We start from the raw sequence: 144,179 nt of genomic DNA, 5'->3' as shown, positions 1-144,179 counted from the left end.
TCTTGGGTCGACCTTCCACCACTCCGACCTCTGGCCGGAGTGGTGCAATAAAGAGTGTCCGCAAGGGTCTATTTATTGAGGCGGCTGCCGGGGCGCCCCCTTCTAAGGTGCATCAGACAGGGGTCTTTGCTGGCACTTCTGCGGGGCCTGCTGATCAGGCAGCCCCTCGTGTCGCTCCTTTTGCTAGTGAGGCATGGGGGCGTCAGGTGGAGTTGCGTGATCTCTCCCTCGGGGTGAGCCTTGGGGACATGAGTGGCTTTTCCTTCATGTCCCCAGGGATCACCTTGGGGGTGCAGATTGCCCTGGAGGAGATGGGTGAGGGACTGGCCCGCCAGTCTACTCCCCTTTCTCCTCCAGGATCCAGCAGGCTTCAGTTGGGGGGGGGAACAGGAGCAGATGGTAGAGGTGGTGCAAAAGGGAGAGGTGGAGGTGGCACCCCCTGCCCCGCCATCTCGACCCCTTCCCCCTCTCTCACCTCCTTCTGTCCCCACCTCAGGACACGGCGTGTCTGGCCCAAACTCCTCACAGGAGGCAGCTCAGAGGACTTCGCAGGCTGCGAGCCAGCCTGCGTAATCCAAAGGCTCCAAAGTCTAGAATTACTTCCAGACAGTGGAAGGAACCCACCTAGCAGAGTGCCAGCTCTATAGGCAGAAGGTTAGTCGTGGAAGCGTCACTACAAGACTAGCGGCCTCATGAACCACCTGAAGAGGCACCACCAGGCTGTCCTGCTTCAGGGGGAGAGACAGGCTGGAAGTGGGGTGCCTGCGCAGGCACAACCTACCAGCATGGGGCTGGAGAGTCTACCTAGGACCTCCACCTCCAGAGCTCTCCCTAAGAGTTCTGCTCAGGGGGCGGGTGCAGTTAGAGGGAGGCAAGCGACCATGGTGGATATGCTTGCCTGGGCTGGCAGTGGGGGTTTGAGGCAGTGTGTAGGGCCACGAACCATGACCTAGCTGCGCTCATGACCATGGGTGGGTACCCCTTTTGCCTGGCCGACGACATGTACTTCCACCGACTATGCTGTCGCATATCCACCTGATACACGCCTCCTAGTCGTACCATGATTAGGAGGACAGTGTTGCCCTCTCTTTATAGGGCAGCCAGGTGCCGCGTGGAAGTAGAGATGTACCGAGCTTCAAGGACCGTACACTTCAAGTCAGACATATGGACGTCATGTCATGCGCAGGATGCATACATCTCGCTGACTGCACATTGGTGGGACGTACGGGAGGTGCTGGGTGGGGTTGAGCCTGTTAGCCAGGGTGAGGGCTGCCAGGCAGGCTATCACCATGCCTTGCTGCACATCGAGCCGTTCGATGTGCGGCACACGGCAGGCAACATCGAGGGGGCACCATTCGTAGAATGGTAGATGTGTGGGTAGGCAGTGGGACGGGGGTCACCAAGGGCTTCTTGGTGACAGATGGTGCCCTCAACATGACCAAGGCGGTCAAGGGCATGGGTCTGAAGCACATCTCCTGTGCGGCCCACCTTCTCCACCTCGTGGTTAAGGATGCCCTTGGGATCGGCTCCAAGGGAACTGGTTCATCCGCCGAAGCCATTGACTTCCGGCATCTCATCGAGAAGTGCCGGAAGATCGTGGCACATTTTTCTCACAGCTTGTACGACGTCTCGAGGCTGGAGAGAAAGTAGGTCCTGATGGGCGTGCCGCACCACTGCCTTATCAGAGACATCAGCACGCGCTGGAACTCCACCCAGGCCATGCTTGAGCGCTTGGTGGAGCAGATAAGAGCCTTAGATGCCCCTATCCAGAAGACGAGGATGTTTATACTTGGGGAGTGGCTCACCCACCGAGAGTGGGAGATCATTTCTCAGACTGTGGAAGTGAATGATTTCAGCAGGTAACTTGGCAATTTCCTTGTTCGGAAATCATTTTTTTCTCATGCTTTTGGGAGCCCATAGGATGGGACCCCTTGGTCCAATCTTCTTGAAACTTTCAGGGGACTCAGGGAGGACCCTCCCTGAGCTCCCCAAGATGTTTCAAGGGGACAACCTACACCCCCTTCCCCCCCAAATCGGTCCAAATAAGCCGATTCAGATCTGAAACGGTCTGAATCGGGGCCTCTGCACACAACCCTAGTAATAACGTACAGCTCTAACCCAAATATAGCCGCAACCCCAAGATTGCACGATCCGGTAGGACGGTTGATTCTCCCAGATGGACAAAGCTGGAACTTGATAAACCTGTATGAACCGAATAATGGGAAGGAAAAAAATGTCATAACCATTTTTCAACAGCTTGATAACCTGACAGACAAGGACACTTTGGTTATTGGGGACTTCAATGCAGAACAAGATGCACGACAAGATAAGTCAAGAAATACAAAAGGCACGCAAATGACAAAGAAAACCTTACACCTATTAAGTCAGCATAACTTAGTTGAAACCCAATAGGAAAAAGTTATAGATTCTACGCAAATAGGCACAAGAGTTGGCATGGAATTGGGATCAAGGATCGACCAATGCTGGATCACTCAGAATTCGGCAAATCAAGTAACTGATAAAGAAATCTTGCCAAACACATATGCTGATCATGCACCCCTGCGAGTAACCATGTATATTGGAAGGATGGGAAGACACAGATAGCACTTTATATTCTAGAAGATCATATAAGATTAGAAAAATGTCAAGCTGAACTAAAAGAGTTTTTTCAGCTTAATCAGACAGAAGGAATGAAATATGGCATCATTTGGGAAGCAAGCAAAGCCTTTATAAGAGGGAAACTAACTGGATATGACTCCCACATAAGAAAAAAGAGAAGAACTATCAACCATTTTCAACCAACTGCAGATATTGAAAAACACAAAGGAACCCAGCTAAAAATCTCATGAAATCAATTAGAAAGCTCAAAATGCAAAGGGATCTTCTAGAAACAGAAGAAATGAGGAAAAAACTTAATTTTCTGAGACAGAAAAAATTTGAATTTGCAGACAAGCCAGGAAGACTTTTGGCATATAGACTGAGGAAGGAATCAGCTAAAATGACCATCACATTGGTGAGAATTGGGAACCAAGAGTATCACACAGGGGAAAAAATACAGCAATCTTTTCTTAACTATTTTAAAGGATTATACAAGACCCCCAAATCAACAGATGTGGGAATAAAAGAGTATCTTCAGGAAGCTTCAATAGAAAAATTCACACAAGAGCATCAGGAACAGTTAAATCAGAGAATCACAATTCAAGAAATAGAAGAAGCCATATCATCATTGAAATTGGGCAAAGCGCCAGGACCAGATGGATTAACAGTGGAATTTTACAAGCAACTGAAACATGAGGTGACACTCCCTTTACAAGGTATAATGAATGAAATCATTGAAGGGAAAGCCGGAATGTATACAGAATCCTGGCAACAAACATATATTCCATTAATCCCCAAAGAAGGAGCAGATATAAAATTGCCACAATCTTATAGGCCAATCTCTTTATTGAACGTAGATTATAAAATATTTACAAAAATATTAGCTAAACAACTCATGAAGTGTGCAGTCGATGTCATTCATGAAAACCAAACAGGATTCATACAAGGAAGACAAAGGAAAGACAACATTTGTTTTGCCTTGAATGCCCTAGAACTGGAGAGATCAAATAAAAAAGAGGCAGCTCTTCTATTCTCAAGTCTTTATTATTACGGTACTAGACCAGTAGTCAAATTACAAGGTACATAAAAACATCTGGCATTAACGAGATAAAAGAATCATTGATAACTTAAATATTATAAAAGATAAAAACAATCCAGCTATAAGAATCATTCTGGTTTTAAAACTCACAAGCATTATCTCAAGCAATTGAGACTATCTCTACCTAAGTTGCTCCAAATCCAACCAGCTCTTCCTTGTTTTGATTGCTCTCCAAGCAAATCTGGCCACAACAGAAGTTATTTCTGTGCTTTTGTCTGACAACATGTCTGTGATTGCCTCTGAGTTGGGCTTATTCTGTAGGGAAGATATAAGTTCTCCCCTGAATTGATCGTATAGCCTACATTTGAGTAATACATGTTCAGATGTCTCAATGCTCCCATCCTGGCAGACGCATAAACGATCACAGATGGGTATTTTTTTGAATAAGCCTTCCCTAAAAGCGGATGGGAGCATGTTATATTGTAAGAGAGTAAATGATCTCCTATGTTCTGGGAAAACAAGATTAGATAAATAAGGTAATGGTCTCAAATTATTAAGTGGAGGCATTGGAAAAAGTGGATTTTTTACTTGATTGAAATCCTGTTGGCGATGGATATCTAGGATTCTTTGTTTTATCGTTTCCTTTGCTTGGTTGAAACCCAGAGACAGTATTAACTGTTTGGATAGACCATGTGAGCAAAGTTTTTTCTCAAGAGTGGATATCCAAGGCACAACCAATGATTCAGACATCATTAGGTAAAGCAAACCCTTTGTGGAAAAAAGCAGTTTTAACCAGTACATGGACGTACATATCCATATTCTGATCTGGACAGAATACATTCCTGTTTCCACCCGGATTGAAGCGTTGGAAATGCTGGTTGGTACATGGAGCAAGGATCTTAAAAATTTAGCCTGGGTATTTTCTAGGCTGGAAATATTGGCATTTATACACAATGGGGCCCAATACATCATCTGTGCTAGAGGTTTTGTCTTGAACAGCTTAAGGGCTGCGGGAACATTATGCCCACCTTTGTGCCAGAAGAAATTCTGAATGGCACCTGAGCTTCTCTGGGCATTTGAGGAAATATATGATATATGGGAGTTTCTACAGCCATTTTATTGGAATAGTATTCCCAGATATTTGTAAAATCTGACCTGTTCTATGGGTGATGAATTGGGATGCCATGTATATGTTTTAGGTTTGTTACCAAAAACCATAATCTTTGTTTTTGAATGACTGACCTCTAGCTGGTTCAATTGGCAGTAAGTACCCAGTAGAACCAAGGCCCTTCTCATTCCATTTGGTGTTCTTGATAACAGGACAGCGTTATCTGCATAGAGCAGTAGCGAGATATGTAGCGAAAACACTGCAGGAGCTCTAAGAAGCCTATTTGGATGAACAGAGAACTTCAAGAGGAACTAAGAAAGAAAAGGGAAATGTTCAGGAAATGGAGGGAAGGACAGAGCTCTAAAGAAGAGTACCTACAGGTTACTAAGCACTGTAGATCAATCATCAGAAAGGCCAAAGCTGAGAGTGAGCTAAGATTGGCCAGGGAAGCCCATTGTAACAAGAAAAGATTTTCCAGTTATGTGAGGAGCAAACGTAAAATAAAGGAGGCAATAGGCCCACTGTTGGGTGCGGATGGACAAACTCTAAAGGAAGATGCAGAGAAAGCAGAAAGGCTTAGTGCCTATTTTATATCTGTTTTTTCCCACAGGTAAAGGGTTTAGGCACATCTAGAGATGGCAGTAGCCAAAGGATAGTGTCTGGGTGGCAGGTTAACATGGATAGAGAGGTTGTCAAGAGGCATTTAGCTGCACTGGATGAGTTCAAATCCCCTAGACCGGATGAAATGCACCCGAGAGTGCTCAAGGAACTTTCCAGAGAACTTGCACAGCCCTTGTCCATCATCTTCGGGACTTCTTAAAGGACTGGAGATGTCCCGGAGGACTGGAAGAGAGCAAACATTATTCCGATCTACAAAAAAAGGTGGAAGGATGACCCGGGAAACTATAGACCAGTGAGTCTGACCTCTGTTGTGGGGAAGATAGTGGAGCAGATATTAAAGGGAGCGATCTGCAAACATCTGGAGGACAGTTTGGTGATCCAAGCAAGTTAGCATGGATTCGTCTTCAACAGGTCCTGTCAGACCAACCTGGTTTCCTTTTTTGACCAAGTAAGAGGTTTGCTGGATCGTGGAAATTCGGTTGATGTCATTTACTTGGATTTTACTAAAGCTTCTGACAAGGTTCCCCATGATGTTCTGATGGATAAGTTGAAGGACTGCAATCTGGATTTTCAGATAGTTAAGTGGATAGGGAATTGGTTAGAGAACCGCACTCAAAGAGTTGTTGTCAATGGTGTTTCATCAGATTGGTGAGTAGCGGGGTACCTCAGGGCTCGGTGCTCAGCCCGGTACTTTTTAACTTATCTTTAAACCATCCCGCGGCGCTGGGCACTGCGGACTAAATAAAGCAGTAAGGGCTGATGGGGAGAAGTTACCTCCCCATTGCCTCCTTGGCCGCCATTGCCACCACCTCTATGAGGGGAAAGGAGCAGGGCCACCGCGTCGAAGACACGGCAGCCCTGCTCCTTTCTACCCGCACACCCGCCCCACTCTGCATTCTCCTAGCCACTGGATTAAATAAAGCAGTAAGGGCTGGTGGGGAAGGGTTAGGGTGGGCTCTGTCTGGGATAAAAATTCGGAGGAGCGTATCAGGAGCCGCGAAGCGGGTCCTGATTCACTCCTCCAAATGTCAATCCTGGACTGAGGAGGCAATGGGGAGGCACGCAAAGTGCGCCTCCCCATTGCCTCCTTCACCGCCATTGCCTCCGCCTCGATGTGGGGAAAGGAGCAGGGCTGCCGTGTTGAAGACGGGGGCCGCCGCGTCGAAGATGCGGGGAAAGGAGCAGGGCCGCCGCGTCCTTTCCACCCACACACCCACCCAACTCTGCCTTCTCCTGGCCGGGAGAAGGCTTCCAATCACTCGCCGTCGCCGCCAGGGCCCGCCGGCACACCCGACCAACTCTGCCTTCTCCCGGCGAGGCCGCTCTGGCGGCTGGCCAAGAGCTGCCGCTCACTCGTCACCACCGGGGTCCAACGCCTTCTCCTTGCCGCCGCCCCCGGGACCTGCTGCCTTCTCCCCGCCAAAATGGGGAGACCGCCCCCGAGCGCCCAAAGGACTGCTGCGCCCTTCGCCGCCGACATAGGGAGCCAGAGCCAGAGAGCCCACCAGCGAGCTGCAGAGTGCCCCCGGACATCACCAGTAACACGGGGAGGCCGCCGGCGAGCCGCCAACGGGCTGCTCCGCCATCCAAAATGGCCGCCAACCAGACCTGTCCGCCAACGAGCCCCCGCCCGCCCTCGAACCTCACCCGCCACATTAGGAGGCCGTTGACGAGCCGCCGCAGGACACCGCCGCCGGCCATCTCACCTCCTTTGGCTGCCAACCCCAACTACAACGACTCAGCCGCCCGCAGCACACAATGGACGCTGTCGCCAGTAAGCTGCCTTTACTCTGCCTACCCTCGCCTCTTCCTCCCTCTCCCTCTGAGATCCCTCCCATACAACCCGCTGCTGCCAATGCGGCCAATCTATCAACCCTCTCTCTTTCTAATCACTGCTAGTGCCCATTGTATTTTTACTACAAGGGGCTTTATTCCTAGTATATTAATTATCTAGATGAGGGGGTGGAGGGACTACTCATCAAGTTTGCAGATGACACCAAATTGGGAGGACTGGGAAATACTCCAGAAGTTAGAGACAGAGTTCAACGAGATCTGAACACAATGGAAAAATGGGCAAATGAGAACAAGATGCAATTTAATAAAGAACGAGACCTTGGGGTACTTGTGGATTGTAAATTAAACATGAGCAGGCAGTGTGATGCAGCGGTAAAAAAGGCAAATGCCATTTTGGGCTGTACCAACACATCAAAATCACAAGATGTCATAGTCCCATTGTATACGGCACTGGCCAGACCACACTTGGAGTACTGTGTGCAGTTCTGGAGGCCTCACTTCAAGAAGGACGTAGATAAAATTGAAAGGGTACAAAGGAGAGCGACGAGGATGATCTGGGGCCAAGGGACCAAGCCCTATGAAGATAGGTTGAGGGACTTGGGAATGTTCAGCCTGGAGAAAAGGAGGTTGAGAGGGGACATAAGTATTTGAAAGGTTTAAGTATTTGAAAGGTTGTGACTTGGAGGAGGGCAGGATGCTGTTTCTGTTGGCTGCAGAGGAGAGGACACGCAGTAATGGTTGTAAACTTCAAGTACAACGATATAGGCTAGATATCAGGAAAAAAAATTTCACAGTCAGAGTAGTTCAGCAGTGGAATAGGCTGCCTAAGGAGGTGGTGAACTCCCCCTCACTGGCAGTTTTCAAGCAACGGTTGGATACACACTTTTCTTGGATGCTTTAGGATGCTTAGGGCTGATCCTGCGTAGAGCAGGGGGTTGGACTAGATGGCCTGTTTAGCCCCTTCCAACTCTATGATTCTATGATTCTATGTTTGTTAGCTAATCTGGGGGGATGTAATTCACTATTATTAAAATGTTCAACCATATCATTTATAAAGATGTTAAACAGTAGGGGTGATAAAACACAACCCTGCTTAACTCCCCTAAGTGCTTTAACAGAATTAGTCAGATGACCATGGGCATTACACTTAATTCTGATGGTAGTATTTTCACACATAGCACGTATCAAAAATAGAAGACGCTTATCTATGTTGGTCTTAACTAATTTCTCCCATAGTAATTCCCTTGACTCAGAGTCAAAAGACAGATTACTTCCCAACTGCTTCTGGTTCATATTCAGACTTTTTAGGGCCATCTGTACTTTTCCTACCAGTTGTTCAAAGACCATTATGCCAGTATCTATCTGTTCACAGTTTAAGAATATCTGTGACATATCTCTAAAAGCATGAGAGTCTAACAAATCTGCCATGGTTTTATCTACGTTAGCATTCCATCTAACTGGGCATATCTTGATTTCACAATCTGTGGGTCCACTAGTTCTTCTGTTTAACCACAGGTTGGCTATGGGGGGATTAAATACCATTTTCAAAGGCAAATGATTGCTATCATAAAAGGACGCTACCTTGAATGATCTTATGCACTGGACAAAATTTTTTGATACAATGATATAATCTATTACACTCCTTCTATCCCCCTTCCAATATGTAAATTCAGCTGGGTGATCCCCTTTTACTGAGCCGTTTAACATACATAGATCCATTCGGTTTAGCATTTGGGTCAGAAGGAATCCTGCATAATTACATGTAAGGTCTTTAGAGCATCTTATATAAGGCAGCACCCTATGTTCGTCATCAGGTTCATTGGCTTTATAGTTAACATAAAGCTTATTATCATCTGGTCCAGTTCTAGCATTAAAGTCACCTCCTACAATTACTTATGTTGTTGGATAGATGTTTATCAATTCTCATATATATGTTTCCAGGCCCTCCCAATCTTTATCCAGTTGGGCATTGGTCTTACCAGGAGGCATATAGACAACGAGGAATGAAGTCTGCTGGCAGCAAATGCTAATTGCCATGGCCATTTGTGAATAAGAGGGAAGTTGGCTAACTACTGCGTTCAATGATGTAGCAATCAAAATTCCCAACCCGCCTTTGGCTCTGCCATGAGTAGAGGCTAGAGCCGCTAATGTGTATGTGGCATAACCATTCATGGTAATTGGGTTTAAAAGCCATGATTCCTGCACCATGATTATATCAAAACTGGAAAGAAATTTATAAGTGGATTGGTCCCTTAACTTGCTTGCCCAGCCCATAACGTTCCAGGAAAGGAGTGAAAATCCTTGGTCGCAGGTATCTCTCAATTTTTGAGTTCCCTTTGAGAGTCAATCTGATGTTATCTGGTTCAACCGTTGCTCAGTGTCATGGTAGATACATCCGTTCGTGCTTACATGCTCCTGCATAGAAGGTTGAGGTTCTCCTGTTATTGTCTGCTGTTCATTTGCTATCTTCTCCATTGTATTATTCGGTTTAACTTCTCCTCCTTTATGGTTACTATTTCCAGCTGTAAGAGGGGTTGTATCTTTTGGTACACTGGGTATTATGGAGGCAACTGTAGTAATCAATGCTGGGGCAGGCTCCATTGGCTCTGAAAAGTCCATCAGGTTGTAAGTCTCCTTTGTATTTAGTAGCTTATTCCTAAGGGTTCCCAGTCTGTCTGTGATGGCCATTTGTTCCTCCATAGGTAATAGGGCAAAGGACTGGATCAGGTCTTCCTCAATTGAGTTATCCAGATTGTTGACTTTCAATGTAGCTGCAGGCTGTCCAGTCCATTTTAGTTAATCATCATTGTCCTTAATAGTTATTTCCTTTTTATCCAATGATTCCCTATTTTCCATCACTAAGTTCTCTGTGGGAAAATATACACACAGAGGCTTTATCAAAGTGTTATAAAAAACCCTTGCAGGATATATCCCCTTTTGGGCTAGTCTTTGCTTTTGATTTGCAAGCAGGAAAGGAATCCTGTTGGTCTTGAAGGTAAGCATCCTTCTTTGTATCTGGTTGGGAGCGTTAAGTTGTTCTATATCTGCAAGGTCAATGTAAGAAACACTTCTCCCAAGTAAGTTCCTAAGATGTTTTATAGCTTCCTGCTTATAGTTCCAAAGTGGTGTCTGACCTCTAAATGGGCAGATAGTCAGACTGATCTTATTCCTCTGAAGAATTAAATTTTGGTTATAGAATCATAGAATCATAGAGATGGCCATGATGTCAGGATTGTAGAATCTCTGTCATAAATTAGCCTGAGTTCCTCCATGTCAGTTATATTGCTTTATATTGCCTGGCGCCTGCTTGCCCCAGGTCTTGTAGTTTTTCTAGCTATAAAAGTGAATAGTGTTGTTATGCTAACCTTATCTTGTTGTGGGCTCTCGGGGTTGTTGTCACCTCCTCAAGGTTGTGAGAATGAAATCCTGTTTATGTAACACATATGTCTTTTCTCTAGTGCCCCCTCCCTTGGGAACTGTCAAGTTTTGGGCGGGAGAAATGTATTGATAAGCTGAGGCAAATCTGGACTTTGCCAGATTTGACTTTTCAGTCCTTTACGTATAGTACTTTTCCAATAAAGCTTTCTTTAATTAAGAAGCCTGTTGTGAGTTTCCTGTACGTTTGACATTAAGTCAAATCTCACAACTCCTTTCACCTGCCAACATGCAGGGCGAAGGAAACACTTTCACAGAACAAGGAGAGGGCCTGGATTGGGACCTCTCCCAGGGCGACGGAGCCGGTGTGGGTCCGTACAGCTCGGGCATGATCAGGGCCGTGGAGGGAGCCACTCCTGGACCTGCCGATTTTTTGGAAAGGCACATCACCGAGCGCAGGCGTTTGTCGAAGTATGACCGCCCGACAGGGGATGAGCAGTGGCCGGATCACCTAGGCGCGCCTAGCTACGGGCTGGAACCCGCCGGTGAGACGCAGGACCTGCAATACAAGTTGGACAGAGTGACCAATTGGCTGCAGGACCTCTCGGGGTGGCTAGATCCGGAGGAGCAACGCCAGACACAACGCCTGTTGCGAGAGGTGCACGGCGCTGCGCGTAAACCCAGTGGTCGGAGATCAGGAGGTCTGCCCACCCTGAGAGAACGCGAGGCGGCAGCGATGCAAGCGGCAGCGGAGGCCGAGGCGGCAGCTCTGGCGAGAGCACAGAGGGAGGCCGAAGATGAGGGTCGCGAGGGCGCAGGCGGCGCGGGTGCGGCGGATGGAGCCGGGGCGGCCGACGGCGCTGGAGCGGCGGACGGAGCAGCGGCGGCAGCAGCGGACGTCGCGGGAGCAGAGGCAGCGGCGGCCGCGGCAGCGCGAGCTGCAGAGGCGGCACGAGCAGCAGCGGAGGCGAGAGCGGCGGCAGGGTTGGGTCGAGGCATCGGCCGTGGTGCAAGACTCCCGGTCCCGGCGGATTGGGGCCAGGGACGACTGCCTCCTCACCTCCGGGGAGTGGAGATGCGGAGCACCTACAAATTCAAGGCTAAGTTTTCGGGGGACCCCGCAACTTTTCCTTCGTTCTTGGTGCACCTCCAAGCCTACATGATGGACATGGGGTTCACTTTTCACGATGATGCCGAGCGAGTGCGCTTCGTAGGAGAAGCTCTGGAGGGAAAGGCAGCAAAGTGGTTCATGGACTTGTACCGTTACAACCCACGAGCCATCTGCAATTACAACCATTTTTTGCGATCTATGCGCCAGATGTACGTGGAACCGTTTGAAAGAGAAACGGCCGAGAAGAAGCTCAAGGCCCTGAAGCAAGGAAAACTGTCGGTGGCCGAGTACGCCAGGGAATTCAAAGAGCTTTCCTCCTCGGTGCCGGACTGGACCGAGCCCCAACGTGTGCTAGCGTTCGTGGGGGGTCTCTCAGGAGATTTGTCCAGCAAATGCCTCCTTTTGGACGACCCCCTCACGGTGGCCGGATGGGTCCAGCTGGCTGGAGAGATGGAGAATCATCTGGAAAGGGCCGCGGTGTTCCAAGGTCTTGCAGGAAAGGCAGGAGCGAAAACCTCTACACCCGTGAAAACCAAGCCGAAAACGAAGTTGGAGCCGACCGAGCGCACCCGGCGCATGGAGAAGGGGCTGTGCTTGGGTTGTGGCCAGGCCGGTCACTTCCTCGCGCAATGCCCCTCAAAGACGGGGACCGGGGTAAAAGCAACGGGCAGCACTCCATCGAAAGCCCTACCCGCCAAGAAAACCGTCCCAAAGAGAAGTGCCAAGTCTCTGCTGGTGCCGGCTGGTGCAGCGGCTACTGTGGAAGACTCGGAGGAGGGCAGCGGCCAAGATGGCGAAGATCAAGCGGAGGAGCAGTCGGGAAACGAAGACGGTCTGCTGTAAAGGCGCCCCGCCAGCAGGCCGCCGACAGGGGCAAACGCGTGGTGAGTGATCCCCCCTTGATACTGTTACCTGCAACCCTCTCCAATCCCAAGTCCGGGAAGACGGTGGGGGTCCGGTGCATTGTGGACTCAGGGTGCAGCCAGACTTTAGTAAGCCCAGCACTGGCCGAGACTTTGGGGGTGGGCAGGGTGCCTTTGGGGGAACCCCTACCGATCACCCAACTTGATGGGAAATGCGCTCCCGGGGGGGAGGCCACCGCAAAGACGCGCCCGATGGACTTGGACGTTAAGAAACATTGGGAGCAGATCCAACCCCTGGTGGCACCCCACTCAGCATTCCCATGTGTTCTGGGGCTGGATTGGTTGAGGGAGCATGATCCCACGGTAAAATGGAAAGAGGGAACCGTGAAGTTTACCTCTCCTGGTTGCAAGCAACACGCTCGGCCCCAACCCCTCCCAAGCGATCGGGTCGTGGCCGCGGTAGGAGCAATAGGGGAAGGGACTCTCCCACCGGAGTACCGGGACTTTGCAGACGTGTTTGCGGAATCTGAGTGCAACCAGCTCCCCCCTCACCGCAAAACTGACTGTGCCATCGAGTTAAAGAAAGGGGAGCCCCTCCCAAAAGCCAAACTTTACTCAATGAGCCCGAGGGAGATGGCTGAACTTAGGGAGTTCTTGGACAAAAACCTGGCCAGAGGGTTCATCAGACCCGCCACATCACCCCTAGTGGCCCCGGTTCTTTTCGTGAAAAAGAAAGACGGGTCGTTACGTCTCTGCACGGACTACCGTGGCTTGAATGCCGTCTCCATGTGTAATGCCTACCCGTTGCCTTTGATAAAAGACTTGCTTGGTCACTTGGGGAAGGCGCGGATTTTTACAAAACTTGACTTGAGGGAAGCCTACTACCGGGTCCGGATCAAAAAAGGGCATGAATATTTAACTGCTTTTAACACCCCCTTGGGCCAGTTTGAATACACCGTAATGCCGTTCGGCCTCGCCGGCGCTCCGGGCGTGTTCATGAATATGATAAATGAAATTATGCATGATTTATTGTACCAAGGGGTGTTGGTGTACATTGATGATATTTTGGTGCATTCTGAGGATGTGGGGAAGCATGCTGAATTGGTCCGCGAGGTGCTCCGCCGCCTGCGGAAGCATCAGTTGTTTGCCAAACTTTCAAAATGTGAATTTCACCAAGATGCGGTGGAATTTCTGGGCTTCCGGGTCTCCCAAGCAGGGATTGACATGGACCCAGGCAAAGTGCGGGATTTATTGGCTTGGGAACCTCCCCGCACGAGGAGGCAGTTGCAAAGTTTCTTAGGATTTGCAAACTTTTACAGAACGTTCATCCCCAGTTTCGCCAAGGTGGCGCTGCCTCTCACTGACTTGTTAAAGACAAAACAGGGGGGAAAGTCGGCAAGCCGTCCTGGTGCCGCGCTCCAGTGGACCCCCCAGTGTCAGGACGCTTTCGAGAGGCTGAAACTGTTGTTTACCTCTGAACCGGTGCTGGCCCATGCCGACCCTAACAAGCAATTCACCGTGCAAGTAGATTCTTCGGATGTAGCAATGGGGGCCGTGATCCTACAAGAGGGGAAGGATGGAAAGTTGCACCCGCTGGCTTATTTGTCTAAAAAATTTTCCGGGGCTGAAAGAAACTGGGCGATTTGGGAAAAGGAGGCGGCCGCAGTAAAATTGGCCTTATCCACCTGGAGGCATTGGTTGGAAGGGTCCGCAGTCCTTTCGTGGTGTGGACGGACCATAAGAATCTCCAGGCGCTCAAGCAGCCCCGCTCGCTCTCAGCGAAACAGATGAGGTGGGCGGAGTTTTTCTCGCGGTTCAACTTCTCCCTGAAGCATCTGCCGGGCAAAATGAACTTTTTGGCGGACGCTCTTTCGCGCTTGCCCCAGTACAATAGCAAGCGCGACCCATTGGTGGATACAGTTTTTACCCCCGTCCAACTGGGAATGGCCGCAGTGACGCGCAGCCAAACGAAGCAAGGAACGTCAATCCCTGGGGGATGGGTTCAGAAGGAGGTGGCTCAGGACTCTGAATTCCGTTCCCTCCGCCCAGACCTCACTGAAAAGGGGGGGTTGTTTTTCAAAGGTGACCGCCTCTATGTCCCGGGGGTGGCGCGCGGAGACGTTTTGAGACTCTGCCATGATGCAAAAACCGCTGGACATTTTGGGTTCGTGAAAACTCTGCACCTGGTCAGGAGACATTATTGGTGGCCAACTTTGCGTAGTGATGTAGAGAAGTACGTGCAAGGGTGCCCCACTTGCATCGTCTCCAAACCTGCTGGTGGGAAGAAAAAGGGATTGTTGCAGCCCCAGCCCACTCCTTCCTGCCCGTGGACTGATGTTACCATGGACTTTATCACGGACTTACCTCCCAGCCAGGGGAAAACTGTCATTTGGGTAGTAGTTGATGCATTCTCCAAACAAGCCCATTTTATCCCTTGTGCTGGCCTGCCTTCAACGGCCAAATTGGCCTCATTGTTTGTGACCCACATAATACGCCTACATGGGATCCCGGGGCGCCTGCTCATGGATCGGGGCCCCCAGTTCGTTGCCAAGTTCTGGCGGGAGCTCTTGAGACTGTTAGGGGTGGAGCAAGCCCTAACTTCGGGCTATCACCCGGAGTCGAATGGCCAGACCGAAAGGGTAAATCAAATCCTTGAACAATACTTGCGCTGCTTCATTAATCACCAGCAGGATGACTGGGTTGCTCTGTTGCCACTGGCTGAGTTTGCCTATAATAATGGGGCCCATGCCTCCACGGGTGTATCCCCTTTTAAGGTGGTGTATGGTACTGATTTGGTGGCTGCCCCCACCTGGGAGCTGAATTCATCTGAAGCCCCCGAGGTCAACAAATGGGCAGAGACTATCAGTGCGGGGTGGCCAGTAATCGTTGCAAGCCTCAAAGACGCGAAACAGGCTTACAAAACCCAGGCAGACAAGAAACGGGCACCTGCGCCTGCGTGGAAAGTGGGAGACTTGGCTTATTTGTCCACAAAGAACTTACGTTGCCAACAAAAGTCTAAGAAACTTGGGCCCAAATATGTGGGGCCCTTCCCGGTTGTCAAACTTATAAATGCTGTGACTGTGGAACTATCTTTGCCAAAAACTTACAGGAATGTGCATCCGGTTTTTCATTCCAGCCTGCTGCGGAGAGCTCCTGCCCCGGATGTGTGGCACCCCCCTCCAGCTACACCGGTGCCCATTTACATCGATAAAGACACCCACTACGAAGTCAACCAGATCGTGGACTCTCGTGTGCACAAGGGTCATCTTCAATATTTGGTTGATTGGAAAGATTTCCCCTCAGGAGACAAGGAGTGGGTTGAGGCAGGAAACGTGAAAGCGCCTCGCCTTCTCCGGGCTTTCCATCGAGCTTTTCCCGACTGTCCTCGCCCTGTCAATGCGGGCTAGAAGGGGGGAGGGGAGTTAATTTTAGTGCGGAGGGATGTCAGGATTGTAGAATCTCTGTCATAAATTAGCCTGAATTCCTCCATGTCAGTTATATTGCTTTATATTGCCTGGCGCCTGCTTGCCCCAGGTCTTGTAGTTTTTCTAGCTATAAAAGTGAATAGTGTTGTTATGCTAACCTTATCTTGTTGTGGGCTCTCGGGGTTGTTGTCACCTCCTCAAGGTTGTGAGAATGAAATCCTGTTTATGTAACACATATGTCTTTTCTCTAGTGCCCCCTCCCTTGGGAACTGTCAAGTTTTGGGTGGGAGAAATGTATTGATAAGCTGAGGCAAATCTGGACTTTGCCAGATTTGACTTTTTAGTCCTTTACGTATAGTACTTTTCCAATAAAGCTTTCTTTAATTAAGAAGCCTGTTGTGAGTTTCCTGTACGTTTGACACATGCAGGCCATCTAGTCCAACCCCCTGCGCAACACAGGTTTAGCCCTAAGCATCCTAAAGCATCCAAGAAAAGTGTGTATCCAACCTTTGCTTGAAGACTGCCAGTGAGGGGGAGCTCACCACTTCCTTAGGCAGCCTATTCCACTGCTGAACTACTCTGACTGTGAAAATTTTTTTCCTGATATCTAGCCTATATCGTTGTACTTGAAGTTTAAACCCATTACTGCATGTCCTCTCCTCTGCAGCCAACAGAAACAGCATCCTGCCCTCCTCCAAGTCACAACCTTTCAAATACTTAAAGAGGGATATCATGTCCCCTCTCAACCTCCTTTTCTCCAGGCTGCACATTCCCAAGTCCCTCAACCTATCTTCATAGGGCTTGGTCCCTTGGCTCCAGATCATCCTCGTCACTCTTCTCTGTACCCTTTCAATTTTATCTACGTCCTTCTTGAAGTGAGGCCTCCAGAACTGCACACAGTACTCCAAGTGTGGTCTGACCAGTGCCGTATACAATGGGACTATGACGTGAATTTGATGTGATGCCTCTGTTGATACAGCCCAAAATGGCATTTTTACCGCTGCATCACACTGCCTGCTCATGTTTAGTTTACAATCCACAAGTACCTCAAGGTCTCGTTCTATATTAAATTGCATCTTGTTCTCATTTGTCCATTTTTCCATTAAGTTTACAATCCACAAGTACCCCAAGGTCTCGTTCACACATAGTGCATATCCCCCATCCATTAGGCATGCTTTTCATTTTTCTGACCCAGATGCAGAACTTTACACTTATCTTTATTAAATTGCATCTTGTTCTCATTTGCCCATTTTTCCATTGTGTTCAGATCTCGTTGAACTCTATCTCTATCTTCCGGAGTATTTGCCTTTCTTCCCAATTTGGTTTTCTTTCTTAGTTCCTCTTGAAGTTCTCTGTTCATCCAAATAGGCTTCTTAGAGCTCCTGTAGTGTTGGGAAGGTTCTTATCAGCTTCTATGGGTGTTTCCTTTTGAGAGACATGCTTAGTCACTGAGGTAGAACAGGTGGCTGTGTGGGAGTTGTGATTGGCAGTTCCCAGCTGTTTCCCATCTCCCAAATGTAGCAGCATTTGAGTTATCCGGCCCATCTCCTCCTTTAGCTCTTTTAATGTAGAGAAGATTAAGGAGACTGTTCTAGCAGTCAATTCTGCGTATTCTCCTACAATGTCTATAGTATTATTAGCCTCACCCCTTCCCTGTTCAGAAGTTTTAGTCAGCCTCTCCAGGGACTCTTCACAACCATCCTCCTTTTCAGCCACTTTTTCCACAATGTGATTTTCAGACAAGGAGGCCAGCGCAGTGTAATGATTGGAGTTCGAAACAACATACTGTCCTTGACTATGTAAGTCGAAATAATCAACAATTCTCAATTGCTTACTAGCTGGCAAAGATACTGTATCTCCCTTCACCTCCCTCTGTCGTTTTTTCTGGCCCATTTAGCTATCAAACTGCCTCCAGTCCAAGCTGTGCAGCCCCCTCAGTCTAATGTATCATCAACTAGAAGCCGAGAGCAGCTTGATTAGCTTAGAAGGAGCTAAAAAGGGGGTTAAAAGAAATAAAAAGAGATAAATTTGTGAAGCGTTGCCATGTTGCTTCCTCCCTCCTTGCGCAGCTGCAGTCTAATCTCAGCTCTTCTATTCTTAGATGCCGAAAAGGCCTTTGATAATATTAGATGGAATTTCCTGTTATCTGCACTTGAACAAATGGAATGTGGAACCAATTTTATGAAATGGATGCAAAAATATACTTTAAACAAGAAGCAAGAATCTTGATCAACAGAATTGTAATGGAAGAAAAAATCATGATTGGAAAAGGAACAAGTCAAGGCTGCCCGCTATCCCCACTTTTATTTAATATGGTATTGGAAATACTGGCTCACAAAATAAGGGCAGATGAAAAAATATTAGGAATCCAAGTTGATTAACAGGCATATAAGATCAGAAGCTATACAGATGATGTATTATTAACATTGAATAACCCTGGAGACTCCGTACGAAGAGTGATGAATCAGCTGGAAGAGTTTGGTCAAGTTTCCGGCTATAAATTAATAGAGCCAAAACAAAGATCTTCCTACTTACAAAAAATGGCTGAAATGCATGAAATCACGGGCTGTGATGTTAACCCAGAAAAAATCAGATACCTGGGCATCCATCTTGAGAAAGATCTTAAGAAACTATTTCAAAATATCTACACCAAGGCATGGGGACATATAAAAGAGGAGCTGGTGAGATGATCGAATCTGGAAGAAATTTCCCATGGGGGAAAAAGAGTGGGCGGGGGCAGATGATGTGAGAGCCCCCAAGATGATTCGGGACATTCACAGGGAGTTTCCTCAGAAGCCTGCACCTGCTTCAGGGGGGTGATGGGGAGATTTTTCTGGAGGGGCAGAATGTCAGAATCCTGTAGGTTCTGCCATGATTGCTTGCTTGCTTTTGCTAGTTAGCTTTCCTGTAGCCATTTTGCCTTTCATCTGTATTTTTTCCAGATTTATGCTAGTGTCTGTTCTACAAGGTCAGTTTCCCAGGCTGGCTGTCTCTATCTGTGTTTGGCTGGGTTTCTGTACCATTCTGCACCTGTGGTTGTGTCTTCTAATGCAGTGGTCCTCAACCCCTGGTCCGAAGACCAGTACCGGGCCGTGGCTCCTCCTCGTCCTCCTCCCCTGTTACCCAAAATGCTGGGGAATTATCAATATAGCAAGAGGCTGAGTAACGCAGGATCTTTTACTACCAATTTTTACGGGGTCCTTTCCCTGGAAGAAACCCTTCTTAAATGAAGAAGACAATTAAGCTTACACTCAGGGGATTTATTTGGGAAAAATATCAGGGTACATTCAAAACACACACTGAAGCAAACACATACATACACTAAGTTCTACAGGGGGACAAGTTCAAGATACTGCACCTTTCTTGGATCCAAGCAGCCTAGACACAGGGTTGACATCAGGGGGTGGACAGGATGCCGGGTGTGGACAACACAACACACACACACATACACCTGGGGTGAGCGCATGGCTTGATATAGTGATTGAAATTCCCGGGCCAACCCCAGGACTGCCCACTGGGAGGTTCATGATTGTTGATTGGTCTCTGATATTATGAGTACCCGATAGGTGGGTTTGAACTGTGAGGTCACTAGAGTGGGAGGTGTGGAGTAATCTTATCAAGTAGAACAATACCTTGGCTAGATGTAATGTGTCGCTATTGGCCCTGTCTTTGTTTTATCAGGAAGGACTAGGGGAAGACTTTTGGGGATAAGAGATGCTGCTAGACAGAGATTACACTGGGCAAGAGAGACAAAAGAAGTTGCAGTTAGTACCTTGAAGGGTTATTCCTTTCCTGTAGATAGTCTAATGGTTTTTGGCTGGGAGGGGGGTTATTTAGATAACGTGCACATTTAGCTCAGTCAGTTGGGCAAGGAGGAAATGTAAGAAATCTAGTGAAGCCCAAACAAGATGGAGACCTGGCCTGGCTTCCTAGGGTTGTTGAGAGGCCCTACTGACTCCATAGTCTGTGCATGAAGGTGTCTCTGTGTGAGGCACCCTTTCATTATGGGTTACCTCCATAATGGGGATTGCCCTCCCACTCTGCTGCCAGCTCACCTTTGGTGCTCTCCAGCAGCCGCCATGGCTGGGGCTCCCCCTTATGGTGGCACTGCGCAGTGGCTGCTGTCAGTGCTCCCCAGCAGGTGGCAGGAAGTCAGGGGTGCCAGCGGGAAAGCAAGTGGAGTAGGGGCTCAGGTGGCAGCGACGTCCCTCGGCAAAAGACTACCCCCCCCCCAGGCCTCAGTAAAATTGTCAAGCGTTGACCGATCCCCAGTGATAAAAAGGTTGGGGACCACTGTTCTAATGTTTTGACCATGATATCACTGTTACCAACTGTACCAATGGGGGAGGGGGCTTTTCGGCCTCATTTGCTTAGGCCTGCTCAGAACTGACTTTGAGTTTCAGTGTGAATTCAGCTGCAATAAAGAGTCTTACTTTTAAACAAAAGAATTCTTGCCAGTCTGTGATCCTGACAGGCTGGTGCCTTGGAGCTCCAGAGTGTTCTGAGTTGCTGATAGGAATGAGCTCGTTTGTGCCCTTTCACTGATTTGATGGCTGCTCTGCTGCCACGGTAGAGGGGAGGCCATCATCTTGTGGCGTGGCTCGACCCTTCTTGCAGGCGCCACTCTTCTTTTCCATCCTCTTGGACTTCTGGATCACCTTAGAATGAGGGCTGGATCCCCTCTCAGGCGCAGGAGCTGCAATCTCAGTGGAGAATTGAGGGACTGGAGCTCCAGGTCTTTGTTCCCACAGCTTAGCAGCTCCAGGAGCTGGCTGCTCCTTCGCTGCTGGGTTCTTGGCTGCGCCTGACTCTATCGGATTGTGAAAGTTTCTTGCCAGTAAGGAAAACAGGTAGAAAACAAGGCAACTGTGTTGCTGTGGGGAAAAAATTCTCTTTTAAATCTCCTTCTAGTTGAAAATCCTTCAGCGTAGCCGAAGAGCAGGGCTCTGAGCATCCTACCTGTGCAGTAGGGCAAACTAGACTGGAGAGGTTACTCAATGGTCACTAAAGAAGGCTCAGCAATTTAATTTGCATTTCAATTTGCCCCACCTGGGTGAGCAGAGGCGTGACCTAACCATCTGGATGACTTCAGCCCCACTGAAGAAGTAGTAACATAAGCAGCACTGAACCACCTCAGTCCAGCTGCCTTCCAAGGTCATCCATGAGGGTGACCAGCTCCGTTTCCACCCCATAGCCATGCTGGAATGAGTCCAAGACAAAGCTTCATCTAGGAACACTTGTAATTGATTCACAACTGCATGGTCTACCACCTTACCCAGAAATGCTAGATGTGAGACTGGGCAGTAGTTGGCAGGTTACAGCTGAACAAGTTATGTTTTTTTTTCAGTAAAGGTGAACCATCGCCTCTTTTAGTCTACCCAAGAAAGTCCTTGAACACAGGGAGAAGTTTAGAATCTCCCAGAGAGGTTTTCTCAATCCTCTTGTCACCTGCTTTCATGAGCTATGAGGGACAGAGATCTAGAGAATATGTAGTTGGCTGAACTGACGCTAGCACCATATCCACATCAGTCTGGGACACCCGAAACTATCTAATACTATCTCCAGAGATGGACAATGGGCCTCCAGTTCATTTACTGTCTCAACATTTGGGAGAAGGTGGCAGTGGAGTGCCAAGATTTAATCTGTGAAAAGCTCTCAAGAACCAATTCTGTGAAATTTGATTGCCAGGGCTGTAAGCGAATTAATTATTCTAACTGGGTTGGGCATGAACTAGCATAGATACAATGGAAGCTACAAAGCAGTCCTTCATGGCTTTCACTGCCATCTCATAGCCCTTCATAAGCATCTTATAAGATGTCCTTGATGCCTTGTCGTGAGTCCTCCTCCAAACCTGCTCTAGTCATCTCATGTCCCATGCTGTGATTCCCCTAGCCCCAATTTATGTGCCAACTGGGGCCTTCCCACCTCCTCTTTCCCTCCCTTTCCAACAAGTATACATTCTAGGCAGCTGATGTCAAACTGTATTTTGGATTGTGACTGTTTTTGTTTGTATATTATTTTTTATATATGTATTTTATCATGTTCTAATCGGCCCCGAGTCTTAGGGCAGAAAGTAAATACAATCTGTAAACTGCATTCCGCAGTATAAATAAAAGGCTAAGGGGGGTGGGGGTGGGCTCAGTCCGGGTTGGGGGGGGCAACAATTGGCCCTGGACTGACAAGCGGAGAGGCCAATCAGAAGGTGCTTTGTGCCTTCCGATTGGCCCCTCCGCTTGTCAGTCCAGGGCCAAGAGGCCAATCCGGAGGTGCATGCAGCCAGGGGCCAATCCAATTGGGCCCTCACCAAGACAGACCAGAGTTCCATCCAGTCAGGAGGTGCAAAGCACCTCTCGACCTGCCCACCCAGGGGCAATCTGGAGACATTGCTGTCAGTCTGCTCCTGACCACCACAGGGAGAGGAGGTCAGTAGGGCTGCCAAGGGGGATGAGAACAGAGGCTTGGACAGGCTGTGACAGCCCTTTTCGCCCCAAGGCTGTCCTAACTGTCATGTCCAACTGTAAATTGCCTCAGAACCCTGACAGAGCTGGCCGGAGGCTGCAGAGTGCTCCCCCTCCCTCCCTTCAGGCCTGCTGCGAAGGAGCCTCTGACAGGCCCTGACTGAGGGGATAAAAGTATTTCCAAGAGCAACGCAGGGGAGTCTGAGGGCATGGGTGTGGGCATTTTTGTTGAGGAGGGGGAACATTCCCCTTCTGCCAAACAGTTGGCTGACAGGGAGTCCACAGAAAAGCCCCTTCTCACTTAAAATACTGCTGTGGCTGACCATGCTGCTGGAGGGAAGAAAAAGCCAAGCAACTCTATGCAGATTTGAGACCTACCACACAATGTTGTTGTACAGGTGAAACTGGAAGCTGTTGCAGAGGTATTTTTGCCTCCTGTTTCATCTGCACAACAACCCTGTGCAATAGGCCTCAAGTGATTCAACTCCACAACAACCTGCGTGGGAAACCTTAAATGTTTCTTCTCAACCGTGTCCAAACTCTTGAAACTGTAAACAGTGAACAAGTAAATGGCTGGAGAGACATGGGAATTAAAGTGACTTTTTAAAAGCTTGGCCTGATAAATAAAAACTCCTATGAACTCAAAGACATAAGTGGCCCAACAACAGCGGCTTCTAATCTGGAGAGCCAGGTTTTATTTCCCACTCCTCTACAAGCAGCCAGCTAGATGACCTTGGGCCAGTCAGTCCTGTTTGTTCTGTTTTTACGGAGCAGTTCTGTTAGAACTCTCTCAGCTCCACCTACTTCACAGGATGACTGTTGAGGGGAGAGGAGGGGAAGGAGATTGTAAGCCATTTTGAGACTCCTTCGGCTAGTGAAAAACAAGGTATAAAAACCAACTCTTTTCCTTCTGGGTCTATTTAAATGCCTTCCCCTCGTGTGCCCCCCCCCCGCACAGAGTCCAACAAACTACTGATCCTCAACAGTTTGTTAGGCTCTGTGCTGAGAGGAAAGGCATTTAAATGCCCCAAACAGCTGATCCACAGAGTCTTATCTCTGCTGTTCAGCTGTTTTGTTGGATGGGCAAATCAATTTGGCTGTACTTGAATCACTTGAATCTGAATACTGATAATAGGATTCAGGTTATTTGGGTAAACCCAAATTGATTTGATCTGAATGGAAACAGTATCAATTTTTTTCTTGGTGCCCAACCCTATTAGAAATTGAGATTTTCTTTTAACTTCAGATGACTCGCACTGACTGAAGTGGACAGGATGCCAACAGTAGGGAGGCCAACCACATGCCCACTTCTCATCTGGCATGCCGGGTTCGATTCTACACTCCCCCACATACAGCTAGCTGGGTGACCTTGGGCTCACCACGACACTGATAAAACTGTTCTGACCGAGCAGTGATATCAGGGCTCTCTCAGCCTCACCCACCTCACAGGGTGTCTGTTGTGGGGAGAGGAAAGGGAAGGTGACGGTAAGCCACTTTGAGCCTCCTTCAGGTAGAGGAAAGCGGCATATAATAACCAACTCTTCTTCTTCTGGAAGAAGCTTCTGTCCTAGACCCATCTCAGTCAGGTTTCCGGCCTGGCCATGGGGTAGAGACAGCGCTAGTCGCCCTGATGGACAGCCTCCGTCACCTGTTGGACCAAGGCGGGTCAGCACTCCTGATATTACTAGACTTCTCAGAAGCGTTCGACACAGTCGGTCATGAGCTTTTAGTTCACCACCTCGCTGACGCCAGAATACGAGGGACAGCCTTTCAATTGGGATCTCACAATTAGTTGCTGGGCCTACCCATCAGGCTGGTGACACCCTAGAATTGATCTTCAGGACCAGGATAGAGGTGGGTCTGGACACAGCCTTGGCTGTTCCATGGTCAGACCACTATGCTCTGTGGGCCCGGCTCAGGATACCACCTCCTGGGCAGCAGATGGATTTTTGTCTGCCCGCAGAGACTCATGTATCCACTTGGTTTCCAGAATGCTCTTTGGGACCCGGTGCCTCCTGGGGGCTCGCTGGTGGCATTAGTGAGGGACTGGCAGTCCTGTATGACAGCCGCTATCGACGAGATTGCCCCCAGACTCGCAACTTACCATTGTGTCTCAGGCTAGAACCTTGGTAGTGACCATTGATGCCTCACTTACCACGGAGGCACAGGTCAAGAAGGTAACCCCCCACCCCAGGCTTTTCCCCCTCTTCACCAGGCCTGGCTACTAGCTCCTACCTGTCCCAACCACTTGGACACAGTCATCTCCACCACCAGGCTAGATTTCCGTAACTCGCTCTATGCAGGCCTGCCCTTGTCCTTGACCCGGAAATTGCAGCTGGTGCAAAATGCAGCTCCTAGCATCCTCACAGGAACTTCTTGGAAAGCCCATATCCAGCCTGTGCTGAGGCAGCTGCACTGGTTGCCAGTTGCTGCACAGATCAGGTTCAAGGTTTTGGTTCTAACCTTTAAGGCCCTTTCAGGTCTGGGCCCCACATATCAACAGGCCCCACCTGTTGCCCTATGCCCCCCGCAGGGCCTTGCACTCTGTGGGTAATGACTTGATGGTGATTCCTGCCCCTAGAGAACCATGCCTAGCCTCGGCCAGGACCAGGGCCTTTTTGGTCCTGGCCCTGACCTGGTGGAATGAGCTCCCGGGTGAGCTTTGGGCCCTGTGGGAGCTTCCTGCATTCCACAGTACCTGCAAGACAGAGTTATTCCACCGGGTCTATGGCTGAGGCCAGGGCAGTGAGGAAGATCATTGCTCCCTCCCACCTTGAGTGCCCTTTGTGTGCTCCGTCAACTGCTTGTGTTACCGTTCCTAGCACAGGTTTATTGAACATTAATGGCCCCCTCCTAGCTCACATGACTAGATATTGGTAGGAGGGTCAGGTTAGATTTCGCCATCTGCGGTTTTATTGTTTACTGATGGATGTCCTGTTTTTTAATGGGGTTTTATCTGGGTTTTATGATGGACTGTTGTAACCCGCCACAATCCAGCTTCAGGAGTGGCGGGGAATAAATCACATCATCATCATGATCAAAATGGCTGATCTCCTTCCTCTGGGATCGCAGACAGAGGGTTGCAGTAGGAGAGAAAACATCAAACCGCCGACAGCTTACTTGCAGAGTTCCACAAGGAGCGGTCCTCTTATTCTATTCAACATCTTCATGCACCCTCTCGCACAACTGGTATGCAGATGACACCCAGCTCTTCCTCCTGATGGATGGTTGCCCTGACTCTCCTCCAGAAACATTAGCCAACTGCCTGGAAGCAGTGACAAGATGGCTCAAGCAGGGTCGTTTGAAGCTCAACCCTTCAAAGACAGAGGTCCTGTGGCTAGGTAAGAAGAGTCCGTGTGAGGAAGCATGTTTGCCTACCCTGGTGCGCAGCTCTCAACGGTTCACTCCGCCAGGAACCTGGGTGTGATCCTGGATGTTTCTCTCACAATGTAAGCCCGGGTCACAAAACTTGTGCGGCTGGCATTCTACCACCTTTGCCAAGCCCAACTACTAGTGCCCTACCTGGCCCTAAAACACTTAGCCAGAGTGATCCATGAGACAGTCACCTCTAGACTGGACTTCTGTGACTCGCTCTACACAAGCCTGCCCTCAGCCTTGATCCAGAAACTACAGCTCGTCCAAAACAAAGTGCCCAGGGTCCTCACAGCAACACCATGGAGGGCCCACATTTGGCCGATTCTCCATCAACTACAGTGGTTGCCAGTTGAATTCCAGATCAGGCTAAAGGTTCTGGTATTCACCTTTAAGGCCATACATGGTCAGGGCCCAGAGTACCTAAGGAACCGCCTCCCTGCCTATGGCCCTCAAAGAGCTTTAAGTTCCACCATCACCAACTGGCTAATGATCCTTGGCCCTAAAGAAGCCCACCTAGCCTCAACCAGGGACAGAGCATTCTCTGTTCTTGCCCCCACCTGGTGGAATGAGCTTCCAGAGGAGATTAGGGCCCTGACGGAGCTAAAACAGTTACGCATGGCCTGCAAAAGGGAACTTTTCCACCAGGCATTTGGTTGAGACCGAGCAACCAGCAACATCTACAGGTCCCCTGCTCCCTCCCCAAAATTCACTCATGTGTTCTGTTCTGGATCTGTTCGAATTGATATAATCTGTTACCATTGTTATAGTTTTAATGTTAAAAATTATTGTTGCTGTTATGAAAAATTAAGTTCCATGTACCGTTTTCTATGTTTTATGTAAACCACACTGAGCCTCAGGGAAAGGGTAGTATATAAATACAAAATAAATAAATACATTTCCTGAAGTCCTGAAACCTTGAGGGGGGAGACCCGATCACATAACCCCAGAAACCTGCATCCAGCCTCAATCAAACACATGGCAGAAAAGCTCTGTCTTGCAGGCCCTGTGGAACCCAGAGAGGATCTTATTCTACCAGGTACTGGTCAGGACTGAAAAATCCCTGGCCCTGGTTGAAGCCCAGGTACGCTTTCCAGGACCCTGGAACCATCAGCAGATTCATACCCACAGACTGAAGTGTCCTGCAGGGGGCATAAGAAGGTAAGGAGTCGAGCAGATAAGAAGGACCCAAGCCACATATAGCTTTAAAGGTCAAAGCCAAACCCTTTAACTTGATCCAGAAGCACACTAGCAACCAGTGCAGCTATCTCAGCAACAGCTGGACAGGGGTCCTCCAAGATGACCCAGTTAGGATCCGCATAGCCACATTCTGTACCAGCTGCAATTTCCAGGTCAAGGACAAGAGTAGGCCTGTGTAGAGCAAGTTACAGAAGACCAATCTGGAAATGACTGTTGTATGGATCACTGTGGCCAAGTGTTCTGAGGACAGGTACGGCACTAGTAGCCAAGCTTGGTGCAGATGGAAAAACACTATCTGGGCTACCTTTGTGATCTGAGCCTCCATAGAAAGTGAGGCATCAAAGATCATGCCCGGGGTGTGGCTTAAGATGGCGTCCTGAGGGGATTGCAGAGCAATCTCTCTGAAGCCTGACAGGTTAATTGCAGAAGCAATTAGCAGAAAAGAGGAGGGGTATGCAAACCCCACCTCACCTTTCTACCCAGGAAGCTCTAGGGAATTCTTGGGGCCGTCTCCAATCCTTTAGGGAGTATATCTCCCTGGATTATAGCCTGTCAGCGTTTTGGGCCAAGAGGACGCCGGCCATATTCTGGACTTTTCTTTCTTTCCTTTCTTCTTTCAAGAATCTACTTTGATCCTCTACTACGATTTACTGCAAACGAATGCTGTGAACTGAGGGGAGGACATCTGCTAAATTCCAAGATACCAAGACATCAATCAACGCACAGAGATGCAAGTATTTCTCCGTTTCTCCTTTCCCCCCCGTTTCTGGCTCTGCTTGAAGCCACCTCGATATGAGGCAGGCTAATTCTCTTTTCTAAGTAGAAGAAGGACTTAAATCAACTCAAATTAATTAGTAATAGCTCTTACTGCATTTGTTTGGTTTTCGGAGATAAGAGATAAGAGCCGTGGGTGGGAAGATCTCACGAGAATTCTGTTCCAGTACGAGACTTTGCCTTATTGACTTCAATACGTCACTTGGCAATGTCGGAGATCAAAACAGACTGTTGCTTTCGTTAGGACTCTGTAGGACCTCTACTGGTTATTTGCAAAATTGCCTAAGATTAACAAAATTCCAAGCCAAAAACATGTCTATGCTAAAAAAAATTGCTCATCTAATAGAGAAACAAACTCAAGATCTGAAAGCATTTACAGATGGCTTGCTTAAAAATATGCTCAAGGAGTTCAAAGGCGGCAAGGAAGAAGTCTCTAACAGGAATGATGAATCAATAACAGTGGCTGATGATAGCTCTAAACAAGGTGGAAAATTACCAGCAGAAGAGAAATTTGAAACTATGGAGATGGAAAAGGGGATGTCGGAGCTTTGCAGCCTAGATAAGGACACCCTTCCTAAAAAGACATACAGCCACTCCAAAGCAATAGTACACAAGAACCAATCAAAAGATATATGGATCTGCTGTGAAAGTAATCGATTGAAAGGAGCTTCTTGGAAAAAAAACTGTACTGATATTGGAGCCCAGGAGGTACAACTGCTTCAAGATTCAACGATGTATACTCCGAGGGAAAGACTACAACTGCACTTTCTAAGCCAAAGGCCAACTGGACAGAACATAAGTCAATGGGAACAACAAGATGCAACAACCCTCGATATGAGACCCCCTTAAGAAGTTTGGGGAACGGAAATGAGACACAGTGGTTGAAATTCTTTTCCTCCTTTTCCTTTTTTCTGTAGCCATATAGGCAATATAACTAGTCAAGAAGTTAATCTGGGGTCTAAGATCTTCTAAGTAAGTTGAATTAAAAGGAGACACCTAATGGAATGGGTTTAAGAATAACAGATGAAGACTATACTTTACTGTCCATTGTATACTACCATGTAAGGGTGGGGTCTTAGATTTCCTATGTTAGCTGAATTTGAATTATTTAACATATCTCTGTAGTGACTCTCAGCTTAAACTTAAAGCATAACTAAAAGGAGGCACCTAATTGAGGAGGTGTAAATGTAACTAACGAAGACTTTATTTTACTATTATTTTACTATTTTTGTATTAACAGCTTATATTTATATAACTTATACTTATCTAACAACTCATATATTTTTCCTCTGTACAACTAAGTAACTAATGAAGATTTTATTTTACCATTTTTTGTATTAATAACTTACACTTATATAACTTAACAACCTTAACAACCTATATATATATATATTTTTCTTTCCATACAACTAAGTAGGCTTTTTTTCCCTCTTTTTTTCTTTTCCCGAGTGGAAATGTGGATGGCTCTAAGACCGCGTTAAGTATAAATTGTTTATGATAGTTAAAATTGTTAAAAACTATGCAAACAAATGTTGAAACGATGGTAACAAAGTAGACTTCTCTTTTTAAATGTGGTGGAAACGCAAAAAAGTTTATAAGCTTTGGATAAAAGTCCATAATATTGTAGCCATGTGGAGTCTTATATTCTTAAATGAAGAGAAGAGGCTTTTCAAGAACAATGGGGCCCTTATCTGATTTACCTAAGAAAATAAGTTAAAAGGGGATTGAAACGGGGTATCAAGTGTATCAAACGAAGAGCATAATCTTTTTCTTTCTGTATCAATAATGTAGACTACTTGCATTGTACTATCTTTAATCTTGGAAAATAAAATAAAAAACTTTGAACAGAAAAAAAAAGAAAAAAAGATCATGCCCAAATTCATGGCCAATGGTGCAGATGTCAATTGCACCCCATCCAGGCAGGGAAGCTGTGCTTCCTGATCCTGCCCCTTCTTTCCCAGCCACAGGACCTCCGTTTTGGAGGGGTTGAATTTCAGGCAACTCTTCTTGATCCATTCAGCCACTGCTTCCGAACAACTGGCAAATGTTTCTGCGGGGAGATCTGGCCAGCTGTCCATCAGGAGAAAGAGCTGGGTATCATACTTATTTTGAGTATGCTGCTTTTAGCTCAGCCCTGAGCCCTTTGGAAAGCAACAGCATATTGAAGTAGAACAACTAGCAAAAGAGGTGACAGACCTCTCAGCATATGAGATTCCTTAGTTCATTTACTTCACAACTTGGCTCCAGATGCTGGTCTAAACAAGGTCCAGATTTTTTTTTATTGAACTCACAAAACACATCCCTAGACTTGGCAGTACTGGTGTCACTGTCACCGACTGGAATTAAAAAAACAAAAACAAAACAGGTGTGACAACCTCTCTTGCTGGCCCCTGAAAAACAGTTCTTCCCATTTCCTGTGATTATATATATTCTACTTTTTTCATATCAAAATCTGTCACAAGTCAAAGTCATAAAGACAACCTCCACAAAAGTTCAAGGGTTTCAAAACTGGAGTCTGAAGAGAAGGTGATTTGTCCTGCTGAGTCTTGATTACTTTGATGTAACACTTGAAAGCTCCTATTATTTGAAACGCATTTAAACACACTGAATTGTTGAAAGAAAAAAATCACAGACAGCTAATTACACTCACTTTCATCTCTTATTCAGCAAATGAATCACTTTTCATTACCACTTAGCTGAAATACATGAATTTCTGCCTAATTAGAAATGTTGTAGATGGAGCATTAGCAGGGCTGGTGTGGGTCAAGATATCTTGGCTGCTTCATTTTTAATTCCTAACTGTAGAGTCAGATAGGAAAAGCGGGAGATAAAAAGTTATTAAACAATTTTAAATTATTTATTAAAAAATTACTTTGCCCAAATTATAATTATTTCCCCCTACCCACCAACTGCTCTAATAAACGTCAAATGGAATGAAAGGAGAGGCAGCTCCAACATTGTTTTAATGAACACTTTAATGTTATGTATAACAGAACATTATGAATACAATGGAAATAAAATTTTTATCAATGTAATAATAATAATGAAAATCCAAGTAAGAAAGGGGAGCCAATAAGGTTTCATACCTATAGTATGTATTCTCAATAGCAGCCCAGGTTTGTGAATAGAAACAAACTCTGCATTCCAGACTAAAGTCATGATTTGTATGTGAACCTAAATGCAGAATTATAGCAGGAAAAGAAAAAAAGCTTTAAATTCATTCATTCATTTCCTTTGTTTTCATTAATCCATAAAATATGACTGCTACAGGTTTCCTTTAATAATATATATATTTATATATATTTATGTATTTAATTTATCTCTATTGGATTTCACAATTACTAAGGCCATATTTACATAAGGGAAATGTATTCACTAAGTGTATAAATCTAAAATCCAATGCTGTAGTATCAACTAGATGTTTAGAGGTATTCACTGTTAACTTAAAAATGCAGTTATTATTGTGATGTTCCATGGAAAAAGGGTCGTATTTTTGCCTTTTGACTGTTAGAGGTATAACAATGGCCCAAAGAATGATCTGAAGTATGCCAGTTATCAATGAAGTATGACTGCAGAAAAGGAACACCCCAAAACACCCCAACCATATATGTGTGTGTACACACACACACATGCATTTATTTCTCTTGAATTCTCTGAACAGAAACCATATAGCAGCTCTGGATGAAGCTTCTACCAGTTCTGGACTGGATATGACAGGAGAAAGAAGCAGGAAACTTTCCACAAACTTTAAAGGTAAAGGTATCCCCTGTGCAAGCACCGGGTCATGTCTGAAACTTGGGGTGACGCCCTCTAGCGTTTTCATGGCAGACTCAATACGGGGTGGTTTGCCAGTGCCTTCCCCAGTCATTACCATTTACCCCCCAGCAAGCTGGGTACTCATTTTACCGACCTCGGAAGGATGGAAGGCTGAGTCAACCTTGAGCCGGCTGCTGGGATCAAACTCCCAGCCTCATGGGCAGAGGTTCAGACTGCATGTCTGCTGCCTTACCACTCTGCGCCACAAGAGGCTCTTCCACAAAATTTACCCATATGCAAATTGCTTAAAGAAATCTATAATAAAAATGTGGATAGTATAGCAGTGGTGCTGAAAGAGTAGCAAAAGTATATATACATTCCAGGTCCCTTTGAATTAGCCATACTCACTTATCTAAGCCATTTTTGGACAAAAATATATATATATTTTATAAAAAATTGATCAGTATACTTTGACTTCAAATTTGACTGAGTGGTAGGAAAAAGAATGGATCCAATTATGATAAACCAATTCCAAGAAAAAAAGAAATCAAATGTAAAATTAGGTTCACACAGATTCACCCTAAATTCCAGACTTTCCACAAGTTAAAACTGGTTCTGCCTCTAGAAAAGCTTTTAATTGTCATGTTACAATAGCAAGGTTTGGTCATTATAATATCAGCTATTTGACTCCTTTCATTGGAAGAACCATGAATCACACAAATCTTGAACAAATAGTAGTTTCAGAATTTACAAAACAGCCTGTCGGTTCTTTATGTAAGCTTCTTGAAAGAAAGTGATAAAAGCAAAAGGAAAAAAAATTGATTAGCAGTTTCCACCCTTTCCCCAGTTTTATTTGTGCAGCTAAAATCCTTCATTTTCTCTGACCGATTGGTTTACAAGCTATTTGCTAAAACTGGCAAAATTTGCAAAGGCATCTTGCTTAGGCTGCACAGTTCCAGGAGTCATGGCAGATGTCATAGTTATATTAGGAACAGCCACACCCATTGCACCAGGCAAACCCATTCCAGAAGTAGGCATTGTCATGTTCACATTGATTCCCATCATTCCCTGGTTCATCATAGGTGTGCCTCCTATGGAAGCCATGCCGATGGTGCCTGTCATTGCAGTAGGCATTCCCATTCCCATAGGAACAGGCCCTCCCATCAATGGATTTGCTGGAGCTCGAACAGGCATCATGCCAGGTGATGAGTTGAGGCTCAAGGCTGCAAAACTTTGATTCATCACATTCATAGGCTGTTGCATATCTATACAAAAACAAAGCATAAATGTAAAAGCTAAATTCTTCAGTTATTTTGGATACAGAATTAAAAACAATCTTATTAAATAAATAAAACTTTATTCTTATAACCTGCCCTTCCTGAGATGCTCAGGGCAAATAACATCAACTAACAAAGGTGTTTTCAAATGAGTAGCCGTGTTGGTCTGAAGTAGCACAATAAAATCAGAGTCCAGTAGCACCTTTAAGACCAACTAAGATATATTCAAGGCACGAACTTTTGAGTGCAAGCACTCTTCATCAGACTAAGAATTGATCATCATAACCAGTGGTCCCCAACCTTTTTATCACCGGGGACCGTTCAATGCTTGGGAATTTTACTGAGGCCCGCCGGGGGGGGGGGCAGTCTTTTGCCAAGGGATGTCACTGCCGCCACCTGAACCCTGCTCCGCTTGCTTTCCCACCGGCACCACTGACTTCCTGCCGCCCGCTGGGGGGGCGCTGCCAGCAGCAGCTGCGCAGTGCCATGCTGAGGGGGACGCCCCAGCCATGGTGGCCGCTGGAGAGCACCAAAGATGAGCCAGTGGCAGAGCAGCCCCTAAGGCAGCAGTCAGGGAGGAGGACCAGGAGGAGCCACGGCCCGGTACCAACTGATCTACGGATCGGTACCAGTCTCTGGACTGGGGGGTTGGGGACCACTGATCACAATAGTAGGAATATAAAAGCAAAATTCTGTTACATTAGTAAACTGTGTCACACCATCCACACACAGCCACATGATATCATGTGTCTGACGAAGAGTGCTTGCACTCGAATCATAGAATCATAGAGTTGGAAGGGGACATACAGGCCATCTAGTCCAACCCCCTGATCAACGCAGGATTAGCCCTAAGCATCCTAAAGCATCCAAGAAAAGTGTGTATCCAACCTTTGCTTGAAGACTGCCAGTGAGGGGGAGCTCACCACCTCCTTAGGCAGCCTATTCCACTGCTGAACTACTCTGTGAAAATTTTTTTCCTGATATCTAGCCTATATCGTTGTACTTGAAGTTTAAACCCATTACTGTGTGTCCTCTCCTCTGCAGCCAACTGAAACAGCATCCTGCCCTCCTCCAAGTGACAACCTTTCAAATACTTAAAGAGGGATATCATGTCCCCTCTCAACCTCCTTTTCTCCAGGCTGAACATTCCCAAGTCCCTAAACCTATCTTCATAGGGCTCGGTCCCTTGGCCCCAGATGATCTTCATCGCTCTCCTCTGTACCCTTTCAATTTTATCTATGTCCTTCTTGAAGTGAGGCCTCCAGAACTGCACACAGTACTCCAAGTGTGGTCTGACCAGTGCCGTATACAATGGGACTGACATCTTGTGATTTTGATGTGATGCCTCTGTTGATACAGCCCAAAATGGCATTTGCCTTTTTTACCGCTGCATCACACTGCCTACTAATGTTTAGTTTACAATCCACAAGTACCCCAAGGTCTCGTTCACACACAGTGTTACCTAGAAGCGTATCCCCCATCCAGTAGGCATGCTTTTCATTTTTCTGACCCATATGCAGAACTTTACACTTATCTTTATTAAATTGCATCTTGTTCTCATTTGCCCATTTTTCCATTGTGTTCAGATCTCGTTGAACTCTGTCTCTATCTTCCGGAGTATTTGCCAGTCCTCCCAATTTAGTGTCATCTGCAAACTTGATGAGTAGTCCCTCCACCCCCTCATCTAGATCATTAATAAATATGTTAAAAAGTACCGGGCCAAGCACCGAGCCCTGAGGTACCCCGCTACTCACCTCTCTCCAGTCTGATGAAACAACATTGACAACAACTCTTTGAGTGCGGTTCTCTAACCAATTCCCTATCCACCTGACTATCTGAAAATCCAGATAGTCCTTCAATTTATCCATCAGAACATCATGGGGAACCTTGTCAAAATCCAAGTAAATGACATCAACCGAATATCCCCGATCCAGCAAACCTGTTACTTGGTCAAAAAAGGAAACCAGGTTGGTCTGGCAGGACCTGTTGGAGACAAATCCATGCTGACTTCCTTGGATCACCAAATTGTCCTCCAGATATTTGCAGATCGCTCCCTTTAATATCTGCTCCATTATCTTCCCCACAACAGAGGTCAGACTCACTGGTCTGTAGTTTCCCGGGTCATCCTTCCTCCCTTTTTTGAAGATCGGAATAACATTTGCTCTCTTCCAGTCCTCCGGGACATCTCCAGTCCTTAAAGAGGTTCCAGAGATGATGGACAAGGGCTGTGCAAGTTCTCTGGAAAGTTCTTTGAGTACTCTCGGGTGCATTTCATCCGGACCAAGGGATTTGAACTCATCCAGTGCAGCTAAATGCCTCTCGACAACCTCTCTATCCATGTTAACCTGCCACCCAGACACTGTCCTTTGGCTATGGCCATCTCTAGATGTGCCTAAACACTTTGACCTGTGGGAAAAAACAGATGTAAAATAGGCACTAAGCCTTTCTGCTTTTTCTGCATCTTCCGTGAGAGTTCGTCCATCTGCACCCAACAGTGGGCCTATTGCCTCCTTTACTTTACGTTTGCTCCTCACATAACTGAAAAATCTTTCCTTGTTACAATGGGCTTCCCTGACCAATCTTAGCTCACTCTCAGCTTTGGCCTTTCTGATGATTGATCTACAGTGCCTAGTAACCTGTAGGTACTCTTCTTTAGAGCTCTGTTCTTCCCTCCATTTCCTGAACATTTTCCTTCTCTTTCTTAGTTCCTCTTGAAGTTCTCTGTTCATCCAAATAGGCTTCTTAGAGCTCCTGCAGTGTTTTCGTCTTTCTGGGATAGTCATTGATTGAGCATGCAATAGCTCCTGTTTGAGTAGCGCCCACCCTTCACATGCTCCCTTCCCTTCCAGCATTCTCGTCCATGGTATGACACTCATCATGTCTCTGAGTTTATTAAAGTTTGCCCTACGAAAATCCAACATCCGCGTTTGGCTACAAGCTTCCTTGGCTCCCCATCTCAAAAGGAATTCTATGGAAGCTCACGCCTTGAATAAATCTTTGTTGTTCTTAAAGGTGCTACTGGACTTTGATTTTATTGTAATAAAGATGTTGTTGATGGCATGATTCCTGGCCTCAAAACTAGGTCTGGCAGAACAGCTCTGCTTTGCAGGCCCTACAGAACTGATTAAGGTCCCACATGCCCTGATCTCAGTTGGCAGAGCATACCACCAGGCCGGGGTCAGGGCTGAAAAGGCCTTGGCCCTAGTTGAGGCCAGTCTCACATAGTTGGGGCCAGGGACCCTGAGCAAGTTTTGGTCTGCTGACCAAAGGGGGGGAGAATGGAAGAGGTGGTTCTGCAGATACACTGGTCCTAGACTATTTAAAAGTCAGAACCAAAACCTTGAATTTAATCTGGTGTCCAACCTGGAGCCAATGAAGTTGGGTGTGCACCCTCCATTGGGTCTCTGTAAGGAACTGTGTTGTAGCATTTTGGACTAGTTGGGAGTTTCCAGATCATTCTCAAGGGAAGCCCTCTGTAGAGTGAGTTGCAGAAGTCTACCCTCTGTCCACGGCCCCGGAGGAAGGAATTCAGCCATTTGAGGGCCGTTCCCCATATTCCGGTGTCGGCGAGGCGGCGAGCTAGGAGCTCATGGTCTACTGTGTCAAATGCTGTCGATAGGTCTAATAGTATGAGCAGCGCTTACCCACCCTGGTCTAGCTGGCGTCGGAGGTCGTCCATCAGGGCGACTAGTGCTGTCTCCACCCCATGTCCAGGCCGAAAGCCCAACTGAAATGGGTCAAGGGTTGAAGTTTCCTCCAGGAATGCTCATATTTGGTCCACAGCAGCCCTTTCAACTAACTTCCTCAGAAACGCTAAGTGTGAAACAGGGCGATAGTTGTCAGGGTCTTGCGCAGCCAGGGATGATTTCTTGAGTAACGGGCGTACCACTGCCTCTTTTAAACCGGGAATTCTCCTGTAGAGAGGGAGAGGTTAATTATTTTCCGGAGGGGGGCTCCTATTCTTCTGTCTGTTGTTTTTAGGAGCCATGATGAGCATGGGTCTAGTGGGCAAGTGGTTAGCCTCGTTGCTGCTAGCATCCTGTCCACTTCAGTTTCTGAGAGTCGTCTGAAGTGATTAATTGTTCTCTCCAAAGAGGCCAAGGGGCCTCTAGTTCACTTTCTGTGTCTAAAGTTGAAGGAAGGTCATGACGAAGCCTTGAGATTTTGTCTGCGAAGTGACTCGCAAATGCCTCACAGCTAATGTCCAATTGGCTATTATTTTGGCACCATCGAGGGCGGTGAGAGATCGGACTATCCTAAATAATTGTGTCAGGCGTGAGTGCGCAGACACGATGCTAGTCGAGTAAAAGTTTTGTTTCACTGACTTCACCGCCATTTCATAGGCTCTTAACTGCATTCTATAAGATGCTCTAGATTCTTCATCACGAGTCTTCCTCCAAACTCGCTCTAGCCGTCTCAGTTCCTGTTTCTTCTGGCGGAGCTCCTCCGTATACCATGGAGCCCACTTGAGACGGGGTTGGAGAGGGCGTTTGGGAGTTATCTCATCAATGGCTGCCAGCATTCTGCCAGCATTCTGTCATGCCAGTCGCTGACCAGTCTATCTAGAGAAGTGCCGGGAAGCATTGGGTCCCGCAGAGCATTCAGGAATCCAATTGGATCCATAAGTCTCCGCGGGCGAGCTGAAATGTGCTTGGTGCCCAATTGAGAGGGAGATGGCAACCTAAGCCGAGTCTTCAGGGTATAGTAGTCCGACCATGGCACGGCAGTAGTCGTGACCAGATCCATACTCAACCATGCCTCAAAAATCAAGTCCAGGGTGTGACCTGCTTGGTGGGTAGGGCCAACAACAAATGGCATTGCCGACACCTGCCGACGCAATGTTCCCGCACGAAGGCCTTGTTTTCTGCCCTCGTATAGGAACGTGAGTACATCCTTAACGGATGGAGTAGCCGGGTCCACCCCATGGTTGGTGGCCCACTTGGAGTAGGTTCTCCAGGTGTGATTGTATATGAGTCTTCTGGCTTGTACCATGACATCGATAATCTCAGTTGGGAGGCCTAATCATTGTAAAGATCACCTTTCAATTTCCAGGCCATCAGTTGTAGCCATTCGGGGTTTTGGTGTTGAACTGGGCCCTACAGAAGAAGATCCCTGTGAAGTGGAAGCGGCCAAGGTTTTGTTGCTGATATTCAGACTAGATCCAAGAACCATGGTCGTCGTGGCCAGTGGAGTGCCACCAGAATCACGAGAGCTTCCTCTGCGCGTATCCTGTGCAGAAGTCTACCTACGACAGGGATTGGTGGAAAAGTGTACAGGAGACCCCGTGGCCAAGGACAGGTTAACGCGTCCTCCCCCTCTGCCTCCCTGTGGTAGAAGCAGGTTAGAAACCATTTTGTCCGGGCATTGAGGGGTGTTGCCATGAGGTCCATGATCGGATGCCCGAACCGTGTCGTTATATGTTGAAACACCTCCTGGTTTAGACTCCATTCCCCAGGGTCCAAGTCTTGGCAGCTTAGCCAATCTGCCTGGTGATTGGCAAAGCCCTGTAGATGCTCGGCTCTGAGGCTGGCAAGGTGTTGCTCCATCCATCTCAGAAGCCAACGTGCCTCGAGATACAGGGAGTGTGACCAAGTACCCCCTGTCTGTTGATGTGGGCCTTTGTGGTCATGTTTTTCGTGCACACCAGAACATGTGCGCCCTGTAGTAATGGTTGAAAATGTTGGAGAGCTAGGCAGACCGGCCAGTTGATGCTGTGAGAGCTCTCCGTCTGACTGATCCCGACGGGCTGACTGATGCCGAAAATGAGCCCCCCAGACTCTTTGGCTGGCATCCATTGTAACTATGATTTGCTGTGGACGTGAGAACAATGTCTCCTGTTGGAGATGTTTTGGTGATAGCCACAAGTGAAGCTCTCTTTTTATGTAGTCGGGAACGATCTTGTGATTGTTCTGATGCCTTGCTATATGGCACTGAAAAGGCAACAGCAGCCACTGTAGCGGTCGGGAGTGAAAATGTGAACGGTGGCCAGATACATGAGGTCGGTGGACCTGTTGTGCACAATGTTGGCCACAAGACTCTGGAGTTTGGCCTGCTTGTCCTTTGGGAGAAAGACTGTTGCCCTTTGAGTACAGATCCTCGCTCCCAGGTGCACCAGGTCTGTAGCGGGGTTCAAGTGACTCTTGTCCTCGTTGCTTGGGAAGCCATGTTGTTGTAGTACTTGATGTGTCCTGACGGTGCTGGCTTGTTCCGACTCCCGATCCTTGTCCCTCAGAAGCAGGTCGTCTAAATATGGATAAATGTGGACTCCTTCCTGTTTCAGTCTTGCCACCAGGGTGACCATGACCTTTGTGAATACCCTGGGTGCCAATGAGAGACCAAAAGGGAACACCATGTACTGGTAATGCTTGCCTCGTTGGCAGAAGCAAAGATACTTCCTGTAATCTGGATTAGGCTTGTGCAATTCGGCTGCTTTGGCGGCCATTCCCTCCGCGCCTGCGTGGTTGTGCCCGCCATCGCGCCGCTACCTGCGTCACCCTCCCCCACCGCTGTGCCCAGAGGGAACGGCCGCCAAAGCAGCTGAATTGCACAAGCCTAATCTGGATGTATTGGTATGTGCAGGTATGCTTCTCGGAGATCCAAGGATGTAAGTAGGTCTCCCTGTTGTAGCACCTGAAGAATGTGGCACAGAGATTCCATCCGGAAAAGGCACTTCTTTACCCACTTGTTGAGGGCCCTGAGGTTTAGAATAGTGCGCCAGTTGCCAGACTTCTTTGGTACTACAAAGAGAATAGAATACACTTCCAAGAAGCGTTGAGAGTGCGGGACCTCCTCGATGGTGGCAATGTCGGCGAGATGTTGAATGGATTGTGCCAAAAGTTTCTTCCGTTCTTTTCGTTTTGGGACAGGTGATTGGACAAAATGATCTGGAGACCTGGCTATGAGTTCTATTCGATATCCCCCCGAGATAATGTCCAGCACCCACTGATTGGTGGTGGAGCGGCTTCTTCTTTGTGGAAGGAATGGAGCTTGCCCCCACCAGGGAGTCAGGCAGTGTTTTTTCTTGGCTACTGATCCCGGTCTTGGCGGAAGGTCTGAGGGTTTCACTGGTTGGAGTTCGGCCTGATCTTGGAGCTGCGTTCCTGAACTCACCGGAGTCTCTGGAACTCCCAGAGGAATGGTAGGGATGAAAGGACTGCCGTTTGTATTGAAAATCTCTTCCCCGACTAGTAGCATGAGATGCTGGCATTGCCTTCTTCTTTTTATTGGTTTCCACCAGGACCTTGTTCAGATTGGATTCTCCGAAAAGTAGGCGTCTGGAGAATTTTGATGAGGACACGGAATTTTGGGACGTATGGTCCACCCTGCAGTGCTTGAGCCAGATGTTGCGGCGAACAGCAACATTGGCTGCCTGAGCCCTGGCGCAGAATTGAATGGCATCTTGCGATGGATCAGCCGCAAACTCCGCAGCCCTCTTGATCTTGGTGATTGTCTCTTGATCGTCTGGTGGAAGTGGCAAACTCAGGAGACTTGAGCATGTCATCGGTCCAGATGACTATAGCCCTGTTAAAATTCGATAAGGCAGCGGAGGCCCTGATTGCCATGGAAGCAGCCTCATAGTTTTTCTTGAGGGCATGCTCATTCTTCTTGTCCACTGAGTCTCTTATGGAATTTTTCCCCATCTTTTGGCAGTATGGCACCAGAATGTAGAGCCACCATGGGCACATCCACGAGAGGAACTTTGAGGTCCTCCATCACCTCCTCTGTGAGGGTGTAAAGTCGTTTGGCAACCAATGCTAGTGAGTTACCCAGTCCCAGAATGAACCATTCTGCCTTCAGGATGTCTTCAAAGTTGTCTGGAAAAGGATGCACTGTTTGAACAGGCTTGGGTATTTTAAATCCTCTAGCATCAAGGTTGGCACAGGATTTAGAGCTGGGTTTTTGTTGACATTCCATCTCATATTTTAATGTAGAGATCACCTTGGGTAGAATGCGCTGCAAGTTTTCTGCTTGAAAAAGCTTGGTAGAGGTGTCAGCTGTATCAATGATTTCCTCTCTTGATAGTTCTCCATCCTCCTTGTCAGACATGACTTCAGATAAAGATGCACAGGAGGGAGCTTCACTTGTTATTGATGGACTAGGGGCATGCTGGCGCTGAACATTGTGGGGACGTCACGTAGTGGAAGGTCCCCCCCTGATATTTCTGGACTGGGTCTCATCCTCCTCTGATGACTGTGAATCATCCTGCTTATAGAAGGAAACAGCATGCTGATTCTGTCCCTGCGCAGTCTTACTGATTTGCAGGCATGGGTGACTGTGAGGGAGCAGACCTGAACCTAGCCTTCCTGGCTTGGAAATGCTTCCACTGCAGGAATTCCAAAAAATCCCACTCTTCCTCATCAGCACCCTCCTCCCAGTCCTTTTCCTGCATGTCTAGGCAGGGAGCCTGCCCCCGCCAGTGTCCTGGTTGCATGCAGGCTCTTCAATGAGCACATTTTCAGGTTCCTCCCAGTCCCCCTCCCCAATGCTCGAGTCTGGGCTGAGGGAACTGGAAGAATGGGGAGTGCTGGCAGAAGCCTGGGGGGGCGCCCTCTTGGAGGCCTGTTGGAGCTCGGCGCGGTGGGAGCGGGTACGAGTGGAAAGCTCTTCCACCCATGGTTCGGGGCTGCCTGCTTCCAATTCAGCACTCTGAGAGGGAGCACCACGGTGGGTACTCTGCCCAGATCGCTCACCCTGGGGGCTCGCCGGCCCATTGTCTCCCGCAGTGTTCCTGTGTGCTGGACACCCGATTTGTGTGGGCGTCCGCATCTGTAGCTGGTGCGCGCTCCGGATCCCCAGAGCATCCCACGCCGCAATTGGCCTCTCCAGCCACGTGGCCTTTCTGTGTAGTGAACGTTCCAGAGCCCCGGAACATTCTGCGCCTGACTCAGGGCAGGTATTGGAGTCTCGCGGCAAGGTCTGCTTCCTCTTTGTCTCCGGCTGTGTGTAGGTCTTTTCGCTGGGCTTTGTTCCCTCGGGAGCCTCCTTTGTCCGGTTGTGCCGCTTCTCCTTGGCACCTGGCTTCCAGCTTGTGTGTGGCTCCTGCGTGGCACCATCCTGCTGCCCCGCGTGTCTTTCAGAGGAGCCCCGGGCTGCTCCTCCAGGGTCTTGTCCATTTTCTGGCAAGTAGCCCCCTCTGTGGGAGCCTGTTGATCTGGGAAATACACTGCAGAATTTCTAAGACTACTGAATCCTTGGATTATGATGGTGACGGTAAACAAATTATTAGAAACAGACCCACACAATTTACTATCAGCCAGTCTAAATGCAGCTTACCAGCCATCTGAGCTCTGAGGAACCTCTTGCTTTTGCATCCTAACTAGCACTGCACAACAAGGACTGTCAAACGCAGAGCAGGCCACCATATTTGGCTGGTGGTGAGTCACATGTTTTGCACTTGTTTCATAACCTTCTGGTATTTCAAGCATCTTGTAAAGACACAAGAAGCCCATGTGAGCATTGACCATCACTTCCCATTCTAACTGCCAGGCACATATCTAGTAGCCATTTTGTACCCAGCTCTGGTGAGTCAACTCAGCTTCACATTTCCTATGAAGGATTTTATTTTCCTCACTGCAGTTTCTCCAAAGTTTCTTATGTATTGGCTACATGTGAAAAATGGTAAAATTTTCACAATCAGAACAAACTACAACCTAAAATTGAACAGTTGCGCAGTTTTCTCAAATATTCTAATCATAGGAGAAAGAGATTGTACTGGGACTGATAAGGTCATATTCTTTCACTCTGTTTTTAGTAGACCACAACCATGACTACAAATATAGATTACTAAGAATTACATCAGGCAAGCAGATTTTTTAAAGTGTTAGCCAAACATGTATGTCAACAATAATGTTCAACCAAGAAGATTACTTACTTTGTTGTTGAATCATTGTATTCAGTGATGGTTGTTGGGGCTTAGAAGGCTGCATACCAGGAACTAAATTGTCCAAACTGATGTTTACACTAGGGTCTGACCAGGTGGATGGCAGAGTCTTGCTTGCATTTTTTTGGACCATCTCTGTGCCCAGATTATAAAGTGGGTTAGGCTTCTGTATCATCGGGTTAACGTTTTGCAAAGGCTAGAAGCATAATTAAAAAATATATATATATATATATATTATATATGTGCCATTTGTTGCTTAACATATTTTAGAGTTGTTATTTCTCTGAGAGTTCATTCAGCCTCCATAAAGAGAAACAGATGGACATTTATGCTTCCCTAAGAGAACTAAAGAGGCAAGGAAGTTGAAGTTCATACTCATAAAATTCTCAAGATCATTTGTGAGTACTTTGTTCCATCATAGGTTGGATCTATGCCAGTGGTAATAACCCACAAAAGTCAAGTATCCCATCTTCACTGCCTCCCCACATCCCAAAATGGACTGCTGCCAGTCTAAATTATTATGGAATATTAACTAGCAACATTTACCAATTAAAAAGATTGTTTAATAGTCCATTAATTTTCAATTGGGCAAAATCTCCTGTGACACAGAATGTCAGAATATACTGACTCCTATACTACAAGCTTGCAGTTCACAATATATTATATGGTTCTTGGATTACTTAATTTTTCTTTTAATGTAACAAAAATCCATATAAAGAGTAATAATAGAAGCAAAAAGACAAGCTGGCACTTGAGAGCTATGAATGACAAGGCGCTTTAGCTATAAGTTTGTCAAAACCATTGAGGTAACTTTTCATAATGGTTTGTTAAGGGACTGAAGAATAACATCATACCTGTGACCTTGACATGGGTAGATTCAGACTGACAGTATTAGAACCCATCATAGAGAAATTCATGCTTTGGGAGGAGGTCATGGTGGCTTGGGAGGAACTCATCAAATCAAAGAGGTCAGCAGAATTTGAAGCTGCTGGAGGCTGGCCAATACTTGGTTGAGCAGGGCCACCAAAGAGCTCAACAGCTGGCTTAGCAGGGCCACTGAAAAGCTCCCCAGAGGGAGAGGCTTGGTTGAAGGCACTCCAGTCACCAAACTCTCCATTCCCACTTGCAACTGTACCTGGGGAAGGAAAAGGTAAGAGGCTTTGTGAAGGGCACAGAACAAGTGCCACACTCTGTGAAGTGAAACAAATGAGAGCTGATTTGTGCCCATCTAGATTAACTTCTGCAGGTAGAATCTCCATCTGGACATTACTCTGTCTCATGAATATTCCAACCATTTTAACAGGGTTACAAAGGAAATAAGGAACACCAATCCGAGCTCTAGAAGTATGGCAGGATGATACATCGTCTATGGACTCAGCACAAAGGGAGAGAGCCACATAGACACAGAACTTCCAAGAGCAAATCTGAAGGATCTAACGCAACCTCCGACAAAAATGGCTGCTGTGGATACAGAAGGCATCAAAGGCATGGCAGAACTTCAGCACTTAAATGGCTAGGATCCAAAACCTGGAGCTGCAAACATCAACTCAGTGATGCTGTGAATCAATCACTGTGAACAAGGCTGGTCTCACAGCCATAAGAAGTCATAAAAACAGCTATTTGTTCAAACCCGTATGATAACATATAAATTACATGCTGTACAATGAGTTATTAAACTAGTATTGCTAAGTGGGATACCAATAAAATCATGGTTTTTCAAATTCAGCTGCCTCAGGGTGTTTATCTCGCCTCTGTTGTGCTTGTTAACAGCATTGTGTAGTATTTATTTAGCAGTCTACGGGTGCTTTGATAAATATATGCATTCAAAGTTCACACATGCTCTCAGGGTCTGTACTTCCCCCATTTTAAAATGTTTTACTAGGAGAATAAAATTTACAAGTGGAATTGCAAGTTGTAGAGGAGATAATGAAAAGGAGGAATATTCTGTTCTGGACACATTCTTTATTTCAGTTGTGAAATCCTCATACTATAAAAAGAAAAAAAAACACTGGTAAATGTTTAAAATGATTTTACTACCTAGGCTTGACACAGACAAAATGCATGTATTTTGCTTAATGCTCACATGCAAAACAGAATGTTCCAACTGTATAAAAGTAGTTTCCTGAAGTTAAGTGCTCCAGATGCCACTCACGTTCTTCAGTTCAGCAAGAAATCACAAGTGTGCGGACAAAAGAAATAGTTCAAGATTTTTAATTAATGATTATATGAGCAGTTGATGAGTTTTCCTACCTAAGTACAAAATGATAGACTTGGGAAATGTAAGGTCAGAGATGAGACCCTACTGACTTCAAAATAATCTGGCCTATACAGCTGGCTCAAAATTAGCAATTTACAAAGTTGCCTATTAACTGGAATCTTACTTACCTAATCTTAATGGATGGGTTACTAAGGAGGATGAGGGCAACCACTTGCCCCCTTGATCCCTGTCCATCTTGACTCATTAAGGGGAGTAGTGGACGGATAGGTGATCAGCTCAGGGACATTGTCAACTGCTCTCTCCAATTGGGGGAGTTCCCTGAGGCATTGAGGGAAGTGGTGGTATGCCCTCTCCTCAAGAAACCATCTCTGGACCCGCATGACCCTGCAAGCTACCGCCCAGTAGCACACTTAGTGTTCCTGGGAAAGGTGGTGGAAAGGGCTGCGGCGGACCAGCTCCTAGTGTTCCTGGAAGATACTTTGGCCCTCAATCCATACCAGTCTGGCTTCCACGGGGTTGAGACTATGTTGGTCTCCTTTATTGGATGACCTCCGTCACCAGCTTGACGGCTCTGCTGTGCTAGTTCTTTTAGATCTTTTGGCCGCGTTTGACGTGGTCGATCATGAGCTGTTAGCAAGCTGTCTCGCCGGTAAGAGGATAAGGGGTATAGCCTTGCGCTGGATACGCTCCTTCCTCCAAAACTGGACACAGAGGTTAGCAATAGGAGATAAACTATTGGGCCCTTACCGGCTCCCTTGTGGGGTCCCACAGGGCTCGGTGCTCTCCCCCACATTATTTAACATCTTTATGCTCAACTGGTGCGGAGTTATGGGTTCGGTTGCCATAAGTATGCTGATGACACCCTCCTCATGGATGGCCACCCGGACTCTCCCCCGGAACCATTCACCAGATGTTTGGAAGCCGTGACTGGATGGCTCGAGCAGAGTCACCTGAAACTCAACCCCTCCAAGACGGAGGTCCTGTGGTTGGGCCGTAGGGGAGCAGACCAGGAAGCGCACTTACCCTCTCTGGCCGGGACGCAACTTAAAATCACGACTCAGGCCAGAAATTTGGGGGTGACTATCGATGCCTTATCGCCCTATACTTATGCTCTGAGGGGGCTAACCTATTGGTCATTCCTGGCCCCAAGGACGCTCGCCTGGCCTCGATCAGGGCCTTTTTGGTCCTGGCCCCGACCTGGTGGAATGAGCTCCCGGAAGAGCTGCGTGCCCTGTGGGAACTTTCAACGTTCTGCAGGGCCTGCAAGATGGAACTCTTCCGCCAGGCTTTTGGTTGAGGCCAGGCAGCAAGGAAGATCCGCCCCCCCCCCTCACAAATGTGGCAGTTGCGTGTGCCATCAAGCCCCCCCCTCTTTTTCCCCCTTTTAGTGGGGTTATGGGTATTGGGTTAGTTGCATGAACCTGGCCGTCATTCTTGTCTTGGCTTGTTGTGATTAATGTACTATGTTTCATTGTTCTTATTACTGTTTTTAGGGGATTGGTTTTATGTGACCCGCCTCGAGCCTCCAGGGGAGGCAGGAAATAAATAATAATAAGGATAATGATAATAATAAAAATGCTGCAATAATTTGCATCGCATGTCAATATTTCTTATGCTACCTGTGCACCTGGGTATAAAAATCTTAATTTTATCTTCATAGGTAGACTGACAGTTCAGTAAAGAAGGGAAGGGAAACAATAGGATATTAACAAATATGTATGCTCTACAGTCTGCTTTATTGCAAGTAGGAGGCTGAAATTCATTAGCTTGGGGCCATAACAAAACATTTTTGCTTTCATTTGCCTTACAAAAGGGACTTTTATTGGGAGTATTTCAATTAGTACTGCCTATTAAAAAATTTAAGCACACTTTAAGTATTCCTGATGGATAAGTAAATGCTGAATGTGCCAATTCTCCAGTTACTGAATGCTTACATCCAAAGACATGTATACAGAAAAAGGGGAGAATGGAGAGAAATTTGTTAACATTCTTTTGGGAACTTTACCAAAGATGATTAATCAACTAAGTTCTAGAGGGGCTTTATTGTTCAAGAATGATTAATCACTGCTGGCTCTTTGCATAATGGTGATCAGTATAGATTAATCATATTAATACTGATAAAGGGATATCTCATATAGGTTGTATTATTTGCATAATAGGCTTCCAAACCCCCAAACCTCCATTTTCAGTAAACAATAAAATCAAGATAGAACAGCACCACTTCAAGCATTTAAGGACTTAGATTCGCAATTCAGATGGTTGCTGTCCCCAAGACAATGCATATCTGAAAAGAAAAGCCATTCCTTCTAAACTAAAAGCCTTGTAATAGAGGAATTTCTCAGTTGTTTTCCCAGGAATTAAGCAAACAACTAACTCTAAGAAGAAAAAATACTAATGCATTAGAGCATTAATGCATTAGAGCATTAAGGGAGAAGTGAGTGTAGAAACTACAGGCTTGGACCTTACCCTGAACAAAGTAGAATTATGCTAGAGCAGCCTTTTTCAACTTTTTGACCATGGAGGAGCCCCTGGAATAACTTTTCAGGCTTTGAGGAGCTATGGAAGTGACATCACCACCCATGTTAAAAGGCAGGGTTGAGGAGGACAGGGTGCAGGGGGGAGGGAGAAACAGGAGGTGATTTAAAGTTGGAGCAGATATGCAGGCTCAGCCTCCTCCCAGGTATAGAAACAATGAGAGAGCTCACTCATACTTAAGAGGGGGAGGGGAACAATGGAAATGGCCAGCTGCCTAGCTTACGGCTGAGTCTACTAAGGTAGAATGGGAAAGGCCATGGACCTCCTCCCATGCACTCCTGGTTGGAAATCTCTGTGCTAGAGGGAGGGTAACTTCCCTACCTCCCACTTCTCCTTGAAGCTTTCGGTGGCCCTTGGATTTCATAGAATCATAGAGTTGGAAGGGACCTCCTGGGTCATCTAGTCCAAACACCTGCACTATGCAGGACACTCACATCCCAATCGCTAATCTACTGTAACCTGGCACCCCTTTGCCTTTACAGAATCAGCCTCTCCTTCAGATGGCTATCTAGCCTCTGTTTAAAAATTTCCAAAGATGGAGAACCTACCACCTCCCGAGGAAGCCTGTTCCACTGAGAAACCGCTCTGTCAGGAACCTCTTCCGGATGTTTAGACGGAATTTTTTTTGAATTAATTTCAGCCCATTCATTCTGGTCTGTCCCTCTTGGGCCAGAGAGAACAATTCTGCTCCATCCTCCATATAGCACCGTTTTAAATACGGCTATCAGATCCCCTCTCAGTCGTCTCCTCTCTAGGCTAAACAGACCAAGCTTTCCTCATATATCTTGGTCTCCAAACCCCTCACCACCTTTGTTGCTCTCCTGTGGACACGTTCCAGTTTGTCAACATCCCTCTTCAACTGGGGTGCCCAGAACTGAACACAGTACACAAAGTGAGGCTGAACCAGAGCAGAGTAAAACGTTACCATCACCTCCCATGATCTGGACACGATACTCCGTTTGATACAGCCCAAAATCCCATTTGACTTTTTAACCACTGAGTCACACTGCTGACTCATGTTCAATGTATGGTCTACTAAGATCCTTTTTGCACCTGCTACTGCTAAGACAAGTCTCCCCCATCTTATATTGGTGTATTTGGTTTTTCCTACCTAAATTCAGAACTTTACATTTGTCCCTATTGAACTTCATTTTATTCAGTTTAGCCCACTTCTTGAGCATATCAAGATCATCCTGTATTCTGTTGCTGTCTTCAGTTGTGTTTGCTACCCCTCCTAGTTTAGTATCGTCTGCAAATTTAATAAGTATCTCCTCTAATCCTTCATCCAAAACATTTATAAATATGTTGAACAACACAGGCCCCAGGACAGATCCTTGGGGTACTCGTCATTCTTTTCCAAGAGTTATTAACAAGTACCCTCTGTGTACGATTTGTTAATCAGTTATTGATCCACCTGACAGAATTAGGATCCATACCACATTTTACCAACTTGTCAACAAGAATATCATACCTTATCAAAAGCTTTACTGAAATCCAGATAAACTATGTCCACGGCATTCCCCTGATCCAGCAAGATAGTCACTTTCTTAAAAAAAGAGATAAGGTTGGTCTGACGTGACTTGTTCTTGCGAAACCCATGCTGAGTCTTAGAAATCATAGCTCTCAGTTCCAGCTGCTCAAGGACTGATTGTTTGATAATTTGTTCCAAAATTTTGCCAGCTACAGATGTCAAACTGATGGGTCGATAATTACCTGGATCCTCCTTTTTCCCTTTCTTGAAGATGGGGACAACATTTGCCCGGCTCCAATCGTCTGGCACCTCACCTGTTCTCCAAGAAGTGTCAAAAGTAACGGACAGAGATGACATCTGCAAGTTCTTTTAGTAGCCTTGGATCCAGTTCATCTGTCTCCGGAAGACTTTGTTTCATTTTAAAAAACTAGGTGTTTATGGACTGCTCCAACAGTGATCCTAGGCCACCATTCCCGTCCCCCGTGTTGTGTTATGTTTTTGACACATTGATCACTATTTCTCACAAGAGAAGTCCGAGTGTCAGGATCAGCTTCTGCTCTCTGCTATGTTTGATTTCATCGAACCTGAGAGACTCCATCTCCATGCTCTTACTGTCTTTCCCATGTAACTAAATTGCTTATGGCTCTGTAGTATCTCTTTGATTCTCTCCTCCTTTGATCCCTCTGCTTTCACACTGCATAGTCTCCCCACTGTGATACATTGTTGCCAGTGTCCCTGTATACATCTTATCTGTAGCCTGGGGCGCCGGCCTGACCAAGGCCGTGCTAACTCTGGCACCTTGGCAGGAAGCCTGGGATGACACCTGGGTTAGGAGTGACCCCCTCCCCTTGGGAATGGATCTGGTTTCGGCAGGAGAATTGTATTGATAACCGCTTGCATCCCCGATATCGAACAGTCTTGACGTCAGATGTTAAAGTGTTCAGATCTACTTCCAATTAAAGCTTTCTTTTTATAGAAGCCTGATTGTGAGTTTTGTCTGCTCTGATACTTAGGAGAAATAGCAGTTCATCATCTGTTATAATTTCACTTTCTTGTCCTTGCAGTGGTCCCATGGTGTCCCTATTCTTTTTCTTGCTTGAAATATAACTAGAGAAGCCTTTTTTGTTATGTTTAGCATTTCTTGTTAGCCTAAGGTCATATTGAGCTTTAGCTTTACTAATACTCCCCCTTAACACTCCCCCTACAATTTTTGGTTATTTGTTTATACTCATCCTTGGTAATAAGGCCTTCCTTCCATTTCCTAAATCTCTTTTTTATTCCTCAAATCTTTTGACAACTGCTTATGGAGCCAACTTGGCTTCCTTAGGCTTTTCTTCTCAAGGGAATTGTTTGTGATTGAACCTTCGATTTGCAAGGGAATTCTTTCTTCGGATGGGAAACAAGCCAGCTAAATACACTCGTTAAAACAAAAGAAAGATCTTAAGAATTTGTTAAGGAGAGCCCAGCGGGAGATGTTGACAGAATACGGAGATTGACTAACTGATAAGTCCTGATCACCCGAACTCTCGCGAGACACCCTGTCTGTGATCTGTGACTATATGGTGGTGTTGTGGAATTGTTTACAGCAATGGAAAACCTAACTAATGCACAGATGTTTCATTTATTATGCAAGGGCAACTCAGAGATACTGAAAGTAGTCAAAAAGGTTGAGAAGGAAATTCAAGATACCAAGAAAGAGCTCTCAGACAGAATCGACAGTTTGAAGAAAATAGCTGATGAAAACACAACTCTGCTGGCAACACACTAAACGAGAATCCAATGTTTGGAAGTTAATCAACAGGAGCGGGAGAGAGTGGCAGAAGACACATCCGAAGTCCTGGAAGTAGAAACTAAAGCTAGGAACGTAAAAATCAAAGGCGTTTCGGAAGAATTTGGGAAAACAGACCTAAGGAAGGAAATCACCGAAAGCCTGGAAGACTACTTAGAGGAGGAAGAGATTCAGATTGACAAAGTATACAGAGTCTATTCAAAGGCGGCCGCACGCAAGAAGCAACCAAGAGATATCTTTGTGGGCTCTGACAGCAAGGCTGCAAGAAATAATCTATTCAAAAAGCATCAGGAGACGCCGCTGAGTTTGGTGGATCAAGAATCACAAATATTTCAAGACCTACCAGCAGATACATCATGGAAAAGAGCACAATTCCATTTTTTGCGACCATCTGAAGAATGTGACGAACAGTGGAGCAATTACCTGGTTTTTCTTAAGAAAGACAGCAGTAACTTTTAGGTTAGGACTAATATGCGTTGGGAACTGAATATATACTTCTTAAGATAATAACAGACTATACTCTCACATGTATCAACAATTATTTTGCTAGCTGGTTGTTTCTTTTTCTTTTCATCTTTCAGTAAGCGCTTTATATACAATAAAATAAATAAAAATTAAAAAACAAACAAACAAATTACTTGATTAATTATCAGAAGATGTCCATAGTTCTCCATTAGATATAAAGATTAAAGCACAGATAATAATTTGGGTTCACAGAAAAGATGGCTCTGGGAAACACAAAAGCTATATAAACCCAATAAAAGAAATACGATTATTTATAAATTAAATTATATGATCTAAGGCAATATCAAGCCCCCCTTGGGATATAGTTAACATTTATTTAATATTTCCAAATAGGGTAATTGATATGTAGAAATCCAGGACAAGTAAGTTGTTTATTATTGGGAATACCTGTATACGTAACAAAATGAGAATTGTTACAAGAGGAGAAGCAAAGCAGTCTGGAATTCACAACTTGAAGCCCAAAGGACTACTCCTTTGCTATACAGCTAGTATTTTTTCTCAATCACTGCTTTGCACAAATATGTACAATAGTTGCTTTGACATATGTGACCACTGACAACAAAAAGGGGTTTTGTGAATTGTTGCAGGTACACTAATAATTCAATGTACTACTATGAGTGAGGTTGAAGTACCAAGCTTCTTATCCCAAACTTATCTTGATAGTTATCAAGCCCTCAATGTAACTCAACAACTCATCTGTCTAGCACTTTCAACATGACAACCAGATACTAAAAAAGAGTTCTAATCAAAATGCCACACATACAGTTGCTTTTTACACTATCCTCTCAAAAGTAGCTTTACCACCAATAGAATGTTGTACCTTGTGATGGGGAACAACTTCCTGAACTGAAGTCAGCAAACCCTCCAAATGGGTCAGTGGATCCACCTAAAACCAGAAGCAATTAAAAGGCTGTCACCGGAACAGAAATAGCTCCTTCAGTACTGGTTGACAGGAACTGTTCAGAAAAGTTTGTAGCTACTCAGCATATTGCAAGATTTTTAATTTACTGTATGCCAAGCATCAGAATATACTTGATCATGTTATCAGAAGTCCATGGCACCCAGTTAGAGATCTAAAGATAATAAATCCTGCAGTGTGATCTCTCTTTGCAGAGCTTGGTGGATTACATACTGAGCTGTTTGGCAATAATTGTGCCACAGTGATGCATGTAACAACTAATTTGCACATGTGCCCTTAAAATTTCTCAAAATCTGTTAGTGTAAAAGGAGCGACTTTTCTGTGTTGTCATGTCAAAAAACTGGACTTTGAAAGCTGAATATACCAGCTGTTGCAGTAAGTTTCACATGAGTGAACTGTTTTGGTACACACAAGAAATTAAATGACTATTAATCCACATGGGTGACAATGATCCAGTGGTATCTAGTTATTTCAGCAGACATATATAAAAAAATAAAATGCATACTAGATATGGAAGCAGAAGACAGCACACAATGAAAGGGAAATTCTATCAAAACTAGCTTTTCTGACCTAAACCCACTTTATTAGTTGACTCCTTTTAAAGGAGAAATCTAAATGAACTGTTCCTACAAACCTATCAGTTGTACACTAATTCAAAGCAAGAGGATTATTATACACTCACTTCAAGAATAAGTTATAGATGAAGATTCAGAGAACAAAAAACTGTTATAGGACCAAGGGATGCTTGGCCAAAATACCGCACAATAAAGATTAGACCAATTCCAATAGGAACTAGCTTTAGAATACTAAATAGATCCATACTGTAGGAATTCTTTCATTTGCTTATCACATCACCTACAATGAAAAATTTAAAGCCTTCTGCCACATTACTCCTGTGTGATTTTAAGCATAAATATGCCAATGATTAGATTCACAATTTATTATTAGGCTGCACCACTGCATTTTTTATAAGCTTGTTTCCATGCCAAAGCAAAAGTCCCAATGTGCATTTGTAAGCTAACAGTAAATTATTTACGTCAAAACACATCAGTTCTTCCTTATAGTCTATTTTACAAATCATGGCAGAAATCCATGTTGGACACAATTCTGATGAAATAAATGTATCAGATAAAAATGAGAGCTGTTTCACAAGTAACCAAGTTTCCCAAAAAAGTCACTTCTATGTAGGAAGAAGAGTAGGAACACATCTTTATATGACATCTGTGAATGTGCCATTTATCTTAAAAATACAGATCAGGAAACCAAAACAGTTCCTGGACCATGGTGTATACAGGAAAGATCGACCCTTGGGCTGACTTCACAGAAAATACTGTGTGTATTTATTTCCACATAGAGAAACAATTTTTTCTACATGAAGTGAAATGTCCTGGGTGAAACAGTCTCTCTTTAGACTGTCTGGTTATCTTCTACCTGCAATATACTGGTGAGTCATACTGCTGAGAGAAGGTAAAAGAGTTGACTTAGCTACCACAGTTTGTCCTTATAAAATTTCACCTATAAGTAGTTATATCTTTCCAAGGAGTAGCAGCAGCTCAATTATTCTTTTAGTGTTTGCGTACATTATATGGGTTACATCACAGCTGCTTAGCCTGCAGTGCTTAGAAACTAGCCAGGTGGGACTGTAACAGCTGTGTTGCACTCAAACACCACCAGGGACAGCTTCTAACATCTGGTGCCATTTCAGAATTCTCTTATCACTGCAAGACATTCTGCCCCATCTGCTGCTCTCAACTGGGTTAATTAAACTAGAACTATCTCCTTTTTAAATAAATGGCTAGCAATAATAAAAGAAACAGTTCCCCTTCTACTACATGCACACTTTAATATCATTTTCAATATTCAGATACCATATTAAAGATTTCAAATGCTGATATCAGCATCTACATTCAGAATGCACATACTCAATACAGTAAAAATCTCTTGTTCTTTCTATAAGGTGAATGCTTTTATAAAGCATTAGAGACGGATTGGGAATTGATTCCAATTCAACTTGGAATTGATTTTAAATAATTATGGGAAGTTAGTTGGAAATTTATGAAAGAGGTCAACTATATTTCATTTATCCAAATAATCTGAGGACATTCAATACATTTGGCTAATCAGAAGATAACATTCTTTCATAAGCATGCAAACTTGAATCGGAAGCTTCAGAAATTTTTGGGTTTTTAAACATGGATTCAATAGAATTACTAGTTCAGTCAACACAGACAAATTCACCTAATGATCAATTTAAGGGCACATTCCTAAGGCATGCTTGTGAACTCTATATGGCAAGTTCCACACCTGCTTAACTCAGGTTTATCTGCATAGCTGTTTGACCATCATTATAGCTAGATCTCTCTCTCTCTCTCTCTCTCTCTCTCCATCCATCCATCCACCCATCCACCCACCCACCCATCCATCCATCCATCCATCCATGGCGTGCATGTACCAAGCAAAAGCAAATCTACAAAGCCATGGGATTTCAAATGCAGCACTACTAATACTATGCGAACACAACTACCATACAACTAAATTTAATAATAAATAAAAGTCATGGTGTGCAGCTACCTTTTCCAGACAAAGTATGTCACAAAACTGCTGAGTGACAAGAGATCCTGAAGAGGATAGTGCCACCTAAGTCTTGGTAGCAACCTTTGACAATGGATTTGACCCGGGAAACTACAGACCAGTGAGTCTGACCTCGATTGTGGGGAAGATAATGGAGCAGATATTAAAGGGAGCGATCTGCAAACATCTGGAGGACAATTTGGTAATCCAGGGAAGTCAGCATGGATTTGTCTCCAACAAGTCCTGTCACACCAAATGGTTTCCTTTTTTGACCAAGTAACAGGTTTGCTCGATCGTAGAAATTCGGTTGATGTCGCTTACTTGGATTTTAGTAAAGCTTTTGATAAGGTTCCCCATAATGTTCTGATGGATAAATTGAAGGACTGCAATCTGGGTTTTCAGATAGTTAGCTGAATAGGGAATTGGTTAGAGAACCACACTCAAAGAGTTGTTGTCAATGGTGTTTCATCAGACTGGAGGGAGGTGAGTAACGGGGTACCTCAGGGCTCGGTCCGGTACTTTTTAACATATTTATTAATGATCTAGATGAGGGGGTGGAGGGACTACTCATCAAGTATGCAGATGACACCAAATTGGGAGGACTGGCAAATACTCCAGAAGATAGAGATAGGGTTCAACGAGATCTGAACACAAAATATAAATGGGCAAATGAGAACAAGATGCAATTTAATAAAGATAAGTGTAAAGTTCTGCATCTGGGTCAGAAAAATGAAAAGCATGCCTATTGGATGGGGGATACACTTCTAGGTAACACTGTGTGTGAACGAGACCTTGGGGTACTTGTGGATTGTAAACTAAACATGAGCAGGCAGTGTGATGCAGCGGTAAAAAGACAAATGCGATTTTGGGCGGTATCAACAGGGGCATCACATCAAAATCACAAGATATCGTAGTCCCATTGTATACGGTACTGGTCAGACCACACCTGGAGTACTGTGTGCAGTTCTGGAGGCCTCACTTCAAGAAGGACATAGATAAAATTGAAAGGGTACAGAGGAGAGGATGAAGATGATCTGCGGCCAAGGGACCAAGCCCTATTAAGATAGGTTGAGGGACTTGAGAATGTTCAGCCTGGAGAAAAGGAGGTTGAGAGGGGACATGATAGCCCTCTAAGTATTTGAAAGGTTGTCACTTGGAGGAGGGCAGCATGCTGTTTCCGTTGGCTGCAGAGTTAAGGACACGTAGTAATGGGTTTAAACTACAAGTACAACAATATCAGTAAAAGTTTTTTCACAGTCAGAGTAGTTCAGCAGTGGAATAAGCTGCCTAAGGAGGTGGTGAGCTCACCCTCATTGGCAGTCTTCAAGTAAAGGTTGGATATACACTTTTCTTGGATGCTTTAGGATGATCCTGTGTTGAGCACGGGGTCGGACTAGATGGCCTGTATTGCCCCTTCCAGCTCTATGATTCTATGATTATTTGTGATGGCCAGCTGGTAACATGCCTCCTCTCTAAGAGTTCTCCTAAACTGTTTATTTCAGTGTTGGAATCCTAGTTACAGAGATAAGACAATACACAAGGATCAAAGGAATCAAGGTGGACAATACAGAATTTAAAATGAAAAACTATGCAGGTATGGTAAAAAATGGTCTTCATGTCTTCGGGTTTTTTTGGGACTATAAAAAATACTGAATAAATCCCCAAGATTTTTTGGGCCTCTGACACAGTATTTTTGTCAAATAAATATAATATAGACTTGAGAAGAAGAAGGTGTTTTGTGGACGATTTCTTAGCACCTGAAGAAATCTGTTGGAAGTCAGGTGTTTTTGTGGATGATGATTTCTTGGTACCTGAAGAAATCTGTTGGGAGTCAATGAACAATGTTCTAGAGAGTAGCTATTTGACACTGTGTCTATGATCAACTTTTCATAGAATCATAGGGTAGCGATCCCCAACCTGTGGGCCGTGGACTACATGTGGTCCATCGACTAATTGGAGGTGGGCCGTGAAGGACGCCTCCCCCCCCAGCCCTTTACTTCATCCCCCCCGGCCCTTTACAACACACTTCGGGTGTCATTGTCTCCCATCACTCCCAGATGGGACTATCTCTTTGCAGAGAAACAAGCTCAGGGTTCCCATTGATTTGTCATTGTCATGAGTTAAAATTTCCATGAAAATAAAATGTTCCTTATGTTCATTGTTGTGGCGTGTCTGTATCTTATTTTGAAGGGATGTTAAACATTACCGTAGTGATCAGAGAGCGTTAGGGCAGTGGTTGAGAGTAGAGAACTACTCCCCCCCCACCGGGCCTAAGTTTGTCAAGCGTTGAGTGGTCCCCGATGATAAAAAGGTTGGGGACCACTGTCATAGGGAACTCGCTGTGGATGCTTTGAGGGAGGTCAGGGGAGTTTTGAAGTTTTTGTGCAGGGACTGTTTAATCCTTCTGTCACAGGGAACCCTGGTGAAGCCATCCACCTCCACTGGTAAAATAAGAATTGGAGCACAGACTAGTCACAGGATCATCCACAAGTGGTAGTTTGAAGCACTCTGCAACATCTGACACTAGGGTGTAGAAGTTGGAGATGATGGGGTGGTTCAATTTAGGCTTGGCTGGTGATTTCCATTCAGTATGGAACATTGTATCAAACACAGCAAGGAAATGAAACCCAAGGGGAAGCTATTCTGCTTTGGGGAAGGCTCTGGAAGAACCACCAAGTTTGCTTGGATCAGGCATATCCACCTCTTATTGTTAACTGAAGCGCCTAAAATGCACAACACATTTGGAAAGATCTTGAGAAAACTTCCTACAGGAAAAGACAAGTCTGCATGGTGATGATCACAGGCAGTGGGTGAGGAAGAATCGGAACAGTCCGATTCCTCATTATCATGGCCCAAGAGAGAGCTTGGTTCTCTGCTATGTGTGGTAGAATGTCTAATCTCGTTTTGAGATGACTGGGAGAGTGGAGAATCTATTCACCTCCTGATTACATGATACTTGAGGGAGAATTATATCCATATCTACTAGGAGACCGAGCAGTGTCTCTGAAGTTAGAAATAGCTTCTCTCATTTCTCTTTGCATTTCCTGTTTAATCCAGGGCAGAAGATTAGTGTAAGTGTTGTGCCCTGAGAGGCCCAAAGTGGGGCTCCTGCCAGGTTGGACCTTTGTTGGGAGCCATGTGGGAGCCTGGGAAGGAAAGGAGGGGAGTTTGACACTAAAGGCTACACTTTTCTTTGCTTTTTAAATACAGATTTTATTTTTATCTGTCAGGATCAGCTCCCTGCTCTCTGCCATGGTTGGCTCAGGCTGACCAGAGACCAGAGAGAGAGAGGCTGACCAGAGAGACTAAATATCCAAACGGCAGGACCTTGTCATCATGGTGTGACTTCAATTTCCCAGATGTGTGCTGGGAAACAAACTCTGCGAAACGTCCTCAGTCATGCAACTTTCTGACCTGCCTGGCTGACAATTTCATTTATCAAATGGTAGATGAACCCACAAGAGGTTCAGCCATACTGGACTTAATACTGACCAACAGGCAAGAGTTGGTGGATGAGGTGAAGGAGGTGGGGACCCTAGGGGGAAGTGACCATGTCCTCATAGAATTCCTTTTGAGATGGGGAGCCAAGGAAGCTTGTAGCCAGACGCGGATGTTGGATTTTCGTAGGGCAAACTTTAATAAACTCAGAGACATGATGAGTGTCATACCATGGACGAGAATGCTGGAAGGGAAGGGAGCATGTGAAGGGTGGGCGCTACTCAAACAAGAGCTATTGCATGCTCAATCAATTATTCCAGAAATACGAAAACACTGCAGGAGCTCTAAGAAGCCTATTTGGATGAACAGAGAACTTCAAGAGGAACTAAGAAAGAAAAGGAAAATGTTCAGGAAATGGAGGAAAGGACAGATCTCTAAAGAAGAGTACCTATAGGTTACTAGGCACTGTAGATCAATCATCAGAAAGGCCAAAGCTGAGAGTGAGCTAAGATTGGCCAGGGAAGCCCATTGTAACAAGAAAAGATTTTTCAGTTACGTGAGGAGCAAACGTAAAGTAAAAGAGGCAATAGGCCTACTGTTGGGTGCAGATGGACAAACTCTAACGAAAGATGCAGAGAAAGCAGAAAGGCTTAGTGCCTATTTTACATCTGTTTTTTCCCACAGGTCAAAGTGTTTAGGCACATCTAGAGATGGCCGTAGCCAAAGGATAGTGTCTGGGTGGCAGGTTAACATGGATAGAGAGGTTGTCGAGAGGCATTTAGCTGCACTGGATGAGTTCAAATCCCCTGGTCCAGATGAAATGCACCCGAGAGTACTCAAAGAACTTTCCAGAGAACTTGCACAGCCCTTGTCCATCATCTTCGGAACCTCTTTAAGGACTGGAGATGTCCCGGAGGACTGGAAAAGAGCAAACGTTATTCCGATCTTCAAAAAAGGGAGGAAGGATGACCCGGGAAACTACAGACCAGTGAGTCTGACCTCTGTTGTGGGGAAGATAATGGAGCAGATATTAAAGGGAGCGATCTGCAAACATCTGGAGGACAATTTGGTGATCCAAGGAAGTCAGCATGGATTTGTCTCCAACAGGTCCTGCCAGACCAACCTAGTTTCCTTTTTTGACCAAGTAACAGGTTTGCTGGATCGGGAAAATTTGGTTGATGTCATTTACTTGGATTTTAGTAAAGCTTTTGACAAGGTTCCCGATGATGTTCTGATGGATAAGTTGAAGGACTGCAATCTGGATTTTCAGATCGTTAGGTGGATAGGGAATTGGTTAGAGAACCGCACTCAAAGAGTTGTTGTCAATGGTGTTTCATCAGACTGGAGAAAGGTGAGTAGCGGGGTACCTCAGGGTTCGGTGCTCGGCCCGGTACTTTTTAACATATTTATTAATGATCTAGATGAGGGGGTGGAGGGACTACTCATCAAGTTTGCAGATGACACCAAATTGGGAGGACTGGCAAATACTCCGAAAGATAGAGACAGAGTTCAACGAGATCTGAACACAATGGAAAAATGGGCAAATGAGAACAAGATGCAATTTAATGGGCAAATGAGAACAAGATGCAATTTAATAAAGATAAGTGTAAAGTTCTGCATCTGGGTCAGAAAAATGAAAAGCATGCCTACTGGATGGGGGATACACTTCTAGGTAGCACTGTGTGTGAACGAGACCTTGGGGTACTTGTGGATTGTAAACTAAACATGAGCAGGCAGTGTGATGCAGCGGTAAAAAAGGCAAATGCCATTTTGGGCTGTATCAACAGGGACATCACATCAAAATCACAAGATGTCATAGTCCCATTGTATACGGCACTGGTCAGACCACACCTGGAGTACTGTGTGCAGTTCTGGAGGCCTCACTTCAAGAAGGACATCGACAAAATTGAAAGGGTACAGAGGAGAGCGACGAAGATGATCTGGGGCCAAGGGACCAAGCCCTATGAAGATTGGTTGAGGGACTTGGGAATGTTCAGCCTGGAGAAAAGGAGGTTGAGAGGGGACATGATATCCCTCTTTAAGTATTTGAAAGGTTGTCACTTGGAGGAGGGCAGGATGCTGTTTCTGCTGGCTGCAGAGGAGAGGACACGCAGTAATGGGTTTAAACTTCAAGTACAACGATATAGGCTAGATATCAGGAAAAGGTTTTTCACAGTCAGAGTAGTTCAGCGGTGGAATAGGCTGCCTAAGGATGTGGTGAGCGCCCCCTCACTGGAAGTCTTCAAGCAAAGGTTAGATACACACTTTTCTTGGATGCTTTAGGATGCTTAGGGCTAATCCTGCGTTGAGCAGGGGGTTGGACTAGATGGCCTGTATGGCCCCTTCCAACTCTATGATTCTATGATTCTATGACTCCATCTTTGTGTGTGTGTAACCTCTTTTGCCTTATGGCTCTGTAGCAACTCTTGGAACCTCTGCTCCTTTTGATGGCCCTGAGCTTTTTCTCACTGCATTCTCCCCTGCTGTGATACTATGTTGCAAGTACCACTGTAAACATCTTACCTACAAAGAGAGGCGCCAATTCGACCAAGGCCGTGGAGCCAGGGAGGGTCTGGCAGGAAGCCCGGGATGGCACCTAGTGTGTGTGTGTGTGTGTGTGGGGGTAATATTCCTCCCGGGGAACTGGAGACCGTTTGGGCGGGAGAATTGTATTTGCTTTTCCTATATCGAACAGTCTTGACTTCAGATGTTAGCGTGATCAGAACTACTTCCAATTAAAGCTTTCTATTAAACCAGAAGCCTTGTTGTGAGTCTGTCTGCCCCTTTGACATTATCATACCAAAGAAAAGGTTAACAGAAAAAGAAAGTTACAAAAGGCTCATACAACAGTTCCAACAGTCTTGGAAGCTTCTGGTAGTCTTCTGTTGATTAAATTAGTTAACTTTGCCATTATTGCAAGTTCTCTGATTTTTCTGATCCATGAGTCCTAAGGCTATACTATTCTGAGGAACGGAATCAGAAAGGCCTGCCTGCACTGCCTACTTTCTCTAATTCAATCTAAACCTCTAAGGCCTTACGCTGTCTGGGACATGCATACTTGAGGAACTGCTGCTCAGCGTATGTCTCCCCCATAGAGTATTGCTGCAAATTCCAACCTGCTGGGTCCCGGCCCCAAAGCAGTACAATTTGTCTCAATCCAGACTAATAGGATGAATTTCCAGCTGAGATCCTGGCCCTATCGGAGCTGACAAAATTTCTAAGGGCCTGCAAGACAGCACTCTTTCATTAGGCATGTGGTTGAAGTCAACACAAGCACATTAAAAAGCCCCCTTTCCTCCATCTGAAAACTGGTTACAATATCAATGCCAAAATTACTTTGACTTATATGGCCAGAACTGGAGCACAAAATTGGGCTCATAGTTCAACATTTTAAATTGCTGTTTATAAATATTTTATATCTACTTTGTATGTTTTTATTGGTTAGTCTCCTTGAGCCTGTTGCCAGAGAGGGGCAGCCAATAAATCTTAACAACTTTTTCATCACAATGTACATTACACAACTATCACACACTACACAACTATTCAGACATCTGCTATGTGGTTGATTATTCTGCAATTGCTATTCTACTGATACAAAAATGTCTGAATAGAATACCTTTAATATTTCATACCAGCTGCCCTGATTAGGCTGTTCATTTACCAAACCAGCACTTCAAAGTATGTGGAATAAAAATAAAACTTGGAACTAAGTGTAGCAGCAGTAGTTTCATCAGGTAGTCTACAATACATCAAATGAATTGAATGGTAATATCAAAGATGCCAAGAGGCTTATTTTTTGCCACATGTTAATTCAAGAGTCATGACAACGATGACAATAGAAGTGTTGAGTTCATTTTTACCATATACATTAGATGTGACTTGTGCATGAAAGTCAACCATTTCTAATGTTGCTTCTCTCTTAATACGTAACATGAGAAGTGCTGAAGCCTGACTGGATTACACTTTTAGAATTATGAATAACAATGAGTTCTGTCCACTGCATTTTATGACACAGTAACTTAGCTGTGAATCTTTCTGAAGTGTTATGGTTATTGTTAATCTATATAATCTTAACACCGCCCGTGGCGCCACGGGCACCACGGACTAAATAAAACGGTAAGGCGTTCTGAGGCGGGATGTGTCCGGGATGAGGAAGGCTGCCAGGGGCTCCGTTGCCTAATGGCCGCCGACAAACACAACCCGCCGAGGAGCCGCCGCCCGCCTCCTCTTTCAGGTAGCCTTCTGACCCTCACTCTGGCCCCCGCCTGCTAGCGCCAATTGTATTCTTTATACAATGGGCTTTTTTACTAGTAATCTATATAATATGGTTATTTGCTTGAGATTCTATAAGTACATGCACAACTTAATATTTAAGTGACTCATATAATTTTCCATAGCTTCATAACAATCCAATTTTTCAATTACTCCAATATTAAGAATTACAGACTTGTGGCTAAAGCAGTTTCTCAGAATTAAATGTTATTTACCTGACTGATCAGCACCATCAAACAAAAGATCAACCAGGTCATTAGATGATTTGCTACCAGGAACCTGCAGACAAACATAAGCAAAACCGATAAGAAATATGAGTGAGATTAAAGGCCTGAAATAAAATAATTTGGTGTATCTATGGAAAAGCAAATACAGACAAGAAGGACGGTTTGTAGTGCCTACAATCAAAAATAGAGAAAAACCTATCCCAAGGCTACTACTAATATTTTCAAAATTTATACAAAATAAAGTAAAGTAAAAAGTCCCTTCCTTTTATGTTGTTTTATTGCAGGATCCGACCAGAAGGGTTTAATATGTAAATACCTCTCACTTGTAAGTAAACCGGTATCTCAATATCTGAAAAGAATATAATCCTAAAATCATTAAATGTTCTATCTCATAATAGAATGCTCCTAAATCTTGTATATATATTATCTCTATTACCCTACTCAATTGTTTAAAGTACCATATACTCCGTATATGTTCTGACGGATAAACTGAAGGACTGCAATCTGGATTTTCAAGATAGGTGGATAGGGAATTGGTTAGAGAACCGCACTCAAAGAGTTGTTGTCAATGGTGTTTCATCAGACTGAAGGGAGGTGAGTAGCGGGGTACCTCAGGGCTCAGGGCTCAGTCCGGTACTTTTTAACATATTTATTAATGATCTAGATGAGGGGATGGAGGGACTACTCATCAAGTTTGCAGATGACACCAAATTGGGAGGACCGGCAAATACTCCAGAAGACAGAGACAGAGTTCAAAGAGATCTGAACACAATGGAAAAATGGGCAAATGAGAACAAGATGCTATTTAATAAAGATAAGTGTAAATTTTTGCATCTGGGTCAGAAAAATGAAAAGCATTGTGGTCACACCCCAGTTCCCCAAAGCCAAGTCCGCAGACTTTAGAGAACAGGGTTGCACACGAGAAGACAAAACAGTTACAAAACCCAAGAAGGCAGATAGTCTATCCTCCTTGGTTGGTAGTCTGCCACCACCTCTGAATGGGTCCCTAGGCTTCCAAGACCCAGAGGCAGTCTTGAAGCCTATCAGGGAATTACCAGGGAGCTTGACCCTGTCCACGGACAAGTCCCACAATCAAAAGGCTTAGTTGGTAGTATGGCACAAGTTAGGCAGGCTAGGCTTCCTCTTAGCTTGTCTCAGAATCAAATAACAAAGTTCTAAAAAATAAGTTGATATTTATTAGGGTGCACACATATAATTATATACTGGCAGTGAGAAAACAAAAATGTTATACAGTATATCGGGCTAACACATGATACCAGAATGGCAGGATGACAAGACAGAATTTCAAAGTTGCAGGTTCACAAGGCACAGACTCCCAAAATCTGAACAATAGGATGTTACAATAGAAAACCTTTATGGCTGATTCCCACGTGGGATCTTGGGCACAAAAATCAATTGTATCCAAATTAACTATTTATTAATTAACCAATAGGGTTACTAATGTCAAGTTAGATGAGCCAATCCTGAATCAGATGATATAATGTCAACCCATCTCACTCAAGGCCCATTTCTCACAACAAGTTAATTGGGAACAACTGAAACCAATTGTATATCATAGTGTGAAGCTTCTCAAGGGCACAGGTGCAACTAATTGGCACTACATTCCTACACTATGAGAGCAAAGACTTTCTCAAAAGGCCCACTAAAGATATTGCAGGGCCGAAGCCTGAACCAAAGTTTCAGGAACAAAACTTTTAAGCTACTATTTCACTATAAGCATACCTACTGGATGGGGGATACGCTTCTAGGTAACACTGTATGTGAACGAGACCTTGGGGTACTTGTGGATTGTAAACTAAACATGATGCAGTGGTAAAAATGGCAAATGCCATTTTGAGCTGTATCAACAGGGGCATCACATCAAAATCACAAGATGTCATAGTCCCATTGTATACGGCACTGGTCAGACCACACCTGGAGTACTGTGTGCAGTTCTGGAGGCCTCACTTCAAGGAGGACGTAGATAAAATTGAAAGGGTACAGAGGAGAGTGACGAGGATGATCTGGGGCCAAGGGACCAAGCCCTATGAAGATAGGTTGAGGGACTTGGGAATGTTCAGCCTGGAGAAAAGGAGGTTGGAGATGGGACATGATAGCCCTCTTTAAGTATTTGAAAGGTTGTCACTTGGAGGAGGGCAGCATGCTGTTTCCGTTGGCTGCAGAGGAAAGGACACACAGTAATGGGTTTAAACTACTGGCAAACCACCCTGTATTGAGACTGCCATGAAAACGCTAGAGGGCGTCACCTCAAGGGTCAGACATGACCCGGTGCTTGCACAGGGGATACCATCACCTTAACCTTCACCATGTTATAGGCTAGATATAAGGAAGAAAATTTTCAGTCAGAGTAGTTCAGCAGTGGAATAGTCTGCCTAAGGAGGTGGTGAGCTCCCCCTCACTGGCAGTCTTGGTTGAATACACACTTTTCTTGGATGCTTTAGGATGCTTTGGGATGATCCTGCGTTGAGCAGGGGGTGGGACTAGATGGCCTGTATGGCCCCTTCCAACCCTATGATTCTATGAAAAGTTGATCATAGACACAGTGTCAAATAGCTACTCTCTAGAACATTGTTCATTGACTCCCAACGGATTTCTTCAGGTACCAAGAAATCATCATCCACAAAAACACCTGACTTCCAACAGATTTCTTCAGGTGCTAAGAAATCGTCCACAAAACACCTTCTTCTTCTCAAGGCTATATGATATTTATTTGACAACAATACTTATTGCAACAGACTCTACTCTGTTGTGTCTACTCATGATTCTACTCGCATACAAGCCTAGTTTTCCAGCCCTTTTTTTAAGCTGAAAAAGTCCCCCTCAGTTTATACGTGGGTATGAAAAAAAACAGCTGCCAGACAAGACAGAAGGGTGGGGGTGGGAGACAAGTATACTTAACTGAAGAAGCAGAGGCAGAAAGTAGAGACGCAACAAGCCTGGGAGGGAAAGAACAGTCTCCGCCTCCCCCCTCACTGCCTTAAGGAGGCTAGCATGAGGCTAGCACGTGTTGCTGCTGCTGAACGAAGCTCTGAAGCCTCTGCCTCAGAGGGAGAACAGAGAGCAGAAGGAGGAAACGTCCCTAGAGGAAGGAATGGAAAGTGGAAGAAACAGAACACCAAGCTAAGAAGAAGGGAAGGAGCAAATGATTGGAGATAAAAAGGCAGGTCAGAGGGAAAGAGGAAGAAGGAGGGTTGGAACAAAAGGGAAAAAAAGATCCTGCCCAAAAGGGAAGAGGGTTAGGGGAGGAAAGAAGAAAAAGCCACTATCCAAACACCACCCTCGGCTTATATGTGAGTCAATAAGTTTTCCAGCATTTTGTGTTGAAATTAGGTGCCTTGGCTTATATGCGAGGATATACGGTATACCCTGGCCTTTGGCTCTGCACTGTAGGGTTGCTAGTAGTCCAACTGCTCTCAACCACACCCTAACACATAGTTGTTTTATACATTCACTAGGATGAAAGCCTATTTTAAAAATGGGCAGCGAAAGGGCGGCCGCTGGGAGCTGGTGAGTGGTGTGCGAAGGGCTCTCGCCACATCACAGACACGGCGAAAACCCTTTAAGAGGTAAGCGGGGAGGGAAAGCGCCCTCCCGGTGGGCGTGCTCGTCAGGAGGTGCCATTCACGGGCAAAGTGGAGTTGGAGAGTACCCCCTTCCTCCAGGGCACACCTCTTGAGCTGGCAACTGTGTCTCGCTGGCTGGTGGCGGGCAGGCTGAGCGACGGAGAAGAGCGTGAGCCCTCGAAGCGCCCTCCTCACCAGCCAACAGCCTTCTGGGCGGGAGGCTGGGTGAGTGGCTTGCACTCAGCTCCTGGAGGCAGGTGGTCTAGGGGCCGGGCATGCTGGAGAGGAAGAGCTGGGCCCGGATACCACCCATACAGGCCCGCCCAGATAGCCCTTTCAGAAATATAAAGAGAACATGGTAAGGATTGTTAACACCTCTGGGACATGATGTCTGAGGCGGGACATGTGTTCCTGGATTCCGCTCCTTAGCTGGCAGCTGCTAATTCCAATGTACAGCTTGTCACATGCACATTTAATGCAGTAGAGTACATTTTTACTTAGATAGTTTAGGTAATAAGTATTTAAAACCACACAATTTGAGGATGTATTATACCTACAAACTCATGGCATATTGATACGGTCAGCTGTGGCGCCCTGTATTGCAAACCTATTCATGCTGAATTTAGAACAAAGCTGGCTATACAATGAGAATAACCCTTTTTTCATGGATATAATTTTTATACCAGATTTTTAGATGATATTTTCATTATATATCAGAATAGCCACACTGCTAACCAATTCATGCAGTGGTGTAATCAACAACATCCCACTATTAAGTTTACAGGAAAATTTGACTCTTTAAAATAGCCTTTTTTGGACACTATGGTTTCTTTAAGTGAGGAAGGAAAATTGGTCTCCTCATCCTTCCACAAATACTCTCCTGTATTTTGAGAGTTTTCAGCCATTTACGGTATAATTTACCTTATGGCCAATTTTTAAGGCATAGATGTATCAATGCCAGAGAGTCAACGTACCAAGCAGCCAATAGTTTATTACGTGAAGCACTTCTGCAACGTGGGTACCCTAAACCTGTTATTACCAAAGCAAAAGATAGAGCAGATAAGATGCCAAGGGACACCTTGTTACAATATTGGGAACACAAACCGATGACTAAAATCGCATGTTCTTTTGAATATAGTGGTCATGCCCATGAAATCAGAAAAATTCTTTTTAGACATTGGAATTTAATTAAAGATCTACCAGAATGTGAACAGGGACTATTGTTAGCATGGAGAAGGAATAAGAAGAATTTGGGTGAGCTTGTTTCCAAAAAGAGTTTGCTTACCATGGCTCCTTCAAGCAGCCTCCTGAAACGGAATTATAGGTATGGTGCTTGTGTTGTTTGTAAATACTTATTAATGTGCAGAAAACGTTCACCGTTTCCCCATCTACCAGCAACCGAATGTGTCCCACAGTGTGCACCCCAACCTAACAGAGATGCATCAGTATACAAGTTGATTTCGTCTTTACAAGTGCCTAATGGGACACCTCTTGTGAGGTTCGCGGGCCTCGTCCACCACCCAAGAGAGCAGAGAACTGTGGGACTGAAAATCGTTTCCACTTGCTAACAGTGTGAGGCTTGCATACAGACAGAAACCACAACTGGAGAGGCCTCATATGTAACCTAGCGTCATATGTAACCTAGCGGTAGAAGCCATGTGCCCCAGGCAGGGTCTGAATCCTAAGTACAGAATGGTGTCTACTTTTTATGGTGTTTCTTGCCAAAGAAGAAATCCGACACGTTCTGTCAGATGGCAAAAATGCCATTTGTCTAAGTCCGTCCAACAGGGCCCCAATAAACTCCAAGGACCGTGTAGGTGTCAAATGTGACTTGGCCAAATTAATGTTAAAACCTAAGGAGGTCAAAAGATCCACTGCATATGAAACAGCGGTCATAACTTCCTCTGGAGAATGGCCAACCAGTAACCAATCATCAAGATACGGGTAAAGTAATATTCCACGTGTTCGAAGATGAGCAACAACCAAGTTTGTGACCTTTGTGAACACTCTCGGAGCGGAGGCAAGGCCGAATGGGAGCACCGTGTATTCATAGTGCAATCCTGCAGCATAAAACCTTAAAAATTTTGTACAAGATGCATTAACGGAAATATGAAAATAAGCATCTTTCAGATCCACCTTTGCAAACCATAAATCCCATTTTAGGAGAGGAAGGAGTTCATACAAAGAAAGCATTCGAAAACGTTGCACCGAAATAAACTTATTTAAATTCCTCAAGTCCAAAATAGGTCTTTTACCCCCGTCTTTTTTGTCTACTAGGAACTACCTAGAGTAAAAACCTAGGGTAGATGGTGTAGTCCCCAGACATCTAATAGCCTTTTTATTTAAAAGCTCCGTGATCTCAGTTAGAATTTCAGGATCCTGAACATCCCATTCAATAAAAGGTACATTAAACTTAGGGGTATCCAAAAACTCCAGGTAATAACCCGTTTTTATTATAGACAGTATCCATGTATTGTATGTTATGGACAACCACCTATCAATCTTCACAAACAACAAGCCCACGGGGCAACTAAATTCGGACAGTCATTGTGACTGTGTCTGACGGCCTTGAGTGTCCCTATCAGGGGCTGATTGGCGGTTTCTTCCTCCACCCCTTCTACGGGATTGCTGTTGAAACCTCAGGGCTGGGGAAAAATCTCGTGGCCTATTATCGAAGAAGTGAGAGCGAAAAGGTTGTGAACGATAAAAGGGACGGTTCCACTGTCTAGGGCGGGATTGAGTAGTTGTGGAACCAGCAATCCCTAAAGATTTCGCCTGGAGGCGATACTTTCGCATCTTTTCCAGGACTTCATCTGCCTGTGGACTAAATAGCTCTGCACTATCAAATGGTAGATCCTCCAAGGCCGAACGGATCTCCCCTGATAAGGAGGACGATTTCAGCCACAAATATCTGCGCATAACGACTGCTGTCAACATAATCCTACCCAAACAATCCACATTATGTCTGGAGGATTTAACCTGTTGTTTAGCTAAATCTTTCCCTTCTGTAATTAAGGCCTGTATAAAAGGTCTGTGTTCCTCAGAGATGGATGCCAATAAAGGCTCCAACGTCTCCCATAGCATAGCCTGATATTGGCTCATCATGGTTTGTAGGTTGGCAACCCTGATGCCCATGGCCGAAGATGAATACAACTTTCTACCAAAGGCATCTAATTTCTTGCCATCCCTATCAAGGGGCACAGAATGTTGTTCCACTTTCCCTTTTCCCGGGAGTATAGCTGAAAAGATGGAGGTTGACGTAGGATGCTTATAAAGATAAGCGCACCCTTCCTCCTGCATCCTGTACCAATGGTCAATTTTACGTAATGTTGGGGGAGCAGAAGTGGGAGTTTGCCATGTGTGCTCAAGCACCTCAGACACCCCCTGATCAATGGAAGTGCTACAGGGCCCAAATCCGGGGAATATAGAAACTCCATCAGTAGGTCCTCTGATTTTTCAGTATTGACCCTTTAAGGGAGTTTCAGGGCATTAGCCATACGTATAAGTTGTTCTGAGTATGGCTTGTTCTCATCTGATGGAGAACGCCCTGTGGTAATCTCAACCTCTTCAGGGGGAGAAACAGTTATATTTTCAACATCATCATACTCAGCAAGTCATTGTCTCTAATATGAGCTTGACGCCGAAGAGATTCATCGTCAGAGACCGGCCCTCTCGACATCGAAGGCCCTTGTCGTCGATACGACTCCGGAGCCGCCACCCGCGCCATCGACGTCAAAGGCCTATCGCTCCATCGGCGCCAGGAAGCTGGAACCATCATGGGCACCCACGGCTCCTCTGACAACGGTGATGACGAGATCCGTCGACGACGAGCATGTCTGGATGGAATGTCCTCCTCCGAAGACGATGGCGAGCTGCGCAGTCTCAACCTCGGCGGCGAATGTCGAGGTACCGAGGAGTCTCTGCGAGTCCCAGCTGAAAGCAGAAGATCCCCCGCTGCCGAAGATGGACCTCTCGACGTTGAAGGTAGGTCTCTCGATGCCGAAGGTAGGTCTCGACGCCAAAGGCTCTTGAGCGCAAATCAGCGCCTCTGCTGACGTCGAAGGGCCGGCTATCGGCGATACAGCGGTATGCTCCGCCGCTGATAAAGGGATGGTTTCCCGGCCTTGAGACCGTCCTCTCGACCCCACATCTGATCTCGGTGGGGAGGGGGAGATTTGCCTTCTGGCTTTCTTCGAAGCCTTAGAAGATACAGGGGATCGACCCAGAGAGGGAGGAACTGCCTTCTTCTTCTTAGTGGGATTAGAAATCAGGCCTTCAGCCTCAGAAACCCCTTTAGCCGAAAGAGAAGGCCTCAGATCTTGTGGGGGCCTCAAAGATTTCTCCCACAGCGCTACCTTTAAGCGCCTGGCCCGTTCATCCAGGGGCTTTTTACAAGAGGGACAGCTATTCACCGAATGCTCCTCTCCCAACCAGAGCAGGCATGAAGTGTGGTTATCAAATTGTGCCATTTTGGAACCACACTTCTTAAACAGTGCCATTTTTTCTCTCAGAAAATATCCTTCTTCTTCTTCAATCCAAATATCTCACCTGAGGTGATTTATCAAGAGCTAGTTGGCTAACGTCCTCCTCCACCAGCGGCAAAAAAAAGGACTGAGGGAAGAGTGCTAGCTCCTCCCACATCACGTGACTTTGGGCGGGAAAAGTCACTCTGAGAGGGGAGGGGCTGGCACTCTTGGGAGTCTTTTTGAGCTTATGTTGGCTGGTTATATCTCCGAAGTAGGCCTGCGATTCCGCAGAACCCATGTGGGACTGCACAGAACACAGGAAGATGAAGGGAGGTTGTTTTTGGGTCGGAGGAATGTCAGGATCAGTCCCTGTTCTCTGCCATGATTACTGTTCCATGAACCTGTCTGACTCCATCTTGATTGTCGTATATGTGCTTTGTCCTTGTAGCCCATGTAGTCATGAAGTTCCCATGTAACCAAAACCCCTTGTAGTTTTTCCCTTTATAGAATCATAGAGTTGGAAGGGGCCATACAGGCCATCTAGTCCAACCCCCTGCTCAACGCAGGATTAGCCCTAAGCATCCTAAAGCATTCAAGAAAAGTGTGTATCCAACCTTTGCTTGAAGACTGCCAGTGAAGGGGAGCTCACCACCTCCTTAGGCAACCTATTCCACTGCTGAACTACTCTGACTGTGAAAAACTTTTTCCTGATATCTAGCCTATATCGTTGTACTTGAAGTTTAAACCCATTAGTGCGTGTCCTCTCCTCTGCAGCCAACAGAAACAGCATCCTGCCCTCCTCCAAGTGACAACCTTTCAAATACTTAAAGAGGGCTATCATGTCCCCTCTCAACCTCCTTTTCTCCAGGCTGAACATTCCCAAGTCCCTCAACCTATCTTCATAGGGCTTGGTCCCCTGGCCCCAGATCATCTTCGTCGCTCTCCTCTGTACCCTTTCAATTTTATCTACGTCCTTCTTGAAGTGAGGCCTCCAGAACTGCACACAGTACTCCAAGTGTGGTCTGACCAGTGCCGTATACAATGGGACTATGACATCTTGTGATTTTGATGTGATGCCTCTGTTGATACAGCCCAAAATGGCATTTGCCTTTTTTACCGCTGCATCACACTGCCTGCTCATGTTTAGTTTACAATCCACAAGTACTCCAAGGTCTCGTTCACACACAGTGTTACCTAAAAGCGTATCCCCCATCCAGTAGGCATGCTTTTCATTTTTCTGACCCAGATGCAGAACTTTACACTTATCTTTATTAAATTGCATCTTGTTCTCATTTGCCCATTTTTCCATTGTGTTCAGATCTCGTTGAACTCTGTCTCTATCTTTCGGAGTATTTGCCAGTCCTCCCAATTTGGTGTCGTCTGCAAACTTGATGAGTAGTCCCTCCACCCCCTCATCTAGATCATTAATAAATATGTTAAAAAGTACCGGGCCAAGCACCGAGCCCTGAGGTACCCCGCTACTCACCTCTCTCCAGTCTGATGAAACACCATTGACAACAACTCTTTGAGTGCGGTTCTCTAACCAATTCCCTATCCACCTGACTATCTGAAAATCCAGATTGCAGTCCTTCAATTTATCCATCCATCATGGGGAACCTTGTCAAAAGCTTTACTAAAATCCAAGTAAATGACATCAACCAAATTTCCCCGATCCAGCAAACCTGTTACTTGGTCAAAAAAGGAAACCAGGTTGGTCTGGAAGGACCTGTTGGAGACAAATCCATGCTGACTTCCTTGGATCACCAAATTGTCCCCCAGATGTTTGCAGATCGCTCCCTTTAATATCTGCTCCATTATCTTCCCCGCAACAGAGGTCAGACTCACTGGTCTGTAGTTTCCCGGGTCATCCTTCCTCCCTTTTTTGAAGATCGGAATAACATTTGCTCTCTTCCAGTCCTCCGGGACATCTCCAGTCCTTAAAGAGGTTCCGAAGATGATAGACAAGGGCTGTGCAAGTTCTCTGGAAAGTTCTTTGAGTACTCTCGGGTGCATTTCATCCGGATCAGGGGATTTGAACTCATCCAGTGCAGCTAAATGCCTCTCGACAACCTCTCTATCCATGTTAACCTGCCACCCAGACACTGTCCTTTGGCTATGGCCATCTCTAGATGTGCCTAAACACTTTGACCTGTGGGAAAAAACAGATGTAAAATAGGCACTAAGCCTTTCTGCTTTCTCTACATCGTCCGTTAGAGTTTGTCCATCCGCACCCAACAGTGGGCCTATTGCCTCCTTTACTTTACGTTTGCTCCTCAAATAACTGAAAAATCTTTTCTTGTTACAATGGGCTTCCCTGGCCAATCTTAGCTCACTCTCAGCTTTGGCCTTTCTGATGATTGATCTACAGTGCCTAGTTACCTGTAGGTACTCTTCTTTAGAGCTCTGTCCTTCCCTCCATTTCCTGAACATTTTCCTTTTCTTTCTTAGTTCCTCTTGAAGTTCTCTGTTCATCCAAATAGGCTTCTTAGAGCTCCTGCAGTGTTTTCGTCTTTCTGGGATAGTCACTGATTGAGCATGCAATAGCTCCTGTTTGAGTAGCACCCACCCTTCACATGCTCCCTTCCCTTCCAGCTTTCTCGTCCATGGTATGACACTCATCATGTCTCTGAGTTTATTAAAGTTTGCCCTACGAAAATCCAACATCCGCGTCTGGCTACAAGCTTCCTTGGCTCCCCATCTCAAAAGGAATTCTATGAGGACATGGTCACTTCCCCCTAGGGTCCCCACCTCCTTCACCTCATCCACCAACTCTTGCCTGTTGGTCAGTATTAAGTCCAGTATGGCTGAACCTCTTGTGGGTTCATCTACCATTTGATAAATGAAATTGTCAGCCAGGCAGGTCAGAAAGTTGCATGACTGAGGACGCTTCGCAGAGTTTGTTTCCCAGCACACATCTGGGAAATTGAAGTCACCCATGATGACAAGGTCCTGCCGCTTGGATATTTTCTCAAGCTGCTAACAAAGTGCAGCATCCACATCCTCTCGTTGGTCAGGCGGTAGGTAGCAGACACCAACCACCACACTGTTTGTTTTCCCCTCGCTTATTTTCACCCAGATGCTTTCCACTGTAGATATGCTCTCCTCCACTAGAATTTCCTGACAGGTAAGCCCTTTCCTCACATACAGTGCCACTCCTCCACCTCTTCGATCTATTTTGTTTTTTCTGAACAGTTCATATCCATCCACCTTTACATTCCAGTCATGAGAATCATTCCACCAAGTTTCTGTGATGCCAACTAGATCATACCTTTCCATCAGCATGAGAAGTTCCAGCTCTTCCTTTTTATTGCCCATGCTTCGGGCGTTAGTATAAAGACATCTGAATCCTTTTACTTTTGGTTCCCTATGAGCTGGCCTTGCCGGTTGGGCTGCCTCCGGTCGTTTTCCTTCCATACACTCCCTATGTTGATCGTCTCCTTCCCCTAGTGGCTTTAGTTTAAAGCTCTCCTGATGAATCACCCCAGGTTCCTGCCAAACACATTCTTCCCCAGTTTCGATAAGTGCAGTCCATCAGGTGCTAGTAGGCCTTCCTCAAGAAAGCCTATTCCATGGTCCCAGAAACCAAATCTCTCCTGCCGGCACCAACTACGCAGCCAGTGATTCACCTCCATTATCTTCCTCTCCCGACGCATTCCTCTTCCCTTGACAGGCAAGATTGAAGAGAATACCACTTGTGCCCCCATTTGCTTGAGCTTCCTCCCCAGATCTTGATAGTCTTTTTTAATAGGAGCGATGGTATTCAGGGACATGTCATTCGTTCCCACATGGACCATCACAAATGGGTAGCGACCCGTAGATTTGAGGAGTTTGGGCCGCTGTTCTGAAACATCTTTAATTTTCGCCCCTGGCAAGCAACACCTCTCGGGTTAGGGGGTCGGGCCCAGCCACATGGCGATCCATTTCTCTTAGCAGGGAGTCTCCAATTACCAGTACTCTCCTTTTTTTTTCCTTCTCGACTCCATTTCCTTCTGTCCCCGTGGCCTCTTCCCTTTGTCTTGGACTTTGTTTTGGGACATCTTCCCTCGTTGACCCTTGCACCTCCTCTGCAAGGGCCTGAAATCTATTCTGGAGCTCCGAAGGCCCTGAGAACTGTCTCGCTCTTCACCGTTGAGTCTTTTTCTGAACTGTCTGCAGAGGCTCCCTATTGTGGTCAATCTCCTTATCCTCTTCAGGACTAGTTGTGTTGTCTTTATTCTGAGTTGCAGGGCTCTGGTCTATGAACTCCTCCCCTTCCTTACTTTGGGTCAGAGTAATAATTGTTTTCTAATCCCCTAATCTTTTCCTCCAAAAGTCTTACCAGCTTACACTTGGGGCAGCTGTAGTCTCTCCACCACCAAGCTCTAGCAGCAGCAGCAGCCAGCTGCTGCTCTTCTTCTCCTTCTCCTTCATAGAATCATAGAGTTGGAAGGGGCCATACAGGCCATCTAGTCCAACCCCCTGCTCAACACAGGATCAGCCCTAAGCATCCTAAAGCACCCAAGAAAAGTGTGTATCCAACCTTTGCTTGAAGACTGCCAGTGAGGGGGAGCTCACCACCTCCTTAGGCAGCCTATTCCACTGCTGAACTACTCTGACTGTGAAAAATTTTTTCCTGATATCTAGCCTATATCATTATACTTGTAGTTTAAACCCATTACAAACTAAACATGAGCAGGCAGTGTGATGCAGCGGTAAAAAAGGCAAATGCAATTTTGGGCTGTATCAACAGGGGCATCACATCAAAATCACAAGATGTCATAGTCCCATTGTATACGGCACTGGTCAGACCACACCTGGAGTACTGTGTGCAGTTCTGGAGGCCTCACTTCAAGAAGGACGTAGATAAAATTGAAAGGGTATACTTAATCTTGTAGAAAATAAAGCCATATTTACTTTTAAATACTGTAGGTATGCAAAATACCATATATACTCGCATATTTAACATTAAACATGGCGGCTCGACCAGACGCCGGGGCTTAGAGTTCCGCCTGGTCATTGGACTATGAGCGCTCCTGGCTTATGGAGCGTTCTCCCCCTTGCTGTTTTTGGGGGCTGGGGGTTAGTTTTTTCCTTCCCCCCCTCTCTTGGGAGAGCAGCCTGATGCTTATCGGCAGCAGAACGGAAGAAAAAGGGACCTGAAGGAGAAGGGCTGTGGCGGCCACACGCGCCAGTTCCAGCACCGGACTTGCGTTGGATGCCTCCCCGGCGAGAGTCATCATTGCAAGGGGAAGGAGACCAACGTGAGCTGGGGGGCGCATTTGCGCAGGCCACGGTGGGGGCCCCAATGCCGAGGGTCCCTGCGGGAGTTCCTATGCCCCCCCTTTGGATTGCCTGCTCCTCCTCTGTGTCTTGGCATTTTTCAGCGTGCTTCAGACCCAGCGCTCCCCAGCGGGTCCCCCCCGCCTGGCTTAGGGTGAGGAGGGGCAGAAGATCGAGCACCTACCAGGTTGAAGTTAGCGGCACAGCAACAGAATCATTCCCCTACCCGGGCCCCAGGCTGAAGCTTGCTGGTGGGGCTGAAAAATCACGGCTGCGGCAAACGCTTGGGGCTGGAGTCCGGTGGTTGCGGCAGAGGTTCATCCCGCGGACAGTGAGAGGCCACTTGGGCCAGCCCCTCTGCGCGCGGTTCGACTGCTGGAGTCCCGGGCGGTTCCTTCCCCGGTTGGATGGTAACCTAGAGGATGAGGAGGACTGGGGTGCTGCTGCTTTAAGAACTCAGCCAAAACTGGAGGAGTGGAGAATCGTGTCTCTTGGGCGCCACCCAGTGGCGACTGAGATATTGGCCAGAGCAGGGATTCTGAGTTTTAGTGCTCGCCTCCCTTGCACCATCTGGTGGCAGAAGGCCGAATTTCATCTCAAATTCTTTTTTTTGCTCTTTTCTTGCTGCTGTGGCCTAGGCCCTCTCCTGAGGTGATAGGAAGGTGTTAGTGACCATCATTGAGAGAGGAATGATAATTGGGAACTAGGTTCAGCTGAATTAGGTGGGGACGAGCTGGGGGCAGAGAGAACCCCTGAGATAGGCGGGATCTCACCCCTACAGTGCTGCCCACCTCTCCAGCTGTTAGATTAGGGTGGGGGAGGGGGGGAGGGTGGTGACAGAGTTAGTGGGGTCGGGAGGGTTAGGGAGGGTTAGTGCAGCTGGGGAGGAGGCGGGACTTAGCATAGGAGTTAGGATTGACGTCCTCTCTCGAGGGGGGCACATGGAGAGGGAGGGTCGCCTGGGAGAGATGGCAGATGCTGGGGCCGGGATCCAAACGATCATGGGCCAGGGGCGCTATGGCTGGGGGAGGAGGTTGGACAAGAGAAGGGGTGGGAGCACTGGTGTCCCGCATAGGACCTGGCGGTGGAGACACGGCCGGCGCCCTGGGTGTGCTCGATCCCCTTCTAACCTCCGTCCCATCCCCAGGGCTGTGAGGGTGGAGGCTAGGGAGGGTCCGATCTTGGTCCTGTGCAATGCAAGGTCGATTAAGAACAAGACCTCCACTCTGCAGCACTTCTTTGCAGAGTCGGGGGCGGACCTTGCTTGCGTGACCGAGACCTGGGTGAGGGAGGGGGAGTCGGTGGCCTTGAAAGAACTGGCCCCCCAGGATTCTCGGTCCTACACCAATCTCGGACCCATAAGAGGGGAGGGGGGGTGGCAATTCTGGCCCGGGAGACTCTCGCCTGCAGGGCTCTCCCGGTGCCGGAAATCAGTGGGGTGGAGTGTGTCGGTATTGGGTGGGGCTCGGTCGAGAGCGCGGCCATCTGGCTGGTATACCGTCCGCCCAATGCGCCACCAGATGCCCTGCCCCGCCTGCTGGAGGCGGCGGCCGCCTGGGCGTTGCAGTTCCCTAGGCTCTTAATCCTGGGTGACTTCAATGTCCACGCGGACTCGCCCACTTCAGGACTTGGTGGGGACCTGGTATCATCCATGGCGACACTAGGGCTCTCGCAATTTGTTGCCGGTCCCACTCATCACGCCGGCCACACGCTTGACTTGATTTTCGGTGCCGGGATAGAGGTGGTTCTGGAGCCAGCTTTGGCCATGCCATGGTCAGACCACTATGCCCTGCGGGCCCGGCTTGGGATGCCACCCCCTCCCCAGTTGGGCGGCGGGCGCACTTTTGCCCGCCCGCGGAGACTCATGGATCCAAATGGTTTCCGGAATGCTCTGCGGGACCCGATGCCTCCAGGCAACTCACTGGCGGCGTTAGTAGAGGACTGGCAGTCCCGTCTGACAGCCGCTATAGATGAGATTGCCCCTAAGCGTCCTCTCTGCCCTCGACTCAAATGGGCCCCCTGGTACACGGGGGTGCTCCGGGAAAAGAAGAGGGAGGTGAGACGACTAGAGCGAGTGTGGCGGAAGACTCGCGACGAAGCTGCAAGAACATCTTATCGCACGCTTATGAGGGCGTATGAGATGGCGGTGAAAGTGGCGAAGCGAGAGTTCTTCGCCACGGAAATCGCGTCCGCAAGCTCTCACCCGGCCCAATTATTTAGGGTAGTTAGATCCCTTACCGCCCTTCAGGGGCGCCAAAATATTAGTCAATTGGCACTTGGCTGCGAGGCATTAGCGAGCTTTTTTGCGGATAAAGTCTTGTCGCTTCGCCATGACCTTCCTGTCACAATTAATACAGTAAATGAACTGGAGACCTGTTGGCCGTCTTTGGCAGCGAGGTTTGATGGCTTCAGACGGCTCTCTTCTTCCGAAGTGGACAAGTTGCTGGGGTCGGTCAGGGCGACCACCTGCCCCCTTGATCCCTGTCCCTCTTGGCTTCTCAAGGGGAGCGGAGAGGGGATAGGAGGCCAACTCAGGGATATTATCAACCTTTCCCTGAGTTTCGGGGAATTCCCCGAGCGGCTGAAGGAGGCAGTGGTTCGCCCTCTCCTGAAAAAATCAACGCTGGACCCGCAGGACCCTGCCAACTACCGCCCGGTGTCGCACCTAGCGTTCCTGGGCAAGGTGGTGGAAAGGGCTGCGGCGGACCAGCTCCTAGCTTTCTTGGATGAAACTTCGGCACTCGATCCATATCAGTCTGGCTTCCGCCCTGGCCACGGGGTGGAGATGGTGTTGGTCGCTTTGCTGGATGATCTCCGTCGCCAGCTGGATAGAGGCGGGTCAGCCGTGCTGGTCCTTCTGGATCTGTCGGCTGCTTTCGACACCGTGGACCATGAGATATTGGGTCACCGCCTCGCCGGTACGGGGATACGGGGTACAGCCTTGCGCTGGATACGCTCCTTCCTCCAGAACCGGACCCAGAGGGTTGCAGTGGGGGATGAGCTCCCGCGCCCTTATGGACTCCCTCGTGGGGTCCCAAAGGGCGCGGTTCTCTCCCCCACACTATTTAACATCTTCATGCGCCCTCTGGCCCAGCTGGTACGGAGTTTTGGGTTGGGCTGCCATCAGTACGCTGATGACACCCAGCTCTATCTCCTCATGGACGGCCACCCAGACTCCCCCCCGGAACCATTCGCCAGATGTTTGGAAGCAGTGACAGAATGGTTTGAGCAGAGTCGCCTGAAACTCAACCCTTCCAAGACGGAGGTCCTGTGGCTGGGAAGTAGGGGGCGGGAACAGGAAGCGCATTTACCCACCCTGGCAGGGGCGCATCTTACCATCGCGTCCCAAGCCAGAAACTTGGGTGTGACCATTGATGCCTCCCTGACTATGGAGGCGCAGGTCAGGAAAGTAGCCGGCCAGGCATTTTTCCATCTTCGCCAAGCCCGGCTACTAGTGCCCTACCTGTCCCCCGAACACCTGGCCACTGTGATCCATGCAACGGTCACCTCCAGATTAGATTTCTGTAACTCGCTCTACGCGGGCCTATCCCTGTCTCTGATCCGGAAACTCCAGCTGGTACAAAATGCAGCCGCTAGGGTCCTCACCGGCACACCTTGGAGGGCCCACATCCAGCCTGTGCTGAGGCAGCTGCACTGGTTACCAATTGCTGTCCGGATCCGGTTCAAGGTTCTGGTTCTAACCTTTAAGGCTTTACGCGGGCTGGGACCCACATACCTGAGGGACCGCCTAGTGCCCTATGCCCCCCGCAGGGCTCTGCGCTCTGCGAGTGAGAATCTTCTGGTCGTTCCCGGCCCTAGGGAAGCACGCCTAGCCTCGACCAGGGCCAGAGCCTTTTCGGTCCTGGCCCCCACCTGGTGGAATGAGCTCCCGGATGAGCTGCGGGCCCTGCGGGACCCTTTAACGTTCCGCAGGGCCTGCAAGACGGAGCTCTTCTGCCAGGTCTATGGTTGAGGCTGGGGCTGCCGGGGTACATCGACTGCTCTCCCCCGAGCTTCTTGAACATCGTTGACCTCCTTCTCCTCCACCCCCCCTTTTTTAGGAATGGGGGTAGGAAGGGGATCTTATTTTTGTGCTGCCATGTTGTGACATTTTAAAGTCTTTTAATGGGAGTTTTAATGGGTTTTTTAAGACATTGTAACCCGCCGCGAGCCATTTGGGAGTGGCGGGAAATAAATCGAAATAATAATAATAATAATAATAATAATAATAATAATAATAATAATAATAATAATAATAATAATAATAATAATAATAATAATAATAATAAACTGACCCGCATATAAGCTGAGGCAATTAATTTTACCACAAAATCTGGGCAAACTTATTGACTCACATATAAGCCAAGGGTGGAAAATGCAGCAGGGTACTGGTAAATTTACAGGGTGGCCTAAGTGCTTAATCCATGCTCAATCATTACAGGCTTTCCCATCCAGCCTCCCCACCAACAAATACAGAAAAAAAGAGGATGAATAGCTGCTGGTTTTTGTACCCCACTTTTCACTAACCAAAGGAGTCTCAAAGTGGCTTACAATTTGCCTTCCCTTCCTCTCTTGATGCCAGACTCCCTGAGAGAGTACTGACAGAACTGCTCTGTTGCGACTTGATGCCACTTTCTGCCCTTATCACATACAGCAGTAGTTCTCAACCTTGGAGTTGTGACCCCCTTTGGGGCCGCATTGCCCCTTCCGCGGAGCCCCCAGGTTGCTTGCCACCACCACTGCCAGCAGTGGCGGCAGGCAGCAGCAAGCAACGGTACCAGGTGGCGGGCGGTGGCGGGCAGCAGCAGGCAGCAGCAGGGAGGGACCGGCGGCGGAGCCATGGCAATGGTCGCCTCCACACCGCCCCGACTGTTGTGCCCCTATGCATGCCACGCCCGCAGGGGAACAACAGTTGGGGAGGCGTGGAGGTGGCCATTGCCATGGCTCCTACTCTGCCCATCACCACCACCCCCTACCGCTGCTGCCTGCTGCCGCTTCCGGCTGCCGTCACCTTACCCTCCAGGTACAGTACAGGCCAGGCCTGCCCCAGCCTTCTCTGGGGGGGAAAGGGCTTCCCTAGCAGGTCTCTCAGCCAACTAGGCTGACTGTTGTGCAGTTGAGAACCACTGACTTACAGGATATACAAATGTGAAACATTCAACTTTAAATACATCTATATAATCTTGTGGGTACGATGTCCCATTGGCCAGGACACAGTCCAAAATGGGACTGGCCCAAGGGCTGTGGGGAGGGGCAACAATATTCCTCCCCATCCTGGCCTCAAACATAGATCTGACAGAAGAGCTCCATTTTGCCGGCCCTGTGGAATGCAGAAAGCTCCCATAGGGCCCGCAAGTAGACCGGGAGTTCATTCCACCAGGTCAGGACCAGGACCGAGAAGGCCCTGATCCTGGTTGAGACAAGGCGTACTTTTCTCAGGCCAGGAATAACCAACAGGTCAGTACCCGCAGAGTGTAAAGCCCTGCAGGGGCATAGGATGACAGACGGTCCCCAAGATATGTGGGGCCCACATCACGAAGGGCCTTAAAGGTCAAGACCAAAACCTTGATCCTGATCCGGACAGCAACTGGCAACCAATGCAGCTGCCTCAGCACAGGCTGGATATAGGCCCTTCACAATATTCCTGGGAGGACCCTAGCAGCTACATTCTGTACAAGGTAAAACGTCTGGGTCAAGGACAAGGGCAGGCCCGTATATTGAGTTACAGAACTCTAAACTGGAGGTGAATTGCGAGTCCCTTGGACTGCAAGGCGAACAAACCGGTCAGTCCTAGAGGAGATCAGCCCTGACTGCTCTTTAGAAGGCCAGATCCTGAAGATGAAACTCAAATATTTTGGCCACCTCATGAGAAGGAAGGACTCCCTGGAGAAGAGCCTAATGCTGGGAGCGATCGAGGGCAAAAGAAGAAGGGGACGACAGAGAATGAGGTGGCTGGATGGAGTCACTGAAGCAGTAGGTGCAAACTTAAATGGACTCCGGGGAATGGTAGAGGACAGGAAGGCCTGGAGGATCATTGTCCATGGGGTCGCGATGGGTCGGACACGACTTCGCACATAACAACAACAACAACAACAAAACTGGAGGTAACTGTCGCATGGATCACTGTGGCTAGGTGGTCAGGGGACAGGTAGGGCACTAGTAGCTGGGCCTGGCAAAGATGGAAAAAAGCCCGGCCAGCTACCCTCTCATCAATGGACACTCCCAAATTCCTGGCCTGAGACGTGATGGTAATTTGTATCCCTGCCAGGTTGGGCAATCGCACTTCCTGGCCAACTCCCCTACTTCCCAACCATAGGACCTCTGTCTTGAGGGGTTGAGTTTCAAATGACTCTGCTCCAGCCATCCAGTCACTGCTTCCAAACATCTGGCGACTGGTTCTGGAGGGGAGTCCGGGCAACCATCCATTCTTTACATACCGATTCCATTATTTTGAGATTTCCAGTAAAATGGAGGCCTGATTAAAGTACTAATTTCCTAAGGGACCTAGAACTTCAGATACAACTTGATGTTTGAACACTCCAGTATGTATCTGGAAAAAAACCTCAATCCGTTTATAATGCTTACTTACAAAAAAGGCTGAAGCACAGTCCTGCCCAACTTGAATTTAGTAATGGGGATAATGCACTTCATATATTTTAGATGGCAGGTCATTGTTGTTGTTAGGTGCGAAGTCGTGTCCGACCCATAGCGACCCCATGGACAATGATCCTCCAGGTCAATTTGATGGCAGGTCAATTACCATCAAATCCTTGACCTTGTGGAATTACTTAGCAAGGTGAAACTGTCACCCTGAAATATCTGGCCCTGCCTGAGTTCTTGGTCCTTCATTAGTCTTGGTTCCATGCAAGGGGATGTGGGGTGGCAATCCTTGTCCAGGAGGCTTACTCCTTCAGGGCTCTCCTGGTGCCATCAATCCTGGGGGTGGAATGTGTCAGCCTAGGACGGGAGTTTGTTGAGAACTTGGCCATCTGGTAAGTGTACCATTTACCCACCACACCACCAGATGCTCTGTTGGGCCTGCTAGAGGCAGTGGCTACCTGGGTGCTGCAGTTTCCCAGGTTTATAATCCTGGGTGATTTCAATGTTCACAAGGATGTGCCACCCTTGGCTCAGACCTGGTGTCAGCCATGGCGACACTGGGGTTCTTGCAATTTGTTGTCAGCCCTACCTATCAGGCTGGCCATACTTTTGACTTGATCTTTAGTGCGGGGGTAGAGGTGGATCTGGTGGTGAGTAATCTTGTCCTATGGTCAGACCACCATGCCCTGAAGACCAGGATGAATATACTACCCTCTCCCTGTTTGGGTGTTGGGCGTATTGTAGCCTGCCTGTGGAGACATATAAAATCTATCTGAGGGATTCCTAAATGTTCTGTGGGACCCTATGCCCTTCAGTGACTCGTTGGCAGCCTTGGTGGAGGACTGGCCGTTCCACCTAATTGCTGCTATTGACGAGATTGCTCCTCGGCGCCCTCTCCTCAAGCAGGCTCCATGGTATAACCAGAAGCTTTGTGAGAGGAAGAGGGAAATGAGACAATTAGAGCAAATGTGGTGGAAAATTCATGATGAATCGGCAAAAACATCCTATTGCACGTTTATGAAAGCAGATGGCGGTGAAAGTGGCAAAATGTGAGTTTTTTTGCCATCAAAATCTGCAGGACCTGCAAGATGGAGCTCTTCCACTAGGCATTTGGTTGAGGCCAGGCAAGGGAAATCTGGTCCTTCCCTGTATAGGCCTGGTGGAGGCACATGCCTGTCATCTGTGTACGGCCATCTGTCCTGAGGGCAATAGTAGTTTTTCTGTGGCTTCTGGGGCCTGTTGTGATCAGCCAGGGGTGGGTAGGGGGAAGGAAATAATTAGGTCTTCCACCATTACTGTTGATGGCTATTGTTGTTAATGTTTTATGCAATTTTATGTTTTTATCATAATGGTCCTTGTGGACCTCATTGTGAATTGCCATGAGCAGGAGTGGCAGTTGATAAATATAAATAAACTATAGCTTTATCAAATGTACAAATTTTAATTATCAAATTAGATCTCAGAATATGAAAAGTGTAGAGTTAAACAATTTTTTCAGAAAAATTACTCATTTTTATCTCTCTTGTCACAAGGGAATGGGTTAACTAACATGACCCATGGGTTCACTCTTTCTCCTACACACAGATACAGTTCACCATAAATGGCATCCACCAATATAATTGGACTAAACCTGTATTTCTGCATGAACAGAAGGATGGCAACATGTGCAAGAAGTGCTTCTCTGAGAACACAATGTCATTTTTAATATTCTATGAATCTTGGCACAAAGTCAAGTGCATTTATGATAAACTCGATGTACCACCTAAGGGGTTTTTAGAAAACCTGCTCATTACACCGTTATTGATTAGAGCTAGTAATCTGCCTGTTTGATTTGCCTTTAAGGAAGAAGTTCCCTCCAGTACATTTATTGAGGACTTTCACTCTTAGATGGGCAAGCAAAATAATTTAGAACAATCAATCTAGAAGAGCTGCAGGGAGAACTACAAAGCAGAAATTTCATATCCCTGGATTTAAGGAAATTTGGCAATACAAGATTAGTACACCAGCATAATACCTGACTATGGTACAAACCCCTATGGCTACACACAAGTTACGTAGCCATAAATGAATGCATAAATGAATTACTGGGCATATACATAGTGTTTCCAGCTCAACTGACAGCACTTAAAACAGGACGAAAGCATCTTTTTGGATAACACAATCAGTTCTACATAAACATGCAAAGTGAACTTATGAAAAACTGATATAACGGGTGCTAGCGGGGGGGGGGAGAAAAATAGCAAGGAGAGAGGTAGAAAGGAAGAGAGTGATTAAGATAGAACTTGGCATTGGGAAGAGGAAGGAGAGGCACTGTCCAGTTTGTAAGGGCATGGGATTGAATTATGTGTGTTGTGTGGGGGGTTGTGGTGGTGTGGTGACAAATGAGGGCATGGGTGTAGAGAGATGGGTGTCAAGAACCTGTTGTTTTGGAATGTTAGTTGAGTGTGGGAGAGGACTGACCTTTGGGAATTGTGGCATAGTGGTTACAGATGAACTTTCCCAAAGCCATATCTTCAGATATGTGAAGGGAAAATCAGACTGGAGACTCTTCTTAGGGGGAGATTACATGGAAACCAATTCCTCCCAGTTCTGCGTTCAACCTCATTTCCCTTCTTGTGTGAATTAGATCACAGACACCGAAATGTCCCCCTGCCCTAATCCACATGGGGTGGTCACAGTACACAGGTATCTCCCCTGCTCCTTCTGTCTCCATTTTTTTACTGTTGATATAATGTTGTGCTCACATGCTTCTTTCACCAAAAAGAGTCTCAAAGCGGTTTACAAACATTTTTTCCCTTCATCTCCCCATAATAGGCACCCTGTTGAGGGAGGTGGAGCTGAGAGCTCTGAGAGAACTGGGAATGGCCCACAGTCACTCAGAAGGCCTCAAGTATCTCTAAGCAGTTTAAAATAGCCTTCCCTTACTTTTCCCATAATAGGCACACCCTGTGAGGGAGGCTGCTAGGGAGGACAGCAAGCGTAGGGGCCTGCACAATCAGGTTACGGCTGCACCCTGATTGGCTCGTATTCAAGGCCAGACACCCTGGACACACTCTTCCCACAGGGGCATTTCACTAATAATAATAATAATAATAATAATAATAATAATAATAATAATAATAATAATAATAATAATAATAATAATGAGGAGGAGGAGGGGGAGGAGGTTGGTTCTTAGATGCCGCTTTTCTCTACCCAAAGGTGACTCAAAGCAGCCTGCAGTTGCCTTCCCTTTCCTCTCCCCACAACAGTGAGGTAAGGTGGGTGAGGCTGAGAGAGCCCTGATATCACTGTTCAGCCAGAACAGTTTTATCTGTGCCACGGCGAGCCTAAGGTCATCCAGCTGGTTGCATGTGGGGGAGTGCAGAATCGAACCTGGCATGCCAGATTAGAAGTCCACACTCCTAACCACTATACCAAACTGGCAGGACATGCAGTAATGCAATTCAGCTATAGAAGGTTCCTATACTCCAACATTACAGGTTGAGCCTGAGAGAGTTCTGAGTTAACCTTTACTGGCCCAACACGTACTGGAGAATTCTACAAAATTTCTTTTCCAACAGAAAGTAAATAAAAAAAATTAAAATCAAATTAAATATTCCATAAAGAGAATGCAATCAAAAGCAGCCACAACACAAGACTGACGTGCCCACTCAGCAGCTTTTTGATTAGGATGAATGTAAATTCAATCGTGTATAATCATGCTTTTTGATAGCTGTCCTACCTTGGCTGTAGACTGTGGTGTGTTAGCTGCAGAATTTTGCTCTGGACTTGATTTGTCACCTGTGTAATGTGCAGCTGCTCCCAGGTCAATGGTTTTGGAAGGGTTTGCTGTGCGTTTGTGTCTGGTGGTGGTAGTCTCTGTAGCTTGTGTAATATGAATATGTTTTGTCGTCACTGTCTCCTCTTCATCTTTAAATTCACCCTTTGGGGATTTACCTCTTCTAGATTTCTTTTCCTCATCGCTATCACTGCAAAATTAAAAAGTGTGCTGCTCAGATAAAGGATCAGTAAAGAGCTTTAAAGATAACTTGACAGTGTTAAAAATATCCCTGTTGAACTCAATCTTCTAGAAGTGACATTTCAACCAGGTTTTATGTTTCAAAGCATGATACACTAAAATAGGCAGGTAAACCTTAAAACGACCAACTAATTTGAATAATTTCCTGCATTTATGCCTAATTTGCCACTGGAAATAAATCCTTTAAAATATCCTGAAATATAGTTTCACATTTTCAACCATAAAAAGCAGGCCGATGCTTAAAATAGTTATTTAATTTTTTAAATTATTATTATATTTGTATACTGCCCTCCCCAAAGGCTCAGGATGGTTCACATAACAGAACATAAACAATGCAGTTAACTTAGTTTAACAATAATTAATGAAGTGAAACAACAAGCAACATGGAACTGTAGAAAAATTAAACATTAAAGTAACTCCTACTGATAGCCCAGTGTGTTGGGCAGAATTATGGTGGGTGCCATAGGAGGGAGGCTCAGGGGGAGGGCCCTTGGGAAGCGGTGGTTCAGGTCGACCTCAACCAAATTCCTGGTGGAGAAGCTCCCTTTTGCAAGCCCTGCGGAAGAGTTCAAGTTCCGTCAGGGCCCTGATCTCTGGGAGCTTGTTCCACCAGGTGGGGGCCAGGATGGAGAAAGCTCTGGCCCTGGTTGAGGCCAAGCAAGCTTCCCTGGAGTCAGGGATCACCAGGAAGTTGGAATTGCTAGAGCGTAAGGCTCTTTGGGGGGTGTAAGCAAAGAGGTGATCCTTCAGGTACATTGGGCCCAGACCGCATATGGCCTTGAAGGTGATAACCAGAATTCGGAATTCAACCGGAAGAAGAAGTCAGAACAGTTTTATCAGTCCCGTGGCGAGCCCAAGGTCACCCAGCTGGCTGCATGTGGGGGAGCGCAGAATCTAACCTGGCGTGCCAGATTAGAAGTCCGCACTCCTAACCACTATACCAAACTGGCTCTGGAAGCCGGCACAGCTGCTGGAGGATGGGCTGAATGTGGGACCTCTGAGGTGTTGCTCTGAGGATGCTGGCAGCTGCGTTCTGGACTACCTGCAGTTGGTAAAGGTAACGGTATCCCCTGTGCAAGCACCGGGTCATGTCTGACCCTGGGGTGATGCCCTCTAGTGTTTTCATGGCAGACTCAATACGGGGTGGTTTGCCAGTGCCTTCCCCAGTCATTACCGTTTACCCCCCAGCAAGCTGGCTACTCATTTTACCAACCTTGGAAGGATGGAAGGCTGAGTCAACCTTGAGCTGGCTGCTGGGACTGAACTCCCAGTCTCATGGGCAAAGCTTCAGACTGCATGTCTGATGCCTTACCACTCTGTGCCACAAGAGGCTTGATTTATTAATATAAGTGAACATAAATACCTAGCATTTCACATTCCGTTCCAACAGAGATTACAGATGCAAACTAATAAAAAGCACTAAAAGCAGCAGCCAAATGCAAGGGGAGTAAATCCAAACACTGCTGATGAGCAGTCGACTTCTGTTCCAAAAGGGATTTGTGCAGAAATTCAAGTCTGACTGAAATGAAGTGAAATTATGTAGCAACATTTGGGTGGATTGCTCCCATGCTAAGTTAAATGTAGTACTGGGTTCCCACATAATTCCTATAGAACAGTCTTCCAAAAACCCAGGGCCACAGACCGGTACCAGGCTGTGCAGCCTTTGGTACCGAGCCACAGCGGGGGGGAGGGAGGCGTGGGCACTGGGGCACCAGCAGCTGCGCCTCCCTCCTCCCACTGCGGCTTGCTGTGCCGGGGCCCAGTAGTGATCAGCCAGTACCAACATTACATTAAGACATTACCCTTCTGTTTTGAGCCATATAATTTAGATTTTAAACCAAGTCTTAGAGGCCAAGTCTATATTATTGTGTCTATCATGTCCCTCTGACACTCCCTACCCAGAAGGCTGCAACAGTGAAAATTCCTGGGTGTGAATATAGAACAATAGAGTTAATCAAGATTGCTCTTGCTTTAGATTCTTCAAATTACATCAATTTGATTTAAAGCCAATACAACCTTCTGCCTACTGTGGGTTTAATTAGGATAAAGAGTTCATCATAAATGAATACAACTTCTTGTGTCAACAAACTTGTCTGCCAGCAGTTTAAAGCAGGTGGGGCTATGCTCAGCACAATTAGATGCTGATGTGAATTACTTGCAACTTCCACTCTAAAAAGTTGCATTAGCTGATATGCAGACATGAGATTCTGCATGAAGGGGAAATGAGGGTAATCACCAAAGCATCATAGCATTTTTCAATATTATTCTTTTGTTTCTCTGAAGTATGAATTACAGCTACTACACTGATTAATTTAGAAGAGGCAGAGCCTATACAGCAGTACCACACATTTCTAAGGCATTCTATTAAAAATACCCTAACAAGGTTAGCAAATAAATCTTCATTTTCTTGGCTTTTAAAATAGAAGAGCAGAGTTTATACAACAACCTGTATACATTCTGAACTTGACTTTTTAAAGAAGTTTTATTTATTCAAGTATTAATGCTACAAGTATTTATTTACAGTATAGGAATGTTTTTCGTAAACCAACAGAACTGTAACCAGTGGAAACCTGCTTAGTCATACTTGTGTCAAATGTCTAAAAAAGAGTTGGGGCAAGAAGTAGACTGTAACACCCACTAATAGGTCAACAAGGGCATACTGGCTGCTAGGATTCCTGTAAAGAAACCTGGCATGGGTGGACCTTTATTTAATTTACAAAGCGTAAGATCTTCTATTATCACAAGCAAAATAGGTTCACAGGAGTAATTTTGTCCCTTCATCAGAACAATCTTATGAACTCCCTAAAAGCTGTGCTCCTGAGGGCCAGGGGACCCTTGGGACGACACATGCTGCAGAGAGAAGGGAACGCAGGGAATGTACATGGATTTCTACAGATTCTATTTTCTGACTGCATCTTCCTGCACCACACCCTTTCGCAGTGCTCAGGACTGGGCTTTTGTGGGGCTGGGGAGAACATAAGAAGCTGCAATGTGAAGAAGCAAATTAGCCTCATGATCTGGAACTAGTGTACATAACGCAGACTGTGTTTTATCTTGCACTGTCATCCTTTCCTGAAGCCAAGGAAAACAGCTCCAGCAAAACCAAATCAACTTTTTCGCAGGAAAAACAGAAGAACAGTACAAGAACTGCATTGCTCTGTAAACAGAATTATTTTCCTTTGCTGTCATAACTACAGACCCATGCAAATTATTCCTTAGAATGTATTAGCCTGGCAAGATGGACTGTATTGCTGTCCTCACCACAGATTTAGAGAGCAGCCAGGACACTCTCCACCCCCAGGGCTGTTTCACAAATATTAAGAGCAACAATGGATAAGGATTAATGAAACTAAGTGAGGGTAACTTTGTATTTTGCCCTATGTTAACTATTCAGATACAAAGTTACCCCAGTGAGAAAATCTAATTTTTTGAGGGCAGATTAAAAAAAAAATTAAATGGTAATTAATTTTAATTTAAAGATATCATGGAACAAAGTCCTTAAAGGTCAAAGATAATTCACTCTTCAGTTTTTGCAATAAAAGTGCACCTGGGTAGGCATACTCCAGGTTTTGAGGATAAGGTTTAAATTACAAATTTAAAGGAGGTACCAAAAATACTTTGAGATTCCAGCGTGTCATCCTATAGGGCTGGATCTAGATTCAATTTTCCAATAGCAGAACAGAACTTTCCTGCCTCCCTCCTACTGTAGCAGCCCACTAATATCCATGAAATGGGACCCTAACAAATGACATAAGGAAGGTCTACAGCAAGAAGAAGGAAATCAGCAGAAATTGCCAATTTAAGATGGATCCAACCCATAATCACAGCCACAGAAACCCAAGCAATTAACAAGTCTAGAATGCTAGATTACCAACAGTATATTTTTTTAACAAAAGGAGAAGCCAGTTTGGTGTAGTGGTTAGGAGTATGGACTTCTAATATGGCATACCGGGTTCAATTCTGCGCTCCCCCACATGCAACCAGCTGGGTGATCTTGGGCTCACCACGGCACTGATAAAGTGGTTCTGACCGAGCAGTGATATCAGGGCTCTCTCAGCCTCACCCACCTCCCAGGGTGTCTGTTGTAGGGAGAGGAAAGGGAAGGCTACTGTAAGCTGCTTTGAGCCTCCTTTGGGTAGAGAAAGTGGCATATAACAAAAACTTCTTCTTCTTCATCTACCTTATACAATACAATACCTTTATTGGCATAAAGCAGATTAGGAGGATATACAAAGATAGTCAGGATACATCGGACAGTTTAAGTTTAAAAACTGAGGACAGAAATTTATCCATAGTAAAAGTGACGTCGGCATCCTTATCACTCAGTAAAAATTGGCAAACCAAGTCTCTTGAATGGTTTCTCCATTTTGGTATAAGAGGTATGATATGCCTTCTCTGTTCAGTGAACAAGGGACAATCCAGTATGATATGTTGGATGGTGTCAGGAGAACTTGATTCACAGGTGCATAGTCTGTTTTCGAAGGGGATCTTGGCAAATCTCCCTTGTAATACTTTAGATGGAAAGGCGTTAAGCCGAGCAAGCGAAAACGCTCTGCGATAGAGGGAATTTGCCAAGTTATGGAAATAAGCCGGCATTATCCCGTGCTTCACTTGGAGACCAAGCGCACGGGGTGTCTGTTGTGAGGAGAGGAATGTGAAGGCAACTGTAAGCCGCTTTGAGCCTCCTTCGGGTAGGGAAAAGCGGCATATAAGAACCAACTCTTCTTCTTCTTCTAAGCTAAAATAGGTTGCTGGAAGGCTGAAAGAGAGAGTGTCTATGCAAAAACAAGCAGAAATACCTGCATCTTTCAGGAGAATCCTCTCTGTCTTTCCTCCGGAATTTACTGATGGTGTCATCAATTGTACTTCCAATTTTGTCACTCAGCTCACCAAGTTTATCGCTGAATGGAAACCCAGTTTTGCTCTTATCCCATTCTTCATCCCACTTTGACTTAGGCTCAGCATCATATCTTTCACCTATAGAAGATGCAGATTGTAGAGTTTGGAGGAGAGGAGAAAAATAAGGATTAATCCTGAACTACGATCTATTTTTGTTAACAGTTTTGTCTCTACTACAAGTCTTCTATCATTTTTAGAGCAAACTGAAAGGACTTTTCTGGTGCTTGATCAATGTGATTCCAACAAGACATGCCATGGTGATTACTTGGCATCCAAAATATATTGCTTTATGATATGATAACATCATTTTGATTTACATTACAGTGTATCATAATATACAGAGGCAATGAGGAACAATGCAATCCCAACTGCAAAGAAGTTAGCAACATGAGAAATAATATAATCTGATATGCCACCCAACCATAATGACATAAGAAACAGGAAAGCTTTCAGAGATCTGCATGTTTCAAAAGCTCATGAATAACAGAGGAGGCTATAACAAACTGTGTAAGACACGTGTGAAAACAGATGGTAATATTTCTAGCCTCAATTACCAACTTGAGAAGCTCTTCAAAAACCATTAAGGAAAATGCTATAATTTATCCCTCATCAGCTAGTTAGGACTCCTTAATTCCTGAACTTGCTATCAACATGCCAAATTAGCCATATAAACAAAAGTTGTTTCACAAAATGATCAAGGTACAACAAAAGATTATCTCCAGCAACATCAATATTGAAATCGCCAATTGCAGCATATTTTGGCAAAGCTCAACAGAAAAGACTGACTGGTCTCCAGTACAAAGACTTAATACTTAAAACCTACAAGTTTAAGGATATGCAAACAATAAAAAAAGGAGTAGAAATTCAATGGTTAGAGTACAACCAATTACTATATAGATTTAAAGCAGAGTTTCAGCAACCGTTAAATCCAGAGGCTCCAATACCAGAATTTGAAAATTTGGTAATTCACGATAAGCCTCACTTGCAGGGTCAAATATATAAACTGATATTAAGGTATGAGACGGAAATGGAACGGGTTAAGCCAGTGGTCCCCAACCTGCCGTAAGCTTGCGGCCCGGGAAGCTTCTTACTGCGGGAGGGTGGGGAGAGGGAATCAGGGCCGGGCCGGGCGCGGCCCGATGCGCGGGCATGGCCCGCGGCCCGATGCGTGGCCGTGGCAATGCCCTGCCGGTCCCCAGCCTCAGAAAGGTTGGGGACCACTGGGTTAAGCCATGTATGATTAAATGGATGCAAAATATTGAGACAAATGTAACAATAGATCAATGGGAACTAGCATGGTCCAGAATCCCAAGTATACTAATAGTCAAATACTTAAAGAAAACTGGTATAAAATGTTTTACAGGTGTTGTTGTTGTTAGGTCCGACCCATCACGACCCCATGGACAATGATCTTCCAGGCCTTCCTGTCCTCTACCATTCCCCGGAGTCCATTTAAGTTTGCACCTACTGCTTCAGAGACTCCATTCAGACACCTCATTCTCTGTCGTCCCCTTCTTCTTTTGCCCTCGATCGCTCCCAGCATTAGGCTTTTCTCCAGGGAGTCCTTCCTTCTCATGAGGTGGCCAAAGTATTTGAGTTTCATCTTCAGGATCTGGCCTTCTAAGGAGCAGTCAGGGCTGATCTCCTCTAGGACTAACCGGTTTGTTCGCCTTGCAGTCCAAGGGACTCGCAAGAGTCTTCTCCAGCACCAGAGTTCAAAACCCTCAATTCTTTGACTCTTGGCCTTCCTTATGGTCCAACTTTCGCAGCCATACATTGCAACTGAGAATACCATAAAAAGGTAAAGTTAAAGGTATCCCCCTGTGCAAGCACCAAGTCAGGTCTGACCCTTCCATTCCCTAAATAGAATCATAGAATCAACGAGTTGGAAGGGGCCATACAGGCCATCTAGTCCAACCCCCTGCTCAACGCAGTATCAGCCCTAAGCATCCAAGAAAAGTGTGCATCCAACCTTTGCTTGAAGACTGCCAGTGAGGCGGAGCTCACCACCTCCTTAGGTAGCCTATTCCACTGCTGAACTACTCTGACTGTGAAAATTCTTTTCCTGATATCTAGCCTATATCGTTGTACTTGAAGTTTAAACCCATTACTGCATGTCCTCTCCTCTGCAGCCAACTGAAACAGCATCCTGCCCTCCTCCAAGTGACAACCTTTCAAATACTTAAAGAGGGCTATCATGTCCCCTCTCGACCTCCTTTTCTCCAGGCTGAACATTCCCAAGTTCCTCAACCTATCCCTTGGCCCCAGATCACCTTCGTCGCTCTCCTATGTACCCTTTCAATTTTATCTACATCCTTCTTGAAGTGATACAAATACAAATACAAACCTTTTTTCCCCACCTCAACAAAGGTTCATCCACATCAGGTTCTTGAATCTCCTACCATGTTTTCTTTTGATTGGAATGGCCATTGTTTGAGCCAACAACAGCTCACATTTTAAAAGAACCCACCCTTCACTTGCCCATTTCCTTTCTAACTGTCATCTTCCTGGAATCCTTTCTGTCTTTCTAAATTTAATAAGATCAGCCCTAATAAAATCCAATATACATGTTTCACTAAAAATACTCTTAATAAAATAATTCTAATCACATATGATCACTTTTTCTTAATGTGTCCACTACTCGCACCTTTATTTTAGTTAAAATCAAATTTAAAATACCCAACCCCTTAGCTGTTGCTTCTACCTGCCATTCTACAAACAAATCCAATCACATGAAGTATGTCTTCATTCAATGAGTAATTCAAGTGCGGCCTTTGCTGCCAATGAAGTAGTCTTACTCTGACTAACTGAATGTTTCTGAAGGTTTCTCTACTACAGACCAAATTAATTTCCCCACCTTTTTTGAAAATCCACTATTTTAATATCTTGGCACTGAGAAATATTTCAAAATGTTTACATTTATTTCTTACAGCATACCCCAGAGAACCAAGCTAACATTAAAGGTAAAGGTAAAGGTATCCCCTGTGCAAGCACCGGGTCATATCTGACCCTTGGGGTGACACCCTCTAACGTTTTCATGGCAGATTCAGTACGGGGTGGTTTGCCAGTGCCTTCCCCAGTCATTACAGTTTACCTCCCAGCAAGCTGGGTACTCATTTTACCGACCTTGGAAGGATGGAAGACTGAGTCAACCTTGAGCCGGCTACTGGGATTGAACTCCCAGCCTCATGGGCAGAGCTTTCAGACTGCATGTCTGCTGCCTTACCACTCTGCGCCACAAGAGGCTCAGTAACATTGCAGGACACTAAATGCAATTCCCTTTCCAATCATGCACTTGTAGCAGAACTTGGCCAACAGAGTCTAGAAGCCCGGGCTTGGTCTCAGTCCTTTAAACACTGGTTAAAAATTCATTTCCATGCTCAAACAGGTAGTTTGTTAATTAACCTTTTGAGTGACCCTTATTCTTTCAGGTGGCTGGGCAAAATGTCAAAAAAACTTCAAATTAGTAGCTCGCTTAAACATCTTTCCTTCAAATGTCACCCGAGGTAGATTTTTGAAGATCCCTCCTCAGGAGAGATACTGTTTACATAGATGTAGTGTCCCTGACACGTTGCACCATATACCTCTGGTGTGTCCTAAGTTTGAAGTATTTCGTCGCCGGTTAGCTAATCATCTGAAGAAATTGAAATTCAGCTGTGTTAATGAGAAACACTGGATTAAAATGATACTAAATGTGAGGGACACAGCAAATATTATAAAAGTAGCAAAGTTTTTACTGGCAATTTTAAATGAAAATCTTTTACGATAGATTTTACATCTGTTTGAATTTTCATTTTATGCTTTGCAATTTTATGCCAATAAAGGTACTCTCTGATTCCCTTTCCACAGCACTATACTTACTATATCTGAATCCACCAACACTGTCAGAAGAAACCCCAATATATTTATCTTTGTTTTTCTTTGCCTTTTTCCTTTCTTCACGAAGCCTATCATCATCCTGGGCAAATTCTACCATCTCTTTGACCTTCTGACGAATATTAATACCTTGGTCTTTACCATTCTCATCTGCAGGAATGAATAGAAAAAGGAAGAAGTTTTGGAATACTAGTTTTAAATATTAGGTAGCTAAAAGAAACTGAGATACAAAATGAATACAAATTTTGAGATTATGACAGCCTACAGCAGTTATCTATAATGAAATTATTTTTACCAACAAGAGTCCATCTTAAGCTAAGGGAAAGCATTTGAGAATTTCTCCATTTAAAAAATTAAAAAGATTTAAACAAATTATAATGACAAACACACTTTTGACCAATTTTAACTCATTTTAAACAAAACTTTTCCCCTTAGTAGTTCCAGGAGCAGTTTTTAAAAAATACTAATTACTAGATTTCTGCACTGCTTTAAATCTGCATCCGTATCCTGTCAGTTGGAGTGTAGTGAAAGCTAAAATTTGCTTCATTTCTCCAAGCCTCTTTTTTATTCAGAACACACACTGGCCTTGCTGCCTTTGCACTGTAAATATTATTTGGCTGGGGGGAGGGGGGGAATCCCCAGCTTCAAACAGATGTGTATGTTTTGGAGCTCTAACCTTTTCTTCCCATATGATTAAAGCTATTCCTTTACACACATCACAGGGGACCAGTCTCTAGTGCATATTTTAATATAAACCCGAACACTCATGTTGTGTTGGTTCTGTTGTTATTAGCCAGTCTTTTCTGCAAGTTCTTGTCTTCGCTAATTAATACTCTAGGGTCCTACGTCTTGCATTCTGCACTCTTCACACAACCGGCAACAGTCACATTCTAATTAGAGCAGGGAAGCTTCTAAGCTGGTTCAGGTGACTGACAACCCCGACTACTGTTTTAATTTGCTTATAAGATTCTTCTATTGCTCACCTACAAAGTGGTAATTTTCCAGGGATCGCAAATCATAAATGTGTTCTCTGGCACTTGTAACAACACGCTCTGATCCATTCCTTATGAGGTAAGATAGGAGCAGCAGAGACTATAAAAATACAAAGCACCTTATGATTGCATAAACAAAAGCATCAGTATTTTTTCCAGCTGTAATAAAATTAGTAAATAGTTGCAGAATTCATTCATACTAAATAATCTGACTATAAGCACATTGTGTCAGAGAGAGAATCTCTTACAATATAGTGCAAGAATTTAAACCTGCTTTTTATCACTAAGACAAAAACATAGAACATTAAATCATTAGTAATTTGCCTGAAGAATAACTATTATCCAAAAGGGGGAAAATTATGGTTAAGGCAATTTAAGAAAAAACTGAACTCTACAGAATGAAACAATTTTGTCTCTCTCTTTTGGCAATTGCCTTATTCCGCAGTGTTTTTTCATTTAAAAGCAATTTTATAGCAATTTATCCATGTAGCTTTCCTCATGAAATGTGTTGATGTACAAAATTCAGTATTTTCTGGTAAATGTAAGCAAACTTCAAAACAAAACTAAATTGGAAAATATTTTAATTTCATGAACTTCCAGGATTCTCCCCCCCCTTTAATGTTGTCATAACGAAAGTAATAATTTTGATGTCAAAAGAAACATTTTTGTAAACTGTAACAAACTGAAAGCTGGCAGATAATTCCAAATATCCCAAAGAACACTAAATGAGAGACATGACAGCATTAAAAATTAATTTACATTACAATTCAAGGAAAACAATTACTGTAACACAAAATATAAAACGAATACCAAGAAAGTAGTAACCTTGACTTAGTTTTAGAATATGCACTCAGCAAAATTATCCCTAAGAACAATTTCAATATTATATGACAAAAAAATGTATTTTGTAACACACTTCATTCCACTGGGGAAAAACAAGAAACACAAATGAAAATATTTTGTCTTAAACATATTATTGCCATGTATAAGGCAGGCAGCTCATTTTCTTCCTTCCCTCCTATTATGTATCAGACTAGTAATAAAGCCCATTCGTAAAAATGGGCATGTGGAGGCCACGGGGCCAAGGCTGCACAGGCGGGCGCAGTGTCAGCGGCGTTGGAAGAGCAGGGATGCGGCGGCACAGCAGGGGCGCAGCGTGGACGCACTGGTGCTGGCAGGAGGGCCTCAGCGGGTGAGTGGGGGAGAGTGGCCTGTTGCAGGCTTCCCAGGGCCTGGCGTGGCGCGGTGGGAGGCTCCGTGCGGCGTGGTTGGGCCTGGGCGATATGCGCTGTCGCTGGCGAAGCCTTCGGGGGGCGAAGGCTACCCGGGGCTGGCGGGCCGCGGCGGGAGGCTTTGGGCGGTCTGCGCGGGCCTGGGGGATGGCTGCTGGGCGGGAAAGGAGCAGGGCTGCTGCGTCCTTGACGCGGTGGCCCTGCAACTGTTGCGCGGGCCTCCGTTCCCCCTCCAAGGTGGCCGTGTGGGGGGCAGGAAAGGAGCAGGTCCGCCGCATCTTGGACGCGGCATCCCTGCTCCTTTCCCCAGCAGGAAGGGACCCCTTCCCTAGGGTGAGGAGAAGCCGGCCAGAGGACTCATCATGTGGGAAGGCTTATTCGTCTGTGCGGCGACTCCCCGGCTGGCCCAAGCACCCTATTGGCCGCTTGACTTTGCGGCTCCTAATTGAGCCCTACGAGTTTTTATCACGGACAGCCCCCGCCCTTTCTCCTCCCCTTTAGCCCTTACTCTTTTATTTATACCGCTCCACAGGAGTGGTTTCAAGATATGATATGACGTGTTAATAAAAATCTGCATATTGAAAGGAAAAAAAGCACAAAACATAAATACTTTACTGTAAATATATTTTCAGTTTCCAAATTTCTTCCAAATAGAAACTTTAATTTTAAAAAAGTGTTTTATAAGGAAAACATGAAGAAATAGTTTGGTAGACCTAAGTTACTGTGCTCACTAGCTTGTTTTAAAACTATTAATGATCACTTATTCGGCACCTTACTCTGCAAGAACATTAAGTTACTCAAAGCCATTCATTTAAGGGCTTTTTCAGAAAAAACAAACATTTCTTGATATTACAATACAGGCTCCTATTCTTTGAAAGCGTGCATAAAGAATCTACTTATTTAAAATCCAGTTAGTACTAAGCACACCTAGATGATTTGGAAGTCTACATGGTGATTTTCTTTTGCTATTAATGAGAAGACAAATTGAAATCAACTGTGATACACACAACAAAATTAAAACTACTGTGTTTTTTCTTTAGAGCACATAATCTAAAAGAAAATGAAACCTTTTCAAAGCTTATAAAATCTTTTTCACAGAAACACACCTTATATACCCTTCTCCAGTTCTTTTTGTTATCTTTTAACATTCGTGTCCAAAGCATGTTCATGAGTTCAGGGAACTGTTCATACATAAAGGTAGCCCTAAAAATTGAAAAAAGAGGGGGGGGGGAAAGAAAAAGGAAATTATTTTCAGAGTGTGGCTTTCTTTAAAGGTCTGCTAGAACCAACATTTAACAGCAGATGGCACACTTGCTCTAAATTAGAGTCACTGTCCAATGAAGAGCTAATATGTGTACCAAATATGTCACATACACAATTATTCACTGGATTAGCTATACGGATAAGTTTTATGCCCTAAAAAATGAAATAATGGAAAACAACAACATGAAGCCCCCCTTTATGGTAGGCCATCAGTTCATTCACTTGGCTTTTCTGTGTAAGCCATTATAGTTAAGGAGGCCAAGAAATTTTGAAAGAAACAGACTCCTATGCTATAAATTATAAAGCATTATGAAATGTTTTTAATGAACACTTGCTTGTCACCATCAGTCCTATTTGTCAGAGAGTCTTAGACTATTAACACCTTTTCCCCACTGGATTTCTCATCTACCTCTCTTATGAAGTAACGAATATGATTCATAGAATCATAGAGTTGGAAGGGGCCATACAGACCATCTAGTCCAACCTCCTGCTCAATGCAGGATCAGCCCAAAGCATCCTATAGCATCCAAGAAAAGTGTGTATCCAACCTTTGCTTGAAGACTGCCAGTGAGGGGGAGCTCACCACATCCTTAGGCAGCATATTCCACCGCTGAACTACTCTGTGAAAAAAAATTTCCTGATATCTAGCCTATATCATTGCACTTGTAGTTTAAACCCATTACTGCATGTCCTTTCCTTTGCAGCCAATGGGAACAGCATCCTGCCCTCCTCCAAATGACAACCTTTCAAATACTTAAAGAGGGCTATCATGTCCCCTCTCAACCTCCTTTTCTCCTGGCTGAACATTCCCAAGTCCCTCAACCTATCTTCATAGGGCTTGGTCCCTTGGCCCCAGATCATCCTCGTCGCTCTCCTCTGTACCCTTTCAATTTTATCTACATCCTTCTTGAAGCGAGGCCTCCAGAACTGCACACAGTACTCCAGGTGTGGTCTGACCAGTGCCGTATACAATGGGACTATGACATCTTGTGATTTTGATGTGATGCCCCTGTTGATACAGCCCAAAATGGCATTTGCCTTTTTTACCGCTGCATCACACTGCCTGCTCATGTTTAGTTTACAATCCACAAGTTCACACACAGTGTTACCTAAAAGCATATCCCCCATCCAGTAGGCATGCTTTTCATTTTTCTGACCCAGATGCAGAACTTTACACTTATCTTTATTAAATTGCATCTTGTTCTCATTTGCCCATTTTTCCATTGTGTTCAGATCTCGTTGAACTCTGTCTCTATCTTCCGGAGTATTTGCCAGTCCTCCCAATTTGGTGTCATCAGAACATCATGGGGATCCTTATTAAAAGCTTTACTAAAATCCAAGTAAACTACATATTGTTGCATAAAGGTGCATCTTTCTTCACTGTTGAGTCAAATTATCACTTACTTGGCAATCTCTCCCATGAGCTGCCCTGAAGGTCCCCATGGATCATCATTGGTTGCTTCTCGAACCTTAGACTCGATTTCTGAATAATTCATAACAACATTGGTGCTGCAAAGAACAGAATTAAATGCACGCACAGAGATTAGCATCGAAACTGAGAAACACATGCAAACTTAATAATGACACTAGTGGGTGCCTTAATGAGATACCTCGAAAGGGTGGAAAAGAAAACATCTTTAGTGGAAAAGCTACCCTGAGGACACTCTTCAACACATTTAAGTATCTTTAAGAAGGTTTTACTACTCCATTAGTTTTCCATAATACAGATCAGAGACCAGTAATTACATTAGACTTGGAACTAGTCGAGTAAAAATGGCTTCTGGTCATATTAAAAGTGAAACTGAACTTCCAAAGATGATAGCATTCTTATACACAACTACTTGGATTTAAAATACATGTACCTACTATACTTCAAAAAGGTGCTTAGTAGCATCTTACATAACACTACACTTGTTCAGATGCAATACTATACTTATCAAGCCATACGATATAAAATTTAATCCAATAAAAGCTACATGAACTTTTCAAAGTACCCTATTATGAAAATTAAATATTCCTCATTGCAGCAGATAACAAAAAACCCTGCATAGATTGGAGAAGGTGTTCAGCAAAAGACACATGGCCTCTTGCCTACTGATCCAAATAATGAAAATAGTAAAAGACCATCTATACAGTTAAGGATTGCCTGAAATCCAAGTAAAAGGGATTTAGCATCAGTCATAATTAAATATCTTATTGGCTACATAATATGCCTATAATGTTGTCAAATAACCTAGGGCAGGCAAATTTATCCCCAAAACATGTAATGATGGAAATGAATATATTTAAGCCCTTAAATTTGCATACTAGAATATTGCTGTACTAGAAAAAAACATGGAATATGTTAGAATAATAGAATAACAGAGTTGGAATGAACTTCATGGATAATCGTCCAACCCCCTGCACTTTGCAAGACATTCATAACCCTATCGCTCATCCACTGTACCCTGCCACCCCCTTAAGCCTTTACAGAATCAACCTCTCCGTCAGATGGCTATCCAGCCTCTGTTTAAAAATTTCCCAAGATGGAGAACTCACCACTTCCCGAGGAAGCCTGTTCCACTGAGAAACCATTCTGTCAGGAACTTCTTCCGGATGTTGAGACGGAATTTCTTTTGAATTAATTTCATCCCATTAGCTCTGGTCCATCCCTCCAGGGCAAGAGAGAACAACTCTGCTCCATCCTCGATATTTTTATTTATTTATTTATTTCATTTCTATACCACCCTTCCATATGGCTCAGGATATGGCAGCCTTTTAAATACTTGAAGATGGTTATCAAATCCCCTCTCAGTCGTCTCCTCTCCAGATTAAACAGACCAAGCTCCCCCAATCTTTCTTCATACGCCTTGGTCTCCAAACCCCTCACCATCTTTGTTGCCTTCCTCTGGACACGCTCCAGTTTGTCTACATCCCTCTTCAACTAGGGTGTCCAAAACTGAACACAGTACTCTAAGTGAGGCCGAACCAGAGCAGAGTAAAGTGGTACCATCACCTCCCTTGATCCGGACACGATACTCCATTTGATACAGCCCAAAATCCCATTTGCCTTTTTAGCCACTGAGTCACACTGTTGACTCATTTTCAATGTGTGGTCTACAGATGCTATTGCCAAGACAAGTCCTCCCATCCTATATTGGTGTATTTGGTTTTTCCTACCTAAATGCAGAACTTTACATTTGTCCCTATTGAACTTCATTTTATTCAGTTTAGCCCACTTAAGTTTTCACATACACTTATTACCTACAAGACAGCAATCCCCCCAGTACACTGTGTATCTGTGATACACTTTTGCTGTATGCATTTGTACATGAGTCTCTTGCATCCAAGCAGCTTAGTTAGTGCAAAGTCAATGTTCACGTTCACGTTAACCATTGCCTAGCTCTTCTTAGTTCTAAGAAGTGCAGCTTGCTTTGTCTACATATGCAAAGGTATGCACCTCTGCTCTTGAGCATTGCTCATCTTAGCTGATCAGTTGCAGAGACAGAACTGTCTTTTGTAATGTCAGAAAAATTAAGTGTCCATTAAATACTGAACAGTCAGTCCACTAAATAAATATTTGCTATCTATTTTGAAACTATGAACCTCTCCAAAAACCTCTAGGCAAATAATTGCCAATATACAGATTTCCCATTCTCTCACTTCTTTGACTGCACGGGTAGTTGTAGTTCCAGACAATCCTAGATCCATACAGTCATGCTTTGGGCTTTGCTTCATTTACCCTTCATAGGCTTGGTGTATGATCTACATCTACAAACTGATACCCAGTTGGCACTTCCACACACCTCAGCAGTTTGTGATGTCATAACTCAATTTCTTTTTCACTGTGAGATACCAAGGGATAAACTAAACTTTATTTCTAGACAATTTTCACTGGTTGAGGGGAAAAAATAAAATACAAACAAGACAGAAAAAATTACGACATGGCCCCACAATTTTCTCAAACACATCTATTATGGATGGGATAACTCCCCCACAATGTCCATGGTTCAATGTACTTCTGTAAAAAGGTAAAGGTAAAGATATCCCCTATACAAGCACCGAGTCGTGTCTGATCCTTGGGGTGACGCCCTCTGGCGTTTTCTTGGCAGACTCAATACGGGGTGGTTTGCCAGTGCCTTCCCCAATCATTACTGTTTACCCCCCAGCAAGCTGGGTACTCATTTTTCCGACCTCGGAAGGATGGAAGGCTGAGTCAACCTTGAGCCGGCTGCTGGGATTGAACTCCCAGCCTCATGGGCAGAGCTTTCAGACTGCATGTCTGCTGCCTTACCACTCTGCGCCACAAGAGGCTCGTATGTACTTCTGTAGATAGCCTTAATTCTGAATGTGTGGGCGTAGGGGAATGGCAGATTATTTCATATATGTACACTAGCTTTGACCTAGAAAACAGGACCATCAACAGTGAGGCTTCTCCCTCACTAGCATCTTCCCCTGGCTGTCAGTCGTTGCACTGCACTACTTCACCAGGGTCTCCCTAGGCCTCAGAACAGGAGGGGGAGGGCACAGGGTTGAACCACCTGAATCCTTCACACAGAGAGCTGGGCCGGTCTCCATGGGCGGTGGTACTGTGGATAGGCTGAGTGTAAAAGAAAGAGGGAGGGGGGAGGCACCTCACCTCCCTGCTCCTATGGTCTGAGCCATTATCTGGGCCAGGAGCTGGAGCACCTCTGTTTTCCAGGGAGGCCTTCCTTGCCTCCAGAGTGGCCTTAAAAAGCCTTTGAGGTAAATATGTGAAACATTTTACAAATTAATTTAGTGATATGGAACACATCTTCTTGTGTACTCAGTGAAATGGAATTTAAGTACATAAGTCCCGCCCACCTAGTGGCCAGAAGACCTTGAGTGGCAGCCACCATGGAGGTGGACAGCAGTGAGGGTGGCAATTGAGGAGGCTGGCTCAGCTGTGGGGATGTTGCCCACTAAGTCAGGGCTGCTGCGGTGGCAGAGAAGGCCAGCCAAGCCATAGAGGCAGAGGCCATGGAGGCTGGCCTAGTTACAAAGCTGGAGCCTGTGATAGCCACGGCAGCCACGGCAGCAGAGAAGGCTGGCCCAGCTGTGGATGCGAAGCTCACAGAGGCTGGCCAGCTGCGGATCCAGAGCCTGCAATGGCTGGGGCAGCCACTGTGGCAGAGAAGGCCAGCCCAGCCATGGGGGGGAGGGAGAGAGAGAGGGAGGGAGAGAGTAAAAGAAAGAGGGAGGGGGGAGGGACTAGGAAGTATGTCGTGGAAGCAAGAGGTAAGGGGGAGAGGCAAAGGAGGGGGGAAAGGAGTCTGTGCAGCCATCTCTTATGTGGATGTGTTCCATATTAAGGGTGAGAATCCTTGTCAGAAGATTTTTTATTTAACAAGAATCCTTGAAGTCAGAAGCTGAAATACATTTTTTACTGTATAGCTATATCACTCTGAATTAAACATACCCACAAACTGATAAGAAAACTTATCCAAAATCTACATAGCAGCTATCAGATTTCTTTACTGAAAGATCATCGAAACATAACTTGATGTGAAGGCTGTGCTACCCCTTTTTACTAATGTTGTTACCATTTAAAAATTCTAATTTATAGGAAACTAGTTTTCAATAACAGATTTAAAAGGTTAAGTAGCTTTTCAGTATGCTAGTTTTCCCTATGTAATACCTGTAGATCAAATTGGGCATGTTGTATTTTACCACCTTTCCCACAAGCTCTTGTTTGAAGGAATGAAGTCTTTCTGCTGGCTGCAGAGGAAAGGACACGCAGTAATGGGTTTAAACTTCAAGTACAACGATATAGGATAGATATCAGGAAAAAGTTTTTCTCAGTCAGAGTCGTTCAGCAGTGGAATAGGCTGCCTAAGGAGGTGGTGAGCGCCCCCTCACTGGAAGTCTTCAAGCAAAGGTTGGATACACACTTTTCTTGGATGCTTTAGGATGCTTAGAGCTAATCCTGCGTTGAGCAGGGGGTTGGACTAGATGGCCTGTATGGCCCCTTCCAACTCTATGATTCTATGATTCCTACATTTCTCCAGATTAAATACTCAAGATTGCAAGTCATATAGGAGAACAAGTCACAAATGTTCATTAACACATTGCTGAACAGTATCAGTTCAGTTAATAGCTATTAAATATTCAGGCATAACACAATCTCTGAAGAAGTTAAAGCAAGAGACTCAGGAAAATTAACACAAAACACACTTTGATTATAAATAGTACTTAGAGCAATACACTGAAGTTCTGAATTCATCTTGCTTATAAGAAAAATACTGGTCTCAGCAACCCAGAGAAACTGCTCATAAATTCCAAGAAGAGAACTAGTATTTCAGAACAAAATCTTTCAGCCACATTTAATTCAGCAACAAATGTAAACTTGCAAAAAGAGAGGTTGTTTAGCTTGGCTACATTCCAGGTCGTTTAAAAATAACTATTTCTAAAAAGATGGAAATAGAGTTTTATTCTTCCTTTCCCATGTTTTCTATGGCCCTTATTCCATGATGCCTATGACCTTTATAGCAGAAAAAAAAATTTACTTCCATATGCGAGGGGGGAAAGTTGGCAATCAGGAAAGTCTGATTGGTAAGGCTTCCTGTGATTTATATAAATTTGATATCGGAGGACACTTTCAGACACCGGGGGGAGGGGGGCTCTCTGGTTAGTTTATCATGGGCCTCTTCCAAAAAATCCTGCTGCATCTTATGGACAGACTTATTTGCAAATACACAATAGCTAGACTGACAAATGTACTCTGAGCTTTTTATACTTAAGTCTTTTATAAAGAAATACATTACCTGGCAGTTAACTACCTTGCTATTTTCAAATCTTAGCAGTTATTACTTTTGCAAGTTTAAAAAAAATGTCCAGATAAATAAAATCAAAGTTGGATGGATCTGGGAAACGGACAAATATTACTTTTCTGGATTATTCTGGTCTCCTGGTATGTTTCTGTTTCCCACCCCACAAGCAGCTCAATATGTTTCAGATTTACTCTACCTTATGGAGGACACTTTCTGTCCTCTGCAAAAGTGGAATTGCAGTTTTTCAAGCAAATGGCAAAAAAACTTCAGGAACCTAGCCCTGCTTGTCCACTAAAGATCTCTTAGGGGTCCAAAACTATGGGCCCCAGAACAAGATGCCCCGGCCAATCTCTTTGTCTACAGTGTTTCCTAAGGGGGGCAGAAATCCATTCTTTCTCCAGGGCAAAGAAGCCAATAGCCATGAGCAACCACTTACCAAAAAAAAAATACATGAGCAACCACTTACCAAAAGCTTTCAAACGCAAACAGAACCAACGAGCCCAACAGAACCAACATCAGAGAACATCAGCAAATATGGAAAGCCAAACACAACCAATATCAAACCAACCTGGCAAAGCCCTGGCAAGAAAACACAGAGGCACTAAAATGGCGGAGGGGAACAGTCATGGAAGCCTTAAAATGCTAGCCACAAATATTCACAGCATTTTTTTGGATCCATGTACCCATATCCTGAAAAATCTCGAACACCATCCTGACACCCAAATATATCTGGGAAAAAAATACTGATAAGGTATTTTCAGGGGAGGGGGAGGACATACAGTGCAAGAGAAAGAGAGATCAAAAATATCTGAATACAAACTTTGAACAAAATGCCTAGGTATATGATTGTATGGAAGTGTGCTTTGCTGCTTGCACACCAGGCTATTAGTGGAGCAGAATAGCCACTCTGGAGTAACCAACCTATTTCAAACATTGCTCTGCAAAGAAAGACTGAAATGGGAGAGATTACACCAGAATCACATTTAGATTTTGAACTCATGTTCCTCGTCTATACCAATGTTTACATAAATGTTTGGTTATTGCATAATGTTTGGCCTACACCAGTGGTCCCCAACCTGTGGGCCGTGGCCTGGTGCCGGGCCGTGAAGGCCATGGCGCCGGGCCGCGGCTCCCTCTCCCCGCCCCCCCCGCAGTAAAAAACTTCCCAGGCCGCAAGCTTGCGGCCCGGGAAGCTTCTTACTGCGGGAGGGCGGGGAGAGGGAATCAGGGCCGGGCCGCGCATCACGCGGGCACGGCCCGCGCGGGTGCGGCCCGATGCCCTGCCGCGGGTGCGGGTGCGGCCCGATGCCCCAGCCTCAGAAAGGTTGGGGACCACTGGCCTAGACAAAGGTTCCTCTTGTTAGAAAGGTCTGCTATCTTTTTCATATAATCCTATCACAATTTGGAACCAGGAATAATAGGGGGGCAGCTTGATGTAGTGGTTAAGAGTGGTGGCTTCAAATCTGGAGAGTTGGGTTTGATTCCCCACTCCAGCCAGTTGGGTGACCTTGGGCCAGTGATAACACTGTTCTCACAGAGTAGTTCTGTCAGACCTCTCTCAGCCCTACCTACTCACACGGTATCTTAGTGCCTATTTTACATCTGTTTTTTCCCACAGGTCAAAGTGTTTAGGCACATCTAGAGATGGCTGTAGCGAAAGGTTAGTGTCTGGGTGGCAGGTTAACATGGATGGAGAGGTTGTCGAGAGGCATTTAGCTGCACTGGATGAGTTCAAATCCCCTGGTCCGGATGGAATGCACCCGAGAGTACTCAAAGAACTTTCCAGAGAACTTGCACAGCCCTTGTCCATCATCTTCGGGACCTCTTTGAGGACTGGAGATGTCCCGGAGGACTGGAAAAGAGCAAACGTTATTCCGATCTTCAAAAAAGGGAGGACGGATGACCCAGGAAACTACAGACCAGTGAGTCTGACCTCTGTTGCGGGGAAGATAATGGAGCAGATATTAAAGGGAGCGATCTGCAAACATCTGGAGGACAATTTGGTGATCCAAGGAAGTCAGCATGGATTTGTCTCCAACAGGCCCTGCCAGACCAACCTAGTTCCCTTTTTTGACCAAGTAACAGGTTTGCTGGATCGGGGAAATTCGGTTGATGTCATTTACTTGGATTTTAGTAAAGCTTTTGACAAGGTTCCCCATGATGTTCTGATGGATAAATTGAAGGACTGCAATCTGGATTTTCAGATAGTTAGGTGGATAGGGAATTGGTTAGAGAACCGCACTCAAAGAGTTGTTGTCAATGGTGTTTCATCAGACTGGAGAGAGGTGAGTAGTGGGGTACCTCAGGGCTCGGTGCTCGGCCCGGTACTTTTTAACATATTTATTAATGATCTAGATGAGGGGGTGGAGGGACTACTCATCAAGTTTGCAGATGACACCAAATTGGGAGGACTGGCAAATACTCTGGAAGATAGAGACAGAGTTCAACGAGATCTGAACAGAATGGAAAAATGGGCAAATGAGAACAAGATGCAATTTAATAAAGATAAGTGTAAAGTTCTGCATCTGGGTCAGAAAAATGAAAAGCATGCCTACTGGATGGGGGATACGCTTCTAGGTAGCACTGTGTGTGAACGAGACCTTGGGGTACTTGTGGATTGTAAACTAAACATGAGCAGGCAGTGTGATGCAGCGGTAAAAAAGGCAAATGCAATTTTGGGCTGTATCAACAGAGGCATCACATCAAAATCACAAGATGTCATAGTCCCATTGTGTACGGCACTGGTCAGACCACACCTGGAGTACTGTGTGCAGTTCTGGAGGCCTCACTTCAAGAAGGACTTCGATAAAATTGAAAGGGTACAGAGGAGAGCGACGAAGATGATCTGGGACCAAGGTACCAAGCCCTATGAAGATAGGTTGAGGGACTTGGGAATGTTCAGCCTGGAGAAAAGGAGGTTGAGAGGGGACATGATAGCCCTCTTTAAGTATTTGAAAGGTTGTCACTTGGAGGAGGGCAGGATGCTGTTTCTGCTGGCTGCAGAGGAGAGGACACGCAGTAATGGGTTTAAATTTCAAGTACAACGATATAGGCTAGATATCAGGAAAAGGTTTTTCACAGTCAGAGTAGTTCAGCAGTGGAATAGGCTGCCTAAGGAGTTGGTGAGCTCCCCCTCACTGGCAGTCTTCAAGCAAAGGTTGGATACACACTTTTCTTGGATGCTTTAGGATGCTTAGGGCTGATCCTGCGTAGAACAGGGGGTTGGACTAGATGGCCTGTATGGCCCCTTCCAACTCTATGATTCTATGAACATTGTGAAATCTGCAACCTGTATTTTAAAAAAATTATGCTTAACTTTTCAAACTACCTCCTAGTGAAACTGCTACAAAGTACTTCTCTGTTTGGCTGACACCATGCTAAAAAACGCCATCAATACCACAATCACTCCCAAAATACCACCTTCAGCATGCCACTGTAAGGCTTTCATTTCCATCTTTGGAAAAAACAGTTTAATAATTTATGTGGCAGATGTGCAAGACTGAGCTCAAAGAGATAAGCCAAGAAAAACATCCTGATGTCTACGGCTGAGTTATGACTTGGGGCAGGAAGGAACTATAAAAGCTATTTCCTGTTTCTCACAACTTTTGTGGTTAAAAAGACCAAGAAAACAAGATAACCCATTAAGCAGGCCACCTCTTCCATGCTTTCATAACAGCTGAAGAGTGAGGACAATGATTTCACTATGATTTTTGTACAACATGCTAGAAGTTAATGGTTATATTTAACTAAAGAGATTCCCTTTCCAGTTGAATTTTCAGGTTATGAAGTTACTTTTAGTTCTTCTACATTTATCATAATAGCCTAAAGTCTGAAAGATTTAAGATGACAGTGAGGCCCTTTTAAATAGCCCTTCAATTAAAACTTAAAAAATGTTGGACAGTGATCTTTAAAAAACGCCACAAATGACTAGCTTCCTGTCTTGCACAGGAGGAAGTTACCTCCTGCTGGTAAGGCTTTAAAAATTGTACGGTAGGGGGGAAATTTCACATTGATCTTTCCCGTCCATTGTAACTCATTTTCATCAATGAATAGAGAATGAACACAAGAGAAGGACATGAACTTTGTCCACTTAACACTTTAACTTCTTTAATTCTTTTCCTTTCAAGCCTGTATCTTCTCACTCACACTGTTTTCACCACTTTAACCTTTGTACTGCATGAATTATTTTTCAAGGCATATTCATATCAGCATTGTGCATTAGGTGAACCACTAACGAGTTTTTAAAGACAAGAAGCACAAGAGCACCTCAGGGACTAACTGATTCATTGCAGCAGGACCTTTTCATAAAAAAGGGCCTAAGAACAAGACCATGCTAACTTGCAAGAAAATGGGACAATGATTTGAAGCACGGTGCACGCTTCATCATTGGCCTGATAAGGAAGGCTGTACCCTGGATCTATGTGATTAATTTTTAAGAGTGTCTGCCAAAATAGTATGATCGTGCTTTTACAAAATACCAAATTGTGCAATTTATTTTATTAAAATTCATTGCGCTATATGAGCATAATATGCAACAACATATTGGAATACTTTATCCTGCATAATTTATTTTTGTGCTACTCGTGGGAGTGGGAAGAAACTACGCAGAGTGCTCAAAATCTCCTTGATTACTGGGAATCTTATTCAGAAATTCTTTTGGCTTACAGTTAGCAGACATCAAACACTTTAAAGTATATTGTGCTAAAGGTAGAAATTTATCTTCAAAAACACAATGTTGGACCCTTAGGAAACTGAATTCCATATCTGCACAGCTTTTAACCTCACACTACATACAGAAGAAATCGGCAAGTGCCTGTCAAATCTACCCATGATTTGGACTTATTCATTTGGAATGTTACAATGATCAAAACACAAACAATAATTTTAGATATTTCATGGGTATTAAAAACAAGAAGATAGTATGAAGAATGGATATTGGGAAATTTTCCACACACAGTAATCTATCTAACTCTGAATCTATTGATCTTATAACCAGTATGCTTTCCAAATTAATTTTCAGCATTGTTAATACAGCCATTGTGCATTGTTCTGCACTCTCAAACACTAGTTCATTTAAATGGGGCAGTCTCTTACTTGCTCCATAAGACCAATGTGACCACTATTTTTATTACCCAGATATTAAGCATCTTCAGGCATACTGTTCCTCAAGGAAAGGAGATGCACTTTTTACATTTGTACACTTTAGCTAGACACATGGCACATCTTATTTTAATTTACTTTATTTATTGCCTATCTTTCTTGCTGAGGCTTAGGCCAGAACAAGAAACAGAAAATGGAAGACCTCATATGCAACAGTCTCAATCATGGTAAGCACCTTCTCCCTTGGGCTCCAATTCCCCTACAGTGCAATTTTGAAAACTACCTATGGTGCAATATTATACATGCAAGCTTACAGGTTTGCAAACCACTGTCACAACTAGCAAGTGTATCAAGATACAGAAGTCTAATGAGGAAGGGATAACAGCAGTGTGGTGATATCCCAAAATCCCAAGCCTGTGCTGGAAAATAGTGCAAATTAATACAGGAAGTAATTTTTTTACTACAATGAACTATTTCTCTTATGTCCAAGGAGACACAAGGCTGGGTAGCAATCTGCTTTTTCCCACTCCATCCCATTACCTGAGCTTTGCTCTATGCAGAAGGAACAAGAAAAGAAAGTGAGGGTAAAAACAAAGGATGCCTGGCCTCAATAGTAAGTATTTTAGGTGTTGGTTAACTTTTTGGACAGTAGGTGGCTGCAGAGGACCATAGGTGTTAGTGTACCTTGCTGAATTCTGATAGAACTGGAGAGAACTGGAATTTTTCCTTTCAGTAATTTCTCAGTATAGTTTAAAATATTCCATTAATCTTCACAATATTCCAAAACCATACAAACGTTTTAAAACCACCTGATTTTCAGCTAAGGGAAAACTTAGATAGCTCATGAATTCGATTTGCCAAGCACCATAGTTCACAATTCCAATTAGAGTTTGGATAGACAAAAGTTTGAGAGAGTTATCTTTGCTTTTAGAAATTCACAGAAAGCCTTGAGAATTGAAAGTGGAGATGCAAGTAGTTTATGGAAAACAAGTTGTGAAATGAAGATTAATAGTTCTGAGGACTTTACTAAAACCTGATATAAACAAACTCAAGACCTTCCAAATGCAATGCCTTTGGGATATTCTGGGTGTCTGTGTGATCATAATAAAAATGAGACCATTTGGACAAAGTATGACAGCCAGCCGTAAATTAAAGAACGAATCCCAAAGTGCAGACTGCAAGGCTTTGGCCATGTCTGCAGAATGAACACCCACAGACTGCCTCATAAATTCCTCTGGTGAAAAAGACAAACTGAATGTTGAGGAAGACTTTAGAAACAGCCATACTGGACTTAATACTGACCAACAGGCAAGAGGTGGGGACCCTAGGGGGAAGTGACCATGTCCTCATAGAATTCCTTTTGAGATGGGGAGCCAAGGAAGCTTGTAGCCAGACGCGGATGTTGTATTTTCGTAGGGCAAACTTTAATAAACTCAGAGACATGATGAGTGTCATACCATGGACGAGAATGCTGGAAGGGAAGGGAGCATGTGAAGGGTATGCCCTACTCAAACAGGAGCTATTGCATGTTCAATCAATGACTATCCCAGAAAGACGAAAACACTGCAGGAGCTCTAAGAAGCCTATTTGGATGAACAGAGAACTTCAAGAGGAACTAAGAAAGAAAAGGAAAATGTTCAGGAAATGGAGGGAAGGACAGAGCTCTAAAGAAGAGTACCTACAGGTTACTAGGCACTGTAGATCAATCATCAGAAAGGCCAAAGCTGAGAGTGAGCTGCACGCGGCTCGCAATTGCTGGGGCTGGGAATCAGAGGGACCAATTGGCAGATTGGTCCCTCCGATTGTCTGTCCGGAGCAAGGGTTCAATCCGGACCCTTCCTCATCCCGGACACATCCCGCCCCAGAACCCCTTACCGCTTTATTTAGTCCGTGGCAACCGTAGCGCTGCAGGCGGTGTTTAGATCTAGATGAGGGGGTGGAAGGACTACTCATCTGGTTTGCAGATGACACCAAATTGGGAGGACTGGCAAATACTCTGGAAGATAGAGACAGAGTAATTCAGCAGTGGAATAGGCTGCCTAAGGATGTGGATGTGGTAAGCTCCCCCTCACTGGCAATCTTCAAGCAAAGTTTGGATACACACTTTTCTTGGATGCTTTGGGCTCATCCTATGTTTACTAGATGGCCTGTATGACCCGTTCCACGATTCTATGATAATAAGGGTAGGCCTGCGTAAAGTGAGTTGTAGAAATCCAGTCTAGAGGTGACTGTCACACAGATCACTGTGGCTAGGTGTCCTAGGGTCAAATAAGGCGCTTGTAGCTTGGCTTGGCGTAGGTGGTAGAAAGCCTACTACGGTACTCTCATGACCTGTGACACCATAGAGAGGCAGGCATCATGGATCACACCCAGGCTTCTTGCACACTTGGTCCCTTCTTACCTAGCTGAGCAACAGTCTTCCTTGGGAGGTGGTGTGTTCTCCATCTTTGGAAATTTTTAAGCAGAGGCTGGATAGCCATCTGATGGAGAGGCTGACAAATTGTTCTAACCAGTCCTGGAAATTTCCCCCTCCCAGGGGGCTATTGTCTCCTTTCAACTCATCTCTGAAGGCTGCAAAAGAGAAATATAAACTTTCATGTTGAATTTAATGACCTATCAGGAGCTGGCAGACCACAGTGGCTAAAAGAATGAGCTATAAACAAGGAATACTTGGATCACTCTCTAGTCCAGTGGTCCCCAACCTAGCCATGCTGCGGGGCCTCTGTCTCTCCCACCCCCAGTCCCTGGACCGGGGAGGAGAGAGGAAGAGCGGAGCTGCACCCGTGCCTCCTCCCTCCCCTCGCGGCATGGCTAGGCTTGAGTGATTCGAATGCCAAAGTGGCCGATCGCTCCCAGCCCAGAGCGCACCGCGCTGCTGGGAGGAGGGAAGCACGCCGGTGCCTCCCCCCTGCCACGGCCCAGTACCAAGGGCTCTACAGCCCAATACCGGGTCGCAGCCCAGGGGTTGTGGAACACTGCACTTGTCCACAATTCCATTTTTCATGTTTGCAGGATGGGCAAACAAACTTCGTACAAACTTTAACCTAAAAAAAAAAACCTTTTAGAAAAGAAAATATATTTCTGGAATGATCACCCTTCCCGCACAGCGGTCACTACAGACAACCGCAGCAAACCAAGCTGTGAAATGGTTCTTGAAAAGTCTGCTGTTTCGCTGCAAACCATTAAGCGCCTACATGCCTGTAGTAAAAAAATAATTCAGAAAAGTCTCTCTGCCACTAGGCAGTCTTATGCAAGTCACTCTCAGTCAGGTATTTGCACTTTGAGGATAACAAGGTAACTTGCAGCATTTTGAATACTGAGACCACCATATAAATGCTAAACCTGTTATCTGCGGTGAAAAAGAAAGGAAACATGGTAATTACTGTAAGGAATATTTTGCAATAGCTCTCCAGGATAAATGAGTCTCCAAAGTTAAATAAAATAAATTCTTCTGCTACTTAAAAATAAATAGAGCACACAGTAAAGTCATTTTCTAATCCAAGCTCCTGACCCTCACACAGAGCTGAACTGAGTTGCTCAACAGGCATCTTTAAACCGCTCCTGCGGAGCGGATTAAATAATCTGCTAAAGGCACCTAAGGAGGGCCCTGTCCGTGATGAGGAAGGGTGCCGATAGGCCCCTTCCTCATGACTGACAATCAGAGGGCCCAATCGGCAGGCTCAAAGCGCCTGCCGATTGGGCCCTCCAATTGTCAGTCCGGCGGCAAGGGACCAATCGCGAGCCGTGCGCATATCTGCGGCATTCGCCCAAGCTCCGCCATTCCTTCCCAACCAAGACGGGCGGGCGGGCGCCCCCCCCAAGAGACAGCCCGCACCACCGTGGACATGTGGTACCAGCAGCCGGTGAGCGCACGGGCCGGCTCTCCCCCGCCCATATCGCTGCGGGACCGCTCCCGCCCACTCTGTGCCGGCCCGCCCGCCGCCCACCGCCGCTCGCCCTGAAGCCAACTCACGCTTCAGCCTCACCGCCAGCCGCTATATTCTGCCTCGCCACCAACAGCAGCGCGGACCTGCGCCACTGAGAAGTCGCCGCGGCAACTGCGGGGAACAGCCCGCAAAAAGGATGCCCGCCAGCCGCACTTCCGTCCACGGGCTGCCGCCCACCAACCTCTCGCCCGGCCCACAGCCCACTCGCCCAGGCCAACACCGGCGATCCGCGCCCACCGCCAACCGCCCGCGGACGTCTCCTCCCTCACCACAGGTAGGTGGTGGCCCGGACACACTGCTGGACACGGCCGCGACGCTGGCGGCGAAGACGACCCGCCTCGGACACACGCGCCGGCAGCGGGGGGGGGCTCCTTAAGGCTCCCACCAGCCCCAGGAAGGGTCTGCCGGCCGCTAGCACCCGCTGCATTTCAAGCGCAGTGGGCTTGATTACTAGTTCTTAAATATTGAGTATATTGGTCTACTGATAGTATTCATTTAATGGGCTCACTTGATACTTTTTCCCATTAGGGATTATACCAACCTTTTCTAAGAAGATCAAAAACATGTGACTACATTATACTGCCAATGTACCAGTAACAGCACTTGCCAAAGTAAGTTGTTAAAATACCAGTATCTGACCAACCAAAAGCATCCATTCAATAATTAGGGTGCAGGAGATATTACTTTGACACTAGAAATTTCAACTACTGAAGGGAGGCGAAGAGTACACACAAAGTTCAAAACATTTAAAAAGTAACTGGTTCAAAGTTCTTATGTGATCCAAAATTGGACAGGAGTGCCAAAGTTACTACTAAAGCTAAAGCAAAACCAATTTTCAAAGACTCAGCTCCTTATCAAGAAAAAAAGACTTTAAAAAGGTTACATGACCCGTGGCTATTCAGGGATCATGGTTACAGGGCCATAACTGCAGTTCCATGCAGGATCACCACTAGAGCAGTTAGGAGACATGGGTGCCAGCAAGAAGCTCAGTAGCTATGACTGTGGGCACAGCAAATCAACCAAAGTCTTTTAATGTCTCTTGGTACAGGCAGACAGCATACAGACTGGGATATTCCTTGCACAAATCTACTACAAGATATCACAAGATTTCTTTTCCAATAGTCTAAAAAATATTCTGGCCAGAATTCACATTTTCAAAGAGTGGTTTTAATATGTTATCCTTTATCAGTGTTATCCTCTCTTGAATATGTATTCTCATACATATTTCTATCCTCATAATCTTGTACAATTAACACCGAGGCTTCTAAAATTAACATGTTATAAATGTTTTCTTGCATACATAGAATCATCTTAACACAGCCCGCGGCGCCGCGGACTAAATAAAGCCATAAGGGCTTTGTGGGAGGAGTTAGGGTGGGCTCTGTCCGGGATGAGGAAGGGTGCCGATTGGCCCCGTCCTCTGGACAGACCATTTGGTGTCGTCTGCAAACTTGATGAATAGTCCTTCCACCCCCTCATCTAGATCATTAATAAATATGTTTAAAAGTACCGGTCCGAGCACCGAGCCCTGAGGTACCCCGCTACTCACCTCCCTCCAGTCTGATGAAACACCATTGAAAACAACTCTTTGAGTGCGGTTCTCTAACCAATTTCCTATCCACCGAACTATCTGAAAATCCAGATTGCAGTCCTTCAATTTATCCATCAGAACATCATGGGGAACCTTGTCAAAAGCTTTACTAAAATCCAAGTAAACGACATCAACCGAATTTCCACGATCCAGCAAATCTGTCACTAGGTCAAATAAGGAAACCAGGTTGGTCTGGCAGGACCTGTTGGAGACAAATCCATGCTGACTTCCTTGGATCACCAAATTGTCCTCCAGATATTTGCAGATCGCTCCCTTTAATATCTGCTCCATTCTCTTCCCCACAACAGAGGTCAAACTCACTGGTCTGTAGTTTCCCGGGTCATCCTTCCTCCCTTTTTTGAAGATCGGAATGTTTGCTCTCTTCCAGTCCTCCGGGATATCTCCAGTCCTTAAAGAGGTCCCGAAGATGATGGACAAGGGCTGTGCAAGTTCTCTGGAAAGTTCTTTGAGCACTCTCGGGTGCATTTCATCCAGCCCAGGGGATTTGAACTCATCCAGTACAGCTAAATGCCTCTCAACAACCTCTCTGTCCATGTCAACCTGTCACCCAGACACTATCTTTTGGCTACTGCCATCTCTAGATATGCCTAAACACTTTGACCTGTGGGAAAAAACAGATGTAAAATAGGCACTAAGCCTTTCTGCTTTCTCTGCATCCTCCAGTCAACATAAAAGAGTGAACTAGAAAAACTCACAGCTTAGTCAAGGACTGACTACCAATGGAATAAGAATATCACAGATTGCAAGGAAGCAAACTTGCCTATCACATCCAGTATCACAGCTGGAACATATTGCAGATTCACATGTATGTTTTATCCCACAATCAACTACCAGGTTTTTAGAAAGAAATTCCACCTCTTGATTCTGCAAATACATATGAATGAGAAAATCTCACATATATACAGAGCTATTCAAGATGGACTCTGGGGAATGGTAGAGGACAGGAAGGCCTGGAGGATCATTGTCCATGGGGTCACAATGGGTCGTACATGACTTCGCACCTAACAACAACAAAATCAGGATGGAAAACCTATTCTTACTGCTTATCAAATTATCAGCATTGCCAACTTTGACAGTATTAATTATTGTCAGGCAAGGGATGGAAAAACCATGTGCAGAATGGAGAAACAGCAGAGGAGGAATGTAAGATGATTACCTCATAAGAATTTTGTTTCCACATTCTTTATAGTAATCTAAGAACTATCTAATTGGCTCAAGCCAAGCCTTGATCCTAGGCTTCATCTAGTATGGTGTACTGTTTTCACAGAAAGTTCGTAGGAGTTGTTTTTATCAGACAATGGCCCAGCATTTCATTTCCTACAGTAATGAGCCAGTTACCTCTGGGGACTCACAAATATAGTTAGAAATCTTTGTAGTCCTGGGACTTTCCCTAGCAGTCAGCACAGAGGTATATGGTGTTGGAATAAGTTAACTTGAACTATCACAACTAACTGCCACTGGCAAACCTGTCCTCCATGCATTTACATAATCCTTCCTTAAATCCACACAGGCTAAAGGCCACTGCCATATTGTGTGGTTATGAATTCCATAAATCATTCACAGATTATATGAAAAGCTGCTTCCATTTGTCAGTCATGAAACTGTTAGTTTCACTGGTTGATGTAAATTTACATACTACAAGAGAAACAGGGAAGTTTCCTTCCATACAGTCTGGAGTAGTTTTTCAACCAGTGCTTTGTGAAGCCCTGGGTTTCTTGATGGCCCTGGAAGGGTTTCCCAAAATGAGTGGGAGTTAATTAATTGTATATATATTTAAATATGTTAAACATTTTGGTTGATATGGCCATATATGGTCATGTTGACCTACCCACCCCTCCCCAAATGGGGGAGGAGATGGGAAGGGGAAGATTCCCAGGTGGACATGGACAAAGCTATGCTTTCCAACCATATTCTGCATGATTGTGCCAATTCTGGGGTTTCTCAAAACCTGAAAAACGTTTCACGGAGTTCTCAAAGTTAAAAAAGTTGAGAAAGGATGGTCTGGACACACCATTTGTGACCTCTCTCATGTATCTTCACTGTACTGGGGGACGGGGTAGATGGTCACAGATGACTAGGAGCCCAATATACTTCATTCAATCACACTTTATCATAAAATTTTCCCATGCAGTGTACAACAAGGAAGCATTATTGCAAGTTCCTCCTTGCCTAGGTGTTATTTTAACTTGTACTGAACTTTACTGTTTCACTTTTAACTGCTCCCTTCCATTTGCCAAGGCATACATTAGTAAAATGAAAAAATAGTCTTACTAGTCAATCTCTCCCATGGCTACAATGTGAAACATATACTTTATTATAAGATAGATCACAAAACCATAGCCATAAGGTTGTAACATTCTCTGGACGGCAGAGGGTTTTAGGACTACTCGATATTTTTGGGAGTCCCAATGTACAGAAGACTCATAAATTAACATGAGTGGAAAAACATAAGATCAATCAAAGTAAGCCTGAAAAGGGAATATGAATGCTTTGCTTCAGTGTCACTACAAAAGACAAATACAAAACATGTTACACAACTACAAGAGGAAACAATTGTTATGCAAGAGGAAAAGAAGAAGACTTGGTTCTTATATGCCGCTTTTCTCTACCCGAAGGAGGTTCAAAGCGGCTTATAGCCACCTTCCCTTTCCTCTCCCCACAACAGCCACCCTGTGAAGTGGGGGTGAGGCTGAGAGAGCCCTGATATCACTGCTCAGTCAGAACAGTTTTATCAGTGCTGTAGAGAGCCCACGGTCACCCAGCTGGCTGCACATGGGGGAGTGCACAATCGAACCCGGCATGCCAGATTAGAAGTCCGCACTCTTAACCACTACACCAAACAAACTGGTATTAAAAGTATACATTTCTGATGACAGAAAGACTGTTCAATATGAAAATAAAATGAGATTGCATGTTCAACTGTAGTATGTTTTGGCAAAGCTCCATTACATTAAGTTTAGAATTCCTAAAAACTCCTAGTGACCAAATGTAAACCTATTAAATAGTATATTCCAAAAATCTCTTTAGTTAAATCATTGCCTCTAGAAATTGCCTTTAGTGTTGCTTCACACATGCTGCCACTGCAGTTTTATGACATCCTGTAAGACCATTACTATCGCAGTCGCTACTATTTTTACTCTCACCTGTCAAATTAAATGCATGCAGTCTGGAGGCTTGGAACAGATGACCGTTTTCTTAAACAGGCCCCAAGCAAAAATGGAAGCATTTATTTTCCACTTGATGTGAATAAGAGAAGGCAAAAGATTTATGTGATCTAAAGAGAAACCAGAATAATAATGGAGATCAAACAACTAAAACAAAAATACAAAAATATTATATTTATCAAAAAGAAAAAGGCCATGCGGGAAGCCTAGGAGCAAATTAGACAAGCGGTCCTTAATAGGGATCCCTTTCAGTTTTGGAAATTGGTGGCAGATCGTCCAAAAAAACCTTATATGGTCTCAACAATCCCATCTGAAATATGGGAAGCACACTATAGGTCACTATACTCTGCACTGGAATTGAATATTCCTCAGTCAATGGATATTGAAGTGGAAGCCAATCTGCCTGACTGGCCACAAATTGGCCAGGCAGAAATAAGGAAGCTGACAGGAACTTTGAAATCAGGTAAAGCTCCTGGCTATGATCTAGTACCCCCTGATTTAATAAAGAGAAACATTGATTGGTGGACCACCAGTACTAGCCAAGCTCTTCATAGTAATTGACAGATCAGGAAGACTTCTGAAAGGGTGGGAGGTTGCAGTGGTGGTTCCAATCTACAAAAAAAAGGTGACAGGAATGACCCACAGAACTATAGGCCAATAAGTTTGAGTACTGTAAGCAAATTATATGCAAGGCATTTAAGTTGGAAATTCCAAGACTGGCTAGAGCAGTAGTCCCCAACCTTTCTGAGGTCAGGGACCGCCTCCGGGGGTCAGGGGGGAGCCGACGACCCGGGTGCCGCGCACACACGCGGCAGCTGCACACGAACGCTCATGCGCAGTTGCAGCGCATGCACGTTTTGCCACCAGGGGTGCTAATGTGCATGCGCGTAGTTGCCACGCATGTGCGTTTTTGTCACCAGGGGGCAGACCGGGGGTAGAGGAAGAGGTACATAGAGGAACAAGGCGACTTTAGAAAAGGAAGGTCAACGCTTGGCCACTGCATATTAGTTGACCACTTGATAGCTAAATATTCATCTAAAACAGTGTCCTCCCTTTATATTGCCTTCATTGATTTAAAATCTGCATTTGATTCTATCTCTAGAAATTAGTTATGGGGCAAATAAAAAAGGACATCCATTGACAGACATCTACTTCTCTTAATTAAAAACTTATACAAAAACACAGCTATTAAAGTGTACTCCCCAAGGTCATCTAACTAATATAATTAACTCTGGAAAGGGAGTTAATCAGGGCTGTCTCTTAGCCCATCTCCTTTTCAATTTCTTTATAAATGATATAGGCCACTCTCTGAAGAAACCAAATTTCCACCCACAAAAAGTTGGGGAAAGACACATCTCACTTTTATTATATGCTCATGACTTAGCCACACCCCGGATCTTATTTTGGGTGTAGGTCTGGATGTGGATCTGGTAACGGCAACTGCCGTGCCATGGTCAGACCACTACGCTCTAAAGGCTCGGCTAAGGCTACCACCACCTCCTCAGTTGGGCCCCGAGCAAATTTTAGCTCGCCCGCAGAGACTTATGGATCCAATTGGATTCCTGAACGCTCTGCAGGAACCAATGCCTCCCGGCACTTCTCTCAATGGCCTGGTCAGCAACTGGCATAATAGACTGCTGACTGCCATTGTTGAGATAGCTCCCCGACGCCCTCTCCGGCTGGGTCTCAAGCGGGCCCCCTGGTACACCGAGGAGCTTCGCAACAAGAAACGGGAACTGAGATGGCTAGAGCGAGTTTGGAGGAAGACTCATGACGAAGCCTCCAGAACATCTTATAGAATCCAGATGAAGGCCTATGAGATGGCAGTGAAGTCAGTAAAACGCAAATTTTACTTGGCTACCATAGCATCTGCAGACTCACGCCCAGCTCAGTTGTTTAAGGTAGTTCGATCCCTCACTGCCCTGGTTGAAGGGCAACCAAACAGTAGCCAATTGGACATCAGCTATGAGGCATTTGCAAGTCATTTTGCAGGTAAAATCTCGACACTCCGCCACAACCTCCCACCAATCTTAGATACAAAAAGTGAATTAGAGTCCCCTTGGCCGTCTTTGGAGAAAACTATGAGTAACTTCAGATGACTCACGCTGACCGAAGTGGACAGGATACTAGCAACAGCAAGGCCAACTACGTGCCCACTGGACCCTTGCCCATCCTGGCTCTTAAAAACAGCATAAGGATAAAGGGCCCCCTCCGGGAGATAATCAACTTATCTCTCACAACGGGAGAATTCCCAGAGGGATTGAAAGAGGCTGTGGTATGCCCTCAGATGAAAAAAAACATCTCTATACCCGCAAGAGCCTAAAAACTACAGACCCGACTTGCATTTAGCATTTCTGGGGAAGATGATAGAAAGGGCAGTCGCAAACCAACTGACGGAATATCTGGAAGAAGCTTCGGTCCTAGACCCATCCCAGTCAGGTTTCTGGCCTGGCCATGGGGTAGAGACAGCGCTAGTCGCCCTAACGGACGACCTCCGTTGCCAGTTGCACCGAGGCGGGTCGGCACTGCTGATATTACTAGACCTCTCAGCAGCGTTCGACACAGTTGATCATGAGCTTCTAGCTCGCTGCCTCATCGATGCTGGAATACAAGGGACAGCCCTTCAATGGCTGATCTCCTTCCTCTGGGATCGTGGACAGAGGGTTGCCATAGGAGAGAAAACATCAGACCGCCGGCAACTTACTTGTGGAGTCCCACAAGGAGCGGTCCTCTCTCCTATCCTATTCAACATCTTCATGCGCCCTCTCGCACAACTGGTACAGAGGTTTGGGCCGGGTTGCCATCAATATGCAGATGACACCCAGCTCTTCCTCCTGATGGATGGCTGCCCTGACTCTCCCCCAGAAGCATTAGCCAGCTGCCTGGAAGCAGTGACGAGATGGCTCAAGCAGAGTCGTCTGAAGCTCAATCCTTCAAAGATGGAGGCCCTGTGGCTGGGTAGGAAGGGCCCATGTGAGGAAGCGCGTCTGCCTGCCCTGGATGCTGTGCAGCTCTCTATGGCTAACTCCACCAGGAATCTAGGCGTGATAATCATAGAATCATAGAGTTGGAAGGGGACATATAGGCCATCTAGTCCAACCCCCTGCTCAACGCAGGACTAGCCGTAAGCATCCTAAAGCATCCAAGAAAAGTGTGTATCCAACCTTTGCTTGATGACTGCCAGTGAGGGGGAGCTCACCACCTCCTTAGGCAGCCCTATTCCACTGCTGAACTACTCTGACTGTGAAAAACTTTTTCCTGATATCTAACCTATATCGTTGTACTTGAAGTTTAAACCCATTACTGCGTGTCCTCTCCTCTGCAGCCAACTGAAACAGCATCCTGCCCTCCTCCAAGTGACAACCTTTCAAATACTTAAAGAGGGCTATCATGTCCCCTCTCAACCTCCTTTTCTCCAGGCAGAACATTCCCAAGTCCCTCAACCTATCTTCATAGGGCTTGGTCCCTTGGCCCCAGATCATCATCGTCGCTCTCCTCTGTACCCTTTCAATTTTATCGACGTCTTTCTTGAAGTGAGGCCTCCAGAACTGCACACAGTACTCCAGGTGTGGTCTGACCAGTGCCGTATACAATGGGACTATGACATCTTGTGATTTTGATGTGATGCCCCTGTTGATACAGCCCAAAATGGCATTTGCTTTTTTTACCGCTGCATCACACTGCCTGCTCATGTTTAGTTTACAGTCCACAAGTACCCCAAGGTCTCGTTCACAAACAGTGCTACCTAGAAGCGTATCCCCCATCCAGTAGGCATGCTTTTCATTTTTCTGACCCAGATGCAGAACTTTACACTTATCTTTATTAAATTGCATCTTGTTCTCATTTGCCCATTTTTCCATTGTGTTCAGATCTCATTGAACTCTGTCTCTATCTTCCGGAGTATTTGCCAGTCCTCCCAATTTGGTGTCATCTGCAAACTTGATGAGTAGTCCCTCCACCCCCTCATCTAGATCATTAATAAATATGTTAAAAAGTACCGGGCCGAGCACCGAGCCCTGAGGTACCCCGCTACTCACCTCTCTCCAATCTGATGAAACACCATTGACAACAACTCTTTGAGTGCGGTTCTCTAACCAATTCCCTATCCACCTAACTATCTGAAAATCCAGATTGCAGTCCTTCAACTTATCCATCAGAACATCATGGGGAACCTTGTCAAAAGCTTTACTAAAATCCAAGTAAATTACATCAACCGAATTTCCCCGATCCAGCAAACCTGTTACTTGGTCAAAGAAGGAAACCAGGTTGGTCTGGCAGGACCTGTTGGAGACAAATCCATGCTGACTTCCTTGGATCACCAAATTGTCCTCCAGATGTTTGCAGATCGCTCCCTTTAATATCTGCTCCATTATCTTCCCCACAACAGAGGTCAGACTCACTGGTCTGTAGTTTCCCGGGTCATCCTTCCTCCCTTTTTTGAAGATCGGAATAACATTAGCTCTCTTCCAGTCCTCCGGGACATCTCCAGTCCTTAAAGAGGTTCCGAAGATGATGGACAAGGGCTGTGCAAGTTCTCTGGAAAGTTCTTTGAGTACTCTCGGGTGCATTTCATCCGGACCAGGGGATCTGAACTCATCCAGTGCAGCTAAATGCCTCTCGACAACCTCTCTATCCATGTTAACCTGCCACCCAGACACTGTCCTTTGGCTATGGCCATCTCTAGATGTGCCTAAACACTTTGGCCTGTGGGAAAAAACAAATGTAAAATAGGCACTAAGCCTTTCTGCTTTCTCTGCATCCTCCGTTAGAGTTTGTCCATCCGTACCCAACAGTGGGCCTATTGCCTCCTTCACTTTACGTTTGCTCCTCACATAGCTGAAAAATCTTTTCTTGTTACAATGGGCTTCCCTGGCCAATCTTAGCTCACCTTCAGCTTTGGCCTTTCTTATGATTGATCTACAGTGCCTAGTAACCTGTAGGTACTCTTCTTTAGAGCTCTGTCCTTCCCTCCATTTCCTGAACATTTTCCTTTTCTTTCTTAGTTCCTCTTGAAGTTCTCTGTTCATCCAAATAGGCTTCTTAGAGCTCCTGCAGTGTTTTCGTCTTTCTGGGATAGTCATTGATTGAGCATGCAATAGCTCTTGTTTGAGTAGCACCCACCCTTCACATGCTCCCTTCCCTTCCAGCATTCTCGTCCATGGTATGACACTCATCATGTCTCTGAGTTTATTAAAGTTTGCCCTACGAAAATACAACATCCTTGTCTGGCTACAAGCTTCCTTGGCTCCCCATCTCAAAAGGAATTCTATGAGGACATGGTCACTTCCCCCTAGGGTCCCCACCTCCTTCACCTCATCCACCAACTCTTGCCTGTTGGTCAGTATTAAACGACGCTTCCCTCACAATGGAAGCCCAGATCACAAAGGTAGCACAGCTGGCATTCTACCATCTCCGCCAAGCCAAACTACTAGTGCCCTACCTGGCCCCGGAACACCTAGCCACAGTGATCCATGCGACATTCACCTCTAGACTGGACTTTTGTAACTCACTCTACGCAGGCCTGCCCTTAGCTTTGATCCGGAAACTACAGCTGGTTCAAAATGCAGTGGCCAGGATCCTGACAGCAACACCGTGGAGGTCTCACATCTGGCCTATTCTCCACCAGCTGCAATTGTTGCCAGTGCCAGGTTCCTGCAAGGGGACCAAGGGCAGCAGAGGGCATGCTATCACCCATTGTATTTTCCAATACAATGGGCTTTAAATCTAGTTATTCTATGATTCTAGTCTATGATTCCCTAATCAGGAATGTTACACCATGGCTTAATGCCATGGCTTAATGCCATGTAATAACTAATGCCATGTAATAACTATTACATGGCTTAATGCCATTTAATAACTAAGTGACTTCAACTTCAAGTATCATTATTCCATGAATTATATCTATGTATAACATGTAACCTCTCAAGCTAAAGACAGCCCAATTGCTACAGATGTACAACTGCCTATTAGGTGTGTGTATTCAGCTAATCTGAGTTGAAATATAGATTGGGCTGAATTTTGGCTGTAGATTTTCCAAATATAAATTGGGCTGAATTTTGGCTATCCAAAATAGCCAAGTCCCAAAATATTTGCAATTTTTTGGTACCACTGGATAGACAAAGTTAAAAGCCATTTAAAGAAATTGCAGTCCCTTTAAATGTCTTCTAAATGAACTCTGAACTGGAAGAAGAAATGTAAATAGACTGCAGTCACTTTAAATATCTTTGAAGTTCACTCCAAGCCAAACTTAAAAGTTTGGAGAAGGCATTTAAAGAGACCACAATCCATTAAACACCTCCCACTATCCAACAGAAATAATGGAGGATAGGGGCACCTTCTTTGGAGGCGCAGAACTGGACCCCCTGGTTCAATATTTTTGAAAGACTGAGGAGAGGCAGCAACAGCTATGCTGCAAATTTGGTACATCTACCTCAAAAATAACCCCCAGCCTCAGATATCTCCAGATTGATTCGCTATTATACCCTGTTGAGTATAATAGTCCCCATAGGGTATAATAGACCTGAAAATATTCGAAATTCCCAAATATTTACCAAATTTTAATCCCATAGCAATAGACATACGGGAATATTGGGAAATCTAATATTTGTTGGGTTCAATATATCATATATACACGCATAGAAACTGACCCAGATATAAGCTGAGACACCTAATTTTACCACAAAATCTGGGCAAACATATTGACTCGCATGAAAGCTGAGGGTGGGAAATGCTCCATCATCACAGGCTCTCCCATCCAGCCTCCTCCCCAAACAAATACAGAAAAGTCAAGAGGATGAATAGCTGCTGATTTTTGTACTCCACTTTTTACTAACCAAAAGAGTCTCAAAGTGGCTTACAATTGCCTTTCCTTCCTCTCTTGATTTATTTATTTATTTGGATTTTTATATCGCCCTTCCCTATGGCTCTGGGCGGTTTACAGAAAACATTTCGTAACATTTACATGGAACAGTATCAATATAACAATCTGTAACTGCTCTGTGGTATAAATAAAAGGCTAAGGGGGGTGGGGGTAGGGGTAGGCCGAGTCCGGGATGGGGGGCAACAATTGGCCTCTTGGCCCCGGACTGACAAGCAGACTGCCTCGCGCCTCTGGAACTTCGGGGGGGAAGAGCACGGTAGGGAAAGGCTCTGGTATTTGGGAAGTGGGTCCATGGGTAGGCTGCGATGCTGGGGGGGAGGGGGCACCGCTACTTCCTGGGTCTCGCTTCCTCACCCTCTGCCGTGGGGGCCCCCCGGTGGCCAGGCGGGCTTGCCGCCTGTATGGATGGTTCTCCACCTCAGCCGGTTGCCCGAGAAGGGGTGCGGTCTCACCGGCAGTTAAGGAGCATCTTGCCCAGACCGGCTCTGGAGTTGCTATCGAGTAATTCTTCTTGGTGCAGGTTCCATTCTGCCCGGAGGAGAGACCCCTTTCAAAGCCCGGGACATTGTCACTTCCCTTGAGACAGCTCAGTAATCGCGATCTGGCGGTTGCCACAATGATGTGAGGGCAGACGCTTCAGAAGCAGTTGTTGAGCATGCTCAGTTCTGTGGAGCATGCTCAGTACCGGACCAACAAACTCGAGCTGCCACCTTCCCTGGGACACCGGCGGCTGAGAGAGGAGGAGGAAAACGCACACGTCGGACGAACTGCCTGCCTGCCAGATTCTCCAAAAAGGTGTTTTTTGCTTCAACAGCTGGAGGAAGAGGGAGCCCGAGGGGTGGGAACGCGTCTCACTGTTCCTGTTGTTTTCTACAGTCCTTTGAGTCTCCAGTGGGGAACAAATCAGAGTAGCGAAACCGGCTCTACTGCCAGGATGCAGTTTGCTCCTCTTGAACTCTTTGTGTAGCATTTAGAAGCAGAGACAAACAGGATTATCAACTCCTTAACTTTCATGCCTATCTTAATCAGATGCTTCTTAACATTGAAATGTTAACAATTTATTCCTCGAAGTGGGAGACGCTGGTAAGGGCCCTTTCAAAGGCCATTCTTAGGAATGGGCTTTGAGACTAGTGAAACAATATAACAACAATAACATACCATTTATGATGCCAGATGCTCTGACAGAGCACTGACAGAACTGTTCTGTGAGAACAGCTCTGGCAGGAGAACCAAATAGTGCCCCCCAGGCCAGCAAACCAGAGCAGAACAACAATACCCAAAGTTGGCAACCTACTACAACAGGTACAACAGCTACCAAACTGGGAGAATGGACAATTGTAACTACAACTGCAGTGTCCCCCCCAGAACAAACCACTGAAATAAAGAACTGTAAAACTGTAAAAATCAACTTTTAAGAGAAACACAACCCCAAGAAGAAAAGGTAAACAATGCTGCCTCCCAGATAAAAGAAGAAAGAAACACTAGGAGAAAGAAACAGTAAATCCCAAAGCACCCCAAAACCCTCCCCACCACACCCATAGAAACCAAAAGAATAGTTTGGAAGAAGTGATTAAGAAGAGGAAGAAGTGAAGGCAAAAGGGAAAAAAAGATCAGAGTCCCTCAGTCAAATAGTTGATGTCCTACAAGTTGTAAGAGCAAGCTCAGCTTGCAGTACACATTTGCAAAAGCCAATGCAACGACTGGCTGGCTGGAGCAGGCTTTTATTTCAATTATGGTATATACCCGCGGTATAAGCCGAGAGCTTTTTCATTGTGAAAAAAGTGCTGAAAAACTAGGCTTATACGTGAATATATAGGGTACCTGAACATTAAAGTATCAGAAAAACATCATTAGAAATTTCATTGTAGTGACTAGCATTTTTATCATTCATCATTTTAAATGCCTCTTGGTGAGTCTCAATAGAAGTAGAAAGTTTAGTTAGGTGAGTGATAGCACTTAACTTTTTGTAGTGATGACAACCAGAGCTACTCCATATTTATTTATGGAATTATTTTGCTATAACTTAAAAAAATAAATTATGAACAACTGTGAAGTTGGGCATTACATTTAAAAATTTTGAAGGCTGAAAAATAAGTCTGGCTTCTAAGTTTTTGAGGTGAGTCCTAAAGTCAAAGAAAATTTGTCACGGTCTGCATTATTTGATAATACGTGGCAAACTGCATCTTCATTCTACCACCTGCTGGACTCACAGAACTGGTGAGCTTTCTTCAAACCCTTTTAAACTATGATAAACAAGCAGTAGATACCAGCTGAGCAGCCTGTCATTAATATTGCTGCAATACTCATCAACTGGCCCATCAAGATTAAGAGAGTAGGCATATGAAGCTGTCATATGACCATGCAACTTCTGCTGCTGGAGAAACCAGTAAAGAAATATAGGGCCTGTAACTCAAAACAGAAATGAGAAGACACCTAGGTGCACACTCAACTATCCTTTAATTATTGATATAGCTGATAAAATGATAGCTGTAACTTAAGCATTTAACCTTCCAGCACGGTCACCAATATTGAATGATTTACCTGTGTGAGAATGATAATTATTTTAGTTACTAGGAGCCAAGCCGATTGCATTCAGGAATATAATGGGCGCTAGATTGGGTGTGGTGTGGTGGAAGAACTCTGTGGATGGCCTCTCCCGCCCCCCAGGACCTGGAAAGCCTGCTGTTAGGGAACTCACTGGCAGGGGCAGCTCTCACACAGCAGGGAACTGCAGACACTGAGAGAAATGGGAGGAGGAGGAGGTGGTCAGCGGTGGGGGATGGAAGGCTATTAGCTGGCTGCTGGACAGACAGGCAAGCCGGTTGGAGAAGGAAGCACTCAGGGGCGGGACAGCCACCCTGAGCGCGTGTCAAGCGCTGAGTAGCACTTAAGCCATGAGACACGCTCCCCCTCCAAGGCCTTACCAGAAATATATTATGTGGAACATATAAGTTATGTAGCCACAGTCTAGGTAGGAGACATGTAGATGCATGCATATTTAAACAGTATTTGTCCAAAATACTCAAGGTCTGCATAGAAATCACATTTTTTTCTTGGAAGCCATTACCCTCATGTCCGTGCCTATTGTTGTTAGTTGCAAAGTCATGTCCGATCCATCACGACGCTGTCCTCTACCATTCCCCGGAGTCCATTTAAGCTCGCACCAACTGCTTCAGTGACTCCATCCAGCCACCTCATTCTCTGTCGTCCCCTTCTTTTTCCCTCGATCACTCCCAGCATTAGGTTCTTCTCCCGGGAGTCCTTCCTCCTCATGTGGTGGCCAAAGTATTTGAGTTTCATCTTCAGGATCTGGCCTTCTATAAGGAGCAGTGAGGGCTGATCTCCTCTAGGACTGACCGGTTTGTTCGCCTTGCAGTCCATGGGACTCACAAGAGTCTTCTCCAGGACCAGAATTCAAAAGCCTCAATTCTTTGACACTCAGCCTTCCTTATGGTCCAACTTTCACAGCCATACATTGCAACTGGGAATACCATAGCCTTGACTAGACGCCCTTTTGTTGGTAGGGTGATGTCTCTGCTTTTTAGGATGCTGTCTAGATTTGCCATAGCTTTCCTCCCCAGGAGATAAGCGTCTTTTAATTTCTTTGCTGCAGTCCCCATCTGCAGTGATCTTGGAGCCCAGGAAAATAAAATCTGTCACTATCTCCATTTCTTCCCCATCTATTTGCCAGGAAAAGCTACTGTAGGTCAGCCAATAATACTCTTGCATGAGTGAGTAAGGATTCCACCTCACCTTTTCTACTTCCACAGTTTGGTAGACTGAGCATGAAGCAGGCAGCACATGAGGGAAGTAACTTAGATAGTGCCTCAGAAATCAAAGTCAAACAAACAAAACATAGTTAAAGCAAAGTGTTATTCAAAAGGTACCCAGATACGTCTTTTACAACAACAACAAGCCTTTGATAGCATATAAAAGTACCATATAAGAAGGGAAAGTGCAAAAGGATCCAAAGCTGAGAGTGAGCTAAGATTGGCCAGGGAAGCCCATTGTAACAAGAAAAGATTTTTCAGTTATGTGAGGAGCAAACGTAAAGTAAAGGAGGCAATAGGCCCACTGTTGGGTGCGGATGGACAAACTCTAACGGAAGATGCAGAGAAAGCAGAAAGGCTTAGTGCCTACTTTACATCTGTTTTTCCCCACAGGTCAAAATGTTTAGGCACATCTAGAGATGGCCATAGCCAAAGGATAGTGTCTGGGTGGCAGGTTAACATGGATAGAGAGGTTGTCGAGAGGCATTTAGCTGCACTGGATGAGTTCAAATCCCCTGGGCCGGATGAAATGCACCCGAGAGTGCTCAAAGAACTTTCCAGAGAACTTGCACAGCCCTTGTCCATCATCTTCGGGACCTCTTTGAGGACTGGAGATGTCCCGGAGGACTGGAAGAGAGCAAATGTTATTCCGATCTTCAAAAAAGGGAGGAAGGATGACCCGGGAAACTACAGACCAGTGAGTCTGACCTCTGTTGTGGGGAAGATAATGGAGCAGATATTAAAGGGAACGATCTGCAAAGATTTGGAGGACAATTTGGTGATCCAAGGAAGTCAGCATGGATTTGTCTCCAACAGGTCCTGCCAGACCAACCTGGTTTCCTTTTTTGACCAAGTAACAGGTTTGCTGGATCGGGGAAATTCAGTTGATGTCATTTACTTGGATTTTAGTAAAGCTTTTGACAAGGTTCCCCATGATGTTCTGATGGATAAGTTGAAGTACTGCAATCTGGATTTTCAGATAGTTAAGTGGATAGGGAATTGGTTAGAGAACCGCACTCAAAGAGTTATTGTCAATGGTGTTTCATCAGACTGGAGAGAGGTGAGTAGCGGGGTACCTCAGGGTTCGGTGCTCGGCCCGGTACTTTTTAACATATTGATTAATGATCTAGATGAGGGGGTGGAGGGACTACTCATCAAGTTTGCAGATGACACCAAATTGGGAGGACTGGCAAATACTCCGGAAAATAGAGACAGAGTTCAACGAGATCTGAACACAATGGAAAAATGGGTACAGAGGAGAGCGACGAAGATGATCTGGGGCCAAGGGACCAAGCCCTATGAAGATAGGTTGAGGGACTTGGGAATGTTCAGCCTGGAGAAAAGGAGGTTGAGAGGGGACATGATAGCCCTCTTTAAGTATTTGAAAGGTTGTCACTTGGAGGAGGGCAGGATGCTGTTTCTGTTGGCTGCAGAGGAGAGGACACGCAGTAATGGGTTTAAACTTCAAGTACAACGATATAGGTGATATCAGGAAAACAATTTTCACGGTCAGAGTCGTTCAGCAGTGGAATAGGCTGCCTAAGGAGGTGGTGAGCTCCCCCTCACTGGCAGTCTTCAAGCAAAAGTTGGATACACACTTTTCTTGGATGCTTTAGGATGCTTAGGACTGATCCTGCGTTGAGCAGGGGGTTGGACTAGATGCTAGTGAGAATAAAGGCAAAGATCATGCTTTAGACATAATACATTCACGATTTCTTATGGCAAGATATAAAAACTTTGCAACTGGTTCAAATATATCAGGGTTCTGGGATGTCAAAAGAAACTCAGATAAGCAATTGTGTAATAAAATTTTATAATATAAACCAGCTGTCCTCAACCCCCAGTATAGAGACCATTACCAGTCTGTAGATCAGTTGGTACCAGGCTGCGGTGGCTCCTTGTCTTCCTTCCCACCTGGTGCCTTGGGGGCTGCCCTGCCACTCTGCCGCCAGCTCACCTTTGGTGCTCTCTGGCAGCCACCATGGCTGAGGCTCCCTCTCAGCGTGGCACTGCTTAGCTGCTGCTGGTAGTGCCCCCCCCAGTGGGCAGCGGGAAGTCAGGGGCACCGGCAGGAAAGCAAGTGGAGCAGGGGCTCAGGCGGCGACATCTGTCAGCAAAAGACTACCCCACCCCCCCCAGGCCTCAGTAAAATTGTCAAGCGTTTACCAGTCCCCGGTTGGGGACCACTGATATAGACTACAAAACAGAATAGTTCCAGGTTCTTCCAACTTAAAATTTACATGGTATTAGATATCCCTTTCCTTAGATACGGACTGTTTTTCCCGCAGCAGGCATCAGATCTCCTGTTTTACAATTGAAGGGGCTCCTTAGGATCCAAAGTGCTTTTTTCGGCCAATCAGAAAGTAAGGTGCTCATTCAAGCTTCCCACCAAGGGAAGATATGAGCAATAAGCTATTAGGATCATAGGGTTCATTGCACATGAGGTGTGGAAGAGAAATATCAGAGAAAAGGAAGTTCTACCCTGATATCTGTTGGGTTACCAGTTGTCGGGACATTTTGACCAATGGCTGGGTGTGACATCAGGAACACTTTTGTATTTTGGTCACCTATGTACATTAAAGATATTTTAGATATTTATACTCACTTTTCTTAATGGGGATCCAAAGTGGCTTATGACATTATTATCAGTTTCTCCATTGTATCTCCACAACAGCACATGAGGTAAGATGGGCTAAGAACAAGTGACCAACCCAACATCACCTAGCAAGGCTCCTCAGCAGTGTCAAGATCAGAACTAGGTTTTCCCAGAGTCTCACTAACCACTACAACATACTGACACAGAAAGAGATGAGGGGGACAAAACTTTTTTTTAAAGCAGCAGAATCAGCTATTACTAAAGGGTCAGTAGTAATTAAGAGCAGCTGCTTCTAAACTGGAGAGCCAGGTTTGTTTCCTTACTCCTTCACATGCAGCCAGCTGGGTGACCTTGGGCTAGTCACGGTCCTGTCATTGTCACAGAGCAGTTTCTCTCAGAGCTCTCTCAGCCTCATCTACCTCATAGGGTGTCACACAATCATAGAATCATAGAGTTGGAAGGGGCCATACAGGCCATCTAGTCCAACCCCCTGCTCAACCCCTGCTCAGTAAGGAAAAATGAAAAAAATAACCAGAGGTAGACATTAAGTTTGCAGGAAAATGTTTTTCACAGCTGCACTTCATATCAGACATCAGTGTGTGCATTTGCTAGAGCACTATACTGGTGGTTCGCTGGTGAGAACAACACGGAAAATGTATTTGGTCCCAGTAAGGTTAATACTTTTCCAGTCAAATTTCATTATTGCCAGATGATCTAAATTTCAGAGAAACATGCGTTAAAATAAAACACAAACATTTCTGGAATTCAGGACAACTACTTCCATGATCAACAGCCTCTTGTGGCACAGAGTAGTAAGGCAGCAGAAATGTTTTCTGGAAGCTCAGCCCATGAGGCTGGGAGTTCAATCCCAGCAGCCGGCTCAAGGTTGACTCAGCCTTCCATCCTTCCGTGGTCAGTAAAATGAGTACCCAGCTTGCTGGGTGGGGTAAACGGTAATGACTGGGGAAGGCACTGGCAAACCATCCTGTATTGAGTCTGCCATGAAAACGCTAGAGGGCCTCACCCCAAGGGTCAGACATGACCTGGTGCTTGCACAGGGGATACCTTTACCTTATAGCTTTGAAACTGTACCTATTTAAAAAACAGCTTACTGAAATCAAAGGTTATATTTGTTCTAATGCTGAAAGTTTAAAATTAACTTTCAAGATGGTAATTTAGCACTAAAAGACACATTCCAATCGCATTGCTGCAGTTGCACTTCACAAAATAGACAGTACCTCAGTCTAAATTTGGCATTTTGACATGAATTATTTCTAAACTCCACTCTATGAAATCCCCTTCATTAGAAACAGGAGGGATAAAGTGAAAGATGTAAAATTCTTTTCTCTGTATAGCAACAGAGCTATATAAATTGATGGACTGCAGCCGTATATACTTGCATATAAGCCAACCCACATATAAGCCGTTGCACTCAAGTTTACAACAAAATCTGGGCAAACATTGACTTGCATATAAGCCAAGGGTGAGAAATGCTCCATCATCACAGGCTCTCCCATCCAGCCTCCTCCCCCAACAAATGCAGAAAAGTCAAGAGGATGAATAGCTGCTGGTTTTTGTACCCCACTTTTCACTAACCAAAAGAGTCTCAAAGCGGCTTACAATTGCCTTTCCTTCCTCTCTTGATGCCAGACATCCTGAAAGAACACTGATCTGTGAGAACAGCTCTGGCAGGAGAACCAAACAGTGCCCCCCAGCCAAGCAAACCAGATCAGAACAGAAACCCACAGAAACCAAAAGTGATTAAGTGATTGGAAGAAGTGATTAAGAAGAGGAAGAAGTGAAGGCAAAAGGGGAAAAAGATCAGAGTCCCTCAGTCAAACCGTTGATGTCTTACAATCTGCCAGAGCAATGATTGGCTGGCTGGAGCAGGCTTTTATTTCAATTATACTGTATATACCCACGTATAAGCTGAGAAGGGCTTCAGTGTGAAAAAAGGTGCTGAAAAACAAGGCTTATACGCAAGTATATAGGGCACTTTATGCCACCCTTTGAAAGGAATGACATGCAATGCAGGGGTTGTTTTAAAAATAATTCTGTTTACTATGAAATTATACAGCTTGATTCAGTTCAATTCAAACTTTATTACAATCGCCAGTTTGATTCTAAGTTTAATGAAACTCATTGCCATGTTAATAGCAACTGGGCTGCACCCAAGGAACATTAGCCTTTTTTACTCTATACAGTTTGTACCAAAATTACAGATTAAATTGTCATATTAAAAATTGGTAAAATATTATTTTCCAATATAAAGCATATAATAGAAATAATATTTTATACACCTGCCAGGGTAAAATAAAGTGGTAGTGGAAAGTGCCATCAAGTCAGAGCCAACCTCTGGCAACACCCTAGGGTTTTCAAAGCAAATCACTAAAAGAAGAGGCTTGCCATTGCCTACCTTTGTGTAGTAACCCTAGACTTCCTTGGTGGTCTTCCATCCAAATACTAACCAAAGCCAACTGTACATAGGTTCTGAGATCTATTGAAATCAGACTAGACCAAGTCATTCAGGCCAGGGCAAAATAAAGTAGCAAGTATTAAAAATACCAAAAGATGCATCCATTTCTTCAACCACATCTAGAAAAAGCCAATTTAGGATAATCTGATCAATGCTTTTAGTGGCAGCTGCTACTGGGAAGCACTTTAATTTCCAGGGCCTGAAAGTTAGTTGGGATAAGAAGTACATATTGTGTTGAATATAACAGGATGCTGGCCAAGCACAGAATAATTACAAAGCAAAACTAAGTTGCAAAATACAGTTGTATTTGCTGGGAATTATTACACACAAAGAGTTTTAAATAACCACATGTAGAATGATTTCAAAACAAGTTAGACATTAAAATCTCACTTTGTAAAGAACACACACACTTAAAAATTGTTTCTCTGGTTTTATCTGGCTCAATTTTAAAATTGAGCTTGATAAAACCAGGGAAATAACTTTTATCAATATATTTTCAACCTCATAACTTCCTTAAATGTATATAACAATCTAGTAATTTATAGGAGCCAATAGTATATAAGTACTATGCAGAGGTTTAGCGTTCATGTAGGTGTACAATTAAGCAAGCTTTTTCAAGCCAAGACTTATGTATATGAATGCATTGTTGTGTCCCTACACTTTCTACTGAGTTATTTCACAGTATACTCTGTATATACTCAGAGTATATAATCTGTATATTATTCCTTGCTTTAGGGTCTTCTGTATATACCAGTGCCATTCAAGTTCTTACAATCTGTATAACCACTGTAATTCATTCTTCTGACATGCAACACAGATCTCAATGTCATCTCATCTGACAACAGTCTTGCACTGTTTGTGGCACGTGGTTTGTTGTTGGAGGCTTAGTGTCAATGACAAACAAACAGCACCTTTATGAAATATTTTATTTATAAAATTTTATTTATAAAATTTTATTTATAAAATATTTCTGAATTTGTGTACACCACTCACTAACGGAACACATTATTGGTTGTATTCAAGCAAGACTTACCATTGTAAAATATTTTTCCCAATTAGAAATGTTGTTGTTGTTAGGTGCGAAGTTGTGTTCGACCTATCACGACCCCATGGACAATGATCCTCCAGGCCTTCCTGTCCTCTACCATTCCCCGGAGTCCATTTAAGTTTGCACCTACTGCTTCAGTGACTCCATCCAGCCACCTCATTCTCTGTCGTCCCCTTCTTCTTTTGTCCTCGATCGCTCCCAGAATTAGGCTCTTCTCCAGGGAGTCCTTCCTTCTCATGAGGTGGCCAATGTATTTGAGTTTCATCTTCAGGATCTGGCCTTCTAAGGAGCAGTCAGGGCTGATCTCTTCTAGGACTGACCAGTTTGTTTGCCTTGCAGTCCAAGGGACTCGCAAGAGTCTTCTCCAGCACCAGAGTTCAAAAGCCTCAATTCTTTGACGCTCGGCCTTCCTTATGGTCTAATGTTCTAGTCTTCTAGTTAAGAGAAATTTTCCAAAAGGGAAGCTGTGACCCTTGACATGCTTGTACTACCCAGTGTTCATTAATACTTAGCAATACTTGGTTTTGCACCAACTTTTACCTTCTGTCTCAATGAGAAGGTCTGACAATGGACAAAATTTACTGCTCAAGACTACAAAACCAGGTTTTACTGTATTTCTTGCTCTGGCACAACAATTGTATAAAATCATCATGTAATCTTAGAAAGTTTCAATTCTTAAAACATCGGGATACCAATGCATCAAAATACAGGATAGCTTCTAAGTCTTGCTCCTTCGGTGGCTTTTAGTCAAGTGCATTGTGCAGGGGGTTCGACTAGATGACCCTCGAGATCCCTTCCAAATCTATGATACTATTAATGTTACCAGACGGCATTATAGCCCAAAGATGGTACTTAACTTACATCACTACATCAGTAGTGAGTAATTATATGCAAAAGGTATATAGCCTTGCTCAACAACAGCAAAAAAAATCAGCTGTACTTCTTACTTTACAGTAAACCACAGAGAAGAATGACTTTGATAATACAAGGGGTTGGTGGTAGGGAGACAATGCTTCAGGTTTTTCCCATTTCTAGAACGGATAGCAAACTCACACCCCTGAAAATGAATGTTCCTGAGAATCACAGGAAAACATCCTGCTGTAAAAAAACAAGTCTGACAATTCAAATGAACTGTGGTTTCAGGTAAAGAAGACTTATTCTTCTCCAGAAGGCTGGGCGGTGCGAGATAATGTATGCCCATCCCACATATTTTTTTCTGCCTGAGTTGTTAAGTAATAGAAAAGCTTATCTACAGGGACACTATTGGCTCAGAACCAGAGTTATGACATACAGGTTCCTCTCCCAAGGTATTAAGTTGTTTTACTTCCTGCACAAAGTTTCTCTTATGTACTCCAACAAAGGCTTAGCCCTATAATGATAGGGCAGTTTTGCTGTAGGTGCACGGCAATGTATCCTAGGATTTTCTATCATGATCACTTACTGCAGGAAGGCAGACTTGTGGAGAGGAGCCCTGAGGTTGTGTCAACCCAGCAGCAAGCACAGTCAAGCAATGATCTACCACCAAAGGCTGCGTTTACATACTTGGGCAGGAGAACAGCAAAATTAAACTAGACAGAGAAGAGTAAGAGTTAAGGGAAAGTTACAGATCAACAGGAGGCACCTAACAAGAACGAGATGGTTGTGCACACACACACACACATTACACGGAATTCAATCGTCTTTAGTATCAAGGAGCAGTCACTATGTAATTGAAATGAGGGGAGAGGAGGAAGAGAGAGTTAAGCCAAAGGCCAAAGTCTCACAAAAATGAATCACCATGGCAGGAGAATGGCATACGTTTCAGTTACAGTAGGGTGAAACCTAAGACACGTCAAGCAGGATCGCAATCTATAATGCGGGAAGAGGGACTAGCAGGCTGTACGAGCTAGTACGAGAAAAGGCTACTAACCTTATAGGGGAAGAAAGGACGGGGTTTCTTGCTAAGGGGACCGAATGTAGGAAAGGAAGGGATGACAACAAGTGACTATTAAGTCAGTAGTTACAGCGGGGCGGTGGAGGGTAATGGAGGGGGGCGAGTATTTGAGGGGTAGGACGTCGGGAAACGCTTAGGCGCAGGGCAGGGTAGGGAGGGGGAGTACTGTGGTAAGAGTTCAGTGAGAGAGGCGAGGAGGAGGAGGAGAGAAGGCACCCAGATTTCCACAGACGTCCCCTCCCCCCAATACTCACGCCTTGTCCACCAGCTCACGGACTTTCCACATATTGAGCATGGCAGCCGTGGTGGCGGCGGAGGCACCGAGGGATTCCCGGTCTCCCCCTCCAGGAACTCAGCGAAGCGCTCTTCAGCCGCGGCACCACCACGCCAGGCCCCGTCGAGCCTCGCCACCTCCTCAGCTTCCCCAACGGCACAGAAAGAAACGCGATTCCGCCTCCGGAAACTGGTAGCGCGTGGCCGCAAGGCCTGCTGGGACAAGAAGTCTCTCCGCAACTCTTCTGGAACTGGCCTTGTCCGCGGCGTTCGATCCCTGGGTATCTTGGGAGATGTAGTTTTCTTTAAGGTTTTTGCGGGACGGCGAAGCATACGGTTAAGGGCCGCCTTCGGCCTCCCCTCTACTGCATGAGTTGCTATGACTTGAAGTTTTGGGGGGGTTGCTTTTTAAAGGAAGCTCGACTTTGACTGATCTGAATTATTTTTTACTACAGGCATGCAGGCGCTGACTGGGTTGCGGCGAAACGGCAGACTTTTCAAGAACCATTTCAAAGCTTGGTTTGCTGCGGTTGCCTTTAGTGACTGCTGTGTGGGAAGAAAGAAGGGTGATCGTTCCAGAAATATATTTTCGTTTCTAAAAGTTTTTTTTTTAGGTTAAAGTTTGTATGAAGTTTGTTTGCCCATCCCATAAACACGAAAAACGGCATCTGAATTCTAAAAATAAGCGTCCTATCATAATTTCAGCATAAAAGTACAAAAATAGGAATTATAGATAAGATTGTTGTTGTTAGGTGCGAAGTCGTGTCCGACCCATCACGACCCCATGGACAATGATCCTCCAGGCCTTCCTGTCCTCTACCATTCCCCGGAGTCAATTTAAGCTCACACCAACTGCTTCAAAAACTCAGGGATCCAGCCACCTCATTCTCTATCGTCCCCTTCTTCTTTTGCCCTCTAACGCATTAGGCTCTTCTCCAGGGAGTCCTTCCTTCTCATGAGGTGGCCAAAGTATTTGAGTTTCGTCTTCAGGATCTGGCCTTCTAAGGAGCAGTCAGGGCTGATCTCCTCTAGGACTGACCGGTTTGTTTGCCTTGCAGTCCATGGGACTCGCAAGAGTCTTCTCCAGCGCCAGAGTTCAAAAGCCTCAATTCTTTGACACTCGGCCTTCCTTATGGTCCAACTTTCACAGCCATACATTGCAACTGGGAATACCATAGCCTTGACTAAATGCACTTTTGTTGGCAGGGTGATGTCTCTGCTTTTTAGGATGTTGTCTAGATTTGCCATAGCTTTCCTCCCCAGGAGCAAGCGTCTTTTAATTTCTTTGCTGCAGTCCCCATCTGCAGTGATCTTGGAGCCCAGGAAAATAAAATCTATTTTTATCACTATCTCAATTTCTTCCCCATCTATTTGCCAGGAATTGAGAGGGCCGGATGCCATGATCTTTGTTTTCTTGATGTTGAGTTTCAAGCCAACTTTTGCACTCTCCTCCTTCACCCGCATCAACAGGCTCTTTAGTTCCTCTTCACTTTCTGCCATTAGAGTGGTATCATCTGCATATCTGAGGTTGTTGATATTTCTCCCTGCAATCTTTATCCCAATTTGTGACCGCTCTAATCCCGCCTTTCTCATGATGTGCTCTGCATACAAGTTAAATAGGCAAGGCGACAGTATACAGCCTTGCCGAACGCCTTTCTCAATTTTGAACCAATCAGTGATTCCATGTTCAGTTCTCACTGTTGCTTCTTGACCTGCATATGTTTCTCAAGAGACAAATAAGATGCTCTGGTATTCCCATCTCTTTAAGAACTTGCCACAATTTGTTGTGCTCCACACAATCAAAGACTTTAGCATAGTCAATGGAGCAGAAGTAGATGTTCTTCTGGAACTCCCTAGCTTTCTCCATGATCCAGCGTATTGGCAATTTGATCTCTAGTTCCTCTGCCTCTTCGAAATCCTGCCTGTACTTCTGGAAGTTCTCGGTCCACATATTGCTGGATCCTAGATTGTAGGATCTTGAGCATAACTTTGTTAGCATGAGAAATGAGTGCAATGGTGCGGTAATTTGAACATTCTTTGGCATTGCCCTTCTTTGGGATTGGAATGTAAACTGACCTTTTCCAATCCTGTGGCATTGTTGAGGTTTCCAAATTTGCTGGCATATTGAGTGTAGCACTTTTACTGCATTGTCTTTTAAGATTTTGAATAATTCAACTGGAATGCTGTCACCACCACTAGCTTTATTGTTGCTCAGACTTCCTAAGGCCCATTTGACTTCACATTCTAGGATGTCTGGCTCCAGGTCAGTAACTACGCTTTTGTGGTTATCAGGGATGTTAAGCTCGCTCTTGTATAGTTCTTCTGTATAATTTTGCCACCTTTTCTTAATCTCTTCTGCTTCTGTGAGGTCCCTACCATTTTGGTCCCTTATCATACCCAACTTTGCATGAAACGTTCTGTTCATATCTCCAATTTTCTTGAAAAGATCTCTGGTCCTCCCCATTCTATTGTTTTCTTCTATTTGTTTGCACTGTTCATTTAAGAAGGCATTCTTATCTCTTCTAGCTTTTCTCTGGAATTCTGGATTCAGCTGGGTGTATCTTTCTCTTTCTCCCTTGCCTTTCACTTCCCTTCTCTGGGGAAGCTATTTGTAAAGCTTCGTCAGACAGCCATTTTGCTTTCTTGCCTTTCTTTTTCTTTGGGATGGTTTTAGTTGCTACCTCTTGTACAATGTTGCGAACCTCCGTCCATAGTTCTTCAGGCACTCTGTCTATCAGATCTAAATCCTTAAATCTATTTGTCACCCCTACTGTATATTCGTCGGGGATATGATTTAGTTCATACCTGGGTGGCCTAGTGCTTTTCCTTACTTTCTTCAATTTAAGCCTAAATTTTGCAACAAGAAGATGATGATCTGAACCACAATCAGCTCCTGGTCTTGTTTTTACTGACTGTATAGAAGTTCCCCATCTTTGGCTGCAGAGCACATAGTCAATCTGATTTCTGTATTGACCATCTGGTGATGTCCATGTGTAGAGTCGTCTCTTAGATAAGATTAGGGTTGGCATTTATCCCTAGAACCAAATGCTTCCATATAGCAATACAGGTTTAATTACCATTTGTTTTTAATCTATATACTTATAGGAGTTACTTATAGAAGTTCGCTTCCAGTATTTGAGGGAAGGCTATGACCTCCTGTGGAAGGTCACCCACTGGTAAGGAATGGGAGGGTGGGGTTGCCAGATCCAGGTTGGGAAACTCCTGGATATTTGAGGGTGGAGGCAGGCCCGGTTCAAGTATTTGTGGGGCCTGTTGCACCACAGTCACAGTGGGACCCTTGGTAGTTGTTAGGTTCTGTCTTGTTATTTCTGACTTTTCACTTTATGAACAAAAGTCCACCATCCAGCTTTGTCTGCAGTAATTTCTTTTTTGTAAGGTCAGTCTACTTATGCCTTTAAGACCAACAACCCTATTCACACTAACATGGCAGTAGGCACCACTGAAAGCATAGGCAAGCATGCTTAGGATCACACCACATCCTTCAACACAGGGTCATGTAGCAGAACAAGTGAGCTCAAAGAAACATTGAGTCCAGTAGCTCCTTTAAGATCAACAAGATTTTATTCAAGGTAGAAGCTTTTGTATGCCTGCACACTTTCAGATGCAGAAAAAAATGACTACCCTTGAAATTTGCCATCAAATTTGCTATGAATTAAGCTAAACCCATTATTTTGTGGCTTCTGAGGGAAGCAAAAACACCTTTTAAGGAAATCCTTCAATACAAACAGTGTTTGTCTAAATATTTGTCCTGCCCCCCAGCCCCCAGCCCTTGAGCATATCATTTTTCATCATTCCCTTCTCCCTAGATCTAATATAAGCATTATTTACTGCTGGAATATAGAGCAGAACACTGAGGGAAGCGAGACGAGACAGCAGCACATAAAGGCAGAAACTTGCTCATGAGGAAACCTCCAGACTGCTTGCTTCTAGCATCTGTCATGCTGGTGGCCAACTTGAGGTTCTTGTTATTACTCCCCAGGACAGCATAAATCATAAATGTGTGTGTGTGGGTGCACGCTATTGTATCTCCAAGATGTCAGGAGTTGGGGAGGCAACGGGTATGTATAGGAGAAACTGAAATCTCCCAAGCACAGCAACAAGGAGGCCGAGAATCTCTGCTCCCCCAGCTACCACATTGAATCAAAAGCTGAAAATAGGAAAGGACGGCAGGCTGTCTTTTTGTATTGTCATTTATCAGCCATTGTGGAAATAATTTTGGAGAAGACTGTAACCCCGAGGGCTTCTTTTATCTTCCTCCTCTCTGCACTAGGAAGTAAATGGCCAGGAGCAGGGGAGGCACTGCAGGGGAGTCCCAGAAAATGAGTCCATAACATGAGCTACATGGTTATGTAGCCTGGGGAGACAGGGGCCTCAGCCATAGAGTTCACCCTCCAAGGAATCCATGTTCTCCAAGAGGAACTGATCTATGTTCTCTTGCAATGAGCTGTAATTTGAGGGAATCCCCAGGCCCCAATGCTACTTAACTGTGTCTGCATCACACCATCATAATTTTTGTTATCATTATTAGATTAGATATACTTTTATACCACTTCTTTCCCAAAATATGCTTGAGGTGGTTCACAACATAGTTAAAAATACATGAACAGCTTAAATTATTAGGATTAAAAAATTTAAATGAAGCATCAACTCTCTAACTTATGACTAATTTATCTAACTCCCTCCCTCCCCTCAGCCATAATTAGACTATAGCAGGTATGTCTATCAGTGGCATGGAAGGAGGAAGGGAAGAAAACCTGAGAGGGGCAGATGGAGGCCTCAGTTCTGCAGGGCCTGCAAGATGGAGCTCTTCTGCCAAATATTTGGTAGGGGCCAGGGATTTTAATAACATCAAATGGGCCTCCTTGAACAACAGCCCCCCCCCCCCCCAGCTGAATCTCTACTGATAGGCTATATCTGTATAGCAATACTGAGATGATGAAATTTTAATATTGTGCTGTATTTATTGTTTTAAGGCTTTTATTACTATTCATGTTTGATGTGGATTGATTGTTGTATACTGCCCTGACCCGCAAGAGAGGGTGGTATATTAAACAAATAAACAAACAAATTACTTTGACCTCAATCATGGACCTGGTAGAAGGGTGCCATCTTACAAGCCCTGTGAAACTATTGTACCAATAAAGCTGTCACCATGATCACTGATCCCACACCACCTCCCTCAGTTGTGCAATGTTCTGGCCAGTGTCCATTTTGATCATGTCTAACCACCGTGTTCTTTGTCAGCCTGGTTTCCTTTTTCCACTGACCATTCCTAGCATAATTGCTTTCTCCACTGAGTTGGAACGCATGATATGGCCAAAGTAAGTGAGCTGGAGTTTTGTGATTTTTGCCAATTTTAGACTTTATGCATTGTAGTATTTCCTTGTTTGTGACTTTTCCTGTTCATGGAACCGCAAAAGCCTTCTCCAGCATCAGAGTTCAAATGAAAGGATTCTTCTCTTATCCAATATTTAACTGGTACCAATTAATAACTGGTAGCAAATTCTCTCTTCTGGAAAACAGTTACTAGAACAGTGGGTGACCAGGACCAAGTGCACCTTGACATGTGCTGGGTCATGAGGGTGTGACTAGACTTCGAATCAGATATGTCCTTCCTAGGGTAGGTTGAGCCAGACAAACGAGGTTAATCCCTCCCTTTCTATTGATTAAAACAAAACCTGGAAGGTTCTTCTTTCCCCTCACAGGTCTTCTTTCCCCTCACAGTGCTGAAAAAAATAGTAAGGTGATTTCACTCCAAATTACACTGGTCTGAAAGTCTAG

The 144,179-nt window shown here is 45.2% G+C and overlaps 1 protein-coding gene across 2 annotated transcripts; it reads right to left on the bottom strand.

Annotated features, from left to right (window-relative positions):
- Nucleotides 1-30,695: 30,695 nt before the first annotated feature.
- CLINT1 (clathrin interactor 1) lies at nucleotides 30,696-138,596 on the bottom strand. Of its 2 annotated transcripts, XM_077326395.1 has the most exons (12): nucleotides 138,359-138,596; nucleotides 100,213-100,317; nucleotides 98,652-98,748; nucleotides 96,305-96,413; nucleotides 95,307-95,471; nucleotides 91,346-91,523; nucleotides 86,250-86,496; nucleotides 62,605-62,668; nucleotides 52,010-52,075; nucleotides 43,506-43,786; nucleotides 42,643-42,847; nucleotides 30,696-32,759 (listed from the first exon to the last, which is right to left on the bottom strand). In XM_077326395.1, the coding sequence occupies exons 1-12, from the start codon at nucleotides 138,397-138,399 to the stop codon at nucleotides 32,395-32,397; spliced, it is 1,923 nt and encodes a 640-aa protein (XP_077182510.1). In that variant the 5' UTR covers nucleotides 138,400-138,596; the 3' UTR covers nucleotides 30,696-32,394. The 2 variants fall into 2 exon arrangements, with proteins under 2 accessions (XP_077182510.1, XP_077182511.1); XM_077326396.1 differs by lacking the exon at nucleotides 52,010-52,075.
- Between the last annotated feature and the right edge of the window lie 5,583 nt (nucleotides 138,597-144,179).

This window comes from Paroedura picta, chromosome 3 (genome assembly GCF_049243985.1).
Source record: "Paroedura picta isolate Pp20150507F chromosome 3, Ppicta_v3.0, whole genome shotgun sequence".
In the NCBI taxonomy this organism is placed as follows: domain Eukaryota; kingdom Metazoa; phylum Chordata; class Lepidosauria; order Squamata; family Gekkonidae; genus Paroedura; species Paroedura picta.
The sequence above is the reverse complement of the archived record's forward strand: the minus strand, read 5'-3'. Positions and strand labels throughout refer to the sequence as shown.

What these genes read in the sequence shown, in the direction of transcription:
- CLINT1 (XM_077326395.1), bottom strand. Translation starts at nt 138,399, where the DNA reads ATGCTCAATATGTGGAAAGTCCGTGAGCTGGTGGACAAGGC. An exon ending in ACTGGAGAAGGGTATATAAG is followed by an intron (nt 96,414 to 98,651) that starts GTGTGTTTCTGT and finishes GTATTTTTATAG; the next exon opens with TCTCTGCTGCTCCTATCTTA. An exon ending in TACAATGATTCAACAACAAA is followed by an intron (nt 32,760 to 42,642) that starts GTAAGTAATCTT and finishes GTTTTTGTATAG; the next exon opens with ATATGCAACAGCCTATGAAT.